This window comes from Oryctolagus cuniculus, chromosome 13 (assembly GCF_051225735.1).
Source record: "Oryctolagus cuniculus isolate XC-2025 breed Fujian yellow rabbit chromosome 13, ASM5122573v1, whole genome shotgun sequence".
NCBI classification, from domain to species: domain Eukaryota; kingdom Metazoa; phylum Chordata; class Mammalia; order Lagomorpha; family Leporidae; genus Oryctolagus; species Oryctolagus cuniculus.
The window spans coordinates 110,864,480-110,978,200 of NC_142879.1; the positions used below are offsets into that span (position 1 = coordinate 110,864,480).

The 113,721-nt window shown below is 39.3% G+C and overlaps 1 protein-coding gene and 1 pseudogene across 1 annotated transcript; both read right to left on the minus strand.

Annotated features, from left to right (window-relative positions):
- Positions 1-5,733: 5,733 nt before the first annotated feature.
- On the minus strand, positions 5,734-93,130 carry LOC103352374 (uncharacterized). The gene is made up of 11 exons (XM_089311281.1): positions 92,615-93,130; positions 68,070-68,162; positions 64,088-64,171; positions 54,147-54,257; positions 49,436-49,546; positions 46,899-47,009; positions 45,711-45,821; positions 33,257-33,385; positions 27,362-27,481; positions 8,663-8,770; positions 5,734-5,885 (listed from the first exon to the last, which is right to left on the minus strand). Exons 1-11 carry the CDS (start codon positions 92,790-92,792, stop codon positions 5,734-5,736), a joined length of 1,308 nt encoding a protein of 435 aa, XP_089167407.1. The 5' UTR covers positions 92,793-93,130.
- On the minus strand, positions 29,112-30,012 carry LOC149122861 (layilin pseudogene; annotated as a pseudogene).
- Positions 93,131-113,721: the final 20,591 nt, after the last annotated feature.

Consider the following 113,721-nt stretch of genomic DNA (forward strand, 5'->3'; position numbering starts at 1 on the left):
AACATTCATAATAAAATTATGTTCTCAACAAATTGATCAGATAGTATTTACCTTATATTGTGAAAGCTTTCAATGTATGGAAGAGCCTTTATATTTTTGCTTCATGAGTAGGTAAAGGAAAATACATGAACAATTATGTAACTAATGTTACTTGTTGGAGTGAAGAGCATGTTCCCTAAAAATACATACTTAATGCAGATTGAATAAAATTATTATTTTATTTTAATTTCCTGTTATATTATTGTAGATTTTTAAAACAAAACTATACAGTAGAAATATTTTACATTCTACAGTATTCAAACATAAACCTGTACTTACCAATCACTTTGTCTAAGCCTAAATGAAGTATCAGGTCACCTATGGATGCACTGGGTGGTGGAAGATGCTTTGCTGAATCTGGAAATTCTGAGGCTGTTTCATCTTTAGCTGAAATATTGATAGATTGTCGGATTAGTTTATTTTAAGATAACATTTTGAGTTAAAATTACACTAAATGAGTTAGAGATATTTTATGTTAAAATTATTTAATCTTATTTACTTTGCAGTATAACATACTAATCATTCAGTGTAATATAAATATGTAAACTAAATTTTAAAGGCTTATGAAATAGCTATTATACTATGCATTGTTTCTAACTATTTTCTTTAATTCTTAGAAGAATTCAAATAAATACATATTTTATCCCCATTTATCAGATGAGGAGGGTAGAATTAGGGATATCACACATGTTGTGAAAGGTCTTAGGTTTTTATATGAAAATCTTGGAATAAGCTGGTTCTTTTAGATTCCAAAACCTATTCTCCAGCTAACAAATTCAAATATCTACTGGGAATGAGCACGATTACACGTGAGTGAGGAAACTAATCTGGCAATATTGGGACGGCATGAAGAGCAGAGGTAAGTGGAGAGTACCCGTTTCATATAGAGATGTTATGCTCACTGACTGATACAGATGCAGGACAGATCTTTTCAAAGAAGCTACAAATCCATATATTTATAAGATATTTCAAGTTTTTAAAATGTTTTCAAGTAATTTAAAAGCTTTAAATATTTGAAGTGCAAAACAAATAATCAGATAGTTCCACAAGAGAACTATCTTTAGGAGAGGATTAATCACAATAAATGGGAAGCATATGAGATCCAGTCAGCTGTGTATTTCTTAGGAAAACATCATTACTTACCAGGCAACCAATGTATCTATTTACCCTCTAGACACAGGGAAGAGAAATGTGGCTCACATTGTGCACATACCTCTCCCTCAGCAAGTCACATTTTAAAAGATTTATTTATTTGAAAGGCTGAATTAGAGAGGGAGAGACAGATAAAGGAGATTTTCCATCCACTGTTTCACTCCCCAAATGGCCTCAACAGCCAGGACTGGGGTGGGGGCAGACCAAAGCTAGGGGTCTGGAACTCCATCTGGGTCTCCCATGTTGGGGGCAGGGGCCCAGGCACTTGGGCCATCTTCTGCTACTTTCTCAGGCACATTGGCAGAGCAGCTGGGACTGGAACTGTTGCTCATATGAGATGCTGGCATCACAGGCAGAGGTCTAATCTGCTGTGACACACACTGGCCCCATCAAGTCACTTGTGAGGTCTAGCATTATGTGTCTTCAAGACAGGTGGTTGATGTAGATATTTAAACTGTGTTCCGGGGGCTGGAGCTGTTGCATAGCAGGTAAAGTCAATGCCTGCAGTGCTAGAATCCCATATGGGCGACAGTTCGTGTCCTGGCTGCTCCACTTTTGATCTAGCTCTCTGCTATGGCATGGGAAAGCAGCAGAGGATGGTCCAAGCCCTTGGGCCCCTGTACTCACGTGGGAGACCTGGAAGAAGCTCCTAGCTCCTGGCTTCGGATCAGGCCATAGAGGACATTTGGGGAGTGAACTAGTGGGTGGAAGATCTCTCTTTCTCGGTCTCTCTGTCTTTCAAATAAATAAATAAATGGTTTTTTTTTTTTTTTTTTAAAAAACTGTGTTCCTAATTATTCTCCAACACAAAGTTACAGAGTCACAAAGTAAGCTTGAAAAATTCCTGGGTATTTCAATTCCATGGGAAGATGGCAGAATGTAGCCTGTCCTCCTCTTCTGTGAAACCAGGACATAAAAGAAAGGAAAGAGGAAACTTACATAACCTCCCCAACCTCAAACCACGGTTATGAAATCCTGAGTAAGATGCTGGGAAATCCTGGGTAATATGAACTGTGCTATCCTAGGCCCACAGTAGTATGCATATTTTCACCCCAAAACGCATGCTTTGATAATGTTGACCACACTTTGGTTAAAGAATAAGTGAACAAGAAGCCACATTTATGAACCACTTGTATCACTTGGGTTACAGATGTATAACAGAAGCTCATACTGATAGGAAAATGGATAGAAAAGAAGAAGCAAATTGTGCCAGATTACAACAGAGGACATGTCTGTGAGCCACAATGACTCCTCAAACACCAGACTCCGATTCCCTCCACATCCTTGCCATGATTGGATAACAGACATTCTGACATGGGTGAAGTGATATCTGTGGTAATGCTGATTTGCTTTTTCCCATGGACAGTGACATTGAGCACTTCTTAATGTATTTGTTGGCCATTTGTATTTCTTCTTTTGGAAACAGTCTATCCATGTCATTTCGTAAGTGGATTAGTTGGTTTTGGTTGTTGTTGAATTTCTGAGTTGCTGGTATTTTATGGAAAATAGTCCTTTGTCAGATAAGTAGCTTACAAAATGTCCTCCAATTCTGTCAGAAGTCTCTTCACTCTACTGACTGCTTCTTTGCTTTGCAGAAGTTTCTGAGTTTGATATCATTCCTTTGTCTAAGTTTTGCTTTTGTTGCCTATACTTTGAGAGTTTTAGTCAAGAAGTGATCATTCACACCAAAGTCATGAAATGTTTGATACATTTTATTCTATAACTTTCATAATCTCAGGTTTTGAATTTAGGTCTTTGATCCATCCTGAGTTCATTTTTGTGTATAGTGAGAGGTAGGGAGCTAATTTCATATTTTTACATATATATATATGTCAAATCTATCTATCTATCTATCTATCTATCTATCTATCTATCTCATTTTACCAGCACCATTTGTTGAAAACACTATCTTTTCTCCAATGTATGTCCTGGGAACTTTCATCAAAAATCAGTTGACTGCCTATATATGGATTGATTTCTTGTCTCTATTTTCCATGAATCTAGGTGCTGGTTTTTGTGCCAATATTATATTGTTTTAATAACTTTGGCTCTGCCATATGCTTTGAAGTAGAGTTTTGTGATGCCTTTAGCTTCACTTTATTTTAGATCAGGATCACTTTGGCTACTCTGGGTCTTTTGTTATATCACATAAATTTAAAATTTTTTTCCTAATTCTGTGAAGAATGTCATTGATATTTTGATAGGGATTGCACAAAATTTGTAGATTACTTTAAATTGTATAGATATTTTAATGATATTAATTCTTCCAGTCCATAAGCAAGGTATACCTTTATATTTACATACTACTACACATGGGATGCCGGTGCCCCAGGCAGAGGCTTAGCCTACTGCACCACAGCACTGGCCCCAAGACTTAATTTGTTACCTAAGATGTTACTATCCTTTTCTGTGTGCACTTGTGAAGGATGTGTATTCTCTTGTTGAGTGAATGCTCTGTAGATGTCTATTAAGTCTGCAGTGCTGTTCAAGTCCACTGTTCACTGATTTTTTATTTGGTATGATTACATTAAAAGTGGAATCCTGAAGGATGTAGCTATTATTATATTGCTATCAGTTCTCCTTTCATTTCTGTGCTTTAGATACTCAGCTGTTATGAAACTGAATGCAGATATATGTATATAATTTATCTTCTGACTGAACTGAGCCTTTTATAATTATGACTTGTTTTGACTATAGTGACTGTTTGGATTTAAATTCTACTTTCATCTGTTGGGGCCTGGTTTCTAAGGTTCAAATTGGGAAACTAGGAAAAGGACAGGTGATGTAAGACACACCATTCCCTTCTTTACCAGCCCATCCAGATCCTATGTCCCCATATTGCTCTATTGTGTCCACATTGTATGCAGTACCCTTCCCTCTCCTGAAAATTCAACCTGTATAGTACTTATTTGTTCTTTATTTTTTGTGTATCTGTGATTTAATTAGGTTCTTGGAAAGACATCTAGAGAACAATTTTTTGAGGATAAATTCTATTTTAGATCACAGGTAGGCCTGGGGCTGAGGAACAGCTTTGTGTTTTGGTTTGAAAGTCCACAGTTTTCTGATCAACCTTATGCTTCTCTGTAATCTTGTATTTCTTTTTCTCCAAGTAAAAGATCTCACCTTCCTGGTGTCTGGATTTCCACAGCTTCTTGAAATATGCACCAGTGAGATTTTTTTTTTTGACAGGCAGAGTGGATAGTGAGAGAGAGAGACAGAGAGAAAGGTCTTCCTTCCATTGGTTCACCCCCTAAATGGCTTCTATGGCCGGCGCGCTGCGCCGATCCGAAGCCAGGAGCCAGGTGCTTCTCCTGGTCTCCCATGGGGTGCAGGACCCAAGGACTTGGGCCATCCTCCACTGCCTTCCCGGGCCACAGCAGAGAGCTGGACAGGAAGAGGGGCAACTGGGACAAAATCCGGCACCCCAACCAGGACTAGAATCCCGTGTGCCCGCGCCACAAAGCGGAGGATTAGCCTAGTGAGCCACGGCGCCGGCCGCTACTGTTTTTAACCTTGCCACTGGCATTATCTTTCCTGACTTCATCCATCATCGTGCAAAATGAGAAAGATATCCTTCACCTTTGCATTCCTGTTTGTGGAGAAGCACAACTGACACCTCTACCAGCCATCTTGCTTGGACTCTCTCAGTGAGAGGGACAGGGAGAGAGGGGGAGAGGGGGAGAGGGGGAGAGGGGGAGAGGGGGAGAGGGGGAGGTTTGTTCTTGCTGCCATTGCAAAGTAACTTAGCCTAGATAACTCATAAACAGCAGAAATTTACTTCTCACAGTCCTGGAAGCTGGGAAGTTCAAGATCAAATGCCAGCAATTTCAGCATCTAGTAATGGCTTGGTCCACATAAATGGCCCTTGCACTGGTCTTCACAGGACAGAAGAGCAAAAAGTACCAGGGCACCCCAACAGCTCTTATACAGGGCACTAATACTTTCCATTAAGGATGGTGGCCTCATGACTCATGACATAGCTATTTCCCAAAGGCCCTGCCTCTTAATATCATACTGGATATTAAGCTCCAACATACAAATTTTGGGGACATACACATTCAGATTACAGCAACAGGTAAAACAACACTTGATAAGAACTGAAATTTGAATGCTAGGTGAGTGTCATGCTTTTAAAAATGAATTGATTTTTAAGAATATAATTTTTGTAAGCTTCTTATGCCCATGTTGATTATATGATGGTTCAAAGGGTCATGCCATGCTACCTTTAATGTAATATCAGTAATAAAACCCCAGCTTTCATGAAAAATATGATATACACATAAAATTACTAGGAAATTATTTCTTAATCTTTTACTCCCTGAAATATTACTATATGAAACAAAGACAAGATTCCTCAAATACAATTAAGAAATAAAGTAAAATATAGTGCTAATAGTATTCTCTGGAATTCCAATTCTTAATAAAATATCTTTTAAAATTTTCAGCCTAATAAGTAAATTAAACTATAAAGCCATAAATCAATAAAAAACACTATAAAGCTGATCCACATTTAAAACATCTTAAAATAATTGTGCTTTATGATTATTTTAAAATATTTATGTCAATAAAACACATACTTAGAAATCTTTGTGGTTGTTTAACATCACTTCTATGAAATTGATCCATGGGTCCTAGAGCTGATTCTAGATCTTGAAGAGAAAAACCCTCTTCTGGGAGTTTATCCATATCCTGACCTACCAAAATGGAAAAAAAAAACTTTTAGTAAATTAAATTGAGAAACACTATAGAAATATTTCCATTATGAGCTAACCTTAAGAAGATAATATTGTCTGAAATATAAAAATGTTAATATATCATTATGTCAAGTAAGAAGAAAATAATTATTTCAATAAATGCCAGAAGTCAATCTGACAGATTCAGATCTTTCATATGAAACTCCGAAAAATTAGAATTACAAATTCACTCCTTAAAGACTGAATACATTTCTACTTCAATTCTAGTAGAGCACCAAAAATTTCTATTGATATTTTGAACAAAGTAACAATGTGAATCATTATTATTTTTATCAATTACTTTCTTTTTGTAAAGTTGGTATTATGAAGCAGACATATAATACAGTAGAAATTATGACAAAACATACATATTTGTCAGTATTGTTTTGTCATTTAGATTTTAATTATAAAATAAAAGAAAAAATTTAAAGATATCTTAACCAATGGGACTATATATTTTCACTGTCACTGTACCACAGACATATTTTAACTTGATGGATCAATAATTTAATTTTTAAGATTTATTTATTTGAACGAGTTACAGAGAGAGAGAGGAGAGAGAAAGAGAAAGAGAGAGAACAAACCCAGAACCAGTTTCTATTAATTGCTCTGATTTACTTTTTATTTTGAAGATGTATTTTTTATTTATTTGAAATCCAGAGTCACAGAGACAGAAGGAAAGACAGAGAGATCTTCTGTCCACTGATTCACTCCCCAGATGGCCACAAGAGCCAGGGCTGTGCCAGGCTGAAACAAGGAGACAGGAGCTTCTTCTTGGTCTTCCACATGGGTGCAGAGGTCCAAGCACTTGGGCCAAATTCCACTGCTTTCCCAGGCACATTAGCAGGGAGCTGGATCAGAAATGGAGCAGCCTAGATTTGAACTGGTTCCCATATAGGGTGCCAGCATTGCAGGCAGCAGCTTTACCTGTTCTGCCACAACGCCAGTCCCTGATCAATGCTTTCAAAATTTATATAGCTATCTAAAAAACACTTACCTATTATATAGTACCCACTACAGGTAACACTGAGGTCTGTTTCCTCACAAGCTTCCCAATTGATATTATAAATCTTTATATTGGATATTTTAGCAATTGTTTTAATTAAATTATTTTATTAATATAATTTACATGATTAATAATAGTTATGCATTTTTACATTGGAAAAGTTCGTTTATCTAATTTTTATAACCTTTTTTATTCGGGAACCATCTAGGGGAGGATAAACATGGCCAAATAGAGAGGGCCTTCACTTGCCTCTGTCACAGAAAAATGCAAGGACCACGTTTCCAGGAGATTGAGGAAAAACTTCCATAAGGAAGTGATGAGAGGGCTGGTGCTGTGGCATAGCAGGTAAAACTGCTGCCTGCAGTGCCGCTATCCCATAAGGGTGCCATTTTGAGTCCTGGCTGCTCCACTTCCAATCCAGCTCTCTGCTGTGGCCTGGGAAAGTAGCAGAATATGGCCCAACTCCTTGGGCCCATGCATCCACATGGGAGACACGGAAGGAGCTCCTGGCTCCTGGCTTCAAACTGGTGCAGCTCTGGCCATTGTGGTCATTTGGGGAGTGAACCAGCAGATGGAAGACCTTCCCCCGCCCCCACCCCCTGCCGCCTCTCTGTAACCCTGCCTTTCAAATAGATAAATACATCTTTAAAAAAAAGAAGTGATGGGAATGGCAAATGGTAGAGACTGAAACCTAGCAGAGAGGAACAAAGCTCCTATTCCCGGCTCACCAGCAGTGGGCGTGCCATCTTGCTGAGAACAGGTAAGCAGAGAGAGCAACCCCACCATTGCTGCAGATTGGCAGCCCTGACTAGAGCAGGTTTTCACAGTCCTCATTGACTCCAAATCCAGTCTAGAAAGACGGGGTCATCACGACTACTATGCTCCTCTAAAGGAATACATGTTACTCCTCTAGCTCCAAAGCACCAGGCCTGAGCTGCTGTGGTATGGTCCTACTTCTGATCTGCACTCTGTCTTAGACGATAGCAAGCAGCACTGTGACTGTGGCTACCCGAAACCCCAGAGCCAGCATAAGGGCATTTTCCTGGGCAGACAGCAGAACCCGCGCATGCTGCAGCCTCAGGCTTTCTGAGCACAGGCCCTGGAGCAACACTGTTCCCTCTGTGCATTCAAGGGATGCTCCTCTCAGCCTCACGGGGCTCAGCACCAGCAGCAGCCCATAAAGAAGCCCAGAGGACAGGCCTGAGGAGGGCAGTTCCTGCATCTCACAGAGGGTGCTGGGTAGCCAGGGCACCAGCCTCGGGGGCAGTGAGCGGGGGCAGTATCCTTGTGCCCTGCTGCTCTGGGACTGGTACTTCTGATGCCACAATCCCTGGCATAATTCACGCGCACCTGCGGGATCTGGAGGGTCCCACCTGCATTCCTATGCTCACAGAGTAAATGAAGCTTAGCCTGTGAGTCTGGGTAAGGACCTCACACATCCTGCCTGAGCTCCAGGACTGTTACTATCAGCACCATGTTCCTGAGTCTCCAGAACCTACCCTGTGGGAATTAGCAAGGAACCCGCCGCGTCCCATGGCTCCATGTCCCCATATGCCATAGTCCACAGCATCACCTGTATTTACCGAGGACCATGGGCAAGGACTCCTGCACATCATCCAGGGGTGAGATTAGGGCTTTTGGAGCCCCAGGCTCTACTATCAGTGAACAGCCCCCACCTCCCCAGGGGTCCCATCAATGTCACTCAGTGCAGGAGCTGCCATATTGTACATACCAAGTGCTTCCAACTGGACAATTTGGGTTTCATTAACTTGATGATGATCTTTTGACTTTGAGTCTGCTGGAAACAGATGTTTATCCGTCTTCTGAACCACCCTCTGACCTACAAAACAGATATTGGAAATACACTGAAGAGAGCCATCCATTTACTCTAACAGCATATTCAAACACAGTGACATATTTCTTCATTTTATTAAATGTTGGTAATTGTCAAAATGTATGTGCATTTCTATACCACCTTCAATTAAGTTCTTACAAATTTTAACAAAATTAGCATTCCTGAACAAATCACTGAAGTAGAGAAAAGCTGGTATCTTCATGCAACTCAAAAACCTTAGGTAAAAATTATATGATAACAAAAACAGGACATTAAAGACATGAGTCTGAGGCCAAAGTAGGTGTAAAAGAGCTAATTCTTAAGGGAAAAGCTAGATATTTGGATATTTCAGAGTCTATGGTTACAGATATTTAACATTTATGTTTTTGAAATAATCACTTATTATTGTACACACCTACTAATAACAGAGAACCATACTCTTCTCCAATCTCTTTCTTTTGCATATTTTTATATTAGTTTGCTTATCCTTTCTGAGTATATCTTATATATTACTCCTTTATTTGGTACTATCTTTCAATCACAGTAAGGGGGAATCAGAAATAGAGCAGTGAAGAGAAATTCGTGCACACAGAACTCTGGGAGGAGCATCTAGGGCCCCACTGTAGGCGGAACTGGAGATAGTCTGAGGTTTAGATCTCCTTTGACTTGTGGCCAGGTGGTTACGGGCTTCTAAGAGAGAATACTGAAAAAGGATGATGAGGAAGCCATGGGAATTTTTGCTATGACTTCCTAGGAAAGGATGAGAGGGTATGAAGTTATTTATGTCCCAGGTAACTGTGCACAAGGCAACATCAACTCTGGGTAAGCTATCAACTAGATGGCCTATCTATGAATGTCAGTCACACTCTTGGACTAGCTACACTGGTGCTTATTTCATGGACATACATACTAAGAGGCCATAGCAGCAGCAGCTTTGGAATAGGTTTATGATACATATAGTTATTCTGATAGGGAATGAGCCTGGGTATTGCCACTACTGAGTGCTCAATTTGGCAAAATTTTAGGCCAAAACTGAGTCCCCAGTAGAGTATCATTTTCCTGTGGGATGAGCAAACCACCCACAGGCATATGTACTGCAGTAAACTTTATATCTTAGAAAGGGCAGTAATATGCCCTCAATGGGCTAAGTATTTATTTTGGTTACTAATTTAAATTCCCTTGTTCATAACTTCTAAGAATTTCTTTTCCACTGTCATAGTGCCAATACATTATATCCAACCACGTATTTTATATGCAAGCAATGTATCACAAGGAGCTCCTGCCCATAAAATTTACTGGCATTGCTACAACCCCATAACCCTGAAGAACCAAGTCTGATGGAACAGTGAATGGCTGGGTGAAGTTTCAGTTAATTTGACATATGAAAGCCAACACCTAGAGGGACTACTATGTAGATATACACAGGATATAAAACATTCCTCAAGTCAGACGTCAGCATATGGTCCTCTCACTCGAAGCCTAACAACTCCATGTCTCCATATACCATACATTTAATAATCGATTTACAGAATTTTTGCTTTGTTTTCCAAAGCCCTTAATTAAGTAGACTATAAAGGTATTTGTTCCCAAGGGAAGAAAAATGTACTCTCCAGAGGAGTAGTCACATTTCCAATAGATAGGTAAAAAGAGTTCATTTGCCATTTGGGGCTTCCATGCAATTAAATCAGTAGGCATAGACAGAAGTTTCAATACTGGTCACAGAATTAATCCCATTTATCAGGGGGTAACGGAATTGTTCCTAATTAATGGAGAACAAGTTGGATCCCAGGGGTTTCACTAGATCACTCTGTAATTCTTTCCTGCTCAAAAGTCATGAAATAAAAATCAGAGACAATCTAATAAGATAAAGCCACTAAGGTGTCTTTCATCAAAGGAATAAAGATTTGTGATACTTCACCAGGTGAAAAATCCTGTATTTACTAAGGAGGTGGCAAAGATCAATGAGAATGAGAACACAGAAGGGTGTTGGAGGAGGGCAGCTATAACATGCATACAAGGGCAACCGTGGTAATAATTTCTGCTCATTTTTTTTTACAACGCCTGCATCCTCTGCCACTTTATACAAAGAATATTGGTGATGAGAAGTGTTCTGGATTACAGACAGAATTAAGACAAATAGATACTACCTGGAAATTCTATGGATTCTGATAAGACACATTCTGATCATCAGTGAAGAACAAGGTGAGGATGCTAAGGGCATAAAGAGCTAGACTGAGAAGGACCTTCCTTTCCCTCCAAATTGGCTAATTTCCTTCTTTTTGTAAAGAATCACTTTATAAAACTCCTTAAATACCTCAATTTCTGCTATCTCTTTTCCAGCTAGATCTTGACTTATACACCGCCAGAAGCAGAATGGATAAGCAGTGGTTAATTCATAAACAAATTATTATTTAAAGCCTGGCACTCTGGTATAGTGGGTTAAGCTACCATCTGCAGTGCTGGCATCACATATGGGTGCCAGTTGGAGTTCCGGTTGCTCAATTTCCAATACAGCTTCCTGCTAATGCACCTGGGAAAGCAGAGGAGGATGGCCCTAGTGCTTGAGCCCCTACACACACGTGGCCAACTCAGATGAAGCTCCCAGCTCCTGGCTTTGGCCTGGCCCAGCACCGGCTGTTGTTGTCATTTGGGGAGTGAACCAAAGGATAGAAGATCTTTCTCTCTTCCTCTGTCTCTGTAACTCTGACATTCAAATAATAAATAAATATTTTTTAAAAAGTGTTATTTAACAATGAAAATAAATAAAATCTAGTCACATGCAAAAACATGACATTAAACTTTAAAACACAAGTTGACAAAGAATATTTAACCATTATGTATTGATAAAATTTTAAGAACTACATTGTTTATGGATACATACTAAAACTATTAGATTGAACCACATGAACCTCTCAGTTTTATAGGCTGAAATATTGATAATTTCCTATGGTTTTAAGTAAAATAAAGGATAACACGGTAACTATTACCTTAACATTAATATAGTGATTGCTACTGTGGGGGTGCAAGGCAACACTGACAGATGTTGGAGACCTTAAATGAGAGCAGGACTCTGTTTTTTGACTTACACAGTGGTCACCCTATGTTAGCTTAGACAATTATTTGTCAAAGTTTACACTGAACTCTTATAAAATTTACTAAATTACATTTCAAAATAAAAGTTGTTTAAAAGTGAATTAAATGTATTTTAACAGCTTTTGCTCTTAAAAACTTTTGTTTTGGCATCTCATTTAATATATCATTAAATATTTCAATTTACAAGAGATATTTTAGTTCACTACAAAAGCAAAATAGTGTATACAAGCTTCACAATGGTAAAGCAATATTTTATTTACTTTTTGTAAGGCAATATGCACATGTTCAGAGTATGGTAGCAGTGAGTTATTAATACAGAGTATTCAGTTAAAATATAAAGAGAATAGAGTGGAAAGTGGGATGTGAGAAGATTGATCCATGGGTACTAGGTTATAGCCAAGTAGAGAAACAAATTCTGGTATTTAATGCATAGAGCTATGATCATAGATAGTGATTGTGTGATGCAAAGAGCTAGAAGAAAGGATTTTGACCATTTCACCACAAAGAACTGATGTCTGAAGAGACATAGCCTTATCCAGATTAAACACTGCATGATGTATAATTGGATTGAAATATCAAATGGTCTTACATAAATACGTACAATTTGTATCAAAATAAAATTTAAACATATGTAGAAAATATTACCTCAGAACAAGTGTAAGAATTTATTTCATAGATAATTTAGTTATTAAATATATTTGAATTTATTATCCAATTTTATTTTTGTTCAAGTTAAATACTTTCTTGTGTTAACATTTTTAATTTATAGTAAAAGGCTTAATATTATTTAATTCTCTTACGGTATACAAATGTTACATAAAACTTATTTATTTATTTATTTTTGACAGGCAGAGTGGATAGTGAGAGAGAGAGACAGAGAGAAAGGTCTTCCTTTGCCATTGGTTCACCCTCCAATGGCTGCCACGGCTGGCACGCTGCGGCCGGAGCACCGCGCTGATCCGAAGCCAGGAGCCAGGTGCTTCTCCTGATCTCCCATGGGGTGCAGGGCCCAAGCACTTGGGCCATCCTCCATTGTACTTCCGGGCTGCTGGCCTGGAAGAGGGGCAACCGGGACAGAATCTGGCGCCCTGACCGGGACTAGAACCAGGTGTGCTGGCGCCGCTAGGTGCTAGGTGGAGTATTAGCCTATTGAGCCACGGTGCCGGCCATAAAACTTTTTTTAAAACAGAATTTTCATTTTTTAAAAAAGATTATTTGTGGTCAGCGCTGCGGCTCACTTGGCTAATTGCACCCCAGGTTCTAGTCCTGGTTGGGGTGCCGGATTCTGACCTGGTTGCTCCTCTTTCAGTACAACTCTCTGCTGTGGCCTGGAAGTGCAGTGGAGGATGGCCCAGGTCCTTGGGCCCTGCACCTGCAAGGGAGACCAGGTGGAAGCACCTGGCTTCTGGCTTCGGATCGGCACAGCGCGCCGGTCACAACACATCGGTCATAGCAGCCACTTGGGGGGTGAACCAATGGAAAAAGGAAGATCTTTCTCTCTGTCCCTGTCTCTCTCACTGTCTAACTCTGCCTGTCAAAAAAAATTAAAAAAAATTTTAAAAAAGATTATTTGAAAGGCAGAATTATAGAGAGGCAGAGAGGCAGAGAGGCAGAAAGAAAGAAAGAAAGAAAGAAAGAAAGAAGAAAGAAAGAAAGAAAGGAAGGAAGGAAGAAAGGGGGGAGGGGGAGGGAGGGAGTTATGTATGTCTTTCACCCACTGGTTCACTTCCCAGATGGCCACAATGGCTGGAGCTAGGCTAATCTGAAGCCAGGAGCCTGGAGTTTCTTCTGGGTCTCCCATGTGGGTGCAGGGCCCAAGGACTTGGGCGATCTTCTACTGCTTTCTGGGGCCATTGCAGAGAGCTGGATCAGAAGTAGAGCCATTGGGACTCAAACTGGTATTCATATGGGATTCTGGCACTGCAGGTGGTAGCTTTACCCACTATGCCACAGCACTGGCCCCCATAAAACTTTAAACTCTTCAAATAAGATAAATGGATGAAAAAGTGCAAGAATAACAAAATTCACCAAATCAAAAGAGGACAGAAAAAGAAACCTAGAAATGTGAAAAAGAAAATTCAAAGGAAAACAAAACTTCAAATTTCCAGTCCAGCACATAGGGACCAACCTTGAAAGTTGTCAGTCCATCCTATCAACAAGTAAAATACTACACAAACTGAAAAATCAGCAAATCTTAGATCCTTCAAAGAAAGTCATAGAGCAAACTGCTGCCCCCTCAAATGAGAGAGAATACAGGAAGATACAGGGAACAACAACTTAGTAGGGAACAGACGATGAGCAGAGACCCCACTGGAACTAGGGTAGGAACACCTGAACTGGAATAGGTGAACTGCTGGAACCTACTTGTAGAAAACTGAGAAATAAAAGCTCACGAGGCCTAATCACAGAGCCTCCAAGAGATCCACCAAGGACTCTATCGTTACTATTTGAGAAAAATCCCCCTCGTGCTTCCAGAGAAGGGAGGGGAAAAGAACTACCATGAAATATGTAGAGGGGTATCTTCTTAACAAGGCCTGTGCTCAGGACAATGACATCTTTAGCAGAGCTGAACCTACTGGAGTTTTATTTGGGCTTAAACAAACCTGGGGGAGGAGAAATACTCAACTGCAGCCTCCTCTGCCCATCCTCCCTAATTAAGAGGGAAGAAAAAAACCGAGACGCACCAGTGAGGTTCCCACCCAGGGAGAGAGAATCACCAACAGATTGGAAACCAGTCACAGACTACAGAGAGCATCCCCTTGTCTTCACACTTCTCCTCCAGAAAACTAAAGACCCACTTACCAGAGTCCCTTTCCCATTACAATACACCTGGATTTTGGTGAACTATTTAAACATACACTACAAAACAGAAAATGCAGTTTGAAGAGACAGAGCAAGCATTACCAACCAACACAGATGTTCCAGAAATGTTGACATTATCAAACTGGATATTTATGATTCCTCACTTCCACATCTTTGATTTTGCTGGGATCTTTTGATGATGCTTGTAATAAGCTTCTTCACATTCATTGTGGACCATCTGTATTATAATGTTGGTGTCATCTGAAGACCTGGCTGCGGACTTCACCTGGGAGGAATGGCAGGACCTGAACCATGCTCAGAGAATCCTGTACAAGGATGTGATACTCGAGACCGACAGCAGCCTGCTGTCTTTGGGGCACCGCATTACCAAAACTTGACTTGATCTTCAAGTTGCAGCAAGGAGCAGAGCCATGGGTGCAAGAATGACTAAGCCAGAGCCTAACATTTGCCAAGAAAGGAGATGACCTGATTTGACCAACCAGGAAATTCAAGAGATAAATTTCAACAAAGATGTTATTGCCAATAATGTCACATCAACTCACAAGGGGGGTGATTTAGGAAAAACAACTTAAGGACTGGCGCTGTAGCATAGTGGGTAAAGCCGCCGCCTGCAGTACCTGCATCCCATCTGAGTGCCGGTTCGACACCCGACTGCTCCACTTCCGATCCAGCTCTCTGTTATGGCCTGGGAAAGCAGTAGAAGATGACCCAAGTCCTTGGGCACCTGAACCCATGTGGGAGACCTGGAAGAAGCTCCTGGCTCCTGGCTTCAGATCGGCGCAGCTCCGGCTGTTGCGGCCAACTGGGGAGTGAACCAGCAGATGGAAGACCTCTCTCTCTCTCTCTAACTCTCCTTCTCTATCTGTGTAACTCTTTCAGATAAATAAATAAATCTTTTTTTTTTTTGACAGGCAGAGTGGACAGTGGTGAGAGAGAGAGACAGAGAGAAAGGTCTTCCTTTGCCGTTGGTTCACCCTCCAATGGCCGCCGCGGCTGGCGCACCGCGCTGATCCGATGGCAGGAGCCAGGAGCCAGGTGCTTTTCCTGGTCTCCCATGGGGTGCAGGGCCCAAGCACCTGGGCCATCCTCCACTGCACTCCCTGGCCACAGCAGAGAGCTGGCCTGAATAAATAAATCTTTAAAAAAATTTAAGCTCAAGCAATATTACAAAAATTGATTACCAAAAAGGTAAATTGTTCAGGAATGAAGCTTGAGGCATGCAGTGTATTTCACAATGTGTATCTCCACACTATGCATGATGAGATGTGAGCTAGAGAAAAACTGAATGCCCCTAATGTACCCAAAAACTCTTCCCATTGCTAGGAGTCTCCTAGCATCAGAAGAGTCAGACTGTACAACAGCCATTTGCACACAGTAAACAAGGGAAATCCTACCAAAGAGATAAGATATTTACACTTGAGAGGGATCAAATGGGAGACAACTGTGATAAATCAGCTGTCATTGCAGGAAAGACAACTCAGGGAAGAAAACATTATGTAAATGTCCTAACCTCAGTAAGTTCAACAAACCCACACAAAAGAGAAATTCTGTGAATCTATTAAGTGCGAGGAAACTATGAATTGCCTATCAGGTCTTACCATGAATTACAGAACACATGCAGGAAAGAAATCCTATGCATGTGAACTATAAATCTTGCCTCCCCATCCGTCACAGAACTCCCATAGAGGAAAAGCCCTAGGGGTGCAATGGATGTAGAAAAACCTTTCCCTGGAAGTCATACCTCGTGACACAAAGAATTCACACAGAGGAGACATCATATGAACCTAATGAATGCAAAAAATCCTTTTATCCAAAGTCACACTTCAGAGAATTTACATGGGGAGAAATCTTGTGAAAGGAATGCTAGTATTCATACCTCGTTAACACTTGAGAGAATTCACACAAGGGAGAAATCTTATGAATGTAACAATGGCAACAAAACCTTTTATGTGAAGTCAGACTTAGTTACACACCAGAGAATCTACACAGGGGAGAAATCTTATGAATCTAATAAGTGCAAAAAAGTCTGTCACCAGAAGTCAGGCCTCATTTGTCATCAGAAAATTCACACAGGGAAGAATCCTTATGATTGTAATGAGTCTAGATAAGCCTCTCTGGAAGTCCTACCTCATAACACATTATAGAATTCACATGGAGGCTGGTGCCGAGGCTCACGTGGCTAATTCTCCGCCTGTGGTGCTGGCATCCTGTATGGGCATCGGGTTCTAGTCCCGGCTGCTCCTCTTCAAGTCCAGCTCTCTGCTGTGGCCCAGGAGGGCAGTGGAGGATGGCCCAGGTGCTTGGACCCCTGTACCCACGTGGGAGACCAGGAGGAAGCACCTGGCTCCTGGCTTCAGATCGGGGTAGCTCCGGCTGTAGCAGCCATTTGGGGGGTGAGCAAATGGAAGGAATACCTTTCTCTCTGTCTCTCACACTAACTCTGTCAAATAAAAAATTTTAAAAATTTAAAAAATAAAATAAAAGAATTCACATGGGAGAAATCTTATGAATGCATTTCATGTGTAAAAGCCTTTTGACCAAAGTCACAACTCACAGCACAACAGAGAATTCACACAAGGTAGGAACCTTTAGATGTAATGAGTGTGGAAGGACAGTTTGCTGGAAGTCACACAATATCAAGAATCAGAAAATTCTCACAAGGGAGAAACCTTATGAATGTAAAGAGTGTGGAAAAGCAATTTCTCAGAACTTAAGCCTCAACAGCCATAGAATTAAAAAAAGGAAACTTTTGAATGCAATGAATGTGAAAAAAAAAAACTTGCATTAAGTTAGACTTCAACAGACAATATAGAATACATTCAAAGAACAAAGAACAGCACTACCAATATAAAGAATATAAAAAAATCTTTTTACCAGAAGTCACTGTTCAGTATACATCATGGGACTCAAAGATGGGAAAGCATGTATGGATATAAAAATCTCTCTACCACAATCACCTTCTCACTGATATCAGAGAACTCACATAGACGAAAAGCCTTATGAATGTAATGACATGAAAAAACCTTTACTATAAGGCAAACTTCAACACACATCAGCGGAAGTACAGAGAAAACATTGAAAATGAAATGTATGTGGAAAAACCCTTTACTGGATCCACCCCTCAGCAGGTATTAGGAAATCCACATGAAAGAGTTACCCCGTATGACAGAGAATGACTACGTGTTTTTCATAAACTACTTTTTCTCTTTTTTGACATACAATCTGATTCTTGGCTTCTCCTTAGTGTGAATGGAACCACATCAATAAGCCATACTTTCACATATAAATTCAGATAAACTTTTGGTATATGATAATAATTTGAAATGTCATCTTCATCAATCACAAAATTATTTGGTTTTGTTGTCTGCCCATGCTTCCTTCACCACATTATTCTACTAAAGACCAGTGGTGTAACCACAGGTGTGTCACCTCACTTATATGCCACCAGGCATAACACTACAGCCCAGGATGATGAGTGTTTTGCCCATCTGATGACCTGTGTGAAGGTCTGGATTTGCTCACACTACCAGACATCTGATTGTTGAGTAAAGACGGGATGGGAACAGAGTGCTCCCAAGGCAGTTTTCCTGAGACTGACTCAATGTCAATATTTATTTTTGCTGTTGTCTTTTGGACTGTTTTCCTTTCACTATGTTCTAGTTTGCTTCTGTTTGTAATTAAATCCTCACATGGATCCATAAAACGTAAAAATAAGACTATGATTAACTTGTTAAAATCTCTAATGCAAAAAGTAGGCAACATGTAAGAACAGATGGGCAACGTAAGCAGGGCAATGGAAATGTTAAGAACTAAGAATCAAAAAGAAATTCTTGATAAAAACACTATAATAGAAATAATACTGCATAGGATGGATTTATTCTTAAGCAGGACATGACCAAGAAACAATATGGGAGGTTCAGGATGGGACAATAGAAAGTTTCAATAGGAAAAACGAGTAACAGGAAAAAAAGAGATTTACCATGCCCAACTTGGGTGTCACTTTGCACACTCCCCTCACACTGGAGCACTGAACAGAGCTTCCAGGCCACACCCAGCACACGCCTCTGGGAATTCACTGAAAGAGTGGACACTCCATTAACCATAGAGGCACAGTCAAAGATAAAAGCCATTACAGGGGGAAAAACCAACCAGTGTCTCTACAAATGCCTAAAAATAAATGCAGCAATTCAAGAAACAAGAATAAGGCAATATAACATCCACCAAAGAATACAACATTTCAATACTAGAATGTGAATATGAAGAGATAGAAGAAATGCCAGAAACAGAATTCAAAAAATTGATTATAGGATCACTTAGAAGTAATCAGAAGCAAATCCACGAAGTAAAAAAAAAAAAATCCATACATGACATGAATGAAAATTATTGAGATTGAGATTTCAAATTCATGAAATTGAGATTTTAAATAGAAATCCTAACAAAATGATAGAAATGAAGAATTTAATAAATCAAATGTGGTAGAAAGCATTAATAATAGACTTGGTAAGGAAGAAGAAAGAATATCTAAGTTAGAAGACAAATCTGAAAATTTTACAGTCAAACCACATTTTAAAAAAAGAATAAGAAATTAGAAAACTCAGAAGCAGTGTTGGAGACTTATGAAATACTATCAAATAACCCAACATATGAGTCAGAGGAGTTCTTGAAGGTGTGGAAAGATGAATGGTTTAGAGGGCCTTTTCAGTGGAATAATTACAGAAAACTTCCCTAATTTGGAGAAAGAAAGGGATATCCAAATATAGAAAGTACATATAACTCCTAACAGATAAGACCACAAAAGATGTTCACCATGACACACTGTAGTCAAACTCTCCACAGTAAAACATAAATAAAAGATTCTAAAAATGTGTATGAGAGAAAAGCCTGATTACTTTCAGATGATCTCCAATTAGACTCACAGCTGACGTCTAACCAGAAACCCTACAAGCTAGGAGAGAATGGTGAGATATATTCCAAGTCTAAAGAGAAAAAAAAAACCCTGTAAACCCAGAATACTATACCCTGAAAAGCTCTCATTTATAAATGAAGGTGAAACAGACCTTCCATAACAAACAGAAATTGAAAGAATGTCAGAACCCATCGAGCCCTACAAAAGATGTTTAAGAATGCGTTACACAAAGAAACACAGAAATATGATCATCACTATGGAAGAAAGTAAAGGAAGAAAACAGCCCAGTAAAAGTACAAAGCAGATCCAAAATTAAACAACAGGAATATTTATTGAAAAATGATAGGGCTATGTCATTACTTATCAATAGTCACCTTGATTGTAAATCACCTCAACTCTCCAGTTAAAGGAAACAGACTGCCTTTATGGGTTAATAAACAAAACCCATCTATTTGCTGCCTACAAGAAACACATCTCATCAACAAAGATATATGTAGATAGAAAGTAAAAGCTTGGAAAAATATTACATGATAACAAAAATGAATAAAGAACTGGTGTAGCCATCATAATATCAGACAAAATAGACTTTAATACAAAAACTGTTAAAAGAGACAAAGAAGGTCACTATGTAATGATTAAGGGATCAACTAAACAGGAAGATGTGACTATTATAAACGTATATGCACCTTTGGAGTTAGTCCTCTGCATATAAAGTTAAACTAAAAATGAACCTTAATGAAGAATGGGATGGGAAAGGAAGTAGGAGGTTGGATAGGAGTAGGGGTGGGAGGATGGATATGGGGGAAAGAACCACTATATTCCTAAAGTTGTTCCTATGAAATTTGTATTCATTAAATAAAAACTTTTTTAAAAAGTATATGCACCTACTTACAGGGCACCTGCCTATTTAAAAGAAATGTTAATGAACCTAAAGGGACACATAGACTCCAATACAATAGTAATGGGGGATTTCAATACCCTACTTTCAGCAATGGACAGATCAACCAGACAGAAAATCAGCAAGGAAACAACAGAGTTAATTGTCACTATAGAATAAATGGACCTAATGGATATTTACAGAAATTTTCACCCCATAGCTGCAGAATACACCTTCTCACGAGTACATGGAACTTTCTTTAGGATAGATCATATGCTAGGCCATAAAGCAAGTCTCAGTACATTCAAAAAAAATTGAAATAATACCATGCAGGTTCTCTGATTTCAATGGAGCGAAACTGGAAATCAGTAACTCAAGAATCTCTAGAACATATACAAGCACATGGAAACTGAACAACCTGCTCTAATGGAACAGAACAAAAATGCCAAAACATTTAGAGGGCCTAAACAACACCTGCATCTGCAACCAACTTATCTTTGACAAAGGAGCTAAAATCAATTCCTGGAGCAAGGACAGTCCCTTCAATAAATGGTGGGCAAACTGGATCTCCACATGCAGAAGTATGAAGCAAGACCCCCTACCTTACACCTTACGCAAAAATCCATTCAAAATGAATTAAAGACCTAAATCTACAATCTTATACCATCAAATTATTAGAGAGTATTGGGGAAATCCTCCAAGACATTGGTAGAGGCAAAGATTTTTTTGGGAAAGACTTCAGAGGCACAGGGAATCAAAGCCAAAATTGACAAATGGGTTTAAATTGATAAGCTTCTACACGGCAAAATAAACACTCAGCAAATTAAAGAGTCAATCGACAGAAGGGGAGAAATTTTTTGCAAACTATATAATTGATAAAGGATTAATAATCAGAATATATAAAGAAATCATGAAACTCAGCAACAACAAGACACACAACCCAGTTAAGAGATGGGCCAAGGACTTAAACAGACATTTTTCAAAAGAGGAAATCCAAATGGCCAACAGACACATGAAAAAATGCTCAGGATCACTAGCCATCAGGGAAATGCAAATCAAAGCTACAATGAGGTTTCACCTCACTCCAATTAGAATGGCTTACATACAGAAATCTACCAACAACGATGCTGGTGAGGACATGGGGGAAAATGTACTCTAATCCACTGTTGGTGAGAATGTAAACTGGTACAACCACTGTGGAAGACAGTATGGAGATATCTAAGAAATCTGCATATAGACCTACTATATAACCCAGCGATCCCACTCCTGGGTATTTATTCAAGGGAAATGAAATCAGCTTATGAGTTACCTGTATTCCCATGTTCATTGTAGTTCAATTCACAATAGCTAAGATATGGAATCAACCCAAATGTTCATCAACTGAAGACTGGATAAAGAAAATATAGGATATGTACATCATGGAATATTACATGGTAGTAAAAAATGAAATCCTGTCATTTGCAACAAAATGGATGAAACTGGAAAACATTACACTTAGTGAAATAAGCCAGTCCCAAAAGGACAAATACCGTATATTCTCCCTGATCTGTGATAACTAACAGAGTGCCTAAAAGGTAACCTATAGAAGTGAAATTGACACTTTGAGATGCAATGACTTTGAAAAGCCCTGTCTTGATTATTGAGATACATTTTTTCATACTATTAATTGAACTCTTTATTTAGTATACAGTTAATTGTAATGTGTATAAAGTTAACTGAAAAAGTCTTGGTAAAAAGTAAGAATGGGAATAGGAGAGGGAGGATCAGAGGGGTGGAAGTATGGCTGGGGGCTTGTATGGTGGGAAGAGTCACTATGTTCCCAAAGTTATATTCATGAAGTTTGTATTATTTAAATAAAAGATTTCTGGGGGAAAATAACAAAAATTAAATTAAAAAAATAGACAAATTTTCTTCCACAGTTTTCATTCCAGCCTTTGTAGAGTTGAAGCAAGTTAGAACCTTGATCCGGAATTAGGCTTTGTCTAAATGGAACATTGTATTTGGTTTGATTTTCTAACAATACTACTAAAACTTTCCTCATATCATCAATATAAGACTATTTGGCTTTCTTAGCATGCATCTTTTCATAGGAATATTTATTTTAATTTTCTTTAAGAACTCCTTTACATTTGCAACTTGGCTAACTCGAACAACAGGCCTAGCTTTTACAATGTCTTTACCCTGGATTTATCATCCTCACTGAAACATGTAACTTTCACTTAAAGAACACCACAGTATTTTTAATTAGCCTAATTTCAATGTCTTTGTGTCTCAGGAAATAGAGGCCTTAGGATTGGGAAACGACGGGAGGCTGGTAAGTCAGTGGAGTAGTCAGACACATATTTATGAGATTTGATATATGATACATGTGCAGTTCATGGTGTGCCAAATAATTAGAATGTTACTGCCAAAGATCACAGATCACTACACAGATGTAACAACAACGAACAGTTTGAAGTACTGTGAGGATTACCAAAATGTGACAGATACAAAGCAAGCTCATGCCTTTGGGAAAACGGTGCCAACAGACTTGCTCAACACAGAGCTGCCACAAACTTTCAGTTCATTTAAAAACTATCTGCAAAAATACAATAAAGCAAAGTTCAATAAAATAATGTGTGCCCATATAGGTTTAAATACTTTTATGCACAGGTGAAATGAATAACACCAATGATACAAGGGACTTGAGAGAGGAATCAGGGATATTTTATTATAAAGTATTTGTACTACTTGTGGTGATTTAGTGTGTTTTTAAAGCATACTTGTATTAGCTGCAAATATGGATTTAAAAACCTAGGGCAAAGTTGAAAAGTAAAATAAAGTATAATTGAGATACTACGTTAAGAGAAAAAATGGAATCATATAAAATGCCAATTAAAACCACTGGTAGAGAAAATAGTAGAAGACATTACTAGGAAAAGTAATGGTAATAAATAGAGAACAGCAAAAATATGTCAGATATTATTTAAATTATATCAATAACCATTTGAAGGGGCCGGCACTGTGGCATAATGGATGAAGCCACTACCTACAGTGCCGGTATCCCATATGGGCGCCAGTTTGAGTCCCGGCTGCTCCACTTCTGATCCAGCTCTCTGCTATGGCCTGAAAAAGCAGTGGAGGATGGCCCAAGTTCTTGGGCCGCTGTGCCAGTGTGAGAGACCTGGAAGAGGCTCCTGGTTTTGTACTGGCACAGTTCTGGCTGTTGCGGCCAGTTGGGGAGTGAACCAGCAGATGGAACACCTCCCTCTCTCTCTCTCTGCCTCTCCTTCTCTCTGTGTAACTCTTTCACTTGATCTTAGCCAAAAGACCAAGAAGCAATATAACTGTGACATTCAAATAAATAAATAAATCTTAAAAAAAATAACCATTTGAAATGCCGATGGTCTAAAAACACAAAAGACTGGGGCAAGCATCTGACCTAATATTAAGACAACCACATTTCAATTTGGAATCGCTGGTTCAGTTCTCAGATTTGGCTCGTGATCCAGCTTCCTGACATGCAGATACTGGAAGGCAGCCATAGTTGGATTGTGTTCCTGGCTTTTGGCTCCAGCCTTGGCCAAGTCCCCATCATTGTGGGCAACTAGGGAATGAAAGTGAGCTCTCCCTCTGTTTGTCTCTCTGCCACTCAAATAAATAAAAAGATTCCAAAGATTGTCACAGGAGATCAAAAAATATGACAAAACATATGGCAAACATGAGATTCATTTTAAATACAAAGACGTGATAAAAAGTAAAAGGATGGAGAAGCATATACTATGCTAACACTAACAATAATCAGAAGAATGCTGGGGTAGCCATTTAATTTCAGATAAAGTAGGCTTCATATAAAATAAAATGAAAATGTGTAGAGAGATGTGATAAACGTGGTAATTCTATGAGAAGACATAATGATTCTTAACATGCACATGTCTAAAAGCAAAACATCAATATGCATGGAGTAAAAACCCTGACAGAACTGCAATAGATTAACCAATGTTATGGTCGGAAACTTAACAGCCCTCTATCAGAAATGGGTATATCCAGAAGAAAATCAGTAAATGCACAATTTTATCAATACTATCAAAAAACCATAATTGGTCAGAGCATGGGTAAAAAATCACAATTTACCAAATGTAAAGGAAAAGAAATCATGCCATATCTTCTTCAGACCAGAATGGACATAAACTTGGAATCATTAACAAAGAAAACCTGAATAATATACGTAAATCAGGCAACACAGGCAACACACTTCTAAGTAAAATTGGATCAAACAAATCCTAACATAAATTTAAAAATATTTATAACCAGATGAAACTGAAAATGCAATGTATCAAATGTGTGGGATGCAGCAAAAACAGTTTTTAGAAGAAAATTTATAACAGAACATACACACACATATTAGAAATGAAGAGCACTCAAAAGTCAGTAACTTAAGTTTCCAGCTTAGGTACCTATAGAAAGTGAGGCAAACTAAGTCCAAAGTAGTCAGAAGAAAACAAGCAAAAACACAATAGGAAATTTATGAAATTAAAAATAAGAAATCAATGGGAAAAACCCATAGAATGCATAACATCAATGCCAAGTCCTCATGTAACCAAACATGGTTCCTACATACCCCCTTTCTCCACATGTGCACATGATCACCCACTATCAATACCCTGCACCAAAGTGGAACATGTTTTACAACTGACGAATGTACACTGATCACCCAAAATACCTAATTCACATTAGAGTTAATACCAACCCAAGCAAAGCTGGAGAAGATACATAATTTGAAACAAAACATACTTCAGCAAAAAAGAGATTATCAGAGACAGAGTAGACAAGAGGTGTGACGGTTAAGTCACTGCTTGGGATGCCTGTATCCCGTGCCTGGATTCACATCTTGGTTCTGACCCCCATCACAGCCTTGTGCTAGTGCACATCTTGGGAGAAATCAGGTGACGGCTCAACTAGTTGAGTCCCTTTCACCACATGTGAGACCTGACTGAGTTCCTGGCTCTTGGTCTTGATCTGGACTGGCCTTGGCTGTTGCCAGAGTAAACCATTACATGGGGAGACTTCTACCTGTCTGATTTTCAAACAAGTAAATTTTAAAATAATTATTGGAGGTAAATACCTAATGATATAGGAGTCAACATCAAAGAAAACATAATGCTAATGAGTATACACATAACAAAGCAACAAAATACATGAGGCCAAACTAAAGGAACTGAAATGTAAATAGACAAATAAATTATATTTGCTGCCTTCAGTACCATTTATTAGTAACTTCCAGGTCGAAAATCAGTGAGGATTAGTTGAATTTAGCACCCAATCAGTTAAACTGAATGTAATTAAGATTGATAGATCACTTCATCCAACACCAGAATTCATGCTCTTCTGAAGCTTACATGGAATGTTCACTGAGATGGAGCACAGTCTGAGCTACAAAACACAGTTTAATAACTTAAATAGAAGCCATGGGGGCCAGCACTGTGATGTAGCAGGCAAAGCTGCTGCTTGCAGCTCTGACATCCCATATGGGTGCTGGTTCGAGTCCCAGTGTTCCATTTCCAATCCAGCTCCCTGCTGATGTGCTTGGGAAAGCAGCAGAAGATGGCCCAAGTAAGTCCTTGCGCCCCTGCACCCATGTGGGAGACTTAGATGAAACTCCTGGTTCCTGGCTTCAGCCTGGCCCAGCCCCAGCCACTGCAGCCATCCCGGGATTGAACCAGCAAATGGAGTGTCTGTCTGTCTGTCTGTCTGTCTCGGCCTCTCCTTCTTTGTAACACTTTCAGGTTAATAAATAAGTATTTAAAAAAACAGAAGTCATGCAAAGGACAGTCTCCAGCCACAACAGATTTCAACTATATTATTGTAATATCAAAACCGAAGACATTATGGGAAAGGACAACAGCAAACAAATCTCTCTCAGGTGCTTGTACATAATTAATTAATAAAGGAACTATGGTACATTCTTTGTTGTTCAGGAGCATTATGAAAAAAATTACCAAGACCATTTAGAAGCAATTAACCTATGCTTACACTACTTACAAAAAACTGTGCAAGTACTTATCTCAAGAAAGCATACAGAGCGGGCTAACACCAGACAAAATAGATGTTAAAAGCATTTTGAAGAACATGAACATACCTTCATATTAGCATGTATAAATTTGTACACAATGCACATCACTGTTTCTAAATATACAAACCAATATGGCAGACCTACTAAGAGACAGAAATCCACATTCACATGAAGAGAATTTAAAATGCATCTCTCAGTAACACACTATTGACAGAAAATACTTTGATGAGAAAAAGAACTAAGCAGCACAATAAAAATGTCATGTAATAGCTTTATTGGTTGATTACACATTCATGAACCTAAGAACAATGGTCTTCAGATTACTTTGCTTTTTATTTGTTGACTTCTTTATTTAGTGGAGCCAATAAACCTTTAACTATATTTAAGTTTAAAGTGTTATCTCTGGAGTCAGCAAATTGTGGCACAGTGGGTTAAGGTGCCGCCTGCAACGCAGCATCCATATGTGCTATGTATGAGCACCTGTCTAAGCCCCCAGCTGCTCCACTTTTAATCCATCTCTCTGCTAATGCACCTGGGAAAGCAGTAGAAGACAGCCCAAGTGCTTGGGCCCCTGCTGCCCATGTGGAAGATCCAGATATGGTTCCTAGCTTCTGGCTTCAGCCTGGGCAAAACCTGGATGTTGCAGCCATTTGGGGAGTGAACCAGCAAATGGAAGATGCGTGCTCTCTGGCCCTCACCCTCTCCTTCTCACTCTTTCTGTAACTTTGCCTTTCAGACAAACAAATCTTTTACAAGTATGTTATCTCAAAAAAGAATAAAATATTTCAAAAAACAAAAAGAAGAATCAGAAAAAAAATCCATGATGATGAAAATGATCATACTTACTACTCAGTGCTTTATCCATTTTGAAAGCTGGAAGTTTTTTAGCTTGAGAACGGCTTTTTGATGTTGCAGCTTTATCTTCAGGTATAATATTTCCATGCAATTTCTCTTCCACATTTTGAGCTAGAAGAAAGATGTTTTTATTTATCAAATAAACAAATTATTGGAAAAATTTTGTAATTTAAATAGATGTCAATCATCTGGCAAAACTTCTCTCACATTCTGAACCAATAAAATAAAATACAATATTGTTGAGACAGTGAATAAAATTGAGAATTGTAAGTATAGAAATATAAGAGTACTTTTCAAGAAAATAGTTTAGGAATTTGCATTTTATAATAAAGTTTAATACTTTTGTAACAGATATGGATAAAAAAGAAATGATAAAACACCAAAATAAAATTTAAAAGGGAATTAAAAAACAGACCATGCAATAGACAGCAAAAGATAGCATAATAACCCCACATCAATTGAAAATGTAATAAATGCTACATATATGTGAAGCACTCAGATTTGTCACATTGTACTCAAAATAACCAACCATAATACATTTTATTTTAAAGATAGGCAGCATAAACATAATAAAAGGTTGAAAGTAAAATGCTACAAAAGCTTAGCAATGCAAATAGACTGACAAAATAGACTAAAAGCAAAAAGAATATCACCTAGTTCATCATGAAAAGAGTTTCAGTGCACTAAGAACATAACCATTTAAAATCTGTATGGATGTAATAAAACCCTCTAGAAATAAAAAAGTACAAAACTACAGAGACTATTAGAAAAATGAGCAATCACAGAACTTAAGATACCATTCTCACAAATTATAGAATAAACAGAGAATGTCAATGAAGTTAAGAACACATGAACACGGGGTGATGTTGTGGCATAGCTGGGGGTGTGCCACCTCCAGTGCCAGCATCCTGTATGGGCACTGGTTCATGTCCGGCTGCTCCACTTTCAGTCCAGCGCTCTGATAATGGCCTGAGAAAAGTAGCAGATGATGGCCCAAGTGTTTGGATCCTTGCCACCCAAGTGGGAGACCCGGATGAAGCTCCTAGTTCCTGGCTTAAGCCTGGCCCAGTGCTGGTCACTGAAGCCACCTGGGGAGTGAACCAGTAGATAGAAGATCTCAGTCTCTCACCCTCTCTTTGTAACTCTGACTTTCAAAACACACAAATGAATCTTTTTAAAGGGAGAACATATAAACAATATAATCAGCTTGAACTAATGGAGAATGTGTGTGTTTTGCATGTGTATGCACATGTGCATTCTGTGATAATTGAAAAAGAATTACTTATGCTTTATAGGATAAACATTTACAAACTAAGGAGGAATTTTTTTTAAATTATTCTTTGAAAAAAAAAAAAACAGATATGAGAATCACTGATGTGCAGGCCAGTCTGGGGCTACCATACACAGGCTTTAAAAAGATGCTGTAGTTTCCATTTGGTATTAAGTGTGTGCTGAGATCAGGGCAAGGAAAACACATCTTTGAGACGGGATTTCCATGCTGCACAGTCACACACTTATCCTTGCCAGTGAAGGCACAGCTCCTTCAATCAGTTATGAATGACCAACTGAGAGAGGCGAGAGGCTGGGATAAAGGATTCAGCCCAAACTCAGGCTAACGGGGATCACATACAGATCTGAGCATTTTCATAGACCTTCTGAATATTTTTTTACAGAAAATAAGAGAATTTTGTTTATTATTTCTTTCTCATTCTTGAAAGTTCTTTTTTTTTCCCCATACACCCTAATACCCACATATGTCACTTGCCACCCATCCAGTCTCCTTGTTCCTAATGTCATTAGCCACAAATCCACTCTCCACGCTCACCAGTCATGAACCTGCTTTCTGATGGGTGCACAGCCATGTTGTCACAGTCACACAACACATCATCAGGAGTGGCTTCTCCAGAACACATCCGGAATAAAATATTCTTCAGGTCTGGCCAGGTCTCAGCTAAGTCAGCTTCACTTTGCTTTCTGATGATGCTGTACACCTCTGGGTCTGGGCTGTTCTCCCAGTGAGGAGCAGGCCACAGGGTGCTAGGTTCTGGCTGCTTCCGTTTTCTCCTACAGATGCAAACCAAACATGCAACCGTGGGGACCACAAGGAGAAGAAGGGGAACGCTGGAGATTAGGACACAGGCAAGACTCAAGGCAACTTCTTCACTTTCTTTCAATGTTTCTTTGGCATCTTTGCGTGCTTCTTCTGGAAATAAGGGCGTAGCTGGCTCTGTTGCTGCACCTCTTGGCCTTGTAGAAGGAGCTGTTGGTTTCTCTGAATTTCGGTGTGCTGCCCTCAGTCTAAAATACAGGTCTTGGCAGGCCATGCTGTTTGTTTCTCTTCGTGCCTCCTGAGCCCAATCCAGAAACCACCATCAGATGCCAAGAGGTTTTCCATGACTTTGTCCATCAGTCCCTTTATCTTCAGACTCGACGCTGACGAGCTGGCCCCATTCCTCCTGCCCTGCAGGCTTCTTCAGCTTCCTCCAAGTGCGGTTTTCCAGAAGCGTCACGGCAGTAAATGACTATAACTCACTTCTGTGTCCCTCCCTGGCAGATCAACTGTCCACTCAGGAGGTGCCGGGGGCGCCTGCGGACCCGCCAGCAGCAAGCAGCGCAGCCTGCAATGCTGCCCCAGGCCGCATGGCACGGTTGGGGTGCGGGTTGGGGTGCGCCCTCCAACAGGCGCTACGACTGCGCAGCGGCAGGACGCGGGCACCGTGCGCAGCTGGAGCAGCATCTCCCGAGGACCCACCGGGGCAGGCGGGGAGAACGGCACAGTCCGGTGGGCGCCCCTTCGCCCCCTGAGACATCACTAAGGAGACGGCAGCCCCGCCTGCTGGCCTGCCCCCGCCGGCCTCCTCCAGAGCTTGGGGCCAGACGAAGAGGAATTTTTTAAAGATTTATTTTTATTTATTAGAAAGAGACGGGGTTTTTAAGGTTAAACCTTTATCTTCTGGTTAAAGTTTTCTGATATTTCAACCACTTTCTCAGTTATAAAAAGAGAGGCAAAATAAATAAATAAATAAGTGGATCAGTTTTATTCTAAAGCCTCTAGATTATTTTTTTGGAAGATTTATATATTTATTTGAAAGTCAGAGTTACACAGAGAGGGGAGAGGTAGAGAGAGGTCTTCCATCCAATGGTTCACTCCCCAATTGGCACAAAGGCCGGAGCTGCGCCAACCCGAAGCCAGGAGCCAGGAACTTCTTTTGAGTCTCCCACACAGGTGCAGGGGCCCAGGGACTTGGGCCATCTTCTACTGCTTTCCCAGGCCAAAGAAGAGAGCTGCATGGGAAAAGGAGCGGCCAGGTCTTGAACCGGCGCCCACATGGGATGCTGGGGCTTCAGGCCGGGGTGTTAACCCACTGCCCCACAGAGCCAGCCCCAAAGCCTCTAGATTACTAGTGTATTCCAACAACCAGCCCAAGTTTTCTTTCACTTTTATAACATTTTAAGTAGATCAGTATACTGTGAATAAATGCCAGAAAAACCCCTAATGCACTTTCAAAATAATCCATAAGGAGAAGTGTAAAAATAATCTGAGTCCTTCCAGTGAAAGTATGTAGAGGCATCTTATAATATCATACATGTGTTTAGAAAATGGAAATTATACTTATTCTACTTAGAGTATTTACATTAAAAACTTTTCATAATACATGTAGTTAATTACATTGATTAAAAATAATAATTCCAAAATAAGGAAAGAAAGAAAATATAAAAGCATCTGGGGCAGTTGGGAAAAAAGTAAATTCCCCCAAAACATTTGAAACCAAATAGGTTAATGAGTACAATAATTGTGAATGGGTTACATATTCTAGGAACGGCCCAAGACAGCCACCACTCTGGATTTATAAACAACTTAACTGTCAGTTATTTCCAAGAGACAGCACCAAATTATAAGAGTACAGAAATGTTTAAAGTATGTGAAAAAGACATGCCATGAAAAATGAACCACCATAATTCTACAGTAGTTAAGTCAGACTTGTATGGACCTAGTAAAATAGATAGTATAAGCAACATGAGGGAATTGATAATTTCACAATCATATTAGGGCAATTCAATATAATTATCTCAGCAATTGATAGAACAAACAAAATTCAAGGAAATCAAGAAGTAAAAAATTCAAACGACATAATAAAAATCTACTCAATGGATGTCTATATAGTTATATAGTAAGACTTAGGTCTACAAAGATATGCTTAAAATATTATCAGTGTAATTAGAACAATAATCATGTTCATAACTGAATCTTTTCTTCCTAACAGCTCCAGTCCTGGGAAAAAGATTTTCATCAGAAACCTCTACACTTTCTTGTTACACAAGAATGCTGTTAAGATTTATCCAAGAGAACCTTATCTGTAGTGGAACCTTCTAGATTTACAATGTATGTTAATTACCCAGTAATATTTGTTTTATGTTTTAGTGATATAAGCAAATCACTGTCTACTTGAAAAATAAAGATCATGGGGCTAGCACTGTAGCACAACAGGTTAAGCTGCTGGTGGCGATGCTGGCACCTGTATCAGGGTGCTGGTTAGAGTCCCAGAAGCTCTGCTTCCAATCCATGTTCCTGCTAATGTGCCAGGGAAGGCAGCAGATAATGGCAGAGATTCCTGGGGGCCCTAACACCCATGGGGTGGACCAGGATAGAGTTCTTGGCTCTTGGTTTAGCCCAGGCCATTATGCACACACACAAGCGCACAGACACACACAGAGAAAGAGAGAGATTGAGAGAGAGAGAGAGATCTTCCACTCACTGCTTCATTCACGCAGTGGCCACATTGGCTCAGACTAATCCACGCGGAACCCAGAAGTCAGGAACTCCTCCTGGTCTCCCACATGGGTTGCAGGGGCTCGAGTACCTGGGCCATCCTCTGCTGCTCTCCCAGGGCAGTTAGGGAGCTGGTCTGGGAACGGAGCAGCCAGGACCTGAATCAGTGCTCTGATATGGGATTATGGCATCGTAAGCGGCAGTTTAACCTGCTGTGCTACGATGCTAGCCCCAGTAAATAAATTGTTCTAAAATCAGAAATGTAAACATCCTGTGAATTCACTTTCACTTATGCACAAAAGCACTTATTACTTTGTAATACATACAGAATATAAGCATTTTAATTTATAACTATGATAAATTATTTTATTACAAACACCATAAATAGTTATATGTTTAAAATTACTCTACTTTTCTTATTGAGTTTGCTCTTAAAATTTATACTTGATCTTTAGCCAAAAGGCTGAGAAGCGATTGTTCTTAAAACTTAAAACTCAGCTCCTGCAGATTTATTTTTGAAAGAACTCATCTTGCTTCTTTATTTCTAAGAACAAAGTAAATATTTGGAGCATAGTAAATAAACTTGTAATTCTCAAACAGAGAGGAAAACAAGACACATAAATCATCAATAAATATCCAGAACTGTGTTGGGAATAATTACCAAAAGAAGTATATATACTTGAGGGCTGGCACTGTGGCGCAGCGGGTTAACACCCTGGCCTGAAGTGCCAGCATCCCATATGGGTGCCGGTTCGAGACCCGGCTGCTCCACTTCCAATCCATCTCTCTGCTATGGCCTGGGAAAGCAGTGGAAGACGGTCCAAGTCCTTGGGCCCCTGCACCCACATGGGAGACCCGGAGGAAGTTCCTGGCTCCTGGCTTCGAATTGGTGCAGCTGTGGCCACTGCAGCCAACTGGGGAGTGAACCATCAGATGGAAGACCTCTCTTTCTCTCTCTCCCTGACTCTCCTCTCTCTCTGTGTAACTCTGTAACTCTGACTTTCAAATCAATAAATAAATCTTTAAAAATAAAGAAGTATATAGTTGGAGACATATTCAGAAAACAGTTTTCTTGAATTTAATTAAAAAGGTTTAAAAAATAGCCAGTTACTTACTTTTGAGACTCTCCTTTTTAATAGCTTCAGGTTGCTTAGTTTGAGAGTCACTTCTTGATAATGAAGCAATCTCCTCAGGCAATAGATTTTCAAGTAAGATACCCTTTTCCTGGGCTTCAAGAGGAAGTGCTAAATAGAAGAAGGAAAAAAAAAAAAAAACAGATGTGCAATGCAACTTCTGGGCATGCCCAGTAATCCTCAAATTTCACCCAAGGAGGTGAAATGAGAAATCATTTGGTCAGTTTTTGTGAAGTGTGTATGAAGGTAGTGCTGTTACTTTGGAAAATACTGACCATGCAAAAACAAACAAACAAACAAACAAAACCTATCAATAACTTTGCTTCTATTCTCCAGTTAGCAGTGTTTAGTCCTTATACTTCAGGTCAAAGTGTAAATTATATATAAAATGTATATTTAAATGCTTATTGAATCAAAAGAAAATGTCTTCTGCTGAGTTTAGTATAAAAGAATTTAAAGGGGTGTGTGTGTGTGTGTGTGTGCGTGTTGTGTGAGATTCTATACAGATGGCTGTATAGAGAAGTTTTGTTTGCCTCCATAAAAATACTCCAAAACAGCCACATCTACAGGTGAGTGCTTGAGGAAGAACACCAGAAGCAGTTTGAAGCAGGAACACAGTGGGACACGGACAGACAACATAGCAGCTTGGAGAGAGGAGAAAGAGGAACAAGGCCAATCCAGGCTGCATACGAAGCCCCACCCCCAGCAGTGTGTCATTTTAGAGATTCTGAACCAGGCAGTCTGCTGACACAGCACCAAGTTACAGAAGATGGACCTTCCTCCCTCAACCTCCCATAAAGATAGGGATGAAATCTTTGGGAGGGGCAATTATATGGATGAGTAGGGTGCATTAGAGCAAAGAGCTCTTGACTGAGAGCCCCAGCTGAGTCAGTTTTGCAGCTTCAGCCAATCCACCATGGGACAGCACCAGCCAACCCGCACAGCAGCATAACATGCTGTGGGACAATTATGGTGGTGCACCGCAGGACAGCTCTGGATGGCTCTTGCAGCAGCCATGACTATCCCCTGCATGACAGCCTGTTCTGTACCACCCAACACATCCTTTCTCTGCACCACCTGAACCTTTTTTGGTGCATTATCCAAACCTGTCTTGTGTCTACCACCAACATCCTCTTGTAATGTAGGTGAAATCATGTCATTATCAGAAAATTACCATGGCCATCACTCTCATTCTCATCACACACTTGATGCTATGACATTTCTCATGTTTCCCAAAATGGGCACAGATATGAGTGGCACCCAAGACATACCCAAAATTCTTCCCATTATGTAGAATCAATTAAAACCCACCTCAAATGCCATCCTTATGCATTCTGAGAATATAAAAGGGTGGCCTGAACTTTGTTGAGGGGATATTTTTGTATTTTGGCTTTTTTGTTCATTCTCTTTCTAAGTTCATCTGTACTTTTTCTGTGCTATGAATCTTGCTTCCCTGCAAACCTTTAAGCCTCCACTTTCAATTCGTTCATACACAGAGGGAAGAATCTGAAGTAAACCTGGCTGGGGCTCTGTTCCCCACAACAATAGGACATTTGCAAGAGTTTCAGGGTCCTTGGAGGTTCTAGCCATGAGTAAGTCTCATAAGGTGCTGGTGGATGCCATGGAGCTCCCTTGCAGAGTTCTAATGGACTCTTTACAGACCACTCTCAGTTCTCAGGAGAACCACCGGGCCTTCCCCAAGTCCCTCACATCCTAGCTGAACTTCCAATATCTGTCAAATTACAGAAATGACCTGACAGGGGCTCTAATAGCCCTTTCCTCGCACAATGAGGAAGTGAGAACAAGATCAGATTGTTGATCAGTCTCAAATTTCTAGGTTCACTTGGTTTAGTACTGCCAAACCTATTGATAAGCTCACGTCAGCCCACAACACAATCTAGATCTTAATGAATCAACTCTTAGGCATGGAATACTGGCTGCTGCCCAGATAGCAGACAAATGGCAACTGTGTGCCCTCTGAAGGATGATCCAGTCACTGGCCTTATGGAGGAGATCCATGGGACTGGCTGCCAAACAAAGAGGTCTCAAAGGAGCTCCACCAAGGATGCAGGGCCAGTGTGACCCAGCAGAGCACCAATGGCATCTCAGGTCCACACGTAGATGATCACTAGCGACTATAAGGGCTACTCCTTCCAGCTTTCCCAGGGACTGTTGAAACTGCCATAGGCTGACTCTGTTATGAAGGAAGTCACTTCATTAAACTCAGTGGCACCTGTGAAGTGTATCATACCGATCATTCCCATTTTAACCCAGATTTCTAATTTTCACAAGCAAATGAAAAAGGGTGAAGCCAAGATTCCTAAAACAAACAGGGAAACCTAGAACAAATGGATAGATTCCTGCATAAATACAACCTACTTAAATTGAGCCATGAAAACACAGAAAACCTAAACAGACCCATAACCAATAGCTAAGACCTGGAATCAACCTAAATGCCCATCAACAGTAGACTAGATAAAGAAATTATGGGATATGTACTCTATAGAATACTATACAGCAGTCAAAACCAATAAAATCCAGTCATTTGCAACAAAATGGAGGAATCTGGAAAACATCATGCTGAGTGAATTAAGCCAGTCCCAAAGGGAAAAATATCATATGTTCTCCCTGATCAGTGACAACTAACCGAGCACCAAAAAGGAAACCTGTTGAAGTGAAATGAACACTATGAGAAATGGTGACTTGATCAGCCCTTGCCCTGATTGTTGATGAACAACTTAATACTTTATCCCTTTTAGTATTTTTTGTTTGTTCTACTTAATACTATTGGTTAAATTCTGTAATTAATACACAGTTATTCTTAAGTGTTGAAACTTAAATCTCTGTTAAATATAAGAGTGGGAATAAGAGAGGGAAGAGATGTACAATTTGGGACATGCTCAAGCTGACTTGCCCCAAATGGTAGAGTTAGAAACATACCAGGGGATTCCAATTCAATCCCATCAAGGTGACATGTACCAATGCCCTCTCACTAGTCCAAGTGATCAATTTCTGGTCACAATTGATCATAATGATAGGACTAAGAGTCAAAGGGATCACAAAATAAGACTAGTATCTGATAATACTAACTGATAGAATAAAAAAGGGAGAGAACGATCCAAGATGGGAAGCGGGATACACAGCAGACTCATAGAATGGCAGATGTCCTAAATAGCACTCCGGCCTCAGAATCAGCCCTTAAGGCATTCAGATCTGGCTGAAAAGCCCATAAGAGTATTTCAGGCATGGGCTGGTGCCGTGGCTCACTAGGCTAATCCTCCGCCTTGTGGCGCCGGCACACCGGGTTCTAGTCCCGGTCGGGGCACCGGATTCTGTCCCGGTTGCCCCTCTTCCAGGCCAGCTCTCTTCTGTGGCCAGGGAGTGCAGTGGAGGATGGCCCAAGTGCTTGGGCCCTGCACCCCATGGGAGACCAGGATAAGTACCTGGCTCCTGGCTTTGGATTAGCGCGGTGCCGGCCACAGTGCGCCAGCCATGGCGTCCATTGGAGGGTGAACCAACGGCAAAGGAAGACCTTTCTCTCTGTCTCTCTCTCTCACTGTCCACTCTGCCTGTCAAAAAAATAAAAATAAATAAATAAATAAAAAGAGTATTTCAGGCATGGAAAGTCAAGACACTCTGGCAAAAAAAGAAAAAATTACCTAAATGAAAGATCTCCACACGTGAGATCCCAGTGGAAAGAACAGGTCATCAAAGAAGGAGGTACCTTTCTCTGAAGGGAGGAGAGAACTTTCACTTTGACTATTACCTTGTCTAAATATGATCAGAGTCGGCGAACTCCAAAGGCTTCCATAGCCTTGGAAACTCATGACAAGAGCCTAGGGAGATTACTGATGCCTTAAACAAGAGTGTCAATTTGGTAAGTCAACAACAGGAGTCACTGTGCACTTACTCCTCATGTAGGATCTCTGTCCTTAATGTGCTGTACATTGTGATTTAATGCTATAACTAGTACTCAAACAGTATGTTACACTTTGTGTTTCTGTGTGGGTGCAAACTGTTGAAATCTTTACTTAATATATACTAAACTGATCGTCTATATATAAAGAGAATTGAAAATGAATTTTGATGCAAATGGAAGGGGAGAGGGAGCGGGAGAGGGGAGGGTTGAGGGTGGGGGGAAAGCCATTGTAATCCATAAGCTATACTTTGTAAAAATTTATATTCATTAAATAAAAGTTTAAAAAATAAAATAAAAAAATATAAACTGGTCCAGCCACTGTGTGAGACAGTATGGAGATACCTCTGAAATCTGAATATAGACCTACCATATGACCCAGCCATCCTCATCCTGGGAATTTTTCTAAACCAAAAGAAATCAGTATATTAAAGTATTAATTATATTGAAGTATTATCTGTACCCCTATGTTCATTGCAGCTCAATTCATATTAGCTAAGATATGGGATCAACCCAGATGTTCATCAACTGTTGACTAGAAAAAGAAATTATGGCACATGTACACCATGGAGTACTATTCAGTTGTAAAAATACATGAAATCCTATCTTTTGCAACAAGAGGGTTGTAACTGGAAACCATTATTCTTAGTGAAACAAGCCAGTCCCCAAAAGACAGACAGATATATTTTCCTTGATCAGAATTAATGGAGTACCTGAAATGTAATGTTTTGGAGTGAAATTGACATTTTGAGAATCTATGATTGTTTATAGCCCTTGTTTCTTACACTGAGGAACAGTGTTTTGATTTCTTTCTCTTCATACTATTTGTTGAACTCTTTTACTCAGGGTAGGGTTAACTATACTATCATTAAATATGCTGAAAATAGATCATTGTAATAATTAAGAGTAGGTATCCAAGAGAGAGGGGCAGGAAAGTTTGGAGCGTGGGCAAGAGGGAGGGTGGTGGGGGGGAGTGAAATGGCACTATGTTCCTAAATCTGTATATGAAATATATGAAATTTGTATAACTTAAATGCTTTTTTTTTAAAAAAAGGAAAACAGGTCTGCATGAAATCTCTAGATTTCAAATTTAACAGTTGGTAGCAACATTTTCTCATTTTGAAAAGCTGTAGGTAAACTCATAATGCTACATCTGATATGGAAATTGGTAGAACATTTTAATGTGTTTGAAGATATGACATTACTTCATATATCTTCATAGGCATCAAATATATTTTATATTAGCCTATAACTTTCTTAGATTACTTATAATTTAGGCTAATGCACAGTCATAGAACAACACATGAGAATACAAATGCAGTTATTCATTACAGCATTATTTGTAACTGCAAAATAGTAAAATCTAATAAAATTTTTTCTATTGAGAAGATGATATGTGCATAGAACAAAGGTCATATCAATTAGGATATATTGTGATGTGCATACCTGAAAGTGCATGTATAAATAGATGTTGCATATATGGTATATAATATGTACAAATAATTGCCCACAGAGGAGACTTTGCCCTCCTGTCTGTGCTAATACAGGGTACCCAGACAACTTCCTATGGTCTGCTTGGCAATTGCTCCTACTCATATGATTAATACAATTAATACAAATGCTGTTTCTTTTCTATCTCCTAGTGAATTTTGAGATAAATGAGTCAGAGAGTCCTGCCAAGTTGTGCTCACACCTCTCAGTACATGTGCCTCTGTTGCCTGTGAGGAATGGAAGCCCTAGATCCAAGTTAAAGTTCGAAGTGGACATGCAGGAGAATTTCATTTCTGGGGACTTTTAGATGATAGTCCAAGTGACTGTGATCCCCCAAATCCCTGGCATGTGAGTGAGGAGGGACGCTTAATGTCCCCAGGCTTTTATTTTAGGCCACTACCAAGACCTCCCACAGACCCAGCCCTCAGTGGGTTCCTTCCAGATGCTGTGACCTACACTGTCAGGGCTCTGCTGCTGAATGCACCATCACTACAGATGCATCCTTTGTGTACCCCCAACTTCAGCCACGCCTAGCCCAAGTGAACTGCATTTTGGACATCTCTGGTGAAGCATATAGAAGACTGCAACCTGACTACCAGCAACCTTTGGTTTTCACACAAAAACATCATCAACTATCTCAGTGAAAATAATAAACAGCTGCCTCTTTGTTGGAAATAAGAAAGCTGAAGGTCACCAACTGGCCTGGGATGTCTGGAGACTCAATAGATCACTGGTGGCTCAGCAAGGCAGTGCTGCCTTTAGCACTGGTGTTACTTGACATTGAGGTGTTCACAGTGGCCACTACCCAAGCTGAGAGAAGTTGGTAGAAAGTAGCTGGAGTTGCAAGTGCCCTTTCTAGCATCATGATTCATACCTGTGGTCAGGCCCAGCTTGCTCATGTAGGACAGGTTGCAATGCACCTGGAGTGTCATCCCACAAGACTGTGACTTGAGCAACGTACATTGCCTTTGATGAAGCCCTAGTCACCTTCTGTATGAATCACAACCTCCCTTGGACTGACAAAACCACTGCCAAGCAAGGCCATGTGCTGAGGACCCACAAGTGGTAACACAGCTGGGCCATTGTTGCAGATGGAACATGAAGATCTACAGCCATGAGAAATCCTGGGACAAACTACAGAGGAACAAGACAGCTCATAGTGGAAAGGGTGAGTGACAAGTTCTAGTCACTCTCAGTACCAACAAATACAAGGAAGCCCAGTCTCTCGTGGAATATTTTGTTACTGATGCACTGGCACTCCATATGTTGGCTTCTTGATGTCACCATCTATCATGCAACCAGAGAGACTTCTATTTCAGAGGGAGGCCTAAAGCAGGATGTCCTACAGGCCCTCAATTGGCCACGGGGGCCACAATCGCTCTTCTGATACATTTTGCCACTTGAGTGTCAGGTCTGAGAACCTCTGTCTCTCAGTTGGAGTCTAGGATAAAAGAACACTGCCATATGTCAGTGGTGCCCTCTGGGCCCTTGGTTGCACAATCTCCTGTTGTTGGCTGAATGCTGAGCAGCTGTGGGGCCCTGGCAGAAACTGAGAACAAAAGCATACCATGAAATAGTTTTGTAACAGAAATTTATCAGAAATAAGCCGGCGCCGCGGCTCACTAGGTCCACCTTGCGGCGCTGGCACATGGGTTCTAGTCCCGGTCGGGGCGCCGGATTCTGTCCCGGTTGCCCCTCTTCCAGGCCAGTTCTCTGCTGTGGCCTGGGAGTGCAGTGGAGGATGACCCAAGTGCTTGGGCCCTGCACCCCATGGGAGACCAGGAGAAGCACCTGGCTCCTGCCATCGGATCAGCACGGTGCGCTGGCCGCAGCGCGCCGGCCGCAGCAGCCATTGAAGGTTGGACCAACGGCAAAAAGGAAGACCTTTCTCTCTGTGTCTCTCTCTCTCACTGTCCACTCTACCTGTCAAAAAATAAAAAAAAATTAAAAAAACATTAAAAAAAAGAAATTTATCAGAAATAAATATTAGTGTTTTTCTAGAGTTTGCATCAAAGTATAAAATATCTACAGATTATTTATTCAAATACATATCCATGAACCAAAGAAAAAAGATCTGATGAATTTAATTTTTTTAAAGTTATATATAATTTTATTACACTTACATATTTCCTCACTGGACATACTTTGTTCTTTTATTTGTATTTCAAGTTCTGAGCCTGAATCTTGATGTTCAAGCACAAGATTTTCATCTGGTACTTCATCAGGAGCTACATGGGGAGATACGTTTAGTCTCTTAGAGAAGCAGATTTATTGTGAACTCTGGTTTTAAATCTGTAATAATAGCATATATTTACATATAATTACATAATTACCATAATGACAGATGTGACATGAATATGTGTTGAAGCTGGTCATTTCATAACATTTCTAGGTATCTAATATATATTTGTCTTGAGTTCTGTTTTTTTTAATACTTTAGGCTAATACATATTCATGGAACTATAACCAAAAGTGCACATGAACAGTGCTATTGATTTCAACATATTTGTAACTGAAATACTCAAAGCTACATACATCTTTAAGCAGAAGATATTGGTTGAATAAATTAAGGCTGTATACTATATTTTGTGGTATAGTACAAATTATATGATACAAACAGCTATAAATATATTGAAAAATGAATGGCACATCTCTATAAATTGACTTCAAGACATTTTTTGGGAATGGTGTTAAGAAAAATAGTAACAAGGTGAAAGCTTACATGTTTACCTATGGTAGATGAAGAAATAAGACAAATAGAGTAAGAAATAAAGATATAGTTATCTTCACAAAAATAAATGTAGGAACGATGTCATCAACAGGGTGCCACCTACAAAATGAGAGGAGGGATTTGGAAGGGCATGATACTCCTCTAAGTTTACCTCTATTGCATTTATTTTCTTTTTGGAAGCAGATTCATGTTCTACATATTTCAAAAGCAAAATTAAAAAGGACAAGAAAGTGTAATTAGAGCTAAAAGCAAAATGAAAAAATTAGAGGAAAATATAATTAGTAACATCAACATAATATTTGAAATAAACATTCACTCTTGGACATGAGAGTAACAGGATGAACCCACAAAAAATTACAAACCCTTTTAGTGTGCTGTTAATGTGCTGCAGAGTGCATGTGCCAAGCAAGTCTAACCCTATGCAAGAATCACAGGGTTGGGCAAATGACCTCAGACACTGATATCATTCAGAATCCTGGATATCTTGGTCTTAGGACTCACAAAATGGACAAGAGCTCTTTTGCCTGTGAGATAATCTTTTGCACCCACCTGTGCAATCTAACCTAACAGACCCTTGCCAGGTGCTTTTCCACAGAGCAATCGGAACATGACAGCTTTTACCATCCCATATCCCAGGAAGTGAACAGTTTGTCATGGTAGCTCAGCAGACCAACCAAAAACCTTGCACCTCCTTCCTCTGACAAATCTGCTCAAAGAGGAGGGGAGCTGATGAAGCACTAGGCCTTTCTGGTGGTACCCTTTGGAAGGTGTTGAGATTCTCAGAAGGGGTATCAGGGTGCTGCAGTTCTCATTTGTAAGGGACTGGGAGCTCAAGTGTCATGGCAATGTGATTCAGAAAGCGCTAGCAGACAACACGAGGCTTTCTAGAATGCCATTGTAGTGTTCATATGAGTTTCTCAGTTTTGACAGGGCACAGAGTGTTTCTCTTAATTTTGAAGACATCCAAGGAGTCAAATGAAAGATCCAACAGACGGGCTCTACGAAAGCTAGGGAAGCAATTCTGGGGTTACTGCATATGGTTCTAAGACAATGGGTTAAAACTGCTGGAGACTCAACACTGAAATGCACTCAGTGAGTTTTCTTAGATCTAGGAATGCCCTTAAAATTGGTGGGAGACCATGATGATTTAGTAATGCTTTAATGAAAAGAACGTAGCTTAAGGGTCATTTTGTCTAGCAACTCAAGCAGGTATTATGACCTGGGTAGTTGGCTTCCACAATAAAGGAGGAAAGCTTCTTAACCTGTGAGGCAGAGGTACATTGAAGGGCTTGAAACTGCAGAACCCCTTCTTATGAGACGCTTAGCAGTCCCTAGCCCATTATATATTAGTAATATCAATACAATATTTGACATAAATATGTATTTCTCCAAGTTAGTGGAGGAAAGTGGGAACAAGCATGGGCAGCTGGGACCCTGTCTTTCCTCAGCGGGGTACTATTCTGTTACCAATAGGATGGTTAACCAGAATGAATTCCTTGCCACTGAAACACATGTTTGGGTTATCCTCTGCAGAGGTTATAGGTCCCTGAGTTATGTTGCTGGTCCCTATCAACATTGATACGGTAAGCAGAGTAATGGTATCTGCAACCCTAAGATTTCTAGTTTCATTCATGCGACCCTTGCTTGTTCCTTAACTCAGCTAAACCTACTTATAGGGTGATGGCAATTATTTTGCAGCATAATCCTGATCTTAACAAATTTCTGGAGGTGGAAAAACAAACTACCACACTACAGCAGTGTTTGACCTGCGAATAGAACTACCTAACTGTAGTCATTGGGCGCTTGGGTTTTTCTCAAGAAATCTCTGTTTCTATTTATTCAACAATGGACTCTAAGCAAAGATGTCCTACTTTCCTCTAAGGATCTTATGGCCAGATTGTGGTCCATGGTACCAATGCTCAACACCACTGAGATCTAAATTGTGAGGACTCCAACGTCTAACAGAAGTGCTCTCCATGACACACCTCCCAGTGATGTTGACATGGATCAGAGACTCCTGGGTTTCAGAAATAAACAAGATTAGGTGTCACCAGTGGTAATCTGAGGGCCAAGGCTGGCATTAAAAGAAGTGTGGGAAGGCCGGCGCCGCGGCTCACTAGGCTAATCCTCCGCCTAGCGGCGCCGGCACACTGGGTTCTAGCCCCAGTCGGGGTGCCGGATTCTGTCCCGGTTGTTCCTCTTCCAGGCCAGCTCTCTGCTGTGGCCTGGGAGTGCAGTGGAGGATGGTCCAAGTCCTTGGGCTCTACACCCCATGGGAGACCAGGAGAAGCACCTGGCTCCTGCCATTGGATCAGCGTGGTGCGCTGGCCGCAGCGCGCCGGCCGGGGCGGCCATTGGAGGGTGAACCAATGGCAAAAGGAAGACAAGACCTTTCTCTCTGTCTCTCTCTCTCACTGTCCACTCTACCTGTCAAAAAAATTTAAAAAAAGAAGTGTGGAGGAAATTCCATTTTCAGGGCTGTTAGGGCAGGGGTGCCCAGCTGACAATGGTTTCCACAGCTTCTGTCCAAATATAAGGAATTGGGAAGACAGAAAACTCCATTTTGATTCTGGCAAACTCCATTTTCATAGGCTCCTCTTCTGAATGTTTTCTTGGTGTGGGTATATTTTTCTATGTGATATCTTCCTTGCATTCTACCACAAGCCCTGATGGGAACTGCTGCATTTACTGCCATTATAGTAGGGCATGTAGAAGGTTGTAAACCTTCAGACTATTAGCACCAAAACAAATCCCTGGGGAGAAAAAGAAATAGCTGTTCTCACTGCTGAACTTAATGAAACCAAAGTTATCCATGAAACTGTTTGTCTTCAACAACGAAATAGTTCCTTACTCATGGGCTCAGAGGCCATCACTCAATCCATTTTAGTGGTTCAACTCTATAGCACAAACCTGATCCACGACCCTGTGACTGTCACACAGGGTATTGTCTAAACTGAGGGCATTTGGTTTGCAACAGCTGAATTTCAAATGTTCCTTTTCCACACAGATTTCAAGGTAAGTTTAACTATGTGAAATTCATTGCACTACACTACTGATACCCTTACACAAAGTGACCAAATAGCTCTTATATCTTCTGTCAATGCATAGCTCATAACCTCTCAATGATCTGCTCCTGGAGGGAGGATTCACCTCTAGTGCATGGATGATATAACTCACGTGGCCAATGCAAGGACATCACCCAACAGGGACTATGTCCTATTGACCCACCATGCTCTTAGCCAGGCCATGGGTACAGCTTAGAGAAAGCTGCCCAGGAACTTGGTGAAATTCTGGAATTGGTCTCTAAGGGGCATGGCATCTTATTCCAGAGGAGACTGCCAAGCCATGGCCCTCCCTGGTACAACAGACAAAACGAGGACCAGGAGTAGGTCTTTGACCTTGTAGTTAAGACTCCAATGAAGACGCCCATTTCTCACATCAGGAGCCTAGGTTTAAGTCCTGCATCCAGCTACCACTTCCAGGTTCCTGCTTAAGTGGATGCTGTGAGGCAGCAGGTGATAGCTGAAGTGGTTGGGTCCCTGCCACCCAATGGTAGATCTGCATTTGGTTCCTAGCTCCTGGAATCAGCGTGACATAGCCGAATCATAGCCGAGTTGTCCCACTGTGGCCATTTGGATCATGAACCACTGGATGGAAGGTGTGTGTGTGTGTGTGTGTGTGTGTGTGTGTCTGTGTGCCTCAAATATTAATAAGAGGAAGAGGAGAACTTAGTGGAACAACTCTGATACATACACCCTCATTTTCTCTTTGTGGAAAAACTCTTCTTTGAGGACATCATGACATCCTTTCATGGGTTACAGAAAGGCTGTTTCATGCTAGTGGGGTCATGGCCAAGAAGACAGCCTAGTGGACCTCACATGGTTTTTCCAGACTGCCTTCCCCTAGGCTCTCTGGATTCCTGTTTGCAGTTTGATCTCAGTGATATCTCTATTTGCTGACTGGGGCCTAGGGCAGAAGATCACTACTACAGGTCAGAAGTTCCTGTAAGGCTTTGGAATCCATAATCACAACTGAAATGAGACACTATTTTGGAAATAGCACATGTTTTAGTACTTCGGGGAATACCCCATGTCCTGCAGTCATTAAATAAACTTTGCGCCAGAAATCTCAACCAGATTATTGGCATTTTTGCTTTTTCTTCTCCAGTTATTAAGGGTACTCACATTCTAAGTCATAGCATAAAATGTCTATAAAATAAATGCTCATATACATATTCATGAACCGAAGTAAAAATATCTCATTAAAAGAGGTAATCAACCTTTAACTATTATACTTACTATTAAGCACTTCCCCTGAAGAAGTTCTTTGTGTCTTTGCTTGAATTTCTGATTTTGATGTTGAGTCTTGAGGTGAAAGCAGAAGATTTTCATAAGTTTCTTCTTTGCTAGCTACAAAAAAGATGTATTTAATCCACTAAATGAAAATTATTTAAATCTCTAGGTTTCAAATTTATAACAAGTATACAGTAGCATTTTCTCTCTTTTATAAAGTGGTAAGCAACTTACCATAAACCTTGGTCTAATATGAATATTGGGAGAAGATTTTTAAGGGATGTGTGTTGAAGTTTTCTCATATCATTAATGTCCCTGGAATTTGAATATGCCTTATTTTATTCTCTATTTTTCTTGTTTTTTTTCATATTTTCTGTTAATACACATCCACAGATATAATGGAGAAAGAGCTTAAGTGCAAGATTAGTTATTACAGCACAGTTTAACTGCAAACCTGAATGTAACAAGCTTAGGAGATTGATCCAATAAAATGAGGTATATAAACTATGATAGTATCAACAATAGGCTAAACAACTGTACAGACAGCTGTCAATGCAATGTAAGGGATACCTAAAAACTTAGTGATATTTTTATGAAATAATGTTTAGTGAAGACGGGATATCTCATATGTTATCTTTTAAGTAACAGTACATAAGAAAAAAAGAGATGCTTCTTTTCATAAAATAAAACACAAGAAAAATAAACTGGAGAACAAAGTACGTTGTCACCAAAACTTAGAACTAACTGTGGTATTATCAGCAAGTTTTTTTTTTTTTTTTTGACAGGCAGAGTGGACAGTGAGAGAGAGAGAGACAGAGAGAAAAGTCTTCCTTTTCCGTTGGTTCTGTTGGCCAGCCACTGCGGCCGGCGCGCTGCACTGATCCAAAGCCAGGAGCCAGGTGCTTCTCCTGGTCTCCCATGCAGGTGTAGGGCCCAAGGACTTGGGCCATCCTCCACTGCCTTCCCGGGCCACAGCAGAGAGCTGGACTGGAAGAGGAGCAATCGGGACAGAATCCAGCACCCCGACCGGGACTAGAACCCAGTGTGCCGGCGCCGCAGGCAGAGGATTAGCCTAATGAGCCGCGGCACCGACCATCAGCAAGTTTTAGAGACTTGGATTTAATGGGCCAAAGTAAAATGATCTTATGATGAGATTTATTTTTAAATTAATCTATGCATAATATTTATACTTACTACTGGGTCTTTCTGATTTACTTCTTCTGTGTTTCTTTACTCCTTTTTGTATTTTTGACACTGAGTCCTCAGGCTGCTGCATGAGGTTTTCCTCCGTTTCTCCACTACGGGCTGCACAAAGAGATGTATTAATTTACTCAGTGAAAATAAACAGCAGCATTTCTCTCACCTTTGAAAAGTTTCCTAAAGAATGTAAATCTCAGGGGCCGGCGCTGTGGCACAGCAGGTAAAGCTGCCACCTGCAATGCTGGCATCCCATATGGGCACCGGTTCAACACCCAGCTGCTCCACTTCTGATCCAGCTCTCTGCTGTGGCCTGGGAAAGCAGTAGAAGATGGCCCAAGTCCTTGGGCTCCTGCAGCCACATGGGAGACCTGGAAGAAGCTCCTGGCTCCTGGCTTCAGATTGGCACAGCTCCGGCCATTGCGGCCATCTGGTGAGTGAACAAGTGGATGGAAGACCTCTCCCTCCCCCTCTCCTTCTCCTTCTCCCTCTCCCTCTGCCTCTCCTTCTATCTGCCTCTCCTTCTTTCTGTGTAACTCTGACTTTCAAATAACTAATAAATCTTAAAAAAAACAAAAGAATGTAAACCTCTAAGGCTCATTTCACCAGCACACGGGGAGATTTAAAAACTTGAATCGTTTGTTGTTGTTCAAGGACATAGCATCATTGACTTTGTGACAGTGGTACCTTGTGTGATGTGTCTGACATCAGGGAGGCAGTCCATTAACTGTTTTCTGTGTGACTGTTGTACCTTGTATGGTGTGTCTACTGCCAGGTGGGCAGTCTTGTTAACTTCCTGTGTGATGGTGGCACTTATTCCCAATGACCTGAGAGTCTCCAATGTATATGGGAGCGGCCTGGCTAACAATAGCAGGAGCATAGGAAATTCTTGATATTGGTTGCCATTTGTTTTTTCAATAGTGTTGACTCATGTATCTGCATAAATCATCCATTTACTAGAAAAACAGAATCTCAAGGAAAGACTTGATGGATTCACAAGAATTTTCTGACCAGGCAATAAAGTATGGAGGCCAACACACAGCCCCAACAAGAGTCACAATAGTGATGAATAATATAATTGCTCTTAATTTTTTCTTCTCCCAGTGATCTTAAGATTAACTGGAGAACTGTGTGCTATTGGCAAGACATCTCACCTTTCAATTCAGTTTAGGGGTTAGGTTAAGGTTCCTAAGTCCCCCAGGGCCTATGAGGCTGTCTTCTAGATCAGAATTCTAGAGGCAGTGGTAGAAAATTATGTAATTTGGGCTATTTGGGTCCCAGTTTACCAAGGACTAAGCTCTGTAATCTCTGCATCAGGATGAGGAGAAACAGATTATAATTTGTGGTTTTAGGCCTAAAATCCACCAAAACCAAGATTTTACCCAGACCCAACTGTTGGTGTCCTTTGGGCCCTGTAATCCTCTAATTCTATGCCTCCAACTACTGATTATAGGTATAGATGTGTCTCCTATGTGAGCCGCGGTGGGAACTGCCCAAGTTAAGATCATTCTTTGGGTCACGTGGAAGACCCTACTGATCTGTCACAAGAAAAAATAAATCTACCAGTGAGAGGAAAAGAAACCACTGCCCTCATCATCGTGAGATTAGGTTTCCACTCAATACTTGGCATGTGATGGGGACTTGCTTGACTATGGACTCAGACTCTCACAGGCAGGTTAGTGCTATGGTATGGTCAGGACATTGCAGCCCCCTTGGAGGTTAATACCTCTGCTGAGGGAAGTAAATACTGACTCTGAAACTGCCCTATTCAGCATTCCTGTCTACACACATGGGTAGGATCAGTTTGCCTCACCTGGAGTGGGCCATAATAGCCCTCATCTGGACTAACAGCTGTGTTGACACACATGCAGAAAGGTAACTGGACATTAGTACGAGGCACAGGAATCCTGTACCAAGGTGAAATTCCTGTGGACGAACTAGGAGGGGTCAACACATTGTACTCCAGAGAAAATAGCTGCTCAGTATTGGATCTTCTTGGTCCAAAGAAATGCATAAAAGCTGAGTGATTTGTGGGATTCTTCTGCTACTGGCCCTCTCACATATTCCTGGATGCAACCATCTATCAAGTTTCCCCAAAGCCTATTTAAATGGGTCTCAAATAACATGATACCACCCACTATTCCTCCAAAGCTACTCTTCTTCTTTGCCCCTTAATCTACATTTGAAGTACAAGTCTTAGCAAAGTCTCTGTTCACCAGGTGAATTCTATGGAAGAAGTATACAGCACAGGTCATTGGACTGTTGGGCCTTTAAACTTGCAACTTCATGGGGTTGGTGGAAAGGTAAACACACTTTCTGGCTACTGAGCATGATCATGGTCATGAAACAAGAAACAATAATTGAAATTTGTGAATACTCAGGCTTTTATTCTCTAGTTACCTATGGCATTCACTCATTATATCAAAGATGAAATTTCTATGAATATTTAGTGAAATAAAGATTCCTGAACTTTAGAAAGAGGTCTTAAGATGTGTTTAATTTAAAATAAAGTTACCTATGACTTTCATACTTACTGGTGAGACTTCCCCCTCTAGAAGTGTCACGCATTTCTACTTGTGGTTTGATTTCTGACGTTGATTCTTGATGTTCAAGTATGACATTTTCATTTCCTTCTTCATTATGAACTATATAGAGAAATACATTTAGTCCATTAAATAGAAAGGTAGATCTATTGTAAAATCTCTGTATTTCAAGTTTATAATGGCATTCTCTGTCATTTTTATAAAGTTGTAAGTAAATTTCTGTAACGCTAGATCTGATAGAAAATGTAAAAAGAATTTTCATGGATATATATTGACAATTTTCACTTCAAAAATATTTCTAGGCATCATTCCTAGTTAGAATTAGTATCTATTTTTCTTAATTTATACTTAAAGGATCATTTAGATTAGTTTTTTTTTGACAGGCAGAGTGGACAGTGAGAGAGAGAAACAGACAGAGAGAAAGGTCTTCCTTTGCCATTGGTTCACCTTCCAATGGCTGCCACAGCCGGCGCGCTGCGGCCGGTGCACCGCACTGATCTGAAGCCAGGAGCCAGGTGCTTCTCCTGGTCTCCCATGTGGGTGCAGGGCCCAAGGACCTGGGCCATCCTCCACTGCCTTCCTGGGCCACAGCAGAGAGCTGGCCTGGAAGAGGAACAACTGGGACAGAATCTGGTGCCCCAACCAGGACTAGAACCCAGGGTGCCGGTGCCGCAGGCGGAAGATTAGCCTATTGAGCCAAGGTGCCGGCTAGATTAGATTTCAAAGATCACATGATAATGCATATTTATAAGTTTACTCACAACATTATTTGTAATTACAAAATATTGAAGACATGAATGTTCAAACATGGGAAATTGGTTGCATAAGGGAATGCATGTATTGCAAATTATGCTATGATATATTCTGTGGTAAACAAGGTGGAATAAGCATCTGTACCTAGAGTTGTGAAAGGAATTAAAATGGTTGCTATAAACTTACTTTAAGGAATTTCAATAAGACAACATTAAATGGGGAAAAAATCCAGAAGGGAGAAAGTTGTGCACTGCCTCTTAGATAAGTATGAAGGGAAAATAAGAAAAAAGAGATAAAATGAGATGGATATTTATCTTTACAAAAAGAAAAATGGATGCAGTATCAGAAAACAACGTATTGGGTTACCTACAAGATGAAAGGAGTGAAATGAGGAAGTAATGATCCTCCACTAGGGACACCTACATATCTATTTTTCACTTTTGGAATTGGGTTCATGTTCTACGTGATAAAATAAAATTGAATCACAAAAGATAAGAAGGGGAGGCTAACACTAAAAGCAAAGTTAAATAAATGAAGCTACTGAAGGAAATAAAGAACTAATGCAAGTAACTCACCAAAATAGAATATCTGACATACTGAGTACCTTCATTCAGTGTGTGGAAGAGAGACTAAATGAATGACACATTATTTTCAGTAGAAGTATTGCTAAGCAACCCTAAAACAGTTACAGAAGTATAATTAGATGAGCAAATAAGTGAGCTCTGAATTAATTGGAGTTATATACCTGTGAAGATGAAGGAAGGCAAGACAGCCCAGAGTGAATGGACTGGAATCAAAGGTAGCCAGTACTCATCATGAATTCTGAATAGGCCTCCCAATGTATAACATGTGTTTGCATATTTATAGGTATTTAGGCATATTTGTGTGAAGGTATTTGTATATGTCAACCTACAGGCATGTAGGTATGTGTATGTCTGTGAATTTATATGGCTTTGTGAATGCAAAGGCATATAGATGTATGTACCTGAATGTGCCTCTGAACATACGAGCTTGTTGGAATATGTGAATGTTTATATGGATGTAAATACACTGCTGAGTTCAACTCCAGGTCAGAATTCTTACGTGATTTTCCAGGTCCCAACACAAACAATTTCAAGGGCATGGGCAGGCAGTTTTCACAGAGAAGTGATTCCCAACCCATGAGAGACCTGTCGCATAATAAGTACAATCCAGGCACTGGAGATGCTGTGGTCTTGGATTCAGCCCAGCCTCCTCCCAACCACCAGGCCAACCATGCTCATGGGCACTCTTAGTCACTCTCCTTCAAGTAGGGGCTTCTTGAGAGGAGAGGATGGGATTCACAGACACTCTGTGCTGTTGAAGCACTGCTAATGCTTAGACCACCCAATGACTGGAAGAGCTTTCAAAACACTTTCCCCAACTTTGACTACATATCCAGGAATTTTCCAGTCTTACTTCAGTCTCCCATAGAAGCAGGATCTGTATAACAGAAAAATATTTCCTTAAAGCCTACTTCAACTGTGCTGCAACCCTTCGCCACATTGACAACCCTGAATATTTCGAACTAATGCAGCTGAGACATAAGAGCTATTGTTCAAAGAGAAACACTGGAGAGGCAAGGGTCTTTGCTAGTTAAACTCTTGTTTGTGCACTGTGGCAGGAAGTGAACAGAGGTTCATGCAGACTTGGGCTGGTACACTAAGGAGGAAGTGACCAGAGGCTCACATAGACTTGCGCTGGTACAGTACAGCAGGAAGTGAACATGGGCTCTAGTAGACATCTGCTTGTGTGCTGTAGCAGGAATTGAGCAAAATCTCAGGTATACTTTTGTGTGCGATGGCTGGAAATGAACAATGTCTCATGTGGAATCCTGTTTTGGCTTTATAAAAAGATTGAATATATGATCCATTGTTACACTCTGTTTTGCTTAATTGATCAATTCAAAAATTGCCATCTCTCTCCTAGAAATTAGCACAGCAAGCAAGGTCAATGAAGCTCAACAGATAGAAACTGCAAAATTCTATAACATGGAACAGCAAACACTGCCAAGCAATAATTACTGACTAGCAATGAAAACAATGGAAAAGCGGAAGCCAAGTCCTTACTCCTGATAAAAGGCATTGGCAATGAGACCATGCATGGGTTCCCAGAAGTAGGGTCTGAAGGGCGTAGATTAACGGGCTCTCTACTAAGGGGTCACAGGCTAAGGGTGGGCCAGAGGATGCCCCAAGACTGCTGAACTAGGTCCACATGGTGACAGTTCCTAGGTTTCACACAGGTTTTCCTTCTCAGCTCTTGGCATTGAATCTGGGCATGAATCTGATATCCAGAATTGTCTAATTTCATAAAGTAACAGACTGCACACTTGGTCATGTCCTTACATCCCTGTAGAATATATGAAGACCTGTGCTAAACTCAGAGTTTAATGAAGAGATGGGACGGGTTCACATTTCTTGGGCCTTTCTGTTGCTGGTACTATGTGATCATGATCTCCACAGCCCCTGACACCAGGATGACAGGGAAATACACAATGTTCACTGCTTGTGGCTCTGGGGTCATCACCTGGGATGCTTAGCCAGATCCAACTATAGATGTGTCCCTCTGGACACCAGAAACTTGCCATGTTGTAGGGTTAATAGTGTAGATGAGCTGCTTATGTAAACTTTGATTCATGTTATCTCCTTTGGCTTGATAGATCTGCTGCAGGTAGGGCTACTTGGTTAGTTGTGAGGAAGACGGAACATATCCAAGTGTATCTGTCACCCTTAACACCTCCTCAACAAAGAAAAAAGAAGTTACTCAACTAGGCACTAGGCAAAGCTTTCCATGAGATGGTTTAACTGTCCAATAGCTCAATAAACCTCTGCTGACAGCCTCATATGCACAGACTATTGATATGTCCAGCTCACTGTGGTAGCCTAGTGCCCACAACCATGGTACCTAACAGTGTGACTTTCTTGCAGGGTGTTCTCAAACTGAGAGAGCATGAAGTGCAGCAACTGGAATCACAGCACCCCTTTCAGCACCCTTTTGTAGAAGATAGTCATCATCGGAATATCTTTCTTTGGAATGGTGTGTCACACATCACTAACACACTTCTACAAGCACACCAAAGTTCCTAAATCTCGGTTGTCAATATGAAGGAAGGAATACGATAGGAAGAAGTCACACTCTTGAAGGGTGCCCTAGATTTCCACTCCATCAATGACATGGTCTCGGTAAACAAAGACCAGATGCCCCACCGACTGATGTATGGCATCTCAGCTGAGCCCTTATTACACACAAGGCAAAGCGATGTAGTGTCCTCATAAAATCTTGGTCATAATCTTAAGAGGCATAATGTTTCACTACAGAGAAGATGGCCAAGTATTAGCTTTCTGCTCCAACAATCAAAAAGGAGACCCAGCAGTTGCTGGGACAATGCAAAACCTTTCATTCCCAAACTTCTTACCTGGGAACCTGGCTGGCAGCACTCTATGGAACTATCTACCAGAAAGGTAATTTCTATTGAAGGGTGTCGAGACCAAGAAGGTGCTTTGGATGCTAGGCACCAACTGCCACACCACCAAGTTACGGATCTCAGCAACATTTTTGTTTACTGATTGGAGGTCAGAGCAGAAGGTCACTACAATAGGACAGAGGTGTCCATTGGGTTTTTGAATCTATAGGAGTCAACTGAAAGGTACACACCCTCTATACATCAAGTACTGGCCTGTTATAGGGCCTGCTAGTGTATTAAGTGCCTATCCCATGGCTGTGAAATAACGAGAGGACCAGACCAGAAATATCAACCAAAGGGAATAAATATCTTTGCTTTTGTTGTCTGGTTGTCTTAGACTACTCATCCTAAGTTCAAAATGCTAATTTTCTAGAACATACATGCTCAAATAAATGTCCATGAACCACAGACAATGATAATGACCTTCTGATGAGTTTAAGTAACCATATGTAGAAATATTGTACTTACTGGACAGTCTCTCCCCCTTAGAAATGCTTTTCTTTTTCACTCTCATTTCTGTTTGTGCATCTTGATGTTCAGGCTGCTCAGGTACAGTATTTTCATCCTGTTCCTCATAAACTATGCAAAGAAATGTATTTATAGCAGTAAACAGAAAAGCAAATCTGCTGTGAAATCCCTAAGTTCCAAATTTACAAGTTGATGGGCAGCATTTTCTCTCAAAAGTTATATATAAATTACTATAACTTGATATCTGACACAAAAAACAGTAATAAGAATTGTAATGGGTAAGTAGTGAAGTTATCTCCCTAATTCATTGCCTTAATTTTCTTCTAATTATCTTGCTGCTACTAATATATTATCTAATTAAATAATTAATAATTATCTAGTTAATTGCTTTCTAATCGTGTGTTACTTTATATTAAGTTTATATATATTAATGGAACAAATGATAAAAATTTATACATACAAGGTTATTATTAGAGCTTTATTTGTAATTGCAAAATATTCAAAACCATATATACCATCAAGCATGGAGAACTGGTTAAATAAGATATACACTCTAAACGATGCTATAATTTATAATCTGGTAAACAATGTGATAAAGATTTAGCTAAGAGGATTTAAGGAAATTACTAGTATATAGTGTGAAATCTGAAAAATATCTAAATAAATTGTATGCAACTTTCTGATTAAGAAAAAAGGGAAAATAAGAACAAGATAAACAGACAGTCATGCCTTTATAAAAGAAAACCCACTAAAGATATCAAATATAGAATCAACCAAGGTATTCATCATCAGATGAATGGATAGATAAAATTACATATAACTGTATATAAATAATATAAATACATACAATTGAATTTTATTCAGACATAAAAAGACTGAAATTCTATCATATGCATAAAAATGATTATAACTGTAGGGCATCATGTTGCTTGAAATAAGCTGGACACAGAAAGACAAATATTGTATGTTGTCTTTTATATGTGGAAACTAAAAATTTTAAAAATAAAGAATCACCTGCATATATCAGTTTTGCTGCAAATACAGTGTTTTGACAAACTTTGCTTGAAATGTTGTCAAACAAATTGTTAAGAATAATATACTATAGTTTTAATGTTCTGTGGTATTATAAAATTTACTGTATATGAGTGAAGTTGAACATCTTTTCATTGGATTATTATTTATAGACCTTGCCTATATTCCTGCTGTACTATGGCCTTTTTACTTTTTATTTGTTGTTTCTTTATTTAGTAGAGAAGTAAGCCTTTGACTATAGTATAAATTAAGAATATTTTATCTCAAAAATAATAAATATTAAGTTGAAAAATATATAGAAGGTTAGCTACAAGATGAGGAGGAAATACTGGGGGAGGAACATGTAGAGGTCTAACTAGGTAAGTCTTTAAAACATTTTACTATTAGAAGTAGGTTAATGTTCCACATATTAGAATGTTAGAAGAATGAAACAAAAAATTGAAGTGGAAAAGAACCTTAAGGAATTGGATCCACGGAGGGAAAACTGAAAAGTATTAATCCAGGTCACTCATCAGTGCAGCATCTGACATGAGCTCTCAATCCAATGGGAGCACAGGGCAGACGGTAAATAAATCACAGAAAAATGGTCCATACTAAGCAATTCTGATGTGACTTGGGAAATGTTATGGGGCCAAGCAAATGAATACATGGGTAGATGTGATTCAGAGGTCCACCCTTGATAAAATTACTTCCTTGCACACACAAGGAATGGAGGAAACTAAGGAGGCTAGGGGTAGACTAGAAGTGACGGTGTCTGTGGGAACTCAGGATTTCTAAATGCGTAATGCACATGCATGCGTGAGTGCATGTTTACGAATGTGTATGTGCATGCATAGGAGCCCAACTCCAAATTAATAACTTTGTTTCATCTTTCAGGCCGAATGATAGACAGTTATACATCATCTACCTAGAGGGTCTAATGAGGGGGAATCCCCACCTCACACAAACTTGATGCCTCCCTGGAAAACTGCACATACTGGCATAACTGCACCTGAGGGCTGCGGCCCCTCCATAATGTGCTCCCATACCTTTTGATGCCTGCCTGTGTACCTCCACAAAAGGCCTCCTCATGAAAAGGGGCGGGGGCTCTCAACTGATACACTGTGCTTCTCAGTGCCTCAGCCTAGACACTTCACGGGGGGAGCTTGAATATGCTTTGCTCAGTTCCTTCTAGGTATTTAAGACTTCCACGTTCCTAGCAATCTCACATCAATAACTACAAGGTGCTTGGGTTCATAAAAGGGCAAAGTCTTTTCTATCAACTTATCTTGCTACATGAAAAAAACTGATAAGGAGTCATTATTATGTGGTGGTGCAGGTAAAGCCACAACCTGCGATGCTGGCATCCCATATGGGCACCAGTTTGTGTCCTGGTTGACACACTTCCCAACCAGCTCCCTGCTAGTAGCCCGGGAAATCAGTAGAACATGGCCCAAATGTTTGGACCCCTGCACTCAGGTGGGAGATCCAGATCAAGCTCTTGGCTTGAAGTTTAGGCCTGGCCCAGCCTTGGCCTTTCAGGCCATCTGGGGGTGAGCTAACAGATGGAAGATACCCTCCCTCCTTGTCTCTCTCCCTCCCTCCCCTGCCTTCCTCTTTCCTTCTCTGTGTGTGTCTATCTTTCCATAACTGATTTTCAAAATAAATAAATCTTATAAAATCATGACATAAGGTGTTCTAGTTAATAAAAACTAGAAAAATCACATTTTCATCCTTCATTAAAGTAACAGATATATAGGCCTTAAGCTTCAATGTCTGCCAATATTAAAAAAAGAAAAAAAATTTCTACATTTTTCCCTGAAAGTCCCACCATCTACAGTAATCCTGACAAATGGTCCACCTCGAGTCTGAGCAGGCCTCTGGATCCAGCTGCAGAAAACAGAGTGACACCAGAAAACAGCACCAAAATCAGGCACTCAGGAAAATCGTGACTGTTAGAAATTCTATTTGGCAACTTACTTGAGTTCTGAAGGTTAGAAAGGGAAAAAAGAGAAGAGACTTAAGAGATACAGAATTTAAAAAAAATAATTAAAAAAATGTAAACTATGCCGACTATAAAAGCACATTTGAGGGGCTGGCGCTGTGGCGCAGAAATTGAAGCCCTGACCTAAAGCATTGGCATCCCATATGGGCACTGCTTCTAGTCCAGGCTGATCCTCTTCTGATCCAGCTCTCTGCTATGGCCTGGAATAGCAGAAGATGGCCCAAGTCCTTGGGCCCCTGCACCCATGTGGGAGACCCAGAAGAAGCTCCTGGCTTCGGATCGGCACAGCTCTAGCCAATGCAGCCATCTGGAGAGTGAACCAGCGGATGGAAGACCTCTCTCTCTCTGTCTCTACCTCTCTCTATAACTATATTTCAAGTAAATAAAATAAATCTTTAAAAAAAAAAGCACATTTGTGTGATATACCTAGAATAATAACATAAACAAATTTAAGAGTGGTGACTTTTGTAGAAGGTAAAGGGCTATGACTAACATAGGGCAGGATGACTTCTGGGATGACTTGGGGAAGGCAGGGCTCTGACTAGGAATAGGTGAAGAACTTTGGGATGACTTTGGAGTAAGGCAGGGCTACAACCAGGGTAGAGCAGAGGGGCTTCTGGGATGACTATAAAACTGCTTCCTGATTTGGACAAGATCAACTCTGGCAGTTACTTCCAATAGTTTTCAGAATCTGAATGATTTTTAAGCAAAAAAAAAGGGGGGGATTGTATTTCATTTCATTAGGAATTTGTAAAATTGTCTGTCTAGTACCATTTTGGAATACAATGTCAAGTTGTCCTGTCTCCCTTAATTGTCAAACTAATCCTTTGAAGTATATAATATTATTCTCTCATCTACACATGAGAATACTGAGATTGTTAATCTAAACAGCTATTTGATTAGTAATTGGTTGAGTTTGGAATCATCTGACAGTTCAGTTCCAGAGACTGAACTTTTTATAATGAGTAAAAAATACAAAAAAAGATATAAATTATTAGATGATATCTTATATATCTTTGTTCCTTAAATTACTAAAATTTAGATTAATTTGATAATGGTCTAACAAATTATAAATTACCAAAATCAACTCACTAAGACACAGAAAAGTAGAATAGATTAATATATACAGAGGAACAAATAAAAATCTACTACTGGGGTCTGGTACTGTGGTGTTATAGACTAAGCCTCTGCCTGTGGTGCCAGCATCCCATATGGGTGCTGGTTTGAGTGCCGGTTACTCCACTTCTGATCCAGCTTCCTGCTAATGTGCCTGGGAAAGCCGTGGAAGATGGTCTAAGGGTTTTGGCCCCTGCTCCTAGGTGGGAGACCTGGAAGAAGCTCCTGGCTCTTGTCTTCAGATACGTTCAGCTCTGGGCCATTTGGCGAGTGAACCAGTGGATGGAAGACCATTCTCTTTGTCTCTTCTTCTCTTTATCTGTAACTCTACCTCTCAAATAAATAAATAAACCTTTAAAAAATCTACCTCTAAAATGTTGTTAGGTCAAAGACTTTTAATGACAATTTCAATAAAATCATAAAATGTTGCAGAGTTTCTGTTATTCAAACTACTGAGAGACGAATTTTTTTATTTCAATTTACAATACTAATATCCTATGTGCAAACACTAAAAGACAGAACAAAAATATGGATTAGTAATGTAAGTAATGTATATCTATTAATGTTACCAGTTAGGAAAGGCTATAGTATGCTGTAGGCGTAAACAACAGTAAAATCTCAGTGTCTCAAATGTAAAAATCTCTTTTCTGCCTCTGCATTTATGTTCACCTAGTGGTTCTGCTCCCTGTCCTCATTCTAGAGCCAGGGTAAAAGGAACTCTGCTGTCTATAGCACACCTTACCAGAGCAGCAAAGCAAACTAGAGAATGGGGACTCTAATGCTACACTGGCTCCTAATGCTCTGAACACTACTGCTACTCACAAATCACTGGCCTGGAAATCGCAAGGTTGTGTTCAGTTTGAGAAGTCAGGAAGAAAACATCAGTAAGAAGGCACACAACAACATTTCATGTACAGAATGTGAAGTTGACGAGATTGATGAAACACTTGAAAAGGAATTCAAAAGAATGATCACAAGATTACTCAAATACCACAGAAAAGCAAATAAATGAGTTAAAGAAATTCATACATGACTTAGATGAGAAATTCTGATGAGAGCTAGAGATACTGAAGAGAAAGCAATTGTAACAGTGGAAATGAAGGATTCAATATGTCAAATAAAAATACAGTGGAAAGCCTTAATAACAGACTTAGTAAGACAGAAGAAAGAATATCCAAGCTAGAAGACAAACCTTTGGAAATATTTCAAACTTTCAAAAATCAAAGAAAAAATTAGAAAAACAAACTAGTTTTCAAGATTTATGGGATACTATCAAGCAAACAAACATGCATGTCTTATGAGTTCCTGAAGGTATGGAATGGATTGGAAATGAATTAGGAACAGAATGGATTAGAAAACTTATTCAGTGAAATAACAGGAGAAAACTTCCCTAATTTGAGAAAGGACATCCAAATATAGGAAGCACACAGAACTCCTATAGACATGATTAGAAAAGATCTTTACCACAACACACTGTAGTCTTTCAAAAGCTAAAATGTACAGAAAAAATCCTAAAATGTAGATGAGACAAATGCCAGATTATATTCAGAGGATCTCTAATAGTTTGACAGTTGAATTCTCATATAGGTCAGGAGAGAATGGAGAGCTACAGCCCAAGTCCTAAAAGAAAAAAAATTCAACCCAGAATACAGTACACAGTGAAGCTTTCATTTATAAATGAAGGTGAAATAAAGACCTTCCATAAAAAACAGAAATTGAAAGAATCTGTCACCACTCATCCAGCCTTATCAATGATTCTTAAGGATGTGCTATAAACAGAAACACTGTCAGCATCATGAAAGAATGTGAAGGCAGAAAATCTAGTAAAACTACAAGGAAAAGCTAAAACAAATAATAGGAGTACTTATGGAAAAGTGGCAGGACCAAATAATTACTTATTAATAATAATCTTAAATGTAAATGGCCTAGGAGCCGGTGCTGTGGCGCAGTGAGTTAACACCCTGGCCTAAAGTGCCGGCATCTCATATGGGCACCAGTTCTAGTTCCAGCTGCTCCTCTTCCAATCCAGCTTTCTGTTATGGCCTGGGAAAATAGTAGAAGATGGCTCAAGTCCTTGGGCCCCTGCACCCAAGTGGGAGACCTGGAAGAAGCTCCTGGCTTCGGATTGGCACAGCTCTGGCCGTTGTGGCCATCAGGGAGGAGAATCAGCAGCTGGAAGACCTCTCTCTCTGTCTCTACCTCTCTCTGTAACTCTGTCTTTCAAATAAATAAAATATTAATAATGTAAATGGCCTAAATTCTCCAATTAAAAGACCAAAGATTCACACAATTATTCTTAGGTGTTTAAATTTTAACTGAAAAATGATCCCTGTTAAATATAAGAGTAGGAATAAGAGAGGGAGGAGATGTACAATTTGGGACATGCTCAAGCTGACTTGCCCCAAATGGTGGAGTTAGAATCATGCCAGGGGATCCCAATTCAATCCCATCAAGGTGGCATGTACCAGAGCCATCTCACTAGTCCAAGTAATCAATTTCAGTTCACAATTGATCACACTGATAGGTCTAAGAGTCAAAGGGATCACACAAACAAGTCTAGTGTCTGCTAATACTAACTGATAGAATAAATAAAGGGAGAGAATGATCCAAGATGGGAAGCAGGATACACAGCAGACTCATAGAATGGCAGATGTCCTAAACAGCACTCTGGCCTCAGAATCATCCCTTAAGTCATGTGGATCCGGCTGAAAAGCCCATGAGAGTATTTCAAGCTTGGAAAGCCAAGACACCCTGGGGGAAAAAAAGGAAGACCTAAATGGAAGATCTCTGCGAGTGAGATCCCAGTGGAAAGAACAGGGCCAAAGAAGGAGGTACCTTTCTCTGAAGGGAGGAGAGAACCTCCACTTTGACTATGACCCTGTCGGAATAAGATCAAAGTCGGCGAACCCAAAAGGCTTCCATAGCCTTGGCAACTCATGACTAGAGCCTAGGGAGATTACTGACGCCATAAACAAGAGTGTCAAATTGTTAAGTCAACAACAGGAGTCACTGTGCACTTACTCCTCATGTAGGATCTCTGTCCTTAGTGTGTTGTCCAATGTGAAGTAACGCTATAACTAGTACTCAAACAGTATGTTACACTTTGTGTTTCTGTGTGGGTGCAAACTGATGAAATCTTTACTTAATATATACTGAATTGATCTTCGGTATATAAAGATAATTGAAAATGAATCTTGATGTGAATGGGGTAGGAGAGGGAGCGGTAGATGGGAGGGGTGTGAGTGGGAGGGAAATTATGGGGGGGGAAGCCATTGTAATCCATAAGCTGTACTTTGAAAATTTATATTTACTAAATAAAAAATTTTAAAAAACATGCTGAGGTGTGAAATAAAAAAAACAAAACAAAACAAAACAAAACAAAGACTCTGGATTAAAAAGCAAGATCCAACTGTTTGTTGATTAGAAGAAACATACCATCACAACAAAGATACATGAAGACTGAAAGTGAAAGGATGGAAAAGGGTATTCCATGCTAATGGAAAGCAAAATAAAAGCAAAATAGGCTATGCTAGTATCAGACAAAAGAGAGTTCATGACAAACATTTTTGAAAGAGACAAAGAAGGGCATTCTGTAATGATGGGATCAATTCAACAGGACGATGTAACTATAGTAGATACATATGCACATATGCTCAGAGCCCCTGGATATTTAAAACAAATGTTAATGGATCTAAAAGGAGACATAGATTACAATGTAATAGTAATGAGGGACTTCAACACACCCCACTTTCATCAATGGACAACTCAACTAAACAAAAAATTATAAAAGAAACAACAGAGCTGATAGACATTATGGACCAAATCAACCTAATTGATATCTACAGAACATTTCATCCCACAGCTGCAGAATACACATTCTTTTCATCAGTGCATGGAATGCTCCTTAGGATAGACAATAAGCCCTTGTCCTGTCGATGAACAACTTAATACTTTATCCCTTTCAGTACTTTTGTTCTAGTAATACCATTGGTTGAACTCTTTAATTAATTATTATTTAATTAATTGTAATTAATAATTACAATTATTCTTAGGTGTTTAAATTTAACTGAAAAGTGATTCCTGTTAAATATAAGAGTAGGAATAAGAGAGGGAGGAGATGTACAGTTTGGCACATGCTCAATTGGACTTACCCCTAATGGTAGAGCTAGAAACGTGCCAGGGGATTCCAATTCAATCCCATCAAGGTGGCATGTACCAATGCCATCTCACTAGTCCAAGTGATCAGTTTCAGTTCATAAGTGATCAAAAAGATAGCATTAAGTATCAAAGGTATTACATAAATAAGACCAGTGTCTGCAAATAATAATTCATAGAATTAAAAAGGAGAGAATGATACTACATGAGAGGTAGGATACACAGCAGACTCATAGAATGGAAGATGTCCTTAACAGCACCCTGGCCTCAGAATCAGCTCTTAAGGCATTCGGATCTGGCAAAAAAGCCCATGAGAGTATTTCAGGCTTGGAAAGCCAAGACACTCTGGCAAAAAATTGACCTAGATGAAAGCTCTCTGTGAGTGAGATCCCAGCTGAAAGAATGGGCTATCAAAGAAGGAGGTATCTTTCTCTGAAGGGAGGAGAGAACTTCCACTTTGACTATGGCCTTGTCTAAATAAATTCAGAGTTTGTGAACTCAAGAGACTTCTGTAGCCTTGGCAGCTCATGACAAGAGCCTTAGGTGATTACTGACGTCATAAATAAGAGTGTCAATTGTTAAACCAACAATGGGAATCACTGTGCACTTACTCCCCATGTAGGATCTCTGTCCTTAATGTGTTGTATTATGCGAATTAACAGTAAAACTACTACTCCAACAGTACTGTATACTTTGTGTGTCTGTGTGGGTGCAGTCTGTTGAAATCTTTACTTAGTATACACTAAGTTGATCTTCCGTATATAAGGATAATTAAAAATGAATCTTGATGAAGAATGGGATGGGAGAGGGAGTGGGAGATGGGATGATTTCGGGCGGGAGGGAATTTATTGGGGGAAGAGCCACTGTAATTCAAAAGTTGTACTTTGGAAATTTATATTTAATAAATAAAAGTTGAAAAAAATAATCAATAGCCTTTGTATACACAAACAATGCCATGGTTGAGAATGAAGTTGTAAAAATTATAAAAATGGTAGAATCACTTCTATACCTTATTCAATTTAGTACGGGATATATTAGCAAAAGCAATTATGGAGAAGAAAAAGAGTATTGAAATTGGAATGGATGAAGTCAAAATACCCATGTTTGCAGACAACATGATGCCATACATGGAAAAACCTGAGCACTCCACTGAAAAGCTATCCAAACTTATAAACTAACCCAGTGAATTTGTAGGTTATGAAATCAACATACAAAAGTGGTAGCATTTTTATACACCAGTAATATACTAGGTGATAGAGAGATCAAGACAGAAATACCATTCAGAAAGTGAAAGACTTCTACAGTAAAAATTATAAAACATCAATGAAAGAAATCAGCAAAGACACCCAAAAAATGAAAGATATTCCTCCATAAAATAATTAACTTTAAATTTATAGGTAAGTTAATAGCATAATGTGAAAATATAACAAAAACAAAACTTGACACAATATAAGATGAAACAGAAATTCATAATACCGAAATTTTTAAGTCTAACTAAGTAATTATTGAACACCCCCCAAAATCAATAAATATTAGAACTATAAAGAAAATAATTACACAATAAACACAAATAGCTGTAGACATTCTCGTGACTTGTGGAACAAAGTCCTGCTATCTTTACTCAAAAACATATAATTTTGAAATAATTACTTACTCTCATCTATGAGGCTCTCAGCTTCAGATTCTCTCCTTGAAACCAGATACATGTCTTCAGGTGATGTTGGGTTTAAAAGAAATGCTAAACAGAAAAATAGATCTATGATGAGACTTCTGGATACACCAAATAGTCAGAATATTTTCCTCTCATTTGTGTAAAATTAAATGCTAAGGACTTTAAAGCTATGTCCCTGGTACTTTTATCAAACATCACTTAGCTGCATTTACGTGCGCTAATTTCTGGGCTCTCCATTCTGTTCCATTGATCTCAGTGCTGTTTTTGATGCCACTATCATGATGTTTTTATGCCATTATTATACTGTCGTAGCATGCTTAGAAATCAGTTACTGGGATGCCTCCAGCTTGAATTTTTGCTCAAAGATTGCTTTGGCCATACTGGGTCTTTTGTGATTGTACATAAAGTTTAGGACTGTTATTTTCTAATTCTGTAAAGAATATCATTGGCATTTTGATAGGGATTGCATTGAATCTATAGATTGCTTTAGGCAACATGCACATTTTAAACATATTAATTCTTCAAATCATGAGAATGAGTATCTTTCCATTTATTGTACCCTTGGTTTCTTTCAAAAATGTCATAATTTCTACTATAGAGATCTTTCATTTCTTTGATTAAATTTAGTCATAAATATTTTATTGCTTTGTAGCTATTGTGAATGGAATTTGACTTGATTTCTCTTTCAGTGAGATCATTATTGGTTATATAAAAATGTCATTTTTTGTATGTTGATTTTGTAACCTAGATTTTACTAAATTGGTTTATCATTGCTAACATCTTTTTGGCAGAGTATTCAGGTTTATCCATGTACATTGTCATGTCATCTACAAACATGAATATTTTGAATTCTTCCTTTCCAATATTTTTAAAAGATTTACTTACTTACTTACTTGAAAGATGGCGTTACAGAGGAAGAGAGAGAGAGAGAGATCGATCTTCTATCCACTGGTTGACTCCCAGCCACAGTGGCCAGGGCTGGGCCAAACAAAAACCAGGAGCCAAGAACTTCATCTTGGCTGACGTAGGTGACAGGGCCCAGACGTTTGCTTCATCTTCTGCTGCTTTTCTTGGATCATTATCAGAGACTGGATCAGAAGTGGAGCAGCTGGGACACGAACTAATACCCATATGGGATGCCAGTATTGCAAGCAGCTGCTACACCTGTTATTACAATTCTGATGCCCTTATTTCTCCTAATTGTTCTTACTAAAGCACCAATACTATATTGAATAAGAGTAGTGAGTATGGACATACTTGTCTTCTTCCAGATCTGAGGAGAAATGCTTTTCACTTTTCCCATAAGGTATGATACTGGCTACTGGTGTCATATATAGGTTTTATAATTTTGAGGTATGTGTCTTCTAAACCTAATTAGTTGAGGGTTTTTAACATGAATGGATCTTAAATTTCTTCAAATATTCCACATCTATTGACATGTTCATATTGTTTCTATACATTTTGTTGGTGCAATTTATATTTTTTTATTGATTTCCAAATGTTGAACCACCCTTGCATTTCTTTTTTTTTTTTTTTTTTTTTTACAGGCAGAGTGGATAGTGAGAGAGAGAGAGAGACAGAGAGAAAGGTCTTCCTTTTTGCCGTTGGTTCACCCTCCAATGGCCACCACGGCTGGCACGCTGCGGCCAGCGCATCGCGCTGATCCAATGGCAGGAGCCAGGTGCTTCTCCTGGTCTCCCATGGGGTGCAGGGCCCAAGGACCTGGGCCATCCTCCACTGCACTCTCGGGCCATAGCAGAGAGCTGGCCTGGAAGAGGGGCAACCGGGACAGAATCCGGCGCTCCGAACCGGGACTAGAACCTGGTGAGCCGGCGCCGCAAGGTGGAGGATTAGCCTATTGAGCTGCGGCGCCGGCCAACCCTTGCATTGCTGGACCAAATCCCACTTGATCATAATGAATTTTTTAATGTAGTCTTAGATTTGGTTTGCTAATGTTTTGTTGAGAGATTTTACATCCATGTTCAGCAAGAATATTAGTACGTCATTCTCTTTTTTAAAAAGATTTATTTATTTATTTGAAAGGCAGAGTTATACAGAGAGAAGGAGGGACAGAGAGAAAGAGATGTTCCATCTGCTGGTTCAGTCCCCAAATGGCCACAATAGCTGGGACTGGGCCAGGCCAAAGCCAAGAGGCATGAGCTTTTCTCTGGGTCTCCCATGTGGGTCCAGCAGCCCAAAGACTTGGGCCATCTACTGCTTCTTTCCAAAGTACATTTGCAGGGAGCTTGGAGCAGCTAGGATTCAAACTGGTGCCCACATGGGATGCCAGCCCTGAAGGCAGCGGTTTCACCCACTGTGTCACTTCACCAGCCCCTGTCATTTTCTTTTTGTGTTGTGTCTTTGGTTTTGGTATTAGAGTGATGCTTTCTTTATGAAGAGTTTGAAAGTATTTTAACCTTTTCACTATTTTGAAATAGTCTTAAGAGTATTACAGTTAATACAGCTTTAAATATGTTGTCGAATTAAGCTAAAAAACCATCAATTCCTGAACTTTTCTTTGATGGGAGACTTTTAACTATGGTTTCAATATTATTGCTTGCTATGGGTCTGTTTAAATTTTCTATTATCTTCTCTCATTTTAAAAAATATTTATTTATTTATTTATTTATTTTTATTTGAAGAGCAGAGTGGAGAGGGAAAGGGAGGGGGGTGAGAGGAAGAGAGTGAGCTTCCATCCACTGGTTCACTCCTCAGATGGCCGGAATGGCTGGTTCTGTGCCAGGCTGAAGCCAAGAACCTGGAGCTTCCTCTGTGTCTCCCATGTGGGTGCAGGGGCCCAAGCATCTGTGACATCTGTTACTGCTTTCCTAGGTGCATTAGCAGGAAGCTTGGCCAGAAGCAGAGTAGCTGGTCTCCAAATGGCACTCCTATGGGATGCCAGCATTGCAGGCCGTGGCTTTGCCCACCATGCCACAAAGCTGGCCTGATTTCATCTTGGTCAGTTATTGTGTCTAGTAATTTACCCATTTATTTGAGGTTTTCCAATCTGTTGATCACAGTAGTTTCTTGTGGTCTTTTTCATTTCTGTCGTCTCCATTTTCATCTCCAATCTTATTCATTAGAGTGTTTACCTTTTCATTTTCTTGATCCTCTGTAGTTTTCTAGTTTCATTTTTGTTTATTTCTGTTATGATTTTTATCATTTCAAGCCTTCTGTTAATTTGGGGTTTAGTCTGTTCTTGTTTTTCTAAGTCCTTATTTTCATCATTAGATTATTTTAAATCTTCCTATTTTTTAATGTAAGCACTTACTATTATAAACTTCTCTTAATACTTATTTTGCTGATTGCATAGATTTTTTCACTTGTTTCCAGTAAGTTTATTTTTAACTTCTTTTACAATTCATTGGTCATTCAATATCATGTTTCCTTCAGGTAGTCTCAGTTCTGGTTTAGAGAAAGAGAGAGAGAGAGAGAGTGTGTGTGTGTGTGTGTGTGTGTGAAGATGCCATTCCTCCAGGTGGGAAGCCAGGATAGGAGTACGAGGCAGGGGCATGCTTTGATCCTCTGTTTCTGCTAGTTTTAAGACTCTCCATGCGATTTGAAGATACTGTCACTTTTTCCCTAAAGCTTTTCCTCAATCTTCTGGAAGTGTGGTTCTTCCACCATTGCTCTAAAACTGGTTTTCTGGCTTTGGTGGATGCACACCCCCTCTATTCAGGCATCTTGACCCATTTTCTGAAGTGGGAAATTTCCATGAATTTTAGTTTTCACGAGGGTGTATGAAATTTTGTTACATAGTAGTCATTGAATATTCAAATACCAATCAAAACGTGTCAAGGCTTTCAATTTTGTTATCTAGTTATTTTAGGATATTCACATGTGTAAAAAATATGAAATTTCTATTTCTACTAAATAGATCTCAAATAAATCTTCAGGACCAAAGGAAAGAAGATCTTATAAGTTCTTAAAATAATTTAATGATATGTATAAATATTATACTTACCCTTTCGTCTATCCAATCTAATTATTCTTTTTTTCCCTTTTCGCATTTGAGCTTCTGATTCCAAAGATTTTTCCTCAGGTGTAAGATCTGTATCTGATATTTTATAAGGAGATAAACAAAGAAATAATTTGGTGTAGTAAACAGAAAAATAGGTCAAATTTGAAATTTAAGATAAGCATACAGCAACATTGTCTCATTTTTATAAGGCTACAAGTAAATAACAACAATGGTAGATTTAACATGAAAATTGTTAGGAAGGTTTTTTTAAAGATTTTATTTATCTGAGAGTTAGAGTTACGGGGGGGGGTGAGAGACAGAGAGAAAGGTCTCCCATCTGCTGGTTTATTTTCTAGATGGCCACAATGGCTGGCGATGGGGACCAGGCTCAATCTAGGAGCCAGGAGCTTTCTCTGAATCTCCCACACATGTGTGGGCCGGCATCGAGGCTCACTTGGTTAATCCTCCACATGCGGCACCGGCACCCCGGGTTCTAGTCCCAGTTGGGGCGCCGGGTACTAGTCCTGGTTGCTCCTCTTCCAGTTCAGCTCTCTACTGTGGCCCGAGAGGGCAGTGAAGGATGGCCCAGGTGCTTGGGTCCCTGCACCCACATGGGAGACCAGGAGGAAGCTCCTGGCTCCTGGCTTCAGATCAGTGCAGCACCGCCCGTAGCAGCCATTAGGAGAGTGAACCAACGGTAGGAAGACCTTTCTCTCTGTCTCTCTCTCACTGTCTATAACTCTACCTGTCAATTAAAAAAAGAAACCTTACAGTTTAGAAGACAGTGGCAAGATATAGTTCGAATCTTAGGAGAAAAAAATTGTCAACCAAAAATAATGTACCCTGCAAAGCTCTCATTTACAAATGAAGATGAAATAAAGACCTTCCATAACAAATAGAAATCAAAAGAATTTGTCACTTCTCCAGCCTCACAAAAGATGCTTAAGGATGTACTACACACAGAAATACAGAAATCAAGCCACTACCATGGAAGAATGTAAAGACAGAAAATCTCTCAGTAAAAGTGCAAACAAAATCCAAAGCAAATGATAGGAACATTTGCAGAAAAATGGCAGGGTCAAGTTGTTACTTATCAATAGTTAACATGAATATAAATGGCCTCAACTCTACAGTTAAAAGATACAGGCTGGCTGAATGTATTAAAAAGCAAGACCCATCTATTTGCTGTCTACAAGAAACACACTTCACCAACAAAGATACACATAGACAAAAAGTTAAAGGATGGAAAAAGATATTCCATGCTAATGAGGAAAAAAGGGCAGGTGAAGTCATCCAATTATCAGATAAAATAGACTTTAACATAAAAACTGTTAAAGACAAAGAAGGAAACTATATAGTGATTAAGGGATCAATACAATAGGAAGATGTAACAATAAATGTATATGCACCCAACTACAGGGCACCTGGCTATCTAAAAGCACTATTAACAGAACTAAAGGGAGAGATAGACTCCAGTACAATAGTAATGGTAGACTTCAACACTATACTTTCATCATTGAATATATCAACCAGACAGAAAAGCTACAAAAAAACAGAGCTAATCAACACTATTGACCAAATGGACCTAACTGATATCTGCAGAACTTTTCACCCCACTGTGGCAGAATACACATTCTTCTCATCAGTGCATGGAACTTTCTCTAGTATAGACTACATACTAAGCCATAAAGCATGTCTCAGCAAATTCAAAAAAATCAAAATCATACCATGCACGTTCTCTGATCACAATGGATTGAAGCTCAAAATAAAAAACTCAAGAATTTCAAGAACATAAGCAAATACATGGAGACTGAAAAATACACTCCTAAATGAACAGTGGGTCATAAAAGAAATCAAAAGACAAATAAAAAAATTTGGGGAAAGGAATGAAGATAATACCTCATACCAAAACTTATGGGATACAGCAAAAGCAGTGTTAAAAGAAAAGTTTATAGCAATTAGTGCCTATATCAAGAAACTGGAAAGGCACCAAATAAATAAGTTGTCAATACTTCTCAAGGACTTAGAAAAACAACAAAGCAAACCCCAAATTAGTAGGAGGAAAGAAGTAATTAAAATTAAGGAAAAGATCGATGAAATGAAGAGCTGTTTTTTGGAAAAAATAAACAAAATAGACAAGCCATAGGTCCATATGACCAAAAAAAGAGGGAGAAGACCAAAAATCAACAAAGTCAGAGATGAAAAAGGAAATGAAACAACAGACACCACAGAAATAAAAAGAATCACCAGGAATTACTACAAAGAACTGCATGCCAACAATTCAGGAAACCCAGAAGAAATGGATAGATTCCTAGACACATACAACCTACCTACACTGAATCATAAAGACAAGTAACAAACCCAAAACTAGTAGGAAAAAAGACATAATTCAAATTAGAGAAATCAACAAAATTGAATTAAAAAATTCCAAAAGAGCAACAGCTGTTTTTTTTTTTTTTGAAAAAATTAAAAAAAATTGACACAGCATTGGCCAAACTAACAAAAAGGAGAGAGAAGACCCAAATCAATAAAATTAGAGATGAAAAGGAATTGTGGCAACAGATACAACAGAAATAAAAAGAATCATGAGAAATTACAACAAAGAGCTGAATGCTAACAAACTGAGAAACACAGAAAAATGGATAGATTCCTGGACACATACGACCTACCTAAATTGAGCCATGAAGACATAGAAAATCTAAGCAGACCCAAAAACCAATACAGAAATTGAAACAATAATAAAGACTTCAAAACAAAAGAAGCCCAGGGCTGGATGGCTTCACTGTGGAACTCTACAAGACATTTAAAGAATAACTAACTCCAATTCTTCTCAAGCTATTCAAAACAATTGAAAGGAAGGGTGCCCTCCCAAATCTTTTCTATGAAGCCAACATCACCTTAATTCCTAAACCCAGAAAAGATACAACAGAGAAAGAGAACTACAGACCAATTTCCCTGTTAAACATAGATTAAAAAATCCTCGGGGAGCGGCAAGATGGTGGAATAGGAAGGGAGCACACTGATAGTCCAGGAGAGACAGTTTAATAAAAGTGGAGATACTGCAGGTTCAAGGAAGAGTAGGGGAAGAAACAGCAGAGGAAACTCTTCTGGAACTAGTGATTCACAGTGGACCTGCGTGGAGAGTGTGGGAGCCCACAGTTCAGGACACCAGCAGCAGACTCAACACACCATCACTGGAACGCGAGGTGAGCCAAATCTCAATAGCCCGAGACACCGGCAGGCAAGTGGAAAGAGGAGACTAGAGGGAATGACCTCGTGGGGAAAAGTTCACCAGGCTAACTAGAAGAGAGAAAGAGAGAAGAAAAAAAAAGTGACCAATATGGACACGAGTTTCTCTCTCTCCGCTCACCTCTCAAAGGCGAGCAAGACAAAGAGCAGGGGCCATCTTGGACATGAGTCTTAAGCAGGACGACCTCAGGTCTGCACCAGTCCTGAGCCTAGCAGAAAAACCTAACTCTGGTGGCGGGGTGTGTGTGTGTGTGTGTGTGTGTGTGAATTAACAGGAGATTAGGACCTAGTGAATGTCTGGTGCTACTGCACTGAGGCTGTGAAAAAAAGAGACGGTGGGGGAGAGAACTCCCGGAATTCACGTGAGTACTCTCCAGAGATGCTACAATTCGGTAACCTTGGCAACCCAGTGGGAGACTGCAGGAGAATTTGAGCCCACACTGAGGGCAGGACAGATTCCCTATGTGGTCCTTGGGAAAGAGCTTCTGATCTCTGGCTCCTGTGGGTATATCATTTGCCTGCTAACTACCTCCAATTCCATTCAGCTGTGCAGAATTACTTCCCTTTTGAATCAAAAAAAAAAAAAAAAGAAAGAAAGAAAGAGAGAGAGAGAGATTTACCACGCCTAACCTGAGAGTGTCACCTTTGGCACACCCTTAACCCTGAGGAACCAGAGCTCTCAGGCCACACCCATCTCAAGCCTCTAAGGCTCCATCAAAAACAGACAGTCCACTTAATCTAGAGTCATAGTATAAAAAGAAAAAACACCACAGTGAAGAAACCAAAGAATATCTCCAATATGCCAAACAACAAACGCAAAAACCGAGGTAATAAGAACAAGGAAGACACTATGATGCCCCCAAATGAAAAAGACACCCCAATTCAAGATTATGAAGATGATGAGATAGAAGAAATGCAAGAAATGGATCTCAAAAAATTGATAAGAACATTAAGAAGTTCTCAAAAACAAATTCTTGAACTACAGAAATCCTTAATGGACAAGATAGAAAATCTTTCTCGCGAAAATGAAATATTAAGGAGGAATCAAAATGAAATGAAACAACTAGTAGAACATGAAACTGTGATAGTGACGAGATATCATAATGAAATGAAGAATTCAATAGATCAAATGAAAAACACATTAGAGAGCCTTAAAAACAGAATGCATGAAGAAGAAGAGATAATAACAGACTTAGAAGACAGAGAACAGGAAAGGATACAGTCAAACCAAAGAAGAGAAGAGGAAATTAGAAATCTAAAAAATATTGTGGGGAATCTACAGGATAATATTAAAAAACCCAACATTCGGGTTCTAGGAGTTACTGAAGGCATGGAGAGGGAGAAAGGATTTGAATGCTTTTTTAGTGAGATAATAGCAGAAAATTTCCCAATACTCCACTCTCAGAAATAGATCAACTGGACAGAAGATCAACAAGGATACAGTAGATTTAAGCAACACTGTAGCCCAAATGGATCCAACAGATATCTACAGAACTTTCCATCCTACACATAAAGAATTTACATTCTTCTCAGCAGTACATGGAACCTTCTCTGGGATTGACCACATACTAGGCCATAAAGCAAGTCTCAACAAATTCAAAAGAATTATGATCATATGATGCAGCTTCTCAGACCATAGGGGAATGAAGTTGGAAATTAGCAACTCAGGAATCCCTAGAGCATATGCAAACACATGGAGATTGAACAACATGCTCCTGAATGAACAATGGGTCATAGAAGAAATCAAAAAGAGAAACAATGATTTCAAAAACTTTCTGGAAGTAAATAAGGACAACAGCACAACATACCAAAACTTATGGGATACAGCAAACGCAGTGTTAAGAGGAAAGTTTATAGCAATAGGTGCCTACATCAAGAAATTGGAAAGGCACCAAATAAATGAGCTTTCAGCGCATCTCAAGGACCTAGAAAATCTGCAGCAAACCAGACCCAATCTAGTAGGAGAAGAGAAATAATTAAAACCAGAGAAGAAATTAACAGGATTGAATCAAAAAAAAATTACAAAAAATCAGCCAAGCGAAGAGCTGGTTTTTTGAAAAAATAAACAAAATTGACACCCCACTGGCCCAACTAACTAAAAAAAGAAAAGACCCAAATCAATAAAATCAGAGATGAAAAAGGAAATGTAACAACAGACACCACAGAAATAAAAAGAATCATCAGAAATTACTACAAGGACTTGTATGCCAGCAAACAGGGAAACCTATCAGAAATGGATAGATTCCTGGACACATGCAACCTACCTAAATTGAACCAGGAAGACATCGAAAACCTAAACAGACCCATAACTGAGACAGAAATTGAAACAGTAATAAAGGCCCTCCCAACAAAGAAAAGCCCAGGACCAGATGAATTCACTGCTGAATTCTACCAGACATTTAAAGAAGAACTGACTCCAATTCTTCTCAAACTATTCAGAACAATCGAAAAAGATGGAATCCTCCCAAATTCATTCTATGAAGCCAGAATCACATAATTCCTAAGCCAGAAAAAGATGCAGCACTGAAAGAGAATTACAGACCAATATCCCTGATGAACATAGATGCAAAAATCCTCAATAAAATTCTCGCCAATAGAATGCAACAACACATCAGAAAGATCATCCACCCAGACCAAGTGAGATTTATCCCTGGTACGCAGGGATGGTTCAATGTTCGCAAAACAATCAATGTGATACACCACATTAACAGACTGCAGAAGAAAAACCATATGATTATCTCAATAGACGTAGAGGAAGGAACATTCCTCAATACAATCAAAGCAATCTATGAAAAACCCACGGCCAACATCCTATTGAATGGGGAAAAGTTGGAAGCATTTCCACTGAGATCTGGTACCAGACAGGGATGCCCACTCTCACCACTGCTATTCAATATAGTTCTGGAAGTTTTAGCCAGAGCTATTAGGCAAGAAAAAGAAATTAAAGGGATACAAATTGGGAAGGAAGAAGTCAAACTATCCCTCTTTGCAGATGATATGATTCTTTACTTAGAGGATCCAAAGAACTCTACTAAGAGACTATTGGAACTCATAAAGGAGTTTGGCAAAGTAGCAGGATAAAAAATCAATGCATAAAAATCAACAGCCTTTGTATACATAGGCAATGCCACGGCTGAGGAAGAACATCTAAGATCAATCCCATTCACAGTAGCCACAAAAACAATCAAATACCTTGGAATAAACTTAACCAAGGACGTTAAAGATCTCTACGACAAAAATTACAAAATCTTAAAGAAATTGAAGAGGATACCAAAAAATGGAAAATTTTCCATGCTCAAGGATTAGAAGAATCAATATCATCAAAATGTCCATTCTCCCAAAAGTAATTTATAGATTAAATGTGATACCAATCAAGATACCAAAGACATTCTTCTCAGATCTGGAATAAAAATGATGCTGAAATTCATATGGAGACACAGGAGAACAACAGAAACAAAGCCAGAGGCATCACAATACCAGATTTCAGGACATACTACAGGGCAGTTATAATCAAAACAGCATGGTACTGGTACAGAAATAGATGGATAGACCAATGGAACAGAATTGAAACACCAGAAATCAATCCAAACATCTACAGCCAACTTATATTTGATCAAGGATCCAAAACCAATCCCTGGATTAAGGATAGTCTATTCAATAAATGGTGTGGGGAAAACTGGATTTCCATGTGCAGAAGCATGAAGCAAGACCCCTACCTTTCACCTTACACAAAAATCCACTTAACATGGATTAAAGACTTAAATCTACGACCTGACACCTTCAAATTATTAGAGAACATTGGAGAAACCCTGCAAGATATAAGTACCAGCAAAGACTTCTTGGAAAAGACCCCAGAAGCACAGGCAGTTAAAGCCAAAATTAACATCTGGGATTGCATCAAATTGAGAAGTTTCTGTACTGCAAAAGAAACAGTCAGGAGAGTGAAGAAACAACCGACAGAATGGGAAAGAATATTTGCAAACTATGCAACATATAAAGGGTGGATAACCAGAATCTACAAAGAGATCAAGAAACTCCAGAACATCAAAACAAACAACCCACTTAAGAGATGGGCCAAGGACCTCAATAGACATTTTTCAAAAGAGGAAATCCAAATGGCCAACAGACACATGAAAAAATGTTCAAGATCACTAGCAATCAGGGAAATGCAAAGCAAAACCACAATGAGGTTTCACCTCACCCTGGTTAGAATGGCTCACATACAGAAATCTACCAACAACAGATACTGGCGAGGATGTGGGGAAAAAGGGACACTAATCCATGGCTGGTTGGAATGCAAACTGGTCAAGCCACTATGGAAGTCAGTCTGTAGATTTCTCAGAAACCTGAATATAACCCTATCATACAATACAGCCATCCCACTCCTTGGAATTTATCCAAAGGAAATTAAATTGACAAACAAAAAAGCTGTCTGCACCTTAATGTTTATTGCAACTCAATTCACAATAGCTAAGACCTGGAATCAACCCAAATGCCCATCAACAGTAGACTGGATAAAGAAATTATGGGACATGTACTCTATAGAATACTATAGAGCAGTAAAAAAAAAAAAAAAACACAATGAAATCCGGTCTTTTGCAACAAAATGGAGGAATCTGGAAAACATTATGCTGAGCGAATTAAGCCAGTCCCAAAGGGACAGATATCATATGTTCTCCCTGATTGGTGACAACTGAGCACAAAAAAGGAAACCTGTTGAAGTGAAATGGACACTATGAGAAACAGTGACTTGATCAGCCCTTGTCCTGACTGTTGCCGTACAATTTAATACTTTATTCCTTTTAGTATTTTTTTGTTCTAGTTAATATTATTGGTTGAACCCTGTAATTAACACACAATTATTCTTAGGTGTTTAAATTTAACTGAAAAGTGATCCCTGTTAAATATAAGGGTGGGAATAAGAGAGGGAGGAGATGTACAATTTGGGACATGCTCAAGCTGACTTGCCCCAAATGGTGGAGTTAGAATCATGCCAGGGGATCCCAATTCAATCCCATCAAGGTGGCATGTACCAATGCCATCTCACTAGTCCAAATGATCAATTTCAGTTCACAACTGATCACACTGATAGGTCTAAGAGTCAAAGGGATCACACAAACAAGATTTGTGTCTGCTAATACTAACTGATAAAATAAAAAAGGGAGAGAATGATCCAAGATGGGAAGCAGGATACACAGCAGACTCATAGAATGGCAGATGTCCTAAACAGCACTCTGGCCTCAGAATCATCCCTTAAGGTATTCGGATCTGGCTTTAGAGCCTATGAGAGTATTTTAGGCATGGAAAGCCAAGACACTCTGGCAAAAAAAAAAAATGACCTAAATGAAAGATCTCTGTGTGTGAGATCCCAGAGGAAAGAATGGGCCATCAAAGGAGGAGGTACCTTTCTCTGAAGGGAGGAGAGAACGTCCACTTTGACTATGACCCTGTCTAAATAAGATCAAAGTCGGCGAACCCAAAAGGCTTCCATAGCCTTGGCAACTCATGACTAGAGCCGAGGGAGATTACTGACACCATAAACAGGAGTTTCAAATTGTTAAGTCAACAACAGGAGTCACTGTGTACTTACTTCTCATGTGGGATCTGTCCTTAATGTGTTGTCCAATGTGAAGTAATGCTATAACTAGTACTGAAACAGTATTTTACACTTTATGTTCTGTGTGGGTGCAAACTGATGAAATCTTTACTTAATATATACTAAATCAATCTTCTGTATATAAAGATAATTGAAAATGAATCTTGATGTGAATGGAATGGGAGAGGGAGCGGTAGATGGGAGGGGTGCGAGTGGGAGGGAAATTATTGGGGGGGAGCCATTGTAATCCATAAACTGTACTTTGGAAATTTATATTTATTAAATAAAAGTTTTTAAAAAAAGAATCTTATACAACAAAAACAAAGCCAGAGGCATCACAATACCAGATTTCAAGACATACTATAAGGCAGTTATAATCCAAACAGCTTTGTAATGCTACAAAAACAGATGGATAGACCAATGGAACAGAGCAAAACATGACAAATCAGTCCAAACATCTACAACCAATTTACATTTAACCAAGGAGCTAAAACCAATTACTCGAGCAAGGACAATCTCTTCCACAAATGGTGCTGGGAAAACTGGATTTCCACATGCAGAAGACCCCTACCTTACACCTTACACAAAAATCCACTTAACATGGATTAAAGATCTAAATCTATGACCTGACACCATCAAATTATTAGAGAACATTGGGGAAACCCTGCAAGACACTGGTATAGGCAAAAATTCTTGGAAAAGACCCCAGAGCACAAGCAGTCAAAGCCAAAATTAACAAGTGAGATTCCATCAAATTGAGAAGTTTCTGTATTTCTAAAGAAACACTCAGGAAAGTGAAGAGGCAACCGATATAATGGAGTACTTTTTGCAAAGTATTTAACTGATAAAGGATTAGTAACCAGAATATACAAACAGATCAAGAAACTAAACAGCAACGAAACAAACAACCCAGTTAAGAAATTTGCAAAGGACTTGCACAGGCATTTTTAGAAAAAGGAAATCCAAATGGCCAACAGACACCTGAAAGAATGTTCAGGATCACTAGCTGTCAGGGAAATGCAAATCAAAACTACACCTCATACTGATTATAATGGCTCTCATACAGAAATCACAGACAACAGATGCTGGCAAGGATGTGGGGGGAATGGTACCCTAATACACTATTGGTGGGAATGTAAACTGGTAAAGCCAAAACAGAAGACAATATGGAGATAATTCAGAAATCTGAATAGAGACCTACATATGACCCAGCCATCCCACTCCTGGGAATTTACCAAGAGGAAATGAAATCAGTAAATAAAGTGCACCTCCATGTTTATTATAGCTCAATTCACAATAGCTAAGACATGGAATCAACCTAAATGCTCTTCAACTGAAGATTGCATAAAGAACTTATGGGATATGTACACCACAGAACACTACACAGCTTTTTACAAAAAGAAATCCAATCATTTGCAAGAAACCAGATGAATCTGGAAACACCATATTAGTGAAATAAGCCAGTCCCAAAGGGACAAATACCATATGTTCTCCCTGATCTGTGAGAACTAGTAGAGCACCTAAAGAAAATCTGTAAAAGTGAAATAGACACTTTGAGAAGAAATGACTTGAACAGCCCTTGTCTCAACTGTCAAGGAATAGTTTTTTTTTCCTTTTTCACACTACTTGTTGAACTCTTTACTTAACATAGAGTCAATCACATGTGTATAAAGTTAATTGAGAATGGATCTCAGTAAAATCAGGAGTGAGGATAAGAGGGAAGAGGTAGTTTGTAACTGTAAAGCTATATAGTTCTGCATACATTCCTACAAACTTCTAAGGGTACAGTTTGAAAACTTGTCATGGGATTACAAATCCTATTATGATTGGTGGCAAAAATGCCATCTTAATGGTTAAAGTGATCATATTAAGTATTTTTTTTAATCTTTTATTTAATGAATATAAATTTCCAAAGTACGACTCATGGGTTACAATGGCTTTCCCCCCGCTACCGTCCCTCCCACCCACAACCCTCCCCTTTCCCACTCCCTCTCCCCTTCCATTCACATCAAGATTCATTTTCGATTATCTTAATATACAGAAGATCAGCTTAGTATACCTTAAGTAAGTATTTCAACAGTTTGCTCCCACACAGAAACATAAAGTGAAAAATAATAGATGATTTTTTTTTAAATGATGATGAAATCAGATCAGACCTATTGTCATGTTTAATCCCAGTGAGAGTCAAGTTGGGAATTGATAATTTCTTTTTTTTTTTTTTTTTACAGAAGATCAGTTTAGTGTACATTAAGTAAAGATTTCAATCGTTTGCACCCCCATAGAAACACAAAGTGAAATATACTGTTTGAGTACTCGTTATAGCATTAAGCCTCAGTGTACAGCACATTAAGGACAGAGATCCTACATGAGGAGTAAGTGCACAGTGACTCCTGTTGTTGACTTTACAAATTGACACTCCTGTTTATGGCATCAATAATCTCCCTATTCACCAGTCATGAGTTTCCAAGGCTATGGAAGCCCCTTGAGTTCTCCGACTCTTATCTTGTTTAGACAAGGTCATAGTCAAAGTGGAGGTTCTCTCCTCCCTTCAGAGAAAGGCACCTCCCTCTTTGAAGACCTGTTCTTTCCACTGGGATCTCACTCACAGAGATCTTTTTGCCAGAGTGTCTTGGCTTTCCATGCCTGAAATACTCTCATGGGCTTTTCAGCCAGATCCGAGTGCCTTTAGGGCTGATTCTGAGGCCAGAGTGCTATTTAGGACATCCGCCATTCTATGAGTCTGCTGAGTGTCTCACTTCCCATGTTGGATCACTCTCCCCTTTATTTATTCTATCGGTTGGTGTTAGCAGATACTAGACTTGTTTATGTGCTCCCTTTGACTCTTAGTCCTTTCATTATGATCAATTGTGAACTGAAATTGATCACTTGGAATAGTGAGATGGCATTGGCACATGCCACCTTGATGGGATTGATCATATTAAGTATTAAAGTGAATATATAGATAGGAATAAGTCTTAAATTGATCATAAAATTGGATCAAGTGTCTGATAATAATAATGATAATAGAATTAAAGTAGAGAATGTTCCAACATTGGAAGCAGCCCACACAGCATCCTCAGAATAAGCCCTAAGGCTTCCTGGTCTGGCTGAAAAGCCAGGGCATTGTGGTGAATTCTGCATGAAGGACCTCTGTGAGTGAGATCTCAGTGGAAAGAAGTGGCCATCAAAGGACAACGTACGTTTCTCTAAAGGGAAGAAGAATTTCCACTTTGCTTATGGCCTTGTCTAAATACTGATTGAGTTTGTGGACTCAAAAGTCTTCCATAGCCTAGGCAGCTCATGTGAAGTGCATCAGGTGGTACTGATGTCCTACATAAGAGTGAATTGTTAAATTATCAACAATAGCCACTGTTCACTAACACCCCATGCACAACCTCTGTCCTCAATGAGTAGTATTATGAGAGTTAATTGTAAAATAGTTCTCAAAAAAAGTAAAGAAAAATTCAATATATTATGTAATATTCACAGAATAAAGTACATGCCCATATATACATAGAATATCATCTCAGTAAATAGGAAGAGATGCAAAATTTAAATTATTCATTAATAAAATACACTCACAGAACTAGAAATGGAAGGGAACTTCATCAACCTAGTAAACTCACCTACACAACCCACTTTATTAACAGCATGAATAATGGTGAACATTCCCATTAAGGGTTAGAAAGGAAGACAAGATTCTGTTCTCATCACTTCTATTTAGCATTACATTGGAGCTTCTATCTTGGGAAATTGGGCAAGATTAATAAAATGTATTCATACTGGGAAAGCAAAAGAAATAATTTAGATTTACAGATATTATATATAGAAAATTGTAAGAAAAACATGTAACAATGAGAGAGAGAGAGAGAGAGAGAGAGAGAGAGAGAGAGAAGGAAGGAAGACATGGGGAGAGAGGGATGCAGGAAGGGAAATATCATTATATTTTTTAGTTTGTGACTATGAGCTATATGACACTGTTCCCTTAGCATCATCATCACATTAACATGAGTATTTGGAAAAATTGTAATAGTCCTATTAGGAGAAATGAACTTAGAAAAGTTCAGATCACAAGATCAATATTCATAAATGAATTTTATTTCTATACATCAGCTTTGAACAATCTCAAAATGAAATTTAAAAATTTACATTATCAAATGAATACTTAAGAATTAAACAAAACAGTAAGTTTTATATACAAAAACCCAGAAATTATCATTGAAACAATCTAAGAAGATATAATGAATGAAAAGATACCCTACATGTTGTTACACTTAACATTGTTAAAGTAGTAATACATTCTCACTGATTGACAGGTTCAACATAAGCTCAATCAAAATCTCAGGTATCTTTTTTGCAGAAATTTATAAAGTGATACTAAATTCATTGGAAACTTAAGGGACCCAGAATACCCAAAACAATTTTAATAAGAAAAGATAATTGGGCAGAACTTACACTTCACAACTTAAAAGCTTAATAAAAATACAATATTCAAGATAATGTAGTACTGTCATAAGCACAGGCACATAAGTAAATGAAACTAAATTGAGAGTTCAAATATAAATCTATTTATAGGCAATGTTTTTTTTTTCATTTTATTTGTATGGTACATACACACAGAGAATGTGTTCAGATATAAAACCTTAAATTCATGGTCAACAGATTTTCTTTTTTTCATTTTATTTGAAAGGCAGAGAGAAAGACAGGTAGGCAAATTTTTTTTTTTGGACAGAGTTAGACAGTGAGAGAGAGAGAAAGGTCTTCCCTCTGCTGGTTCATCCCCCAGATGGCTGCTACAGCCAGAGCTACGCCGATCTGAAGCCAGGAGCCAGGTGCTTCCTCCTGGTCTCCCCTGCGGGTACAGGGGCCCAAGGGCTCAGGCCATCCTCCACTGCCTTCTGGGGCCAAGCAGAGCTGGACTGGAAGAGCAGCTGCCGGGACTAGAACCCAGCACCCATATGGGATGCTGGCGCCACAGGTGGAGGATTAACCAAGTGAGCCATGGTGCTGGCCCCCAGGTAGGCAAATCTTTAACCCACTGGTTAATCCACTGGTTAATCCACTGGTTAATCTACCTCCAAGTGCCTGAAACAGCTAGGGCTCAGTCAGGCAAAAGCCAAGATCCAGGGATTCCATCTGAGTCTCACACAGGGATGACAGGAACCCAAGTACTTGAGCCAGCATTGGATGCCTTAAGGAATGGACCTTAGCAGGAAGCTGCATCTGAAGCAGACCCAGTTGGGACTCAAAACAGACATTCTGATATGAGACACCTTAACTGTTGTGCCAAGTCCTTCCCCTATGGTCTGCTACTTTTCTACAAGGACACTAAGAAAATTAAAGGGGTAGAGAAAAGTCTTTTCAGAAGTAATGCCAGGTACTGATCAGGCACACATAAAAGAATGAAGCTGGAACCCCAACTTCACACCAGATACAAATTGAATTGAAAACATAATTATTGAGTTAGAACCATGACACTTACAAGAAAATATGAGTACTGTTGTATGGCTTTGCTTTAGGCAATGGTTTCTTGGATACAGCACCAAAAGTACAAACAGTAGGTAATATACTTCATAAAATGGACTTCATAAAAAATGACTTTTTTCATTCCAAGGGGCTTTTTTCCTTATCTAGGGGCTTAATCACTTGCATGTCTGCCCCAGGTGGGGCTACTGACCAGAGAACCAATACAGCGCCTTTCAGTGCCTTACACTTCTTATTGAATGGCAAATAAGGTTTTTTTTTTCTTTTTGACAGGCAGAGTTATACAGTGGTTCACCTCCCCTCCCCCAAATGGCTGCAACGGCCGGTGCACTGCACTGATCCGAAGCCAGGAGCCAGGTGCTTCCTCCTGGTCTCCCATGCGGGTGCAGGGCCCAAGCACTTGGGCCATCCTCCACTGCCTTCCCAGGCCACTGCAGTGAGCTGGACTGGAAGAGGAGCAACCGGGACTAGAATCCAGTGCCCCAACCGGGACTAGAACCCGGGGTGCTGGCACCGCAGGCAGAGGATTAGCCTAGTGAGGGGCAGGACTGCCTGAAAATGAGTTCTGACATGGAGTATCTTGAGATACAGCTTCCAGAACCTATGTGTCCAAGAAAGCCAAGCAGGAGCCACACAGCATCACTTACACCTACTATTTATGGAAATTACTACAACCAATCCAGACGAACAGGAATGTATACAGGCTGCTCTGCCTAACTGAGGAGAGCATCAGATTATTTTCAGCTGCTGTCACGAATATGCTCATGAGCATAAACACAGGTAAGAAAACGAAAGGAAATCACAATGTATGGATATAATGAGTTCCAATAAATGAAAACTTAAAAAGGGAGCCAAGAAGAAATTCTGCATCTGAAAGTCAGAGAGCGAAATTTTAAAATTCACTAGAACAATCAAGCAGCGTATTTGAGCAGATATAAGAAAGAATCTGTGAACCTGAATATAGGACAATTGAAGTTATCAACTCAAGAGAAAAGGGATAGAAAAATATTTGAGGAAGAAATGGATAAAAACCTTCAGAATTTGATGTAAGTTATGTAACTACATCCAAGACTAAATCAGCACCAAGTAAGATAAAATCAAAAAGATCTCAGTGTGGACTGAGACAACCTATACCCAACTATGAAGAGACAAGGGAAAATCAACTTAATGTCAGAATCCTAACCTGTCATGAACAAGGGTCCTTAATAAGAATAGCAGCCAATTTTGCAACACGAACAATGGAGACCACAGGCAGTAGATGACATACTAGAAGTACCAAATGGAAAAAAAATCAACTGAGAATCTTACAGGCATCGAAATTATCCTTCAAAAAATAAGCAAGGGATTAAGATTTTCCCAGATAAACACAAGCTGAGGGATTCAACACCTCTAGCACTATATTACAAATAATGCAAAAATAAATCCTTCAGGGTCAAATTAAAGAAAACTGAACAGTAATTCAAAGTCATGTAAACAAAGAAAAGCTCTTCATTAAAGCTTAGTGTATGGTCAAATATAAAAGCCAGTGTTATTGTATTTTTTGTAACTTCATTGTTTACTGTATGATTTAAAATAAAAATGATTTTTTGACATTTTATACCTGAATATACAATAAAGATGTGATTTGTGATGGCAACATAAAATGGGTACAGGAAATGGAGCAGTACAGTATCAGAGTTTCTCAAGGCTAGATATTACACTGTGATCAATCCAAACTTCTACGGATCTAGAGTGTTAACTGTAATCCCTACTTAAACCACAAAGAATAAATGTAAAACATTCACACAAAAGGGGAGCAGCCATTTAGCTTAGTGATTAAGATGCCCAAATCTCCTATCAGGATGCCTGTGTTTGATTCCTGGCTCTGATCCTGAATCCAGTTTCTTGCAAATACAGACTCTGGGAGGTCGTGGTGATGGGTCCAGTGACTGGGCTCCTGACACCCATGTGGGAAGACCTGGCTGTGTTCCTGGTTCACAGCTCTGGCTCAGGCGCAGCACTAGCCATTACAGGCATTTTTTGAGTGAATAAATAGATAGGATCTCTCTCTCTCCCCTTCCTCTCTAATTAATTAGTTCAACAAATACATGGAAATGAGAAGAGCACTGAAAAATAGTTCACCTTTAAAAACTAAGTAGTCACGGGGCCAGTGCTGTGGTGCAGCAGGTTAAAGCCCTGGCCTGAAGCGTGGGCATCCCATATGGGCACCGGTTCTAGTCCCGGCTGCTCCTCTTCTGATCCAGCTCTCTGCTGTGGCCTGGGAAAGCAGTAGAAGATGGCCGAAGTGCTTGGGCCCCTGCACCCGCGTGGGAAACCCGGAGGAAGCTCCTGGCTCCTGGTTTCAGATCGGCGCAGCTCCGGCCATTGCAGTCATCTGGGGAGTGAACCAGTAGATGGAATACCTCTCTCTCTCTACCTCTCTCTGTAACTCTATCTTTCAAATAAATAAATAAATCTTTAAAAAAAAAAAACCTTAAGTACTCACAATTAAGAGTAAAGGAAGAAATGAGTGAAAAATTGTTTAAAACATACTAAAACAAATATTTAAAAATCACCAAAGTAAATATCTTAATGCTGATTGTTTAAAATATAAATATAAATGGATTAAACCTTCCTTTCAAAAGATAGAAATTGGAAGACTTTGTAGAGGCACATACACACGATCCAATTATATTCTGTATATGAGACTCTATATGTACAGACATGAGAAGGTTGAAAGCGTATCCATAAAAAATGACGTTCTATACAAAAGTAGCCAAAGGATATCTGAGATGGCTATACCAACAAACAAAAGAGGTCTCAAGTAAAAAAAAAAAAAAAAAACTTTTTCAAGAGATAAGAATTGCTAATAAAGAATGTATACTTACAAAGGATCAATTCATCAAGCATATTTGATAATTATAAAAACATAAAAACAAACAAAAGAATCCCACAATGCCTGGAGGCTACCACTGACAGAACTGAAGATTGAAACAGACATCTCTGCCATGCTTGGACTCATGAACAGCCTCCTTCCAATAATACATACTACAGACAGGAAAGTAGTAATAAATATAGGACTTCAGCAAAATATACACTTTTTCTAGTGTATAAAGAACATTCTCCAGGACACACCATGTATTAGGACACAAAATAGTCAATACATTTTATGAGATTTAAATGAATACAAGTTATTTTTTATCTGAATGGAATTAAAGCAAAATCAATCTAAGAAGAATTTTAAAAGTTACAATACATTATTTTAAACATCAAATCAGAATATGGAAAACTGAAAAATATCTTAAGGCAAATGACAAAAAAAACTACAAAACATTTCTAAAACTTGTAGGATGCAGTGAAAGCAATAAGAAAAATATGTACATAAAGAGTAAAAAAAAGACAAAAGCTCTCAAATCAACAACGTAATATTATGACTTATGGAACTAGAAAAATAAAAACAATTCAAACCCAAGTAAACAAAAGGGAGGAAAAAGTAAATATTACATCATACATAAAAGGAAATCAACAAAGAGAAAAATCAATGAAGTAAAGAGTTTGTCTTTCAAGAATACTGACAAATATTTAGTAATCCAGTAAAGAAATGGAAAAAGGGCTTGAACAGGCATTTTTCAAGAGAGGAAATTCAAATGGCCAAAAGACATGTGAAAAAATGCTCAGGATCATTAGCCAACAAGGAAATGCAAATCAAAACCACAATGAGGTTTCACCTCATCCCTGTTAGAATGCTCTCATACAGAAATCAACAAACAACAAGGGGCCGGCACCATGGCTCACTTGGCTAATCCTCCACCTCCAGCGCCAGCATCCCATATGGGTGCTGGGTTCTAGTCCTGCTTGCTCCTCTTCCAGTCCAGCTCTCTGCTATGGCCCGGGAAGGCAGTGGAGGATGGCCCAAGTGCTTGGGCCCCTGTACCTGCATGGGAGACCAGGAAGAGGCTCCTGGCCCCTGGCTTTGGATCAGTGCGGCAATTTGGGGAGTGAACCAGCAGAAGGAAGACAGTTCTCTCTCTGTCTACAACTCTACCTGTAAAAAAAAAAAAATGCTGGCGAGGATGTGGGGAGAAAGTTTCCCTAACCCACTGATGGTGGGAATGAAAGACTGGACAAGGTACTGTGGAAGATAGTATGGAGATACCTCAGAAATCTGAATATAGATCTACTATATGATCCAGCCATCACACTCTTAGGAAATTTACCCAAATGAAAAGAAATCAGCATACGAAAGAGTTATCTGTATCCCCATGTCTATTGGAGCTCAATTCACAATAGCTAAGATGTAGAATCAACCCAGAAGTCCTTCAGCTAAAAACTGGATAAAGAAATTATGGTATATGTACAGTATGGCTACAATTCAGCAGTAAAAAAAAAAAATGCAATCCTGTTGTTTACAACAAAATGGATACAACTAGAAACTATTATACTTAGTGAAATAAGCCAGTCCCCAAAAGACAAATACCATATGTTCTCCCTGATCTGTGGTAACTAATAGATTTCCTAAAAGGGAATCTATAGGAGTGAAATTGACACTTTGATATGCAATGATTTTTAAAAGCCATTGGCTCCACTGTTGAGGAAGTTATTTTTCTTTATACTAGTTGTTGAACTCTTTATTTAGAGTACAGTTAGTCTTATGTGCATGAGGTTAACTGAAAATAGATCTTTGTGAAAATAATAATAATAATGGGAATAGGAGAGGGAAGAATAGTAAAAAATAATGGGAGTAGGAGGAAGAAGGATGGGAGTGTGGGCGGGAGGGAAGGTAGGATAGAAGGTATCATGACTTTCCTGAGATGTGAAATTTGTATACCTTAAACAAAATTTTAGAGAAAGTTAGCATAATAATTCACATTACTAAAACAAAGAGAAAAACTTTACATTATCATCACAAATGATACAGAAAATGCATTTTTACAAAATCTTATACCTTTTCAAAGACCAAAACAATTATCAGAAAATTATAAATGGAAGAGAATTTCCATAATATGATAAAAGGACACTTATGAAAATGCACATCTCAAATGGTACTCCCATTGGTGGGAATGTAAACTAGTAAAATAATATGGGAGACAGTATGGAGATTCCTCAGAAATCTGACAACCGATCTACCACATGACCTAGCCATCCTACTCTTGGGAATTTACCCAAATAAAATGAAGTCAGCATATAAAAGATTTGTATCTCCATGATTATGCAGTTCAATTGACAATAACTAAAATATGGAATCAATCCAGATGTCCATCAACTGATGACTGGATAAAGAAATTATGGTGTATGTATACTATGGAATACTACTCAGTGTTAAAAAGATGAAATCCTGTCTTACAACCAAATGGATGCAACAGGAAACCATTATGCTTAATGAAATAAGTCAGTCCCTAAAAGACAATTATTATGTTTTCTGTGATGGTGGCAACAAAAGTAATATACACAATTAATATACAACACAAAAAATGTATAGAAATGAAACATTTCTTGTGATAAGATCTTTTTTTAACAGATTTATTTTATTTATTTGAAAGACAGAGTTACAGAGAGAGGTAGAACCAGAGAAAGAGAGAGGTCTTCCATCCGCTTGTTCACTCCCCAATTGACACAACGGCCGGAGCTGTGCCAATCTGAAACCAGGAGCCAGGAGCTTCTTCCAGGTCTCCCACGTGGGTGCAGGGGCCCAAGTACTTGGGTCATCTTCTACTGCTTTCCCAGGCCATAGCAGAGAGCTGGATTGGAAGAGGAGCAGCCAGGACTAGAACTGGCACCCATATGGGATGCCCACGCTTCAGGCCAGGTCTTTAACCTGCTGCACCACAGCGCCAGCCCCATGATGAGATGTTTGTAGCCCTTGTTTATACTCCTATGGAACTGTGGTCTAATTTTTACTTGTTGAATATTACACCTAGTGGTGTTATGTCTGTGATTATAGAATGGATTATAGAATGGATTCAAAGTATGTCTTTGCCAAAATTAAAGAAACAAAGTAGAGAAGGAAAGGGGGAAATTATGGGAAGAAGTATGGTTATCTTCTAGAACTGTACTTATGAAATTTGTTCTTTATATTAATTTAAAAATGCAACTCCCACACACCCTATGGTGAACAAAGAAACAAAATTCCCCTTTAAGATGAGCAAGTAAACAAAGGATGCCTGCTTTCAACAGTTACCCAACATTCTATTAGAAGTTCTAAGCAGAGCCACTAGAAAGTAAAAAGAAATAAGAGAAACACAAAATAGAAAGGATGTAAAAGTATCTCCTTTGAGAAATGGGATCCTAGGGGAGAGCATTTGGTGCAGCCCTGAAGATGCCTGCTTTGAATCCCAGTTCTGAATCTCATTGCAGCTTCCAGCTAATGCACACCATGGAAGATGGTGGTTATGGCTCAAGAGTAGATGTCTCCCTGCCACACGTGTGGAAATCCAGATAAAACCTGCATTAAAATTTTTAATAGAAAACTTTTATTTAATAAATATGAGTTTCCAAAGTACAACTTTTAGATTACAGCTGCTTTTCCCCCAATAACCTCCCTCCCACCCACAACCATCCCATCTCCCACTCCATCTCCCATCCCATTCTTCATCATGATTTATTTTCAATTATCTTTATATATAGAAGATCAACTTAGTAGGTACTAAGTAAAGATACCATTAATTCTCATAGTACAACACATTAAGGACAGAGTTCCAACATGGGGAGTAAGTGCACAGTGATGCCTGTTGTTGATTTAACAATTGATACTCTTGTTTATGAGGTCAGTAATCACCCCAGGCTCCTGTCATGAGCTGCCAAGGCTATGCAAGCCTCTTAGGTTCACAAACTCTGACCTTATTTAGACAAGGCCATACTCAAAGTGGAAGTTCTCTCCTCCCTTCAGAGAAAAGTACCTCCTTCTTTGATGGCCCTTTCTTTCCACCGGATCTCACAGAAATCCTTTGTGTAGACCATTTTTTGTCACACTATCTTGGCTTTCCATTCCTGATACTCTCATGGGCTTTTTAGCCAAATCTGAATGCCTTAAGGGTTGGTTCTAAGGCCAGAATGCTGTTTAGGGTATTTGTCATTCTATGAGTCTGTTGTGTATCCTGCTTCCCATATTGGATTGTTTTCTCCGTAATTCTATCAATTATTATTAGCAGACACTGGTCTTATTTATGTGATCCTTTTGACACTTAATCTTATCTTTATGATCAGTTATGAATTTAAGCTGATTATTTTAACTAGTAAGATCGCATTAGTACCTGACAACTTATTGGGATTTGGAGTCCCATGGCAAGTTTTTAGCTTTACCCTTAGGAGTAAGTCTGAGGGAGTATGTGCCAAACTGTACATCTTCTCCCTCTCTTATTCCCACTCTTATTTGTAACAGGGATCAATTTTCAGTTGGATTTAAGCACTTAAGAATAATTCTGTGTTAATTAGAAAAAGTTTTGAGAGAGTATGAGAGTAGGTGAGACAGAGAGAGACAGACAGAGAGACAGAGAGAGAGATTCCATTCATTGGTTCACTCCTCAAATGGCTGCAATGGATGGGGTTGGGCCAGGCTGAAGCTGAAGCCAGGAGCCTGGAACTCCATCTGGTTTTCCCATGTGGTTTGCAGAGGCCAAGTGTTTGGGTCATCATCCACTGCTTTCCCAGGTGCATTATCAGGGAGCTGGATCCGAAGTGGAGCAGCAGGGATTCAAACAGGTGCTCATATGGGATGCTGGCATTGCAGGCAGTAGCTTAACCCACTGCACCACAGTGCTAGCCCCTGAATGCTTCATCTTAAAGAAATGCCCATCAAGGGGCAAGCTTATGGCACAGCAAAGGTTAGGCTGCTGCTTGTGATGCCAGCATCCAATATGATGCTGGTTCAAATTATGGCTGTTCCACTTCTGACCCACCTCCCTGCTAATGTGCTTGGAAGAGTAGCAGAGGGTGGCTCAAATGCTTGGTCTCCTGCCACCCATGTGGGAGAAATGCATGAGGTTCCTGTCTTCTGGCTTCAGCCTGGCCCAGCCCTAGCCATTGTGGCCATTTGGGGAGCGAACCAGTGGATAAATGATCTCCTCTCCTCCCCTCATCCCTCTTTCTCCCATTTCCTTCTACTCCCTCTCCCTCTCCCCACCCCTCTCCCCTCCTCTCCTCTCTCTAACTCTTTCAAGTAAATAATAAATGTACCTCTCCTCTCCCCTCCACTCCCATTCTCTCTCTCCCCTCTGTCTCTGTAACTCTGCTTTTCAAATAAATTTTAAAAACAAATTGCCAGTGATATAGATAGAAAGAAAATCTCAAAGGTTCCATCCTAAACATATTAGAGTTAGGGTGCAAATTCAGAAAAGTCGCATAATACAAGATAAATATACAAAGCCAGCGATATTTCTAAACATTAGTATTGAACCATTTGAAAATTAAGAAAACACTTACAGCAGTATTGACAGAATGAAATACTTAGATATAAATAATATTAACCAAGGAGTTGCAAGAACTACACTGATAGCTATGAAATACCACCAAAACAGATGAAAGAAGACCTAAATCCAAATTGTTAAGTCAACAACAGGAGTCACTGTGTACTTACTTCTCATGTGGGATCTGTCCTTAGTGTGTTGTCCAATGTGAAGTAATGCTATAACTAGTACTGAAACAGTATTTTATACTTTGTGTTTCTGTGTGGGTGCAAACTGATGAAATCTTTACTTAATATATATTGAATTGATCTTCTGTATATAAAGATAATTGAAAATGAATTTTGATGTGAATGGAATGGGAGAGGGAATGGGAGATGGGAGGGGTGTGAGTGGGAGGGAAATTATGGGGGGGGAGCCTTTGTAATCCATTAACTGTACTTTGAAAATTTATATTTACTAAATAAAAAATAAATAAATAAAAAAAGAAAGAAGACCTAAATAAATAAAAGACATAGTGTTCATGAATTGGAAGATTTAATATTGTTAAGATGATGCACAACTGATAAAGAGTTAATATCCAGAATCTATAAAGAGTTCAAGAAATTCAACAACAAGGCCGGCGCCGCGGCTCACTAGGCTAATCCTCCGCCTAGCGGCGCCGGCACACCGGGTTCTAGTCCCGGTGGGGGCGCCGGATTCTGTCCCGGTTGCCCCTCTTCCAGGCCAGCCCTCTGCTGTGGCCAGGGAGTGCAGTGGAGGATGGCCCAGGTGCTTGGGCCCTGCACCCCATGGGAGACCAGGAAAAGCACCTGGCTCCTGGCTCCTGCCATCGGATCAGCGCGGTGCGCCAGCCGCAGCGCGCCGGCCGCGGCGGCCATTGGAGGGTGAACCAACGGCAACAGAAGACCTTTCTCTCTGTCTCTCTCTCTCTCTGTCCACTCTGCCTGTCAAAAATAAAAAAATAAAAGAAATTCAACAACAAAAGAAACAATCCAGTTAAGAAATAGGCAGAGGACTTGGACAGACATTTTTCAATAGAGGAAATTCAAATGTTCAACAGAAGCTCAGGATCACTAGCCATCAGGGAAATGCAAATCAAAACCACAATGAGGTTTCACCTCACCCTTCTTAGAATGGCTCTCATGTGGAAATCAACAAATGTTGGTGAGGATGTGGGGACAAAGTCTCCCTAATCCACAATTCATGGGAAAGTAAACAGGTCCAGCTTCTATGGAAGACAGTATGGACAGAAGTCAGAAATCTGAATATAGACGAAAGGAAATCAGCATATGAAAGAGTTACCTGTAGCCCCATGTTTATTGCAGTTCAATTCACAATAGCTAAGGTATAAAATCAACCCTGATGACACTTAAAAAACGGCTAAAGAAGTTATAAAGAAATTATGGGATATGTACTCTATAGAATACTATACAGCAGTAAAAAAAAAATGAAATCCAGTCAGTTGCAACAAAATGGAGGAATCTGGAAAACATCATGCTGAGTGAATTAAGCCAGTCCCAAAGGGACAAATATCATATGTTCTCCCTGATCAGTGACAACTAACTGAGCACCAAAAAGGAAAACTGTTGAAGTGAAATGGACACTGAGAAGCAATGACTTGATCAGCCCTTATCCTGAGTGTCGAGGAACAACTTACTACTTTATTCCTTTTAGTATTTTTTTTTGTTCTACTTAATACTATTGATTGAACTCTTTAATTAACACACAGTTATTGTTAGGTGCTTAAATTTAACTGAAAAGTGATCCCTGTTAAATATAAGAGTGGGAATAAGAGAGGGAGGAGATGTACAATTTGGGACATGCTCAATTGGACTTACCCCTAATGGTAGAGCTAGAAACGTACCAGGGTGTCGCTCCCCGTCTTCGTGGAGGAACGACACAGGACCCTGCGCTGTTCTTTTGTCTGCTCGGCCCTCCCCGGGTTTGTTGCTGGTTCTTCCCGGGTGGGCTACCGACCCTTCCACCTCTGTGGAAGGGCGGTTCCCCCCGCCACATTCCCCACTTCCACGGGGGAGCGGCACACCGCCGGCCGGCTCTCTCGGGGGCTGCACAGGTGTTCCTTCAGATAGATGTTCCCCTTAGATGTTCCTGGTGCATGTTGTCTCTCTCCTCCTTTATAGTCCTCCTCCGCCAATCCCAACTCTGCTACCCACACGCCGAGTACGCTGCTCTCCTCCAATCAGGAGCAGGATCAGCTCCTGGAGGTCATCACTCAAGTTGGCAAGAGGCAGCTGCGTAGAAGCTGTTTTCTCCTCTCCCAGCGCCATATTGTGGGAGAGCAGATGCATAGAATAAGTCTTAATTCCAGTAACTCAGTCCAGTCCGGGTTGCTCCCCACACCAGGGGATTCCAATTCAATCCCATCAAGGTGGCATGTACCAATGCCATCTCACTAGTCAAAGTTCATAATTGATCATAATGATAGGGTTAAGAGTCAAAATGATCACATAAACAAGACTAGTGTCTGCTAATACTAACTGATAGAATAAAAAAGTGAGAGAATGATACTACATGGGAAGCGGGATACACAGCAGACTCATAGAATGGCAGATGTCCTAAAAGCACTCTGGTCTCAGAATCAACCCTTAAGGTGTTCAGATCTGGCTAAAATGCCCATGAGAGTATTTCAGGCTTGGAAAGCCAAGACACTCTGGCAAAAAAAAAAAAAAAAAAAAAAAAAAAAAAAAAAAAAAAAAAAACCTAAATGAAAGATCTCTGTGCGTGAGATCCCAGAGGAAAGAATGGGCCATCAAAGAAGGAGGTACCTTTCTCTGAAGGGAGGAGAGAACTTCCACTTTGTATGGCCTTGTCTAAATAAGTTCAGAGTCTGTGAACTCAAGAGGCTTCAGTAACCTTGGCAACTCATGACAAGAGCTTCGGGTGATTACTGACGCAATAAACAAGAGTGTCAATTGTTAAATCAACAACAGGAAACACTGTGCACTTATTTCCCATGTAGGACCTCTGTCCTTAATGTGCTGTACTATGTGAATTAATGGTATAATCAAACAGTACTTTATACTTTGTGTTTCTGTGTGGGTGCAAACTGCTGAAATCTTTACTTAGTATATACTAAATTGATTTCTGTATAAGATAATTTAAAATGAATTTTGATGTGAATGAGATGGGATGGTTGCGGGTGGGAGGGAGGTTATGGAGGGGAAAAGCCACTATAATCCAAAAGTTGTACTTTGGAAATTTGTATTTATTAAATAAAAGTTAAAAAAAGAAGTTATGGCATATATACACTATGGAGTACTACTCAACTGTTAAAAATGAAATTCTGTAATTCGCAGCAAAATGGATGCAACTGGCAACCGTTATACTTACTGTAAAATTACCCAGTCCCAAAATGACAGATATCATATATTTTCCCTGATCAGGGGTAACTAATAGAGTACCTAAAATGAAATGTATTGGAGTGAAATGGAATTCGGAGATTTGATGATTGTTTACATCCCTTTTCTCTTTTGTTGAGGAGCAATGTGGTTTTTTTTTTCTTTCATACTATTTGTTGAACTCATTTACTTACTTAGGGTTTACCTTATGATCATTAAGTTAACTGAAAGTGGATCTCTGTGAAAATTAAGAGTGGGACTGGGAGAGGGAGGAGGCAGTAGGGTTGGAGCATGTGTAGGAGAGAGGGAAGTATCACTATGTTCCTAAAGTTGTATATGTGAAATACATGAAACTTGTATAACTTAAATAAAATTTAGAAAAATGATAACTCCCAAGTTGATCTAAAATCCAAATACTCTCTTTTGCAAAGTAAATACATAAATAAATACAAAAAACGTTGTAAATTCTGTATGTAGATAAAATTCATACCGATTTGTTAGGGTTCCCCCAAATAATCTTCAATGCCTCTGTAAAATGAAAGAAGCCTGAAATTTTGAGAATTCATGTTTCCCCAGTTCAGAACATCCTGCAAAGCCACATAAGTGAATATGGTTCTGTACTGGCATAAGGATAGACATATAAAGCAATGGAAGAGAACTGTGAGAACAGAAACAAACTTAAAATCTAAAGTAAATAATTTTGATCAGTATGGGACAACTTGATTCCCACATACAAAACCATAAAGTCACACTCCTGCATCACAATACATACAAGTGTTAACTCAAAATGGATCAAAGACATAATTATTAGATCTGAGTCCATAAAAACATCAGAATAAAATATAAATAAATGTTTACGACCTTAGATGCAGCACCAAATTCTCAGATCAGACATCAAAAGATAAAGGGAAACATAAATTGGGCTTCACAAAATTTTAAGAAAGTACGGTTAAGGAATATTACCAAGACAGTGATAATGTGACATAGCAGGTAAAGCCGCTGCCTGCAATGCTGGCATCCAGTAGGAGTTCTGGTTCATGTCCAGGCTGCACTAATGGCTTGGGAGAAGTGCTGGGCCTCTGCCACACACATGAGAGGCCTGGAAGGCAATCCTCGCTCCTGGCCTTGGCCTGACCCAGTCCTGGCTGTTGCAGCCATCTGGGGAGTGAACCAGTGGATGGAAGATTCTCTCTAACTCTTTCAAATAAATAAATATTTAAAAAGAAAGTGAAAAGACAAACTATATAGAGAAAACATTTGCGAATAACACATCTGATAAAGATATAATCCAAAATATACAAAGAACATCTATAACTCAGAAACAACAACAAAATATAATCTAATTTAAAAATGGGCAAATGGGGAAGCAAGTTAAGGTGGTAGTGGGATAAGAATCTCCAGTAATGATTTCCCCATAGAAACAATGATTTTAAGAGCTATTCATGCATTAAACTAACTTTATAATATTTAAGGAAACAAGGTGAGAGATTACAATTTTTGGTTTTAGCACAATAATAAGATGCATTGGACAAGGAATGAAAAAAAAAAAATCAGTGTGGCCTACATCTCTACTCCCTCCAACTCCAAGCCATGTAGCAAGTAAAAAGATGCTTCCTGGCTAGCGGGAGGGATGAATGAATTAAATCCAGGCCTTATACTTGCAACACAGTACCAGACCCAGTATGTTGAACCTAGTACTGGGCAGAATCCTCACAATTCTGAGTTCCTGGATCCACATAGCCTGGTATCCAAGCAACTGCCTCCCTCACTTTTTCCCAATCTCAGGCAGCACAGAGAAAGACTCCATAGTTCTGGGGGTACCTTAGGGAAGTAGAAATAGGACATTGTCTTGGAATCCAACGTTATACTGGTGAAATCCCAAAACCATGGGAATCCAGTGGCCCTTGTCCCCAGTAACTAGGGAAAGAGGCTCTGGGCCCACCACAGTGCAGGCAGAGACCAACAGCCCAAATCAAATGGACCTGTATTTTGGACAGCATCATGTGTGTGTGGCTGCAGTGGTCATGGGCAATGATTACACCAAAGTAACAAGTAAGCCATAAAAGTACTGACCTTGGTCCTCTCTTTGAGGTACATAGGTCTAAGTGGCATATGGACTTGAGGTGCAATCCAGCATTTTGTCATTGGTGACCATGGGGCTTCCAACCACATCCTCACCTAACCCCAGGCTGAACACAGAGACCCAATGATAAAAACCCAAAGATTCAATTTAAAAATAGACAAGATACCTGAGTAGACTTTCCACAAAAGAAGATATACATGTGACCATCAGGTATATAAAAAATATTCCATATTACTAATCATCAGGAAATGCAAATCAAAATGACAAAGAAATATCAACCTATTCCAGTTAGAATGGCAATTATCAAAGTGATGAGAATATGTGATAAAAAAGGAATCTTTGCAAAATGTTGGCAAAATGTAGATTAGTAGAGCCATTATGTAGAACAGCATCAATGTTCCAAAAATACTAAAACTAGGTCTACCAGGTGACACAGTTATACCAATTTTAGGCATGTACCCAAAGGAAATTAAATAATTATGCTAAAAAGACATCTTCTGGGGTTGGCTTTGTGGCACAGTAGGTTAAACCACTGCCACAGCACTGGTATCTCGTATAGTTGCCAGTTCGACTTAACAGCTGCTCAACTTCTGACCCAACTCCCTGCTGATGTGCCTCTGAAGGCAATGGAGGATAGCCTAAGCTCTTGGGCCTCTGCACCCATGTGGGATACCAGGGTGAAGCTCCCAGCTCCTAGCTTCAGCCTGGTCCAGCCCTGTCCAACCTGGTTGATGCAGCCATTTGGGGAGTGGGCCAGTAGACGGAAGTGCTCTTGCCCGCTCTCTCTGAGTCTTTCAAACATATAAATTATTTTAAAAAGACATCCCTAACTAACATGTTTAATGCAGCATCATTCACCATATCCAAGAAATGGATATAATCTATGTTTCCATCTATAATAGATGAATAAAGAAAATATGTTATAAATAATTAATGGCATGTTTTTCAACTATTACAAAGGATAAAACCCTATCATTGTGACAAAACTGACAGAACAGAGTTCATAATACTAAATGGAATAAGCAAGACACAGAAAGAAACACCATAGTTGAGCACTTGGTATGCAGTTAAGATGCACTTGAGATGACCATATTCCATATTAGATTGCATGGGTTCAAGTCCTGCCTCTGGTTCTCATTCCAGATCCCTGCTAATTCTGACTCAGGGAAACAATTCCTCGTGTAATTGAGTTCCCTCCACTCAGGTGGAAACTGAATTCCCAGCTCCTAGCTTCAGCCTGGCCCAAAACTAGCTGTGCAGGCATTTGGGAAGTGAATCAGAGAATGGGAGCTCTCCCCTGTCTGCCTGTCTTTCTGTCTCTCTCCTTATGTCTTTCAAGTTAAGTATTTTTTAAAAGAAAGACAAATACAGCATACTCTTACTAATATATGGAGTCATAAATTGTTGATCTGTTAGAGGCTGAGATAGCAACAGAGGTAACAGGGGACTGAAGAGGGTGGTGGGGAGGGAGTAAGATTGGTCAATGGATTTAATTCAAATGAGGTAACAGGAAAAAGTTTCAGTGTTCTATTGTACAGCAGTTCGACTATGGATAACAATTATATACTGTGCATATCAAAAAAGATGGATTTTGAATTATTTTCTAACATTTATTTGAAAGTGAGAATTAGAGGCGGGGGAAGAGCGAGGTCTCTGAACTGCAGGTCACCAAGTGGCCATGATGGCAAGGGCTGGGCTAGGCCTGGACCAGGCTGAAGCCAGGGGCCAGGAGCTTCACCTGGGCTCCCCAGGTGGGTGGCAGGGGCCCAAGCACTTGGGCCATCTTCTGCTGCTTTTCCCAGGCCATTAGCTGGGAACTGGATCAGAAGTGGAACAGTTGGAAATAAACTGGGGTCCGTATGGCATGCCAGTGTCACAATGTTGGTCCTAAGATTTTGAAAATTTTCACCATAAAAATGATTAATGTTGAGGAGTTATAGATCTTTATCTTGATTTGAACAGTGCACAACATATACATACTACAAAACATAGTACACCTAAATATGTACAATTTTAATTTATCAATTAACTTAAAATTACCCCTAAAATGGGCAAAGGATTTAGACATTTCTCCATAGAAGACTCATGCAAATGACTGCTCAATATGTGAAAAGTAAAGATGTTAACATAGTTAGGAATGTACATGTGTTTTCTAACCCTGTTAATCTTTATTACATGGAGGCAATTTTGTCGAACTAGGAAGTAATTAGAGATTACCTGGATCTGGTTAGAGAGGACGTGAAAATTATTGCTTTATGTGGTTTTTTGGGGGGTGAGAAAATAAGTATAGTAGTGATCACATAACACCATAAATATAAATAATGCCACTGAATTGTATACTTTAGCATAGTTAGAATGGTGCATTTTATCTTATATATATTTTACAACAATTAAAAGTTTTTAAGTCAGTTGATTAAATTCAACTCAACTGCTGGTTAAAATTCACTAAAATCTGAGTAAAAGAAAACATTCTGGGGGCTGGCACCGTGGCTCACTTGGTTAATTCTCTGCCTGCACGCGCCAGCATCCATATGGATGCCGGGTTCTAGTCTTGGTAGCTCCTCTTCCAGTCTGGCTCTCTGCTGTGGCCTGGGAGGGCAGTGGAGGATGACCCAAGTGCTTGGGTCCCTGCACCTGCCTGGGAGACCAGGAGGAAGCTCCTGGCTCCTGGCTTTGGATCGGCGTAGCACCGGCCATAGTGGCCATTTGGGGAGTGAACCAATGGAAGGAAGACCTTTCTCTCTTTCTCTTTCTCTTTCTCTTTCTCTTTCTCTCTCTCTCTCTCTCTCTCTCTCTCTCTCAATGTCTATAACTCTACCTGTCAAATAAAAAATATATTCTGATCATAACAAGAAATATTTATCTCAGGTAGCCAATCATCACAAGTAACATGAGAGAAGCATTCCCATTTCAAAGAACGATAGAACAGTGATGCTCCTGACCCTACACCACAAGTATTACATTTCATCTTGAACATTCATATAGTCCAATAAAATACAGGTTTGATATTAAAATCATTTATCATAGAAATAATAAATTTTTTTGCTTTTAAACATATAACACTTAAAGAATCTAGAAAAAATTATTCATATAAATAATCTTTTTCCTGACATGCCCAGATGCATTTTTGGTATAATATTAAGAATTTACTATGCCAAATACTATTATTTCATTGAGTTATCATTTCTCTTTGACACAGATAAAATTTAAGCAGACTCTCTGAATAACAGTGAGAACTCACCAAATTAATTTTATGTAATTGTCAGTATACTATCTTCTCTGATGACCACCTAAGAAGTTACTTATATACACAATAATGCTCTCCCTTAATTTGTTTATAATTATACAGAGGGAACGCATAATTATTCACATTTCATCTAATACAACAGAAAATCTTTTTACCTTGAGATTCTTTTGCTGCTTGGTCAATTTCATTTTCAGCCTTCTTTCCTAATTCCTCTTCTGAAATATCAACCTTAATAACAAAAGTTTTAATAAGTAATTATAAATTATATATCTCAACTCATTATTTAATTGCCTTCTTTTAGATAGAGTGCTAGCTTTTACTCTCATCCATGATGTTACTACAGAATCGTTTCCTTACAATATAAATTAAAAAGTGAGAACAATTAATGGATCTGAGAGGCATTGAAGGAGATAAGGTAATTTTGTGACTTTGCTTAGTAAATAGCTATTAAAAATATTATTAAGGGGCCATCAAAGGATGTACTTTTCTCTGAAGGGAGAACTAAATACTGATGGAGCTTGTGATCACAAAAGGCTTCCATAGCCTTGGCAGCTCATGGCAAGAGCCCCGGGTGATCACTGACATTATAAATAAGAGTGTTAATTGTTAAATTAACAGCAGAAGTCACTGTGTACTTACTTCCCATGTAGGACTTCTGTCCTTAATGGGGTATAATATGAGAATCAACTGCAAAACTTGCTCTCAAACAGTACTTTTCATGTTGTGTGGGGAGGCACAAACTGGTGAAATCTACTTAGTATACAGTTGGTCTTCTGTATATAAAGTTAATTAAAAATGAATCTTGATGAAGAATGGGATGGGAGAGGGAGTAGGGGGTGGGATGGGAGTAGGGATGGGAAGGTGGGTATGGGGGGGGGGGACCACTATATTCCTAAAGTTGCACTTTTGAAATTTGTATTCATTAAATAAAAGCTTTAAAAAAATCTTATTAACAATTGTATTTTAGCCTGCCTCAATCTTTACACAAATTCCAATGGCTTGCACAAAATTATTTTTATGGGGACACTACAACAATATCTATGATAAAAATATATTGAGGATATTTGGGGAGTATTCAAAAAGTCTATGGAAACACATCCAAAAATCTATGTACAGATTTCAAAATTTTTGCAGCAAAATAAAGTTAACTTCTAGTTGCATTTGCCACAAACACTTGAAGGCCCCTTGTTTATCAGGTATGCACAGTCTTTCATCTTTTCCTCAGCATTTTGTCCTAGTAATCCCTAATTACTTTTTTAAACAGAAGCAACTCTGATATTTTGTCAGCATATTTCAGAAAGCGCATGAAAAATGGAACTAAAGTTGCTTACTTTGATGTAAATCAACCTTGAAATCTATACCAAAAAGAGTCCTTCATAGAGTTAATGAAAAATGCATATTGTAGAGAAACAAAGATTTCATTGTTTTTGGTACAAAAATAAACATCTTTTTAATTCCATTTTCCATAGACTTTTTGAAGCATCTTATAAGCTTTGTTTGAAGACACACCAGTTCAAAATAACGCTTTTACAATCAGCTTATTGCATAAAAATCATCTTCTAGATTTTTAAAATGAAAGCTATGAAAATTTCCCTTGTTTCAAAATTTATATACTTTTTACTATTGAAATTGTAATCTAAGCCACAACTTTTTTGTCAAAACCAAGTAGAATGTTTATATTAAAAATAACAGATTCTGAAATGTTACTAAAACATCCCAGATACAAAACAGGTAATGTTAAAAACACACACTTTTTATTCCCTGAAATAAAAAATATTGACAAATTTCTAATTAGTATTTTCTTAATATATTTTAAAAATATAATAATTCTAAACAAACATACATCATACCTTTGAGTCTCCTTTGCTAGGAACAGGGGGTTCTGTGAACGACAACTTTGTTCTTTTGCTCCAAGGAGGCAACGCTTCCATAGACAGCAGCCCCTCAGATTCTCTGGATTCTCTGCTGGGGAACAGGGTGGCGTTTTTATCAGCTTCGAGTTTGCTGGGGCTTTCCAACTGGACAGACCCTTTGGGAGAGTCCTGGAACTGTGACACATCTGAAAAGACGGAGTCAGCCCTTTCCTTCTCTAAGCTTTAGCGAGAGCATAGGGTTAGAGTAGGTGAGGAATTTTCATTAGTAACTGAAGAAGCATTTTCAGAATCCAAATAGATATTAAGTGAGCAATTATTAATCATGATATAAACATGACACTGATGTTAGACAACAAGCTAGACAGTAATATAATCTCTGGAATTTAAAATATACACATAGAATTAAATAACCCATCAAAAATATCCAACACAATAGTTACTCAAGGTCAGCCCAGGCCAAAGACCAAGAAAGACATGGTTAACCAAAGTAGGGCACAGGATGGTCTGGATGTTGCCTTTTAGCCAAAATTATTTTTCCACAATTTCATTTCAGAATGAAAATGAGAACATGTATATTGCAGGGGTTTTTTTGACAGGCAGAGTTAGACAGTGAGGGAGACACAGAGAGAAAGGTCTTCCTTCCGTTGGTTCACCCCCCTAAATGGCGGCTATGGCCGGCGTGTGGTGCCCATCTGAAGCCAGGAGCCAGGTGCTTCTTCCTGGTCTCCCATGCGTATGCAGGGCCCAAGGACTTGGACCATCCTCCACTGACTTCCCGGGCCACAGAAGAGAGCTGGCTTGGAAGAGAGGCAACCGGAACAGAATCCAGCGCCCAGACCGGGACTAGAACCTGGGGTGCCGACGCTGCAGTCAGAGGATTAGCCTAGTGAGCCACGGCGCCGGCCATATTGCAGTTTCAACATTGAAAGGTCACTGTCTGTCAGAGTTAACTCCAAGCTCGCAGTTGACTGTTTTTCAGGAAAGAGGTATTTGTGGTCTGTCAGGTTGGCACAGGGTCTGCCTTCTAGGATCCAGAACCCAGGTGGTTGTGGGTCACTATGTTCCTGCACAATCCCACCTGGTGTTTGTTGTCCCTACATTCTAGTTTAGACAATGATTTAAATAGTCAAAAGCTCTCCCAGTCCTATTATACACAACAGAGTTTGATGGTTTCTCATTTTTAAATACCTACAACTATCTAAGGTGTACTGCAAAGTGCCTAGAATAATTCAAACTTTGGTATCACAGAAGCAAAAATTTTAAATGTACTTTAACGTATCATATATTTCTAGTTTAGAATGTTTTTCATATATGAGTTTGTGTCATAAAAAAAGAGAAGTGAATTAGGGAAGACATTCCTGAGAAGTGAAGTGTCAGGTGGATGGTGGTCTAAGAAATATATTTTGTAATAACCAGAGCTCTGTAAGGGCATTGTAAACCACTTCCATGGGTGTGCACTTGGTGCAGCAGTTAAGATGCCTCTTGCGATGCCACATCTCAGGCTGAAGTGCCTGGGTCCGCATCCAGCTCTGCTTCTATTCTGGCTTCCTGCTAATGCACACCTTGGGAGGCAACAAGTCCTCGAGTTCTTGAGTCTCTGCCACCAATGTGGGAGACATGATCTGAGCTCCTATTTCTTGGCTTTGACCTGGCTCAGCCCTGTCTGGTTGCAAGTATTTGGGAAGTGAACCAGTGGATGGGAAATCTGTCTGTATCTGTATCTCTGTCTCTGTCTCTCTGGCTTTCAAATAAAATGAAAACTAATAAAATGCTTTCAAGATCAGATGTTAGCACTACAGAAAAGATTATGTGACTTCCTGCCATAAATCTTTAAGGATGCTATCTCATCCTCCAGTGCAATTTTATACTTTTCCCAGGGATTGGATGTAAGATGACTGGCTCTAAGCTGAAGTAGAACCCTCTCTGGAGATCATTTTGTTGGCAGGAAGACCACTATTATCAGGCCACTGAAGTATAAAAACGCCTCAAGTGTATAACATAAATCAATGCTAATGCCCAAGCATACCTACAGTTATATCACAGGTCCCCTTTCTTGGACATTAATTTCACACATAGCTAAGTAGAAAGCAAAGTATTTTTAAAAGATTTTAGAGTGGTTATTAGGAGACATAATCACTTGATTCTACATAGGCAGATGTTATTAAAACAGAGAAAAGGTGTAGCAGTTCTCAGAACACTGCCTTCAGGTCCCACACAGGGGAACTCCCCACTTTTGTTGTCTCCACAACAGTAAAGGCCAACTCAATCACCACGATCCTTCTACTGAAGGAATCAGGGAAGAAACACAGGAAAGGCGGAAGCAGTGCTGTGTCCAGGCCTGCAGAAGCACGCGCTCTCACTCGCTCACTCTTTCCTTCCCTTTCATATAAAAAAAAACTTTCTAAAAAATTACCTGTGGGGTCAGCATCTTGGTGTAGCTGGTTAAGCTGTCACATGAGATGCCAGCAACCCATATGGGCACCAGTTCATATCCCAGCTGCTCCTTCCAATCAAGCTCTCTGCTAATGTGCCTGGGAAATCAGAGGGAGATGGTCCAACTGCTTGGGCCCCTGAACCCATGTGGGAGACACAGAAGAAGCTCCCAGCTCTTGGTTTTATCCTGGAATGGCCTTTGCTGTTGTGGCCATCTGGGGAGTGACCAAATGGATAGAAATCTCTCTCCCTCCCTCCATCCCTCCCTCTCTCTAACTTTCTCTGCCTTTCAAATAAAATAAATCTTTTTAAAAAATTAACTTCAAAGATCAGTGAAATATTTTAAGCAGTCATACATCAAGAAATTAATGACATTCGATTTAGAATGGCTAATTTTATCAGTTTTGTAAAATGACAAAATTAGAAAAAAGAATTTTTTAAATAAGTTTTACCTTTCTTCAAATAGTATTCTAGTTTTCTCTGTTGAGATCTGTAATAAAAATAATACTAAGTTTAAATATACCAAATATGCATATAAAATGTTTATATTAATCATTCAGAAAAATAATACTCAAAACAATATTTTAATATAACATATTAACATATCAAAATATTTTATGAGATTAACATATCTTATATGCAATTTTATACTTTTATCAGGGATTGGATGAAATAATATTAATAATAATAACAATAAATAATATTTTGGCATTGGAAGAGATATTACCAAAGAGGATCCAGTTCTAAAGTTATATTTTCTACCTAAGAAGAGAAAGGATTTTATGATTTTAGTAAATAAAAATGTTTAAATTTATTTAGAGGCAGGTGTTGTGACACAGAACTTAAGCTGCTGTTTGGGACACTCGCATCTCATATCAGAGTACCTGGGATCAAGTCCCACCTCCACTTCTGATCCAGTTTCCTGCTAATGCATACCCTGAAAAGCAGGAAGTAATAGCCCAAGGTAAACTTCCACCCACAGGGCAGGTCTGGATTCAGCTGCTGGCCCTGGTTTCAGCCTGGTCCAGGCCTGGCTGCTGAGAGCATTTGGAGGAGTGAACCAGAGGACAGATCTCTCTCTCTCTTCCTTATGTGTGTGTCCTACCACTTCTGTCACCATGCCTTTCAAATAAAAAAAAGCTTTAACAAAAAGCTTATCCATTACATAAATATATTATCTCTCTTAACTGACACATATAATTTGTATGTGTGTGTGTGTGTGTGTGTATAAAGCACCATGTGATATTTTGAACACATATACATTATACAATGTTCAAGTAAGGGTAAGCACATCTATTTCATCAAGCATTGTTACTTCTTTGTGCTGAAAGCATTCAAAATCCTTTATTCTAGCTCTTTTGAAATATATAGCTCTGCACACAGTACCAGATTTTTAGTATTTTTAAATATTATTTTGGGAAGGCATAGAAATACATACTGTATCAATCTAATATGGTCCTCTTTTTTGCAACATTTTTAAAGGTTACTGAAAATGTATAAAATGTGTATTTATAAAAAATTAAACATGATTTAGTAAAATTTTCAACAAAATAAGCTTATCTTTTCATCTATTTTTCCATATACTTTTTGATGTATCCTCATATATTTATTGGGGTATGTGATCAAAGTTGTTAGATACTAGTAGCCTCAGAAGTGTGATTTTATTAATAAATTAAGATATTTTCTTATCACATAACTGTTGATTCCAGATTTTATTCCAGCCCAGAATTTCATCTGACTCAGTTTCTTCTATACAGATATTATCTGGCTTTATTCTTATCCTTCTGCAGAAAGACTTACGGATGTTCACCAAACTAGTTTTCATTCTTTCTTGAACATTGCTCTTTTGTTTTTAAGGGACAGGGAAGCAGGGAGAGTCCTGAGACAAATTCGTGTTTTGAGAATTTGGAAGTTTTGTTTTGTTTTGTTTTGTTTTGTTTTGACAGGCAGAATTTAGACAGTGAGAGAGAGAGACAGAGAGAAAGGTCTTCCTTCCATTGGTTCACTCCCCAAATGGCCGCTACGGCCAGCACACTGCGCCCATCCAAAGCAAGGAGCCAGGTGCTTCCTCCTGGTCTCCCATGCGAGTGCAGGGCCCAAGCACTTGGGCCATCCTCCACTGCACTCCCGGGCCACAGCAGAGAGCTGGACTGGAAGAGGAGCAACTGGGACAGAACCGGTGCCCCAAATGGGACTAGAACTGGTGTACTGGCACCGCAGGTGGAGGATTAGCCTAGTGAGCTGCGGCGCTGGCCTGAACATTGCTAATCTAAACATTTTTAAGCTCCATTGCAGTTAAACATGCAAACAAAATATGAAAGAAAATGATGTACAGCACTACCAGCCTGGACAATGAAAATCACTCATGTTTGTCTCCTAATCTTTTCTGGTAGCTGAATGTCTATGCCCAGCGTCATTCAGAAAACCACGTAAAGTGGTAAAGCATAAATACACCAGGATACCTCCCTACCACAAAGTTTGACTTCCAACATCCTTGGACTATTAGCATGTCAAACAGACATCTATTGTGTTTGAGCCATTATACTTTTTATGTCTACATGTCACAGAGTTACCTTATATGTTAACCAATACACTACCAGCATTTATTCACACAGCCAATGCAGACAACTAATAAGAGCTAAATAATGATGCAAGGTAATAACATTTCAAAGTGCCTCATGATATTCTCAGTTCATAAATATTATGTCACTTTACCCTCACAACCATTTTACAATGTATTATCAGTCAAGATAAATTGACCTTGCACATGAGTGTGCATAGTTCCTTACAGGAATAATAGTTCCTGTTCCCCCTCTAATATAGAAAAGACTATCAGTCTGATAAACAGTCTTTAAAAATTTGGGACATGCTCAATCAGACTTGCCCCAAATGGTGGAGTTAGAATCATGCCAGGGGATTCCAATACAATCCCATCAAGGTGGCATGTACTAATGCCATCTCACTGGTCCAAGTGATCAACTTCAGTTCACAAATGATCACACTGATAGGTCTAACAGTCAAAGGGATCACACAAACAAGACTAGTGTCTGCTAATACTAACTGATAGAATAAAAAAGGGAGAGAATGATCCAAGATGGGAAGCGGGATACGCAGCAGACTCATAGAATGGCAGATGTCCTAAATAGCACTCTGGCCTCAGAATCAGCCCTTAAGGCATTCAGATCTGGCTGAAGAGCCTATGAGAGTATTTTAGGCATGGAAAGCCAAGACACTCTGGCAAAAAAAAAAAAACAAACCAAACCTAAATGAAAGATCTCTGCGAGTGAGATCCCAGTGGAAAGAACAGGGCCATCAAAGAAGGAGGTACCTTTCTCTGAAGGGAGGAGAGAACCTCCACTTTGACTATGACCCTGTCTGAATAAGATCAAAGTCAGCAAACCCAAAAGGCTTCCATAGCCTTGGCAACTCATGACTAGAGCCTAGGGAAATTACTGATACCATAAACAAGAGTCTCAAATTGTTAAGTCAACAACAGGAGTCACTGTGTACTTACTTCTTATGTGGGATCTGTCCTTAATGTGTTGTCCAATGTGAAGTAATGCTATAACTAGTACTCAAACAGTATGTTACACTTTGTGTTTCTGTGTGGGTACAAACTGATGAAATCTTAATATATACCAAATCGATCTACTGTATATAAAGATAATTGAAAATGAATCTTGATGTGAATGGAATGGAAGAGGGAGCAGGAGATGGGAGGGGTGCGAGTGGGAGAGAAATTATTGGGTGGGGGAGCCAATGTAATCCATAAACTGTATTTTGGAAATTTATATTTACTAAATTAAAAAAAAGATAAAAAAAATAGGCACAAGTGGCTGGAGGAATTTTAGGCGCTGAGGCTTTGAGGCTCAGGTAGCTACATGAAAAGATGAGAAGCTTAGCTTCATTAACATGGAAACTTGCCAAGGCTTAGAGCAATGACCAGAGCCCCCATGCCACACCTACCACAGACCTCCTGGTTTTCACTGAAAGGGTAGACATTCAAGGAAGCTACAGAAGCATAGCCCCCAAAATAAAAGTCAACATAAGAAAAACTTAAAAATCAGCCCCACAAATGCCAAAAAATAAGAGCTAAAATTGAAGAAACAAGAATAAGGAAGTCACCATGAACCCCCAGAGGAACACAGCATTTCAATGTTAGAATGCAAACATGAAGAGATCGAAGAAATGCCAAAAACAGAATTTAGAAAATTAATCATAGGATTACTCAAAAAAATCAGAAACAAATCCGTGAAATAAAGAAAACCATACAACACATGAACAAAAAATTTTCCCTGGAAATCGAGAATATAGAGAGAAATCAAAATGAAACTTTGGAAATGAATAATTCAGTGGATCAAATAAAAATGCTTAACAGCCGATACGATAAGACAGGAGAAAGAATAGCAGAACCGGAAGAAAATCTTTGGAAATCTTATAGTCTGACCACAAAAAGAAGAAAATAGAAAACTTAAAAACAGTGTTGTAAACCTATGGGATACTCTCAAATGATTAAACATTATGGTTCTTAGGAGTGCCTTAAGGAGTGGAAAGAGAGAAGTGAATAAAAAGCCTATTCCTAGGCCGGCACCGCAGCTCACTAGGCTAATCCTCTGCCTTGCGGCGCCGGCACACCGGGTTCTAGTCCCGGTCGGGGCACCGGATTCTGTCCCGGTTGCCCCTCTTCCAGGCCAGCTCTCTGCTGTGGCCGGGGAGTGCAGTGGAGGATGCTCAAGTCCTTGGGCCCTGTACCCCATGGGAGACCAGGAGAAGCACCTGGCTCCTGGCTTTGGATCAGCGTGGCACGCCGGCTGCAGTGCGCCGGCTGCAGCAGCCATTGGAGGGTGAACCAACGGCAAAGGAAGACCTTTCTCTCTGTTTCTCTCTCTCACTGTCCACTTTGCCTGTAAAAAAAAAAAAAAAAAAAAAAAAAAAAAAAAAAAACCTATTCCTAAAGTTGTACTTATGAAATTTGTATTCCTTAAAAATAAATTAAAACAAAAAGAAAGCCTATTTAGTGAAATAACTACAAAAAATATCCCCAGTTTGGGGAAAGAAAGGGATGCTCAAACAAAGAAAGCACACAGAGTTGCTAACAGATATGAACAGAAAAGATCTTCACCACAACATATTGTAGTCAAACTTTCCACAATAAAATATAAAGAAAAGATTCTAAAATGGGCACAAGAAAAACACCATATTACTTTCAGAGGGCTGTCAGACTCACAGCTGACTTCTCTTCAGAAACCCTACAGGCTAGAAAGAATGATGAGATATAGTTGAAGTCTTAAAAAAAGCTGTCAACCAAGAATACTGTATGCAGCAAAGTTTGAATTCATGAATTAAAGTAAAATAAAGGCCTTCTATAACAAACAAAAGAATTTGGCGACATTTCTCCAGCCCTACAGAAGATGCTTAAGGATGAACTACACAGGGAACAAACCGTTGAAATCCTTACTTAAGGTATACTAAGCTGATCTTCTGTATATTAAGATAATCGAAAATGAATCTTGATGTGAATGGAAGGGGAGAGGGAGTGGGAAAGGGGAGGGTTGTGGGTGGGAGGGACGGTATGGGGGGGAAAGCCATTGTAACCCATGAGTCGTACTTTGGAAATTTATATTCATTAAATAAAAGATAAAAAAAAAAAGGATGAACTACACAGAGAAACACAGAAAGATAGACACCATGATGAAAGAATGAGATGGCAGAAAAGACAACAGTAGTAGTACAAAAGAAATCCGAAGTGAAAAATTGAAATAGTTATCAAAAAATGGCAGGGAAAAGTCGTTACTTATCAATAATCACCTTGAATGCAAATGGCCTCAATTCTCCAGTTAAAAGATATAGACTGGTTGAATGTACTGAAAAACAAGACCCATCTATTTGCTGCTTATAAGAAACACATCCCACCAACAAAGATACATGCAGACTGAAAGTAAAATTTGGAAAAAGACAGTCCATGCTAACAGAACCAAAAAAGAGTGTAGCCATCCAAATATCAGACAAAATAGACTTTAACATAACAACTGTTAAGACAGACAAATAATTAATGGATCAATCCAACAGGAAGAGGTGACTTTATTACCCTACTTTCATCAATGAACAGATCAACCAGACAGAAAATCGGCAAGGAAACAACAGAATTAATCAACATTATAGAACAAAAGGAGCTAACAGACATCTACAGAACCTTCCACCACACAGTGGCAGAATATACATTCTTCTCATCAGTGCACGTAACTTTTTCTAGGATAGACCATATGCTAGGCCAAAAAGAAAGTCTCAGCAAATTCAAAAAAATCAAAATCATTCCATTCACCTTCTCTGATCACAATGGTATAAAGCTAAAAATCAATAACTCAAAAATCTAAAGAACATATGTAAACAAAAGGAGACTGAACAACATGCTTCTGAATGAACAATGGGTCCTAGAAGAAATCAAAGTTTCTGAAAGCAAATGGAGATGACAGTACATCATACCAAAACCTATGGGATATAGCAAACGCAGTGTTAAGAGGGAAGTTCATAGCAATCAGTATCTATATGAAGAAACTGGAAATGTACCAAATAAATCAGCTATCAATGCATCTCAAAGACCTAGAATATCAACAAAACCCAATCAAAACTAGTAGGAGAAAAAAATAATTAAAATTAGAGAATAAACAATTGAAACAAAAAAATCAGTGAAACAAAAAGCTAGGATTTTTTGGGAAAATAAACAAAATTGATACACCATGAGCACAACTAATCACTCCCTCAAAAAAGAACAAGACCCAAATAATAATATTAAAGATGAAAAAGGAAATGTAATAACAGACACCACAGAAATAAAAGAAATTATCAGAAATCACTACAGAGAGATATATGCCAAAAAACCAGGAAAACTGTAAGAAACAGAGAGATTCCTGGACACATACAACCTACCTAAAATGATCCATGAAGACACAGAAAACCTAAACAGATCCATAACCAAGACGGAGACTGAAACAGTAATAAAGTTCCTCTCAAAAAGAAAAGCCCAGAATCAGATAGCTTCACTGCTGAATTCTATCAGACACTTAAAGAAGAACTAACTCCAATTCTTTTCAGGCTATTCAAAACAATTGAAAAGGAAGATAGCCTTCCAAATTCCTTCTATAAAGCCAGCATCAACTTAATTCCTAAACCTGAAAAAGATACAACAGAAAGGGAATTACAGACGAAACTCCCTGATGAATATAGATGCAAAAATCCTCAACTAGCCAATCAAATCCAACAACACATCAGAAAGATCATTCACCTGGACTAAATGGGATTTATCCCTGGTATGCAGGGATGGTTCAACATTCTCATTTCACAATGCGATAGATCACATTAACAGACTGCAGAACAAAAACCATATGATTACCTCAACAGATGCAGAGAAAGCATTTGATAAAATACAACACCGTTTGATGATCAATACTCTAAGAAAATTGGGTATACAAGGAACATTCCTTAACACAAAGCAATTTATGGTACACCCATGGTCAGCACCCTATTGAATGGGGAAAAGTTGGAAGCATTCCTGCTGAGATCTGGAACCAGACAGGGATGCCCACTCTCACCATTGCTATTGAATATAGTCCTGGAAGTTTTAGCCAGAGTCAAAAGGCAAGAAAAATAAATTAAAGGTATACAAATTTGGAAGCAGGAAGTCAAACTATCCCTATTTGCAGATGACATGATCCTACATATGGGGGATCCAAAAGAGTCCACTAAGAGACTGTTGGAATTCATAGAAGAGTTTGGTAAAGTAGCAGGATATAAAATCAACAGCCTTTGTATCCAGACAATGCCACAGCTAAAACCATCTAAGATCAATCCCATTCACGATAGCAAGGGAAAAAAAATCAAATATCTTGGAATAAATTTAACCAAGGATGTCAAAGATCTCTATGATGATCTGTTATGAAACATTTAGGAAAGAAATAGAAGATACAAAAAATGGAAAAATCTTCCATGCTCATGGATTGGAAGAATCAGTATCATCAAAATGTCCAAACTATCAAAACAATTTACATATTCAATGCAATATCAATCAAAATACTAAGAACATTCTTCTCGAATCTAGAATAAATTATGCTGAAATTCCTATGGAAACACAGGAGACCCCAAATAGCTAAAGCAATCTTATACAACAAAAACAAATCCATAAGTATCACAATACCAGATTTCAAGACACACTACAGGGCAGTTACAAGCAAAACAACCTGTTACTGGTACAAAACCAAATGGATAGACCAACAGAACAGAATAAAAACACCAGAAATCCATCCAAGCATCTACAACCAACTTTTCTTTGACAAAGGAGCTAAAATCAGTCCCTGGAGCAAGGACAGTTTCTCCAACAAATGGTGCTGGGAAAACTGGATTTCCACATGCAGAAGTATGAAGCAAGACCCCTTCCTTACACCTTATACAAAAAATCATTCAAAATGGATTACAGAGCTAAATCTATGACCTTATACCATCGAATTATTAGAAAACATTGGGGAAACCTTGCAAGACATTGCCACAGGCAATGAGTTCCTAGAAAATTCCCAAGAGGCACAGGCATCAAAGTGAAAATTGTCAAATGCTATTATACCAAATTGAGAAGCTTCTGCACTGCAAAAGAAACACTCAGCAAAGTGAAGAGGCAACTGAAAGAATGGGAGAAATTATTTACAAACTATACTGATTACTGATAAAGGATTAATAACCAGAATCTATAAAGTGTTCAAGAAATTCAACAACAAACAGCCCAGTTAAGAGGTGGGCAAAGGACTTAAACAGCCATTTTCGAAAAAGGAAATCCAAATGGCCAACACACACATTAAAAAATGTTTAGGATCACTAGTCATCAGGGAAATGTTAATAAAAATCACAATGAACTTGCACCTGGTCCTCATAAGAATGGCTTTCATACAGAAATCAACAAACAACAAATGCTAGCAAGGATGTGGGGGGAAATGTACCCTAATCCACTGTTGGTGGGAATGTAAACTGGTAAAACCACTATGAGGTATGGAGATACCTCAGAAATCTGAATATAGATATACCGTATGACCCAACTATCCCACTCCTGGGAATTTACCCAAAGGAAAATAATCAGCACATGTAAGTGCTATCTGTACCCCCATGTTTATCACACCTCAATTCACAACAGCTAAGACACAGAATCAACACAAATGCCCACCAACTGAAGATTCGATAAAGAGATTGGGGGAGGGCAGCGCTGTGGCACAGTGGGTTAAAGCCCTGGCCTAAAGCACTGGCATCCCATATGGGTGCTGGTTTTAGTCCTGGCTGTTCCTCTTCTGCAGCTTTCTGCTGTGGCCTGGGATACCAGTGGAGGATGGCCTAAGTCCTTGGGCCCCTACACCTGCGTGAGAGACCTGGAGGAAGCTCCTGGCTTTAGACTGGCACAGCTCCAGTGGTTGTGGCCATCTTGGGAGTGAACCAGCAGATGGAAGACCTCTCTGTAACTCTTTCTTTCAAATAAATAAAACAAATCTTAAAAAAATAGAGAGATTACAGGATATGTGCACCATGGAATACTATATAGCAGTAAAAAATGAAATCCGGTCATTTGCATCAAAATGGATTTAACTGGAAAACATCATATTTAGACAAATAAATTAGTCCCAAAGGGACAAATACCATATATTCTCCCTGACCTGTTATAAATAATAAGCACCTAAAAGGCAATCTGTAGAAGTGAAATTAACACTTTGAGAAGCAGTGTCTTTGAACAGCTCTTGTCTTGACTGTTGAGGAACAGGTTTTTTTTTCATTAATACTATTTGTTGAACTCTTCACTTAACACAGAGTTAATCATACATGTATAAAGTTAATTGAAAATAGATCTTAGTAAAAAAAATAAGAGTGGGAATAAGAAAGTAAGATGAAGAGGGTTAGGATTATGGGTGGGAAGAATCACCAT

Coding starts and splice junctions, on each gene's coding strand:
- LOC103352374 (XM_089311281.1), bottom strand. CDS start 92,792: ATGTGGCGGGGGGAACCGCCCTTCCACAGAGGTGGAAGGGTCGGTAGC. Junction 45,822..46,898: donor TAAATCAGAAAGACCCAGTA/GTAAGTATAAAT, acceptor TCTTTTTTGTAG/CTAGCAAAGAAGAAACTTAT. Junction 8,771..27,361: donor AATGGATAAAGCACTGAGTA/GTAAGTATGATC, acceptor TCTGTTTTGTAG/GTCAGAGGGTGGTTCAGAAG.